The sequence below is a fragment of the Oncorhynchus mykiss genome, chromosome 16 (genome assembly GCF_057628025.1).
Source record: "Oncorhynchus mykiss isolate SJ-2025 chromosome 16, ASM5762802v1, whole genome shotgun sequence".
NCBI classification, from domain to species: Eukaryota; Metazoa; Chordata; class Actinopteri; order Salmoniformes; family Salmonidae; genus Oncorhynchus; species Oncorhynchus mykiss.
In genome coordinates, this window is record NC_143037.1 from 56,877,825 (window position 1) to 56,999,720 (window position 121,896).

Consider the following 121,896-nt stretch of genomic DNA (forward strand, 5'->3'; position numbering starts at 1 on the left):
AAGGATAAACATTCAACATTGGCCATGCTGTCAATCCAGCATGACTTCTGCCACGTTCAAAAGAACTGGAACCTCGGAACTGGGAAATCTCAGACTTCAGTGAGTTCAAGACAACTGGGAACTCTGAAAAAAACCTAGATCTGACTGGGAAAATACGCTTTGAATGGTCATCCAACTTGGGAACTCTGGCTTCTTTCTAGAACTCCGACCTGAAGATCACTCCCAGTTGTCATGAGTTGACACTGTTTTTTTCAGAGTCCCCAGTTGTCTTGAAAGCACCATAAATTCCTGTAGGTTGAAGGAATTTTCCGTAGACAGGATTGTGTCAAAGCACAGATCTGGGGAAGGGTACCAAAAAAATTCTGCAGCATTGACGATCCCCAAGAACAGAGTGGGCTTCATCATTCTTAAATGGAAGAGGTTTGGAACCACCAAGAGTCTTCCTAGAGCTGGCCGCCTGGCCAAACTGAGCAATCGGGGGAGAAGGGCCTTGGTCAGGGAGGTTACCAAGAACCAAATGTTCACTCTGACTGATCTCCAGAGTTCCTCTGTGGAGATGGGAGAACCTTCCAGAAGGACAACCATCTCTGCAGCACTCCGCCAATCAGGCCTTTATGGTAGAGTGGCCAGAAGCCCACCTCGAGTTTGTCAAAAGGCACCTAAAGGACTCTCAGACCATGAGAAACAAGATTCTCTGGTCTGATGAAACCAAGATTGAACTCTTTGGCCTGGATGCCAAGCGTCACGTCTGTAGGAAACCTGGCACCATCCCTATGGTGAAGCATGGTGGTGGCTGCATCATGCTGTGTGGATGTTTTTCATCGGCAGGGACTGGGAGACTAGTCAGGATTAAGGGAAAGGTGAACGGAGCAAAGTACAGAGAGATCCTTGATGAAAACCTGGCCCAGAGGGTTCAGGGCCAAACACTGGGCGAAGGTTCACCTTCCACCAAGACAACGACCCTAAGCACACAGCCAAGACAACGTAGGAGTGGCTTCAGGACAAGTCTCGGAATGTCCTTGTGTGGCCCAGCCAGAGCCCGAAATTTAACCCAATCGAACATCTTGGAGAGACCTGAAAATAGCTTTGCATCAACACTCCTCATCCAACCTGACAGAGGTTGAGAGGATCTGCAGAGAAGAATGGGAGAAACTCCCCAAATTACAGGTGTGCCATGCCATGATGATAAAGTGTCACCTCTACCCTAACAGGAAGTCTTTCATGCTGTGGTGAGGTAATTTCCTGTCGGTCCACCAGCCAGACGGCCAGCTGGCAGCACATTCAAGCCCATACTTGTTTTGTTTTAAAAGGAGAGAGATTTGTTTTATTTATTAAACTATACTCAAATCCCAGATGTTTTTAACGAGGTGAAGCCCACTGGATCATTTGCCATCCCTATAACCACTCCCCCTTCCCCCCCCAAACCCCCTAACTTCAGTTCCTCTCCGATGACATCAGTCAAGTGTAACAGATTGGACAGAGAGCAGCCTGTGAGACAGACACATCAGTGGCCTCAAGCAGACCCTCACGCCTCTGTTAGAACGCTAGAGGATACAAACAACAAGATGGTATGTGACGGACAAACAGCTGAGAACTATGTTTCAGATTCACTGTGGAAAACCGCTCTCTTCCTCTTAGCCATTTCTTGCTCCTCTCTCACTCCTCACTCTCCACTGTATTCCTCAGTCTTCCATCTCTGGCCTCTCACCCTCCCCTTTTTTCTCTCTCCGCTTGTATGTGTTGCTCAATGTTTCATCATTTCTCTATGCAGCTGCCTAGTCAGCCCAGAGATAGTGTACAGGGACAGCTGGGCTGCATATAAAGACTGTGAGAGAAAGAGAAAGGACACAAAAAAGACACTGATTTCAGTCTCTCTCACGAATACCAAACCCACAACCATGTACAAATGTGTTAATTCAAGAATAATATAAAAACCCAATGATGAGAGAATAGATTCTTTATTTTCAACAAACATTTATTTGTGGTCTATATGACAAACAGAAGGAAATGAGATTTCAGCTGAACAGGGTACATGGTTGGAAAAGAACAACCCCAAAACCCCCTAAAAATCTAAATCCCGTTCCATTTCTTATCTTTCTTTTACTTTCTTTTTTAAAATGAGTCTATGTACAAAGACAGTGTCTGTAGAAAGGGAGAGAGCTACATACTTCAACAGTCAGCTCATAGCTACAGTAGACATTCAGCTTTATTCTCTACGCAAGGATAGAAAGAGTACAAGTAATATGTTGATGTATCCTTTTCAAGTAACAATACAAGCAATGATTTTTTTGTTTCATTTTCAGTCATTGCATTCTCTTTTTGCCCAAGAGTCAGTGTATTAGAAAGAAAGGAAATATATAAAGCGAATATACAGGCAATCTTTCAGTAATAATTTAGCTAATATTATTAACAGCGTAAGCTAAGAATTCATGTACATATTGCTAGGCATTGTGATGTGACAGCGGACAGTGTGGATGGGGAGGTGACATCATGCAGCTTGCTTAAGGATAGATGAACAATGACATGGTACAGTGGCATTGCCCTCTCATGCCTAGCAGTATCTCTCTCTCTGATTGGACCGTTGCTTTAGACTGAACCAAGACTCTCTCCTGTCATTGGCTACCTGCTGTGGGACCAGCTACTGTTACCTGAGGGAGAGGAGCCTAACATATGTACTTGACAGACAGGTAGAAAGGCTATATTAGACCGAAACTATTTAAAAAAAACAATAGGAAAGACCTTTACTGTAAACATAAAACCCGAAGTGTATTAAGAAGAAGCATATCATCATATTTTCAGTTCCCTTTTAAAATGTACATAATTATGACTTCACTTCCATTCATGTGCTCAGTTACTTGTTTTAGGAACGTAGAACAGCCAAGTGGTTTTGGATACTGTATAACACTTTATTGTGTTTTGCTAACTGCTGCTAACTGCTACCAAGACATTTTTATTTTAGAAAGGCACTCTAGTGACCTTCTTACTGACAACACAACAAACATGGTGGGCCTCGGGCAGGTAGGTAGGTACAAGTGACAGCCTTGCATTTAGTTCTTCCAGGTCAAAGGGCAGAGGAGGCCAGGGAGGTAGCGGACCGGGTATGGCAGCAGCTTTTATCAAAGGCAGGAGGAACCAGACCAGTTAAGTCTGTCTGTGTGGACTGGAATCAAGCTCGTCAGTGGTTGGATGGCTGGGCCTGTGAGAAATTGTGGGTTTGAACCACAAGTACATTTAAAGACTTTGAGAGACCTACTACTGTAATTCCCTATTTAAAGAGACGAGTCATCATTTCCTTCTTACAACAAGAAGAAACACACAAAAGAGCCTGCTGACTGCCCTTGCTAACTCAGCTTATAGGGAGGGAAAGAGAGAGAGTGAGAGAGAGGTGTGTGTATGTGCCTGTTACATGGTCAGTGAGGCTCTCGGGTAGCGGCCAAATCCGTTTTTACGACAGTGACATGCTCATCATTAAGGCACCTGCCAGGGACTGACTCCTAACCAATAGCCATTTAAATAGAATACTATGTGCCAATATAGCAAAGCTGAGTAATTTATCTTACATAAAAGCATTGTAAAAAGCACTTTTTAAGATAACAGAATCTGCACTATTAGTCCAGCACCATTGCAATCCGAGAGAAAAACAAACATATATATATATATATAAACATTTATAAAAAAACAAATAAAAATAATTTACTTCTCTGAAAAAAGTTCCTTGGTATCAAAAGAAAGTAAACCATTCGCTCTCTCTCTCTCTGTGCTTTTCAGAGTTGGTGATGGCGTGTTACTTCAGAATGATGTACTATAGAGTACAGGTTATATCTCCCTAAAATTATTACATGAACAATGGTGTCCGTTGAAAAGGTCTGGGGTTGTTGTTCTGAAGTGCGGTTTGGTGCGCTGACCTAGTCTAACAGGCACTTCAAAGTCAACACCACAACAGTCACCATATTAACAGACTGATTGACATCTATCAGACCTTAGAGAGACACTGAAATAGATGGAATACACCAAATCTAACTAGACAACTTCTCAGACTCTGACTTAATTTAAAGGTACAATAAACTCTCTTCACAACTGAGGCCTTTGTTCCCTCCATTTTCACAATGTTGTTTTTTCATAAGAAACATCACACATACAGTACCAGTCAAAGGTTTGGATACACCTACTCATTCAAGGGTTTTTATTTTCTTTTTTACATTGAAGAATAACAGTGAAGACATCAAACTATGAAATAACACATATGGAATCATGTAATAACCTCAATAGTGTTAAACAAATCAAATTTTATTTTTAAATTTGAGATTCTTCAAAATAGCCACCATTTGCCTTGACAGCTTTGCTCACTTTTGTCATTCTCTCAACCAGCTTCATTGGGTAGTCACCTGGAATGCATTTCAATTAACAGGCGTGCCTTGCTAAAAGTTAATTTGTAGAATTTCTTTCCTTCTTAATGCGTTGAGCCAATCAGTTGTGTTGTGACAAGGTAGGGGTGGTATACCTATTTGGTAAAATACCAAGTCCATATCATGGCAAGAACAGCTCAAATAAACAAAGAGAAACAACAGTCCATCATTACTTTAAGACATGAAGGTCAGTCAATCTGGAAAATGTCAAGAACTTTGAACATTTCTTCAAGTGCAGTCGCAAAAACCATCAAGCGCTATGATGAAACTGGCTCTCATGAGGACCGGCACAGGAAAAGAAGACCCAGAGTTTCCTCTGCTGCAGAGGATAAGTTCATTAGAGTTAACTGCACCTCTGATTGCAGCCCAAATAAATGTTTCACAGAGTTCAAGTAACAGACACATCTCAACATCAACTGTTCAGAGGAACATGTGTGAATCAGGCCTTCATGGTAAAATTGCTGCAAACAAACCACTATTAAAGGACACCAATAAAAATAAGAGATTTGCTTGGGCAAAGAAACACGAGCAATGGACATTAGACTGGTGGAAACTTGTACTTTGGTCTGATGAGTCAAACTTTGAGATTTTTGGTTCCAACCTCCTTGTCTTTGTGAGACGCAGAGTAAGTGAACATATGATCTCCACATGTGTGGTTCCCAACGTGAAGCATGGAGGAGGAGGTGTGATGGTGCTTTGCTGGTGACACTGTCTGTGATTTATTTAGAATTCAAGGCACACTTAACCAGCATGGCTACCACAGCATTCTGCAGCAATACGCCATCCCATCTGGTTTACGCTTATTGGGACTATCATTTGTTTTTCAACAGGACAATGACCCAACACACCTCCAGGCTGTTTAAGGGCCAAGAAGGAGTGTGATGGAGTGCTGCATCAGATGACCTGACCTCCACAATCACCCGACCTCAACTCAATTGAGATGGTTCTGGATGAGTTGGACTGCAGAATGAAGGAAAAGCAGCCAACAAGCACTCAGAATATGTAGGAACTCTTTCCAGACTGTTGGAAAAGCATTTCTCATTAAGCTGGTTGAGAATGCAAAGAGTGTGCAAAGCTGTCAAGGCAAAGGGTGGCTACTTTGAAGAATCTAAAATATATTTGGATTTGTATAACACTTTTTTGGTTACTACATGATTCCATTTGTGTTATTGCATACTTTTGATTTTCTACAATGTAGAAAATAGTACAAATAAAGAAAAACCCTTGAAAGAGTAGCGTGTCCAAACCTTTGACTGGTACTGAACAATATCTCAAGACTTCAGTGGTGACATGAGAAAAGGAAGGAGCTAACCTTCTGTAGAGGACATTGTGTCCTGTTACATTTAAAGCAGGAGACAAGAGGTCAGGAACACAGACAGTCAATGGCTGGGGATGAAGCAGAAACACTGTGCAACAACAACTGCCTTCACTATATGGGAATGCTGCAAAGGCATTCTAGAATGAGCATTCTGTCACTCGCACTCACGCACTCACACGTTAACAGATATGCCAGAGTGTAATTGGAATTGTAACGTAACAAAGGAATGCATTGTCTCTCAAAATGGGACAAGTTTGTGTTTTTTCCTGGCAGGGAGTTATCTTTACAGCTGGGATCCTCTTATACATCTACATCCTACAGTATAGTACACACAAGAGACAAAACTCATAGGGTCTCAGAGTCTTAACCACCATTCTATCAATGTGTGCCAACAACAGGCAGATTACAAACATTCAAACAACCTTTAGAAACCATAGGATCATCATATCATACGTAACAGAAGGACGTAAATGTCCTACCCCTTCATTGGATGAAAGTCTTTCAGAAAAACAACAGGGAGGCAGTTGACATAAAAAAAAATGAACATAAGTTGATGAGATGTTTTTTTTATGGTTGTTGGGTTATTATGGCAAGAGGTGGTCCACACCAGTAGAATCCTCTGCTTGGTGTTAGGGAGGAGGCTTGGACAGAGCTCTCCAGATGCTGGGTTGGGAAGGGACTGGTGCTGGCTAGGGAATTGGACTGGGAATAGGATTGGTATTTGGAATGGGAGCAGCTAACAAACCACCTCATATCCCTGTCGGTTGGGAAGATCCACTTTGTAGAAATCTAGTAGCCCAGTGTCCTCCCTATGCAATTCCAAAAATAGGTAAAGTAGAGTGTTATGGGTTCTGACATCATATAAGACTGTCTGAATTCCTAGGTGGTCGTTTCCACAAACTGTTTGTGTGCAAAATAGCACCCTATTCCCTAAATACTGCCGTATATAGGAAGTAGTGTGTCATTACTGTTCCAGTATGTGTGTTGTGTGTGAGTTTGTTGTCCTGCTGGTAGTTGGTAGTGGTTCTGGTGCTCAAAGAGGAATCCTAGGAGGCATTAGAATGTGCTGCTTGGGTTGAGTTCCAATTCCAGGTGTGTGTGTGTGTGTGTGTGAGTGTGTGCATATGACAGTGGTTCTGTGTGGCAGTTTGTGAGGGATTGTGTGTATGTACAGTATGTATGTAGCAGTGTGTTTTTGTCTATGCTTTGTGACAGTACTGTAGCTTATGTGGCAGTGTGTTGGTGAGGCAGTATGTGTGTGTGTGTGTGTGTTCTCACTGATCCATCACTCATTGCCTGCATCCACTCTCTCCTCCGTTGCCGTGGGAGGCTCCTGAGAGCGGTGCATGCAGTGGCCCAGTGAATGGCGTGTGGCTGAGCGGGAGGGCCGGGCGAAGCAGGATGTAAGAGACTGGGAGTTGCAATCACACGCTGCATCCTGGGACAGGGAGGAGACATTAAATAGTTATGTTATAATGCAATCCAATGAAAGACAGAGCTGCTCACATAATCTGCTTGGATATGATGTCCTGTATGTGTGTTTGTGCGTGCATGTGTGTACCCCTGTCTCTGTGTGAGTGTCTGTCCCCGTCTCTCTGTGTGTGAGTGAGTATGTGTGGGACCTACCTCCATGCTGGAGCTCAAGGTCAGGTCCCTGGCAGTGAGATCATTAGCAGAGGCCCCCAACTCCTCCCTGGGCATCTGTCTCATGAACCTCTTGTTGACGATCTTGGTGACGCTGTCGTTCCCCACCAGCGAAACCCCGGAGAGGCACTCAGGCTTGGGCTCATCCATGGCCCCCACCTCCCTCTGCCCCCTCTCCCCTCCCCCGGGCATGGTCGTTCCGGTCCGGCCGCACACGTTCCTGAAAAACTCCTGGAAGGGGCCGTATTTCTGGGCTCCGGTGTCTGGTCCAGGGCCAGAGGGCTTCCCTGCTGCCTGGCGGGCTGGGCTGGCCCCTGGCTCACTCTTCCACAGAGACTCTACGCTGCCGGAGTGTTCCACCACGCTGAACAGGCTGGACAGGCCATCGTTGAGGCCGCTGAGCACGGGGCTGTCCCTGGTGGTGGTAGAACGGGCCCAGGCCGAGCCGCTGGATGTCGAGGACCGCTGGTGGAGGTTCCACAGGCTGCGGTCTCTGGATGAAGCCGAGGACAATCCTCCTCCGTCCAGCTTGGAGGAGGAGGCGGAAATGCGTCGCTGTAGCTTGGGGGAGCCGAACTTGGGTGAGCAGCAGGGCCTGTCGATTCGGCTGTGCACCTTATCCAGTGATGAGGAGATGTGGCGCGAGCGGGCCGAGGCCAGCGACGACGAGGGCCGGGGGGACCAGGAGGATTTGGTGTGGAAGCCCCCCACCCCCCGAGACCCGAGCCCGTCCGTCTGCAGCCCCACGCTCACAAACTGGACCGTCTGGGTGGAGCGGCTAGACACCCCCACCGTCTGGCTGCTCGCATCCTTGCTGCAATTCCTCTCCAGAGAGCTGGAGCGGATGGCCTGGCGCACACAGTTGGTCATCTCCTTCATGTCGTCCGAGAGGTTGGCAGAGATCTCCAGGCCATGGAAGGGCGCCACCCCCGCGCCACCGCTGCTGTTCTCCAGAAGGTCCCTGTGCTGCTTGGACAGAGAGCTCAACCACTGGTCATAGGACGAAGAGGAGGAGGCAGAGGAGGAGGAGGGAGGTTGGCCCTCCAGGGCCACAGCGTCTGAGGGAGTTGAAGCCCGAGACAGGTGGCCTTGCTGGGCTTGAGGTTTGTCCTGCTTCTCCTTGGCCAGCCGGCTCTCCATACGGCGCATGGTAGGGGGGCTGTAGTAGATGCGGATGCCGGTCTTGTCGGGGGCCGTGTAGCTCCTCTGGATGCTCTCCAGGTCCAGGAAACTGCTGGGGGAGCTGGGACAGTCCCACGTCTTGAAGGGGGCATCACCCTGCTCCATCAAAGCCATATCATTGGTCAGGTACTTCCAGTTCTTCCTGGTGAGGTCACCCGGGTCTGTGTGGGTTAGAAGGGGAGGGGCCTGGGTGCTGGGCTGGTCCTTCTCTCCCTCCTCATTGGCTGTACCATTGACCTCCTGACTCGGAAGGAAAGGACAGGCCTCCAGCAGACCCTCCAACATGGACGGGATGGACTTGGTCCTGATAGAAGAAAAATTATATCACTAAACATGATCGTTTTATTATTCAGCTATGACTATACATTTTTCATGATCTTTGAAAAATAGCTTTTTATACATTAAATACATATGTTACCTTGATAAATTGGTTCCATTTGTAACAACGTCCAGTGCAGTTTTTGTTTCAGGGATGGTTTTGTAGTGCAGAGACTGAGGGAGAAAACAAGGAGACATTTTTTGTTTCCTGTCCAGACAGTCCGGTAGTTTTATTGGCAATGTTTAATGGAGGACATGAGGATGTGGCCATCATCTAGGAGTTACAGTATTTATCCCTGACAAAGGCCTTGCTGTCCCTGTAATGATGCTGACTCAGGAGCTTTCAGCTCACAAGGGGATGAGCTCACACACACACACAAATAAAAACACATATTTCCTCCCGGGGGAGAGGAGGAGAGGGAAGGGAGAAGAGGAAGGATGGGGTGGTTCAAATTAATCCTGCAGTACATGACTGCTGTATTTTGATGCACAATGCAAGTGTGACTGACTGACAGGGAAGCAACAGTAGGGCCACGACAGATAGGAGAAAAGAGTAGCGAGAGAAAGAGGCGTCTGTCTGAAATAATGACGTCCTCTTGTGTGCTTGGCCTCAGTGCTATGTTCCTGTGCTGTTTTCTGACACAATAAGTACTGGAGTGCGAGAGACCTATTCTCCAAGACCAGCCAGTCAGTTTTGGGACAGACTGGATGACAGCCAGCCAGACACAGGTAATGAGGCTTTGCTGGTAGAAGAGCCAGTCTCTCACTCTCTCACTCTCACACACACACACACACACACACACACACCCACACACACACACACACCCACACACACACACACACCCAGTGTGGTCTGGCCATGCAGCAGACACACTCATGTTCAGCAGCATGTTGTCTCTCCCTGCATTCCACTACTGGCCAGTTATCCCTAACCCCTCTATGGAAAACACTAAACCACTAGTCACAGAGTGCAGTAATGCATACACGCCAACAATGTCCTACCAGTGACATTAACCTTCCATTCCACCCCAACAAAAGACCACACAGAGAATTTTTTTTGCCAAAGATGATGAGGGGAAAGGAGGACAATTAGGATAGTCACTAGACGCTACAAGGGTAGTTAGTGTCACTCTCAGTACTCACCACATGGCTAAGCTATAATAATAGACCATGCTATAATAGAATAGAGTGTAGAGCAGAATACAAGCTTATCAGGACTGAGTGCCAATAATCCAGTTACCATCTTGCACTGTAGCCTCTGCTCCCACTGGCCCCTCTCCTGACTGAAATGCTCTAGGAGGTCCAGCTTCTCGCGGTTCCAGTTCCTCTCGCCCATCTGCAGCTGCTTGGTCAGGTCCATGACGGCGGCATATGAGTCGGCCAGGAGGTGCTGGTGCTCCTCACGCTCCCTCTTCAGTGCCACCTTCAGGTCGGGAGGTCCTTGGAGGTCCTTCTCCCCCCCGGCCAGGGCAGCCAAGCCCGCCTTGCTCTCCAGCTGGGGGGAGGGTGACAGAGAGAGGGTTGGTGAGGATGGTGATTATGTGACACTATGGGGGATGTTGTGCTTGTTCCATACATGTTTGAGCAGCTAAATTACATTTATATGTGATGATGTAATACCAAAAGTAATGAATACCCAAATGCTCAACAAACACATCCTACACTCTCACTGATTAACACTCCAGATACATTTATTTGATTTTCCTTTCTTTTTGTCCATCTCTGAAAACACTAACATTTTTATCTGAAGATCTAAACAGACTATTAGCTTTTAAGTATTCCTCCCTCTATAAAACGAGATGTGGAGCGAGGCACTTAATGAGAAAGCTCTATAAATAAAGAAATAAAGAACAGCAGCAGATGTCTCTTGTGTATGTGTTACGTTTAAGTCATCCTTCCCTTGTTTCTAAGATTGATGAGTTTACAGGTTCTCTTCCGTCACATTAAAAGACAACAGCTAAAGACGCCCGCTACGTTTCTCCCATCCTCTCCTCTCCTCTCCTCTCCTCTCCTCTCCTCTCCTCTCCTCTCCTCTCCTCTCTTCTCTTCTCTTCTCTTCTCTTCTCTTCTCTTCTCTTCTCTTCTCTTCTCCTCTCCTCTCCTCTCCTCTCTTCTCTTCTCCTCTCCTCTCCTCTCTTCTCTTCTCCTCTCCTCTCCTCTCCAATCCCCCCATTAGAATGAATCAAGCAGTGCTTCAAAGCTGAGGCGATTGCTCTTTCTTTCTTTTACGAGTCGGTCTCGTTTTTTTTCTCGTATTTGAAGTCACAGCTTTCGGGGGAGGGAGCCTCATCAATCACCATGGTGCCTGAGGATGACTGCAGGTTTCTGCCTTATATGGTGCTAATGGAGGAGTCTGGGTGGCCTTTCGGACGACTATGCCATTCATCTCCGACGGCGACGGAAGTGTTGATCTCGTCTGATGATGAATATCCATAATGAGTTTTATTGGTGAGGCGTTGCGGGGCTGCGACTAAATGGTTGTCTGCAGGTTTACAGCACAGAGAAAGACATTTGCTCTGAATGCTCCCAATTCACCCCAGATTCCCCCCAAAACCACTGAAGACAGACATGAGTCCCAAATGGCACACATGTTTTAGTGCACTACTTTTGACCAGGGCCCACATAGGCCTCTGCACTATACAGGGAATAGGGTGCCATTTGTGACACAGCCTTCCTTAGAAAACTGTCTGTTGGCATCTGTAGGCATTAGGCCATAAGCCTGGTTCCACAGTGCAACAGCTGCTGGTGCCATGCCACATTGCCAGGATGCTATCCTACTTCTGTGATTGGCTGAGCAGAGCAGGAAGAGATTGGACCCAGCTTTGCCATCCAGTTCTTTCCTGGGCACCAGCCCAGTGGGTTTACACGATACAAGGGCACAGTAACGGCATAGTTTATAGGGGTGAAGGGGTAAAGAGAGAATAGTAACAATTTGTGTGCGTGTGTGTGTGTGTGTGTGTGTGCGTGTGCGTGTGCGTGCGCACCCTCTCAGGATGGGGTGGTTCAAATGAATCCTACAGTATATGACTGCTGTATTTTGATGCACAATGCAAATGTGACTGACTGACAGAGAAGCAACAGTAGGGCCACGACAGATAGGAGAAAAGAGTAGCGAGAGAAAGAGGCGTCTGTCTGAAATAATGACGTCCACTTGTGTGCTTGGCCTCAGTGCTATGTTCCTGTGCTGTTTTCTGACACAATAAGTACTGGAGTGCGAGAGGCAGCAGATGATGAGTTTCGTAAAAAATAAGAAAAGCAAAATGAATCAAGCTCTGATTATGCCATAAAGGTTAGTCAGTAAATCTGATCTAATAAAATAAATGCAATGCATTTGGGGAATGGGCAAGCTGTTATCTTTTTTGATGGAGGTGGCTGTTATGGTAACCATATTACTGCCACACCGGCGATCACGAGTCATGACCACAGTCAATTTCCACATGACCATTTAGTCATGATAACTAGGCTTCTCAAAGCTCATAGCCTACCAAACGTGCTAACTGCCTGGTACTCAGCACTCTATTGTCCCTCTAATCACTCTGACATCAATGCAAATATAATCGAATATCTAATCAAACACTTCATCAGAGCCCATGAGCTGTTGTGTGAGAAAACAGAGTGATGGCCTCTATTAAAAAGAGGAGGATTCCATCAGCTTTCTATAGGCTAGGCCTACTATATTTATTTCTCAACTTTCCTAATTTCAAGCACATTGCTTCTCTTTACAACAGGAGTATAGCCTACCTGGCTGGCATGAAAATGAACCATGGGAAAAGCGTCCTCCATTTGCTATTTTAGCGCATAGATGACACATTCTTTTCCCCTGCCCATGTTTCGAGACAGGTGCATGACAATGGCCTATTCTAAATCCAAACAAATTTCACAGATATTATTTAGTATATGTAAAGACAAGATTAAATCAAGAAAAACAATATTAGCCTATGACTGGTGAATGATATATTATCACTTGTGAATGATGCCCAGCTTTTATGCTGTAAGGCAAGAAACAGCGCATGCCTTTTTTTGTCGCACATCTAACGTAGCTTAGCCCATAGGCCTATATGTTTTGATAAGGTTTGTATCTCAGCTAACATGGCCAAATGACTTCTTAAAATTAAGCACATTAATCTGCTTTACAACCGGTGTAGAGCCTAACTGGCATACAGTGTATTCGGATAGCACTCAAACACCTTGACTTTTTCCACATTTTGTTACATTACAAACTTATTCTAAAATTGATTAAATTGTTTTCCCTTCATCAATATACACACAATATACCATAATGACAAAGCAAAAACAGGTTTTTAGACATTTTGGCACATTTATTCATCAATGATCTCTCTGTACTTTGCTCCATTTATCTTTCCCTCGATCCTGACAAGTCTCCCAGTCCCTGCCACTGAAAAACATCCCCACAGCATGATACTGCCACCAACATGCACGTAGGGATGATGTCAGGTTTCCTCCAGATGTGATATTTGGCATTCAGGCCCAAAGAGTTCAATCTTGATTTCATCAGACCGGAGAATGCTGTTTCTCATGGTTTGAGAGTCCTTTAGGTGCAGTTTGGAAAACTCCAAACAGGCTGTCATGTGCCTTTTACTGAGGAGTGGGTTCCGTCTGCCACTCTACCATAAAGGCCTGATTGGTGGAGTGCTGCAGAGATGGAAGAACCTTCCAGAAGGACAAACATCTCCACAGAGGAACTCTGGAGCTCTGTCAGAGTGATCATCGAGTTCTTAGTCACCTCCAAGACCAAGGCCCTTCTCCCCCGATTTCTCAGCCAGCACTAAGAAGAGTCTTGGTGGATCCAAACTTCTATAATTTAAGAATGATGGAGGTCACTGTGTTCTTGGGGACCTTCAATGCCGCAGACAAGTTTTGTACCCTTCCCCAGATCTGTGCCTTGACACAATCCAGTCTCGGAACTCTATGGACAATTCCGTGGACCTCATGGCTTGGTTTTTGCTCTGACATGCACTGTCATCTGTGAGACCTTACAGAAAACATCTCAAGGATGATCAATGGAAACAGCATGCACCGGAGCTCAATTTCGAGTCTCATAGCAAAGAATCTGAATACTTATGTAAATAAGGTTTTACACTTTTTAATACATTTGCAAACATTTCTAATGACCTGTTTTCGCTTTGTTATTTTGGGGCATTGTGTGTAGATTGATAATAAAATAAAAAATAAAAATGTATTTTTTCCCCTTTTTCTCCCCAATTTTGTGATATCCAATTGGTAGTTACAGTCTTGTCCCATCGCTGCCACTCCCGTACGGCCTTGGGAGAGGCGAAGGTCGAGAGCCGTGCGTCCTCTGAAACACAACCCAGCCAAGCCACACTGCTTCTTGACACAATGCCCGCTTAAATCAGAAGCCCACCTTACCAATGTGTCATAGGAAACACCGTACACCTGGCGACCGTGTCAGCGTGCATTGCACCCGGCCCGCCACAGGTGTCGCTAGTGCGCGATGGGACAAGAACATCCCTGCCGGCCAAACCCTCCCCTAACCCGGACGATGCTGGGCCAATTGTGCGCCACTCCATGGGTCTCCCGGTTGCGACAGAGCCTGGACTCGAACCAGGATCTCTTGTTGAAACAATTAGCACTTAGACCACTGTGCCATTCGGGAGGCATTGATGAGGATTGTTATTTAATTATACATTTTTAGAATAAGGCTGTAACGTAACAAAATGTGGAAAAAGTTTAGGGGTCTGAATCCTTTCTGAATGCACTGTATATAGGCAGCGTGTGAGTTTCACATTTGGGAAAGATAATTATCCTCAGCAAAATGCAAGGATTACATGCATAACCGCATTTGTGGTCACTTTTGAGAACGGTGTTTTCCCGCTAATTGTTTGCATTTTGGAACATTCACGCTTTTAGACAGCCAATTGCTGTGTGTGCATTGCTGCGCTTATAATGAGAAAAATTGCCTAATAGTTTATCAACATTTTAAGCTAAATGTTCTGATCTGTTGCATCAGCCTCATTGACTTTAAACGTTTTTTAATGCTAGTGGTTGTATTAATTTGGGATCGATTGCATCCCACAACGGTACCTGTCACGCCCAGATCTGTTTCACCTGTACTTGTGCTTGTCTCCACCCCCTCCAGGTGTCGCCAATCTTCCCTCCTATACAGTGGTTTTGAAAGTATTCACCCACTTGGCATTTTTCCTATTTTGTTGCCTTACAACCTGGAATTAAAATGGATTTTGGGGGGGTTTATATCATTTGATTTACACAACATACCTACCACTTTGAAGATCCAAAATATTTTTTATTGTGAAACAAACAAGAAATAAGACAAAAAAACTGAAAAAACTATTTACCCCCCAAAGTCAATACTTTGTAGAGTCACCTTTTGCAGCAAATACAGCTGCAAGTCTCTTGGGGTATGTCTCTATAAGCTTGGCACATCTAGCCACTGGGATTTTTTGCCGTTCTTCAAGGCTAAACCGCTCCAGCTCCTTCAAGTTGGATGGGTTCCGCTGGTGTACAGCAATATTTAAGTCATACCACAGATTCTCAACTGGATTGAGGTCTGGGCTTTGACTAGGCCATTCCAAGACATTTAAATGTTTCCCCTTAAACCACTCGAGTGGTGCATTAGCAGTATGCTTAGGGTCATTGTCATGCTGGAAGGTGAACCTCTGTCCCAGTCTCAAATCTCTGGAAGACTGAAAAAGGTTTCCATCAGGAATTTTCCTGTATTTAGCGCCATCCATCATTCCTTCAATTCTGACCAGTTTCCCAGTCCCTGCTGATGAAAAACCTCCCCACAGCATGATGCTGCCACCACCTTTCTTCACTGTGGGGATGGCATTCTCGGGGTGAGGAGAGGTGTTAGGTTTGTGCCAGACATAGCGTTTTCCTTGATGGCCAAAAAGCTCAATTTTTGTCTCATCTAACCAGAGTACCTTCTTCCATATGTTTGGGGAGTCTCCCACATGTCTTTTGGCGAACACCAAACATGATTGCTTATTTTTTCTTTAAGCAATGGCTTTTTTTCTGGCCACTCTTCCGTAAAACCCAGCTCTGTGGAGTGTACGGCTTAAAGTGGTCTTATGGACAGTTACTCCAATCTCCGCCGTGGAGCTTTGCAGCTCCTTCAGGGATATCTTTGGTCTCTTTGTTGCCTCTCTGATTAATGCCCACCTTGTCTGGTCTGTGAGTTTTGGTGGGCAGCCCTATCTTGGCAGGTTTGTTGTAGTGCCATATTCTTTCAATTTTTTAAATAATGGATTTAAAATGGTGCTGCATGGGATGTTCAAAGTTTCAGATCATTTTTTATAACCCAACCCTGATCTGTCCTTCTCCACAACTTTGTCCCTGACCTGTTTGGAGAGCTCCTTGGTCTTCATAGTGCCGCTTGCTTGGTTGTGCCCCTTGCTTAGTGGTGTTGCAGACTCTGGGTGCCTTTCAGTACAGGTGTAAATATACTGAGATCATGTGACAGATCATGTGACACTTAAATAAAGTCCACCTGTGTGCAATCTAACTAATTATGTGACTTCTGAAGGTAATTGGTTCCACCAGATCTTATTTAGGGGCTTCATAGCAAAGGGGGTGAATACATATGTACCCACCACTTTCCGTTATATATTTTTGGAGATTTTTTTCATTTCACTTCACCAATTTGGACTATTTTGTGAATGTCAATTACATGAAATCCAAATAAAAATCCATTTAAATTACAGATTGTAATGCAACAAAATAGGAAAAACGTCAAGGGGGTGAATACTTTTTCAAGGCACTATATACCTGTGTTTTCTGTCTGTCGTTGTCAGTTTGTCTTGTTTGTTCAAGCCTACCAGCGTTTTGTGTCTCAGCTCCTGCTTTTTACAGTATCTCTTTTCTTGTCCTCCTGGATTTGACCCCTGCCTGTCCTGACTCCGAGCCCGCCTGCCTGACCACTCTGCCTGCCCCTGAGCCTGGCTGCCTGCCCCTGAGCCTGGCTGCCTGCCCCTGAGCCTGGCTGCCTGCCCCTGAGCCTGGCTGCCTGCCCCTGAGCCTGGCTGCCTGCCCCTGAGCCTGGCTGCCTGTCCCTGAGCCTGGCCGCCTGCCCCGGAGCCTGGCTGCCGTCCTGTATCTTTGCCCCCACTCTGGATTACAGACCTTCGCCTCACCTGAACCTGGGCCTGCCTGCCGTCCTGTATCTTGACCCCACTACTCTGGATTATCGACCCTTGCCTGCATTGGCCTGTTGTTTGCCTGCCCCTGTTGTTACAATAAACATTGTTACTTCTACACAGTCTGCACTTGGGTCTTCCCTGAAACCTGATAGTCTGGTACTATGTTTGGGCTCCCGAGTGGCGCAGTGGTCTAAGGCACTGCATCTCAGTGTTTGAGGTGTCACTACAGACACCCTGGTTCGATTCCAGGCTGTATCACAACCGGCCATGATTGGGAGTCCCTAACCTTTATTTAACTAGGCAAGTCAGTTAAGAACAAATTCTTATTTACAATGACGGCCTACCCACCCAAACCCGGACAACGCTGGGCCAATTATGCGCCGCCCCATGGGACTCCCAATCACGACCGGTTGTGATACAGCCTAGAATCAAACCTGGGTCTGTAGTGACGCCTCTTGCACTGAGATGCAGTGCCTTAGACCGCTGCGCCACTCAAAAAGAGAGTCAACGCTTTGATGATGGCCATGATTCACACAGGTGACACCTTTTTATAGTGTTTCAACTGAGTCTGGGTCTTCTGGTGATACAAAACACAAATCAGGATTCTAACCCGGGGTAAAATCTAGACTTCACCCAAGGCTACAGACTGAGTCATGCTCCTACAGTCCATGTAGGCCATTATTTCAGCAGGAAATATCAATGAAAAAAATAAGTTAGTTGTGTCCAGTTTAATAAACCAATGCACAAGAAGCCCCTTTTCCTGTCTCCTCAACACTTCTTTCCCCTCTCTCCCTCCCACCCTGACACACAACACATTACTACTGCCAGGGAAGAGAGAGACAAAAGCCTCTACGGTGGATACAGGAGGAGGAAGGAGGGGGGATGGATGAATGAAAAACCCTGGCCCAGGTTGTAAATTGTGACCCAGTTATGGTGTTGAATAGCTGTGTTGGCGCCGCCAGGAAAGGGATCCCCATGGCACAGTGCTGCTCTCAGGGCAGGCAACCATTTAGCTGTGCCCTTACAGACCCATGGCACAGTGCTGCTCTCAGGGCAGGCAACCATTTAGCTGTGCCCTTACAGACCCACGGAGGATGGACTGCAGAGGGAGGGAACAGTCTGACAGGACCAAGGAAACATGCCTCAAACTCTCTCTGTGTCTACTGTACTGTACCTCTCTTTCTCTTTCGCTCTCTCTCCCTCTGTATATTTCTCATTGTCTCTCTCCCTCTGTTTATTCCCCCCCTCTCTCTCTCCCTCCCTCTGGGGCGGCAGGGTAGCCTAGTGGTTAGAGCGTTGGACTAGTAACCAGAAGGTTGCAAGTTCAAACCCCCGAGCTGATGTGTGACCCGATGCCACAAGAAAAGGGCTACCAGTGAAGAACAAACACCATTGTAAATACAACCCATATTTATGTTTGATTTATTTTCCCTTTTTACTTTAACTATTTGCACATCGTTACAACACTGTATATACATAATATGACATTTGTAATGTCTTTATTCTTTTGGAACTTCTGTGAGTGTAATGTGTATTCCCCCTCGCTCTAACCACTAGGCTACCCTGCCGCCCCAGAGGGAAGGAGAGAGAGAGGGGGGGAATAAACAGAGGGAGAGAGACATTGGGAAATATACAGAGGGAGAGAGAGCGAAAGAGAAAGTCGTTCTGCTCCTGAACAGGCAGGAGCCACTGTTCCTAGGCCGTCATTGAAAATAAGAATTTGTTGTTAACTGACTTGCCTAGTTAAATAAAGGTAAAATAAATAAAAAAATCTCTCTCTCTCTGTTTATTCCCCCTCTCTCTCCCTCTATGTATTATCTTTCTGTTTATTCCCCCTCTCTCTCCCTCTATTTATTCTCGTTCTCTGTTTATTCCCCCTCTCTCTCCCTTCTGTTTATTCCCCCTCTCTCTCTCTCTATTTATTCTCTTTCTCTGTTTATTCCCCCTCTCTCTCCCTCTATTTATTCTCTCTCTCCCTCTGTTTATTCCCCACTCAATTGAAGGGCTTTATTGGCATGGGAAACATGTGTTAACATTGCCAAAGCAAGTGAAGTAGATAATAAACAAAAGTGAAATAAACAATACAACTGAACAGTAAACATTACACTCACAGAAGTTCCAAAAGAATAAAGACATTTCAAATGTCATATTATACAGTGTTGTAACGATGTGCAAATAGTGAAAGTACAAAAGGGAAAATAAATCAAACATAAATATGGGTTGTATTTACAATGGTGTTTGTTCTTCACTGGTCGCCCTTTTCTTGTGGCATCAGGTCACACATCTTACTGCCGTGATGGCACACTGTGGGGTCTCTCTCTCTCTCTCTCTCTCTCTCTATCCCCCCTCTCATTATTCCTCTCCATCTCTTCCTCTCTTAATTCCTTTTCTCTTTTTTGCCTTCTATTTCCCCACTGGTCTGATAATATATACATTATCTCAGTGTAATGTGGTGACCTGTCTCAAACCCTGTTCATTTATGTCATTACGGAGGATGTTGTTATGAGAGTGTCTCAGGTTCCGAGGAGTCTGTATATTAACCTTATCTCTCACTGCCAGTTACCTCTGTCGCTCACTCGCTCGCCCGCATGCACGCACACAGATGAGCACACACACACACACACACACAGACACACAGACACACACACACAGACACACACACACACACAGAGAACAGAGGTCTGGGGGAAAAGTAGACGGCCAAACTAAACCCCAGACAGATAGATTGGCACAAATCCACCACCTCGAGATATCAGTAGTTTCAAGCCACTTGTCAACATGAGTATTGGTGGTTAAATGAATACCCAGTGACTGATTCATACTTCTGATCATCTGTAACATAGCTCCCCGCAGCTCGGCAGCTTCTCTCAGTAAAACTGTGACAAATGACAGGTCATGTCATCCTTTATGAATGGGTAACTTGATCTTCGTACAGCTTCAGAGGGTGCTATCCTGCATGCTGAATGAAGACCTTTCTTATTTATAACTAGAAAAGCCCACTTAATGGTCATACAATCAATGTCTTTGCCTCAGACATCCAGGCAGCCAACAGGAGAAACGATTGGAGCCCAGTAGGTATATAGCAGGTCTGACTGATCAGGCAAGAGTCTACTCTAAAGTCTTTATTCTACCTCCAATTAGGGAACGATCCTAACCCTGGTGGCCAGAGTCCTATTATCAGCCCTCTCTATCCAGTAGTCTGGTGTAACGGCTGATGTATTACCCTCCCAGGGATGCCTTATGCTAAGCCTCTAAGATAATGGTCAGGCAGGGACCGTGACAAATCTGAAATCCATTGGTCTGTAAGCTACATAATAGACTGGCCTCTGAACTAGCCAAATAAGGTTTTTAGTTGGTTTCAGGTAAACTATGGGTTTGAAACTATAACTATACAACAGAGGGTTTCTATAGACTAGCTAGCACAATACCATGTCAGCCATATTGAGTGTACCCATGATGGTGAAGTTACATTTCCATTCTAGTAATTATATTTCTATGCTAGTTGCACCCTTCTAGGTGGTGTGGTCTTACCTGGGTAATGAGGCTCTTGAGCTCTGTCCTCTCCACCTCCCAGGAGGCCTTAGCGCGGGCAAACTGCTGGGTCAGTTCCTGTGAGCCCTGGCGCTCCTCTCGCAGCTCTCCGCTCAGATCCTGGAGCGCTCCCTTCAGGTCCGCCAGTGTGCTGCTCACGCCGCTCGTCTAGGCCATGGACAGGATGGAGAATCAGTGAATGACCTCTCAACGTTATAGAGATGAACATGACATTTGAGAGGATCTCCATGTCATGCACTTGATCAATAACAGCTGTTTCCTGTGTGATGTCAGGGTTGTCTTCAGTAGACACTAAACAGAAAGAACCGACTGAAACCGAGAGGAACAACCTGAACTTGTCCAATAACAAAGGCTTGTTTTTGTTTTCTGTAGCAAAACATTTTTGCAACGGTGTGCACTAATGAATATGACCTAGGTGCGACCTGTTCCTGCACCTGTGTGTAGCTCTTCTCCAGCACACAAAGCTCATTGGAGATGGTGGGGCAGAGGTGCTGCTCCTCTGCGGAGGTAATCTTGTTGTCTCCCTGTTGGGGGTGGGCGGCCAGACTCTCCTCCTCCAACAGCAGGTACAGGTCCTTCAGGCTGTTCACCTGTAGGGAAACACACAGCAAATTAGTAGTCAGCCAAGTTTCTTAAACAGCTAATTTATTTGATTTAACCCAGTAAGTTGACTGAGAACACATTCTCATTTACAGCAACAACCTGGGGAATAGTTACAGGATGAACGAGCCAATTGTAAGCTGGGGATGATTAGGTAACCGTGATGGTGGACACCAGGGTTAACAGCCCTACTCTTACAATAAGTGCAATGGAATCTTTAGTGACCACAGAGAGTCAGGACACCTGTTTAACATCCCATCCGAATGACGGCAGCCTACACAGGGCAACGTCCCCAATCACTGCCCTGGGGCATTGGGATATTTACATTGTTTTAGACCAGAGGAAAGAGTGCCTCCTACTGACCCTCCAACACTACTTCCAGCAGCATCTGGTCTCCCATCCAGGGACCAACCAGGACAAACCAACGCTTAGTTTCAGAAGCAAGCCAGCAGTGGAATGCAGGGTAGTATGCTGCTGGCTAACGAGGATAAAATAATATCAACCAACCAAACTACTATGCCAAAGCTAAGTGACTGATTCAAAGGGAGAGGGTGGCTAGTCAGTCCCGTACCTCCAGGACATCCTTGGCCTCCGTGTCCAGCTTGCGTCCCAGCCGCCACTGTTTGAGGAAGCAACGCAGCTTGAGGCTGAGCAGCAGCAGGGTCTGCTTGAGTTGCTGGGACTCCTGCAACATCAGGTTCCTCTCTTGGCTCCAGAACTTCTGCTGCAGCCGCGTCTGCAGACTCAGACTCTGTAGCTGGAAGTCCCTTCTCGTCAGGGCCTTCTGGTGCTCCTCCTGCAGCTGGAGACAGAGGGAGAGACAAACACACGCAGGCAGGCGTACGCACACACACACACAGAGAGAGGAGACAGGCCAGTCAGTGGGCTACAGGGGCTCACAGTGCCAGTGTTGTTATGATAAGCGATTACGTGCAGCACCGTTTATGGAGTTTGCTTTAGCTGTTTGCTAAGTGGGTGAATGCATGTATATAATAAATTGGTGTTGTTGTACATATCATAGTAGTGATACCATACTGTTCTCAGGTGTGGTGCATACTCTATTAGCATTGACAAGACGTTACAGTAACAATGCTCTGTGTGGTTTAGAAGGGTTTGACTGTAGTCAGTGTTGTGTACATAGATATAGAACAGTTTGATGATTGTGTACCTGTGTGAATGTCTGTGAGCTGCTGTGGGTGGGGCCTCTGTGATCCCGTCTCTCCACAGTCAGTTCCTCCTGCCTCTCCACAGTCAGTTCCTCCTGCCTCTCCACAGTCAGTTCCTCCCGCCTCTCCACAGACAGTTCCTCCTGCCTCTCCACAGACAGTTCCTCCTGCGTCCTGCAAGCATTGTCCCTCGCCTCCAACAGAAGGTCCTGCAGCTCACTGATCTGCTGAGGGAGGGAGGGATACACCATTATAGCTAGATTACAATACACTCTGCAATGCTAGAACACACTGTAAAGTGTAAAGCATACCACACCACTTCCCACAACTGAAAAATATCCTCCATTGATAAATCAGTTACTGGAGTTACTGTTCCCCGTAGTAGTGTTCTTCTTCACTTTTCGCTAACCCGTGGTGGGGGAACAACAATCCAACCTGTCACACAGTTAAAGACATACAGCACACTCACACACCCACACTGGGCTCCATGGTCCAACAAATACACCTCATCTGTAGTACCGTCACATGCTTCATTTGGCTGTTGAGTGAGAGGAGTTCCCCTTAGTGTTCTTCTTCTTCACTTCTCGCTAACCCGTGGTGGGGGCCACCCCAGCCTACCATTAGCGCTAACCTACGAAATGCTACTCAAATGGCCTCCGTTCTAATGACAGGCACAAGACCACCCACTCAAGCTTTTCATTATCACTCAGCGCCCAACATTTTTTCTCTTCACCAATTAATGTGTAGAATTTGAAGGTGGGTCAATGGGGGTGTTCTGTGGAAGACTGAAATACCCCGAGAAGGTTTAAAATATTATTCCATTATCCACTGTGCCATAATGTTCCATGGATATCTGTGTTTAAATGGCACTTTAAATGGCACTACTGCTGTGTTTTGAGGTACAATAACAACCTTTATGTTTTGTCCCAAGATTCTCTGAGGGCTTTGACAGATAAGTGAAAATACAATATTATTTTAATGTTAGTTTATTTAGATGTTGCATTGCTGGAATCATTGTTTTTTCCCCAATTTTTTTAATTCTTTGGGAAAAAAGAAAGTTGCACACTCAATATCTACTCATAATCGACTACAATCTACTTGGTTATTTACTAGGGATAACCAACATCTTGGCAGTATGCCCTCCCAACAACTCTACCCTCCCTGTGCATTCTGAGAGAGTCCCTGCCAGTGCAAGTCCCAATTGCACTATGACACTGTAGCTCACTATTACTCAGCCAGTCACAAATGGATTTGCAGCCAATTGTTTCTATAATTTACACCGTAGCCCACTTCTGCATTTCTCCCCCTTTCTCCTTCTCCTCAGCAGCCTCTGTAAGTGACTTCTGACACCCTCTTTTTCTCACCAAAGGGATCCAAGGAGTAAGAGTGAAGGGAGCTCAATTTCAGCTGCTAAACCTTTCAATTTCCTCACATTCCAAAGCATATTCGCCTCATAGACCAGAACAGTTGTATAAAAGGCTTACACTCCCCAGCCAAGCCTTAGACACAGACTCCATGCATATAAATGGATAACCTGCTGTCAGTTTCCAATGCCTTTCACAGCATTATGTCAGTCTTACTGTCCCGCAGAATAATCTTCTATTTAAGGTCCTTTCTGAGCAGGATATAGTACCCTATTTTTAACATTACACAGTTACTCTGAAAGGGTTGGTTGGTGGTAATGGACACAAGAGGCACCACTCAGTGGGGAGAGACCAGGGCCGTATTCATTAGGCACTAAACAGGAGAAAACTGACTTAAACGGGGAGGGACTACCTGCACAACGTTTTGAAACTATGTTCCCTAATGAATAGGACCCAGAACACAGTCAGCCTGGTGGACCCCAGGTTCCCACCAACATCCATGTCCATACATCAGCCCTGTCACGCTTCTATCGACCGACCCTGTCTCTACAGACACACAGAGCACTTAGGCAGTCTGCGTGTGATAACGTCACCTGGCGTAGGGCCAAGGTGTTACTTCCTGCCTGTCCTATCCCCTGTCCTTTCCTCCTTCCCTCACCGGAGCTGGTCCTGATCTCCCCGGACCTGACAGCCTCATCATTGATCACTGAGAGGGGAGAGGAGCAGGGTGGATGATAATGTGTAGAAGCCAACAGTAGTTTGTGATGCAGAGGTTACTGAGAGAGACACAGGGTGAATTATTAGACCTACTTATTTCAAACACGTGGCCCGTGGGCCAAAAGTCACCCACAAGCTGATTTAATGTGGCCTGCTGAATGTTGTCATAGTTAATCGTCTACTATCATTTTATAATTCTATATTTACTCTGGAGAACCTTTAATAACCAGCCTACTGACAGCAACAATGAGTTTATCTAGTTCTCACAGTTAGGGAGTGTGTGTTCAGATGACTACCTGATTATGTGCTACAGTACAGCCCAGAGAGAAACCTTCCCTTTCATGACATATTATAAAAGCAACATTGTGTATCCTGTAACAGGAGAGCGGGCTGTGGCGATTGTGTTGCTCTCTGCTCTATTCATTGCTTCTGCAGTTGCCCCTCCCTCACAGCCCAGGTTTCCAAGGAGACCTGCTACGGAAAGGTCAAACGAACACTGAGCAGCAGACACTTCCTCTGCTCACTTCAAGAGCTGATGTCATTGTGTTTACTGCAGTGTGATTCCAACCTGATTCCCCCACTATCTATCACATGAAAGAACGAGGGAAGCGAGCCTAAAGACAGCCTAAACCGCATGTATGGGCAATCAAGGAGTGCACAGTGTGTGTGTGTGTGTGTGTGTGTGTGTGTGTGTGTGTGTGTGTGTGTGTGTATGCGTATGCATGTGTGTATTTTGACTGTTCTATAGCAGTGACCTACCAGGGCTGTGTCCGTCTCCTGTTTAACCTGGTTCTTGTTGCTGTCAATGTGGCTGTCACCCTCCTCCTCCTCCTGACCTTTCACTTCGCGCTCTGATTGGTCCCTAAAGTCGGGCTGCTGCATGCATGGGCAAGTTAATGAATAAAAATGAAACAAAATAATAAAAAGAGGGAAAGAGGAACAGAGGAAAGGGAAGGAAGAAGATGAGGGGAGACATATGGTAGGGAGAGAGGGAATCGAAAACAAAACAATACAACCAAAATGGAAGATCCGCAAGACACATTGAAAATAAAAAATGAAGCTCACAGGACAAATAAAAGTATGTAAAGGAAAAACAGCTTTGTCAGAGTGGCGTAGGACAGAGTGGAGAACAGAACCAAAACAATGATGAGAAGTACGAGCGACGGCTGGAGGGTTGGGGGATGAGGGTGGGAGTGAAGGACAGTAAGAGGAGAGTGTAGGAGAGGGGATTAACATAATCAAAGGAGTGAAAGAAGAGAGAGGAAGAAAGGGAAAGGGAAACAAGTGAAGAAAGCAGCGGTCATGGTGCCCATGCAGTGAGAGGGGGGAGAGGGGGGGACGGGGTGAGAGAGGGAGAGACGGGGTGAGAAAGGGAGAGACGGGGTGAGAGAGGGAGAGACAGGGTGAGAGAGGGAGAGACGGCGTGAGAGAGGGAGGGACGGGGTGAGAGAAGGAGGGACGGGTGAGAGAGGGAGAGACGGGGTGAGTGAGGGAGGGACGGGGTAAGAGAGTGAGGGACGGGGTGAGAGAGGGAGAGACGGGGTGAGAGAGGGAGAGACGGGGTGAGAGAGGGAGAGACAGCGTGAGAGAGGGAGGGACGGGGTGAGAGAAGGAGGGACGGGTGAGAGAGGGAGAGACGGGGTGAGAGAGGGAGAGACGGGGTGAGAGAGGGAGGGACGGGGTGAGAGAAGGAGAGACGGGGTGAGAGGGAGAGATGGGGTGAGAGAAGGAGGGACGGGTGAGAGAGGGAGAGACGGGGTGAGAGAGGGAGAGACGGGGTGAGAGAGGGAGAGACGGGTTGAGAGAGGGAGAGACGGGGTGAGAGAGGGAGAGACGGGTTGAGAGAGGGAGAGACGGGGTGAGGGAAGGAGAGATGGGGTGAGAGAAGGAGAGATGGGGTGAGAGAGGGAGAGGCGGGGTGGGAGAAGGAGAGACGGGGTGAGATAGGGAGAGACGGGGTGAGAGAGGGAGAGACGGGGTGAGAGAAGGAGAGACGGGGTGAGATAAGGAGAGACGGGGTGAGATAAGGAGAGACGGCGTGAGAGAGGGAGATACGGGGTGAGAGAGGGAGAGACGGCATGAGAGAAGGAGAGACGGGGTAAGATAGGGAGAGACGGGGTGAGAGAAGGAGAGACGGGGTGAGCGAAGGAGAGACGGGGTGAGATAGGGAGAGACGGGGTGAGAGAAGGAGAGACGGGGTGAGATAAGGAGAGACGGGGTGAGATAAGGAGAGACGGGGTAAGATAGGGAGGGACGGGGTGAGATAGGGAGGGACGGGTGAGAGAGGGAGAGACGGGGTGAGAGAAGGAGAGACGGGGTGAGATAAGGAGAGACGGGGTGAGATAAGGAGAGACGGCGTGAGAGAGGGAGATACGGGGTGAGAGAGGGAGAGACGGCATGAGAGAAGGAGAGACAGGGTAAGATAGGGAGAGGCGGGGTGAGAGAAGGAGAGACGGGGTGAGCGAAGGAGAGACGGGGTGAGATAGGGAGAGACGGGGTGAGAGAAGGAGAGACGGGGTGAGATAAGGAGAGACGGGGTGAGATAAGGAGAGACGGGGTAAGATAGGGAGGGACGGGGTGAGATAGGGAGGGACGGGTGAGAGAGGGAGAGACGGGGTGAGAGAGGGAGAGACGGGGTGAGAGAGGGAGAGACGGAGTGAGAGAAGGAGGGACGGGGTGAGAGAGGGAGAGACGGGGTGAGAGAAGGAGAGATGGGGTGAGAGAGGGAGAGGCGGGGTGAGAGAAGGAGAGACGGGGTGAGATAAGGAGAGATGGGGTGAGAGAGGGAGAGACGGCGTGAGAGAGGGAGAGACGGGGTGAGAGAGGGAGAGACGGCATGAGAGAAGGAGAGACGGGGTGAGAGAGGGAGGGACGGGGTGAGAGAGGGAGGGACGGGGTGAGAGAGGGAGAGACGGGGTGAGAGAGGGAGAGACGGGTTGAGAGAGGGAGAGACGGGGTGAGAGAGGGAGAGACGGGGTGAGAGAGGGAGAGACGGCGTGAGAGAAGGAGAGACGGGGTGAGTGAGGGAGGGACGGGGTGAGAGAGTGAGGGACGGGGTGAGAGAGGGAGAGACGGGTTGAGAGAGGGAGAGACGGGGTGCGAGAGGGAGAGACAGCGTGAGAGAGGGAGGGACGGGGTGAGAGAAGGAGGGACGGGTGAGAGAGGGAGAGACGGGGTGAGAGAGGGAGAGACGGGGTGAGAGAGGGAGGGACAGGGTGAGAGAAGGAGAGACGGGGTGAGAGAGGGAGAGATGGGTGAGAGAAGGAGGGACGGGGTGAGAGAGGGAGGGACGGGGTGAGAGAGGGAGAGACGGGGTGAGAGAGGGAGAGACGGGTTGAGAGAGGGAGAGACGGGGTGAGAGAGGGAGAGACGGGGTGAGAGAGGGAGAGACGGGGTGAGAGAGGGAGAGACGGCGTGAGAGAAGGAGAGACGGGGTAAGATAGGGAGAGACGGGGTGAGAGAGGGAGAGATGGGTTGAGAGAGGGAGAGACAAGGTGAGAGAAGGAGAGACGGGGTGAGAGAGGGAGAGACGGGGTGAGAGAAGGAGAGACGGGGTGAGATAGGGAGAGACGGGGTGAGAGAGGGAGGGACGGGTTGAGAGAGGGAGGGACGGGTTGAGAGAGGGAGAGACGGGGTGAGAGAGGGAGAGACGGGGTGAGAGAGGGAGAGACGGCGTGAGAGAAGGAGAGACGGGTAAGATAGGGAGAGACGGGGTGAGAGAGGGAGAGACGGGTTGAGAGAGGGAGAGACGGGGTGAGAGAAGGAGAGATGAGGGAGAGGCGGGGTGAGAGAAGGAGAGACGGGGTGAGATAGGGAGAGACGGGGTGAGAGAAGGGGTGAGAGACGGGGTGAGAGAAGGAGAGATGGCGTGAGAGAGGGAGAGACGGGGTGAGAGAGGGAGAGACGGCATGAGAGAAGGAGAGACGGGGTAAGATAGGGAGAGACGGGGTGAGAGAGGGAGAGACGGGTTGAGAGAGGGAGAGACGGGGTGAGAGAAGGAGAGATGGGGTGAGAGAGGGAGAGGCGGGGTGAGAGAAGGAGAGACGGGGTGAGATAGGGAGAGACGGGGTGAGAGAGGGAGAGACGGGGTGAGAGAAGGAGAGACGGGGTGAGATAGGGAGGGACGGGGTGAGATAAGGAGAGACGGGGTGAGATAGGGAGGGACGGGGTGAGATAGGGAGGGACGGGTTGAGAAAGGGAGAGGCGGGGTGAGAGAAGGAGAGACGGGGTGAGATAGGGAGAGACGGGGTGAGAGAAGGAGAGACGGGGTGAGATAGGGAGAGACGGGGTGAGAGAAGGAGAGACGGGGTGAGAGAAGGAGAGACGGGGTGAGAGAAGGAGAGACGGGGTGAGAGAAGGATAGATGGGGTGAGAGAGGGAGAGGCGGGGTGAGAGAAGGAGAGACGGGGTGAGATAGGGAGAGACGGGGTGAGAGAAGGAGAGACGGGGTGAGAGAAGGAGAGACGGGGTGAGAGAGGGAGAGACGGGGTGAGAGAAGGAGAGATGGGGTGAGAAAGGGAGAGACGGCGTGAGAGAGGGAGAGACGGGGTGAGAGAGGGAGAGACGGGGTGAGAAAGGGAGAGACGGCGTGAGAGAAGGAGAGATGGGGTGAGAAAGGGAGAGACGGCGTGAGAGAGGGAGAGACGGGGTGAGAGAGGGAGAGACGGGGTGAGAGAGGGAGAGACGGGGTGAGAGAGGGAGAGACGGAGTGAGAGAAGGAGGGACGGGGTGAGAGAGGGAGGGACGGGTTGAGAGAGGGAGGGACGGGTTGAGAGAGGGAGGGACGGGTTGAGAGAGGGAGAGACGGGGTGAGAGAAGGAGGGACGGGTTGAGAAAGGGAGAGGCGGGGTGAGAGAAGGAGAGACGGGGTGAGATAGGGAGAGACGGGGTGAGAGAAGGAGAGACGGGGTGAGAGAGGGAGAGACGGGGTGAGAGAGGGAGGGACGGGGTGGGAGAGGGAGAGACGGCGTGAGAGAGGGAGAGACGGGTTGAGAGAGGGAGAGACGGGGTGAGAGAAGGAGAGACGGGGTGAGATAGGGAGAGACGGGGTAAAGAGAAGGAGAGACGGGGTGAGAGAGGGAGAGACGGAGTGAGAGAAGGAGAGATGGGGTGAGAGAGGGAGAGGCGGGGTGAGAGAAGGAGAGACGGGGTGAGATAGGGAGGGACGGGGTGAGAGAGGGAGAGACGGCGTGAGAGAAGGAGAGATGGGGTGAGAGAGGGAGAGACGGCGTGAGAGAGGGAGAGACGGGGTAGGATAGGGAGCGACGGGGTGAGAGAGGGAGAGACGGGGTGAGAGAGGGAGAGACGGGGTGAGAGAGGGAGAGACGGGGTGAGAGAAGGAGAGATGGGGTGAGAGAGGGAGAGACGGGGTGAGAGAAGGAGAGACGGGGTGAGAGAAGGAGAGACGGGGTGAGAGAAGGTGAGACGGGTGCGAGAGGGAGGGATGAGATGGGGAGGGAGAGACGGGGGGATGGGGTGAGAGAGGGAGGGAGGGACGGGGGGAGAGAGCGGATGGGGTTGGGACTCAGTTGGCCTCTAATGGAGCTTAACTCTAAGCATAGAACAAACTTTACTAGAGTGCATTTACTTGGATATGCAAATTGTATTTTGATGTGTGTAAATAGATGGTGGCTTACGGTTTCTATGATTTCTTTATCATTCTAGTTGTCATGCAGTACAGTGGTGGCTCCATTTGAGCCCTGAGCTCTATGTAGCATCTATAACAGGTTATAAGGCATCAAAGCAGCATGCGTGTCATGTCATGTGTGCCGGCAGGGAGAAACCATAGTGTGAGCTGGGAAGGGGTGGGAGCAAACGGAACAGAAATAATAGCCTTGCTACAAAAAAGGAGCATATGAAAGAAAAGGAAAGAAACAAAATCAATAATAAATGAGTGGTGGGAAGAGGAGGAGGGTGTTCATTCTTACCTTCTGCCCTGCAGTGATCTCACCCGCCTGGTCGTCTGGAGGGCAGGGGTGTGAGGCAGAGGGCGTATCCACCACGGAGTCTCCAGCTTCGGACAGTAGAGGCAGGGGGGATGCCACCTCCACCTGCTCCCTCCCAGGAGGGGCGCTGCCAAGGCTCTCCACTCGCTTCACGAAGGCCTGGAGCTGGGTGTGCAGTGCTCGCAGCCTGCCCGTCAGAGCCTCCACCAGGGGCAGGTCCTGGAGCTCCGAGGGTTGGGACTGCTGGCTCTTCTCTGGGACACAGGGCTCAGCAGTCTCCCCGGAGTAGTTGGAGGAGATCTTGCGGTAAAGGGAGAGGGAGGGGCAGTTGGAATCAGAAGCGGTCAGCAGCTGGATGGCTGTAGAGATGAGGCGGGCCTGGTCCCTCATGGCCAACAGGGCCTCATGGTCATTCAGCCCCAGGGGGACGTTACCGTGCAGGTGAATGGGAACCCCCGTGGACGTCTTCTTCTCCTTTTCCTCCAGGGGCTTGTTCTCCCCTCCGATGGGGCCTTCCCGGCACGCTTGGCTGGGGAGGCACTCGGCCGAGTCCCCTGCCTCAGCGTCGGTCTCCAGGGCGGGCCTAGAAGAGCTGTGGTAGGAGGCCAGGTCGCAGCGCTGCAGGTTGGACAGCAACACACGGTTCTCGTACTGGAGCTTCTTCACTTTGCCGCTCAGCTCCCCGATCTGGAGCCTGGCGGCCTGCAGCAGCTCCTCATGGGGGGCCTCGGTGCTGATGAGAGCTCCCCCACCATGACCATCCTCCAGGAGAGAGATGGACGAGGAGTCATCCTGGTTTGGGTCCAACGTCAGCGGCAGCTCCGACTTGTAGCGGTTGATCTCATTCATCAGCAGCTTGTTCTGCTCCTCCATCTCCAGCAGCGAGCGCCGTAACAGCTCCGCTTCCTCCTCCACAAACTGCAGGTGCCTCTGGAGCTCCATCACGTTATCCAGACCTCCTCCTCCAGGGCCTCCCATGCCTCCCAGCCCCAGCCCTGGAGGCAGCTCCTGGCCCTTCATGTCGTCCATTTCGGCCCGTAGGCCACGGTTCTCCACCTCTAGTTCCACGATGCGCCGGCTCAGCAGGTTGGCTTCCTCCTCCACCAGCTTCAGGTGAACTCTAACCTCGGCCTCACGGGTGTGGGGTGAGTCGTTGACCTCCTCCACGGTGAGTGAGGCGTCCACATCGCCGTAGACCGAGCGGTACTTGGCCAGCTCCTCCCGCATGGCCTCGCTGTCCTTGGCCATCTTGGTCAGCTTCTTACACATGAGAACGGACTCCTCCTTGGCAAAATGGAGCTGGCACTTGAGGTCAGAGTTGTCCTCCTGCTGGCCCCAGAGAGGCACAGAGACCAGCTGTTAGGAACACTGACAACACACTGACTCACTCACATACACAATGACAATATATCCTTTCTCATACCACAGAGAGAGAGACCGAGAGAGAAAGATTGCGAGGCCAAAATTACAAATGATTTTTTTTTTTTCTGGCTTAAACTCATCTGACATCCTCATATTAACCCCTTCAAATATTTAGACCAATGCTATGGATTTTTGGGGGGCAAAGTGGGATAGCTTGATGCAACACTGGGGAGTCATGCATACTATTTTACAGTGTAATGTGTGCTAGCTGGGGGCATTGAGGTACATTGGTGTATTTATAAAAGACATAAGCTATTTTGAATATTAAACACCCGCTATTATTTAACCAACTGACTCAAAATGGTGAAGACCCATTAAAAAATGTGTTGTGTACTTTATTTGTTATGGGGCTATTTCCCAGAACATCAAACATAGTCTGGAGAGGGTTTATACCAATTACAGTATGTCACAGTGGCACCACTGCTTTAACCTCATCCCCACAGAAATGGAGGAAGAGAGAGCGAGAGCGAACATGGAACACGGAACATGGAACACACATTTTTTACTATCTTATCCCGGAATATAGGTCTGCCTTATCCCGGAATATAGGTCTGCCTAAAGAGCAGGAACCCAGACTTCATCAAATAAATTACCATCCTACAAGAAACATGGTATAGAGGAGATGGACCCGCTGGTTGCCCTCTAAGTTACAGTGTGCTGTTAGTCCCATCCACCAAACTACCAGGTGTGAAACAAGAAAAAAGACTCAGGGTGTAAGCTAATTTGGTATAGAGAACACCTAACCCACACTATCAAATTAATCAAAACAGGAACACTGCATCGCAGTGCCACCAGAGACTCTGGGTTCGAGCCCAGGTTCTGTCGCAGCCGGCCGCGACCTGGAAGGCAATGGGGCAACGCACAATTTGCCTAGCGTCGTCCGGGTTAGGGAGGGTTTGGCCGGTAGGGATATCTTTGTCTCATCGCGCTCTAGCGACTCCTGTGGCGGGCCAGGCGCAGTGCGCGCTAATCAGGTCGCCAGGCGCACGGTGTTTCCTCCAACACATTGGATGCCCTGTATTTTCCCTTTCATACTTATTTTAAAACGTTTGTGTGTAATGTTTCATGTTCCTTTTTGACTGTTTATTTCACTTGCACAGTCTGAGCTGCTCATGTCAAACTAGTAATACTGTATGAAGTGCTATCTGTGAATCATCTCTCCCATCAACTACCTACCCAACTCCCACTATGGACTAAATTGTGAAAGCGAGAACAATCAGTGTAACTGTAATACTTTAGTACTGACTTTGGGTATAAGCTCAGGTAAGAATCAGAGGTGAGTGTCTGGAGACAAACTGCTGCAGCTGCAGTCTGTTTCTTTGGTTGAGTCGTTTGCAAATCTATATGAGATTTTCCTTTTGGCTGTTCAATGTGGAAGAAACATCGAAGGTCTCTGTTGGTCTAAGTTACCTGGACAGATGGCTTCTTCTCTGGCTTGTTGTTTGGCCGAGCGCCTCTCTTCTTCAGAGAGTTCTGGAAATGGAGAGAAACACATACAATTCACAATAATTAGTATCAATCAATCAATTAAATTATATTTCCCATAGCACTTTCAATAACAACGTTTGTCACAAAGTGCTTTTACAGTAACCCGACCTAATGTTAGGCCCTAGACCCCCAAAGGGCTAGCACCAGCACATTGGCTAAGGTGTTATACAACATAATAATACCCACCTTGAGTCTATAGACTTCTCCCCTGCCCCCCACCCCCTCAGGCCTGCCCTTTCACCCAGTTTATCATCACCATGGAGATGTTTATCCCCACAGTGACACCAATAGGGGTGTTGAGCTACAGTTGACTGCATTTCTACTATGTAAACAGAGAGTATAAGATAAAGAGGGGGAGATGAGGGAGAGGGTGGGAGGATAGGTAGAGAAAGGGGCAGGAGAGAGAGAGGAGTGTGAGAGAAAAGGGAAAGGATAGAGCGAGAACAAGAGAGAGGAGAGAGAAAGATGAAAGAGTTGAAGAGAAAGAGAGGGAGAGTGATAGAGGAGAGAGATAATGGAAGAGAGGGAAGGATAGAGAGAAAGAAATGTGTGTAAACTGAGACGAGACAATAAAGAGAACATGAGCACCATTGCTAACGACAGCCAGCTCCTCCCCCTGGTCACCTGGGCCCCAGTACACTGAGTTAGATCCTAATAGATCCTCATTCCTACCAGATTCCTGAGAGATCACACACACACAACAGGCACACAGACAGAGGAGCTGCAGAACAAGCTTATCTCGCTAAGGCGTTTCCATGGAAACTGGCTACTTTCTCTGCACTGAGCTGACTGGTGGAAAAAGCAGGGATTTCCAGTCCACTCTGCTGTGTCCTATTCAATCAAGCTGAAAACAAACAAGACCCTGCTACCACGGGACATTATACAGCCTTTAATATAGCACCCCCCCCCCCCCCCCCCACACACACACACTCCATCCAGAACCAATTCCCCTAGTGGAAAAAGCCAGCTGGAGAGAAAGCAGGGTAACTAGACTGGATTTAAAGTGGTGCTGGTACAGCATAAAGAGCAGCATCCAATCCAATCTCAGACCCCATTTTGTGTTTGCTGACAATGTCACACAGTTTAGCTGAGAACCTTTTAATGGTGCTAAACTTCACTGTGGAATCAATGGTGCGGAGAGATAATGGAACTATTGATCTGGACACATATCGACCAACTTTGGGACACTTTTACGTTTTGTTTCGACCATTGGTTTGGTCAGGCCAGCTGCAACAGTCTCGCTATGACAAGTGACAGGGATGTAGAGGTGTCACTGTGACAGGCAAGTCAACACTATTCTAACACAGAGCTAAACCATAATACCTATTCATCATCTATAAATCCCATTTATGATACATCTCGTAGATTTTTTTTCTGTCCCCTAAACCTATTTTGTTATCTGTATCAAATATCAATAACTTTCACACTTCCCCCTCGTCCTTCCCTCCTCCCCTCCCACACCAAAGCTCTCCCGGTGCATCCCAAATAGCACCCAATTCCCCATGTTGTGCCCTATGGGCCCTGGTCAAAAGTAGTGCAATTTATAGGGGACATGGTGGCATTTGGGACACTACCCTGCTCTGCGATCTCACGTCCCGAAAAGAACCAGACAAAATTCCACCCACTCTGCCAAGTTGATGTAATCGGCCGGCTCTCTCTGCACAACAGCTACGTGTCGTCCGGAACACAAGGTCACTCACACAAACAGTGCAGTAAAACACAGACAACGTTAGGGAGATGAGCTTTCAAATGAGGTTTCTGTATGTAAAATGGTGCCACTCCAGGCCTGCCTGTCTCATGCCTTTACACACACATACACAGTGTACAGTTAAAGACACACACACACGCACAGAGATATACGCACACACGCACACACACGATGTACGCATGCACACACACCCTACCGTTAGCAAAATAAGTATTGAAAAGCATGTGCTTGTGCTATCTGATGCCATGGTCCTGTGGGTGTATGTCAACAGGTTGTAACTCTAGATGTGTGGGCTGGGTAACCTGAGGCCTGGAGTAGGGGGTAGGTAGGTAAAATAATCCCTGGCTGGATGTCTCTCTCCTGGGAGAGGGAGGTAGAGATGTGTGGACCTGGCCATCATGCCTGACACACTTGTGCCTACTACAGCTCTGCTAGGTTTGGCTTGGCTTGGTTTGGCCCTATAGTGTAATTCAGCCATAAGTCATCTTGCCTCGACTTAGGAAATAATGCCAGGTGCACAGGAAATAACTGAGACGTTGTCATGCCTTTGTCATGGATGAGGAACCATGTCGGCATCCTTTCTTACACAACCTCACAGTCCACAGCTGGGAAAGATACACTTGTGTAATGGGCTCAACAATGAATGTTAGGATAGGAATGGACATCATCTCAACATTCATGTGGAATTTCTGGATATCTCATGGGTTATGGATCTGTGTGTGGGGAGCGGTTAACCTTTTACTGCAGTGGGCTGAATCAGGGTCACACAGAGTGTTTGTTGGTAGTCTTAAACAAATCTACTTTGAAACAAAAGTATATACACCACACACATGGTTATGGGCTTAGTCATTTAGCAGGCGTTCTTATCTAGAGCGACTTACAGGAGCAATTAGGGTTAAGTTCCTTGCTCAAAGGCACATCAACTGATTTTTCACCTAGTTGGCTCAGGGATTGGAACCAGCGACCTTCACCGTCGACTCAATTAAGTGACAAGACACAGCAGCACAGTATTCCAATTTCTCCTTCCTTTGTTTCTGTGTCTGCCGTATCTAAACCGTTACAAGGTGTGAGACAAGGGAGTAAGAAAGGAGGGAGAAAAACCTAGTGAGAGAGGGGAGTGGGGAACTGGGAGGGAGGTAAGGAGGAGTGGGAGAGAGTGAGAGAGGGGAGTGGGGAACTGGGAGGGAGGTAAGGAGGAGTGGGAGAGAGTGAGAGAGGGGAGTGGGGAATTGGGAGGGAGGTAAGGAGGAGTGGGAGAGCGAGAGAGAGAGTGGGGGATAGCGTAATGCTGACTAGTTTAGAAAGGACGGAGACCACGGCATGCCTAGATAGATGAGGGGTCATGACCCTGACGTGACCAGAGGAAAAATAGTCCCACACGCCCACTGATGAATCCGTCAGGCACTAAAACAATGGATCGCTCCGCCAGCCCGAAGCACAATCACACAGGGGAACTACAACCAACATAGCCATCACAAAATATGGCTTTATCATATCATTTCATATCATGAAATTAGAAATATGAATATCCAATCAGTAGGGTTATTAAAAACCAGTCGATGACATTCTTGTTGTAAGAATGGTGCTATTGCAGTAGCAGACGAGGCAAGTTCTAAATTCAATCTGCGTTCTATATTCAATCTGCGTTCTAAATTCAATCTGTATTCTATCTGCATTGCAGAAGGAGAAGTGAGTAGAATAGTCTATTTGCATGACACTCCCCGGACTGCTGTATGCAGAGCTGCAGGTGTGATATGATGTGAGTAGAGTTGACAACAGCAGACAATACACTCCCCCACTCTGTTTGCTTTTGGTCTTATCCACAGAACAATCAATAGTGCTCGGTTCAACCCAAGTTTGAGATCCAGGGGGTGAGATATTTGTCTCTTTGTTACCAAACTCACTGCTGCTCACTTTCAGCCATCGTGTGAAGACTGTCAGAAAGAAGGCTGTTGATTGGTCTGACCCTCTGTGTCCACTGGTCTAACTATGTTTCATCAATATCAAGCAGAGCAGACATAGAGTAATGTTTGAAATGTGTGTGTGTGTTTCTGTCTGTTGGTGTGTCAGTCTGTGTGTGGTGAGTGAAGGGCAACAATGAGTTGGGGAGAGGGGGGGGGGGGCTCTAGACGTCCTCTAAAGCATGTCAGCACAGCACAATCCATGGGGGGGAACAGACATCATGAACACTAGCCACCAGTCCCCTATCTGTCTCAGTCCCTCCTCTCCTCTCTTCAGGCTCCTATTGTCCCTGTACTGCACTCACAATGGTCCCAATCCCCAACCCTGTATTCACCCAGTCCCAGGGATGAAATGTAAACCCTGACTCTAAGCAAGGAGCTCTGCAGGAGTAGAGAGAGAAATTGAGAGAGAGAAAGAGAGAGTGGGGGAGATTAAGCCAATCTGCATAGGAATGGAGAGTAAGAGTGAGAGCCTTCGTTACAGAGATTGGGGGATGGATGTATCATCCATTATCCCACTGCCACAGACCATCATAAGTTCCCATGACAAATGCTTGTGCACTCCCTCGTTGAGTTTCTGACAGTGGTGGCCAACGAAACAAATTGGTGAAAGGGGGGGTGGAAAAGAGGTAGCCTCGCAAAGGATGTGAATCAGCCTGGTATTTACAAGAGGAAAGGAAGGGGTTGAAAAAACATGGAGGTAGGAAATGAAGACCCTTGAAATCCATCTTGACACGAGACAGCTTCGCTCTTCAAAAACCAGTGGAAATAACGACAAACGGCCCTCTCTTTCAGTTCCTGACGCGTCTATACATACAATTGGAAATGTGATGATTTGCATACGGATTACTCAGATGTTAACATGAACACATGTTGTTGCACACACTATTTATTTTCCAATGTTGTATTAACCAAAACATACAGAACAGGAACACACACAGGCCTGAGAGATACACTATATACTATTACACAGATTGAGAAAAATTGGTTCTGAATATCCAGAAAAGCCAAAGGATTTGAAGCAGTCTTTCACCTGCCCTTCACTTCATCCCCACAACACCCGTGCGTCAATCCTTCATCTCCCAAGCTCCCCGTGCCTCAACCCTTCATCCCCCAAGCTCCCCGTGCCTCAACCCTTCATCCCCCAAGCTCACCGTGCCTCAACCCTTCATCCCCCAAGCTCCCCGTGCCTCAACCCTTCATCTCCCAAGCTCCCCGTGCCTCAACCCTTCATCCCCCAAGCTCCCCGTGCCTCAACCCTTCATCCCCCAAGCTCCCCGTGCCTCAACCCTTCATCCCCCAAGCTCCCCGTACCTCAACCCTTCATCCCCCAAGCTCCCCGTGCCTCAACCCTTCATCCCCCAAGCTCCCCGTGCCTCAGCCCTTCATCCCCCAAGCTCCCCGTGCCTCAACCCTTCATCCCCCAAGCTCCCCGTGCCTCAACCCTTCATCCCCCAAGCTCCCCGTGCCTCAACCCTTCATCCCCCAAGCTCCCCGTGCCTCAACCCTTCATCCCCCAAGCTCCCCGCGCCTCAACCCTTCATCTCCCAAGCTCCCCGTGCCTCAACCCTTCATCCCCCAAGCTCCCCGTGCCTCAACCCTTCATCCCCCAAGCTCCCCGTGCCTCAACCCTTCATCCCCCAAGCTCCCCGTGCCTCAACCCTTCATCTCCCAAGCTCCCCGTGCCTCAACCCTTCATCCCCCAAGCTCCCCGTGCCTCAACCCTTCATCTCCCAAGCTCCCCGTGCCTCAACCCTTCATCCCCCAAGCTCCCCGTGCCTCAACCCTTCATCCCCCAAGCTCCCCGTGCCTCAACCCTTCATCTCCCAAGCTCCCCGTACTTCAACCTTTCATCCCCCTAGCTCCCCGTACTTCAACCCTTCAACTCCCCAGCTCCCTATGCCTCAATCATTCATCCTCCCAGCTCCCTAAGCCTCAACCCTTCATTCCCCCAGCTCCCCGTGCCTCAACCCTTCATCCCCCCCAGCTTCCCATACTTCAACCCTTCATCTCCCCGTGCCTCAATCTTTCATCCCCCCAGCTTCCTGTGCCTCAACCCATCATCCCCCCAGCTCCCAGCTCCCTGTGCCTCACCCCTTCATCCCCCTGGTCCTCAAGCCTTCATCCCCCCAGCTTCCCATGCCTCAAGCCTCCATCCTTCCAGCTCCCCATGCCTCACCCCTTCATCCCCCCATACCTCCCCCCAGCTCCCCATGCCTCACCCCATTCATCCCTCCATCCCACAGTTCCCCCTTGCCTCAACCCTTCACCCACCCAGCTTCCCATGCCTCCCCCTTCATCCCCAAATCTCCCCATGCCTCAAAACCTCCATCCCACAGTTCCCCCTTGCCTCAACCCTTTACCCCCCCAACTTCCCATGCCTCCCCCTTCACCCCCCAGCTTCCCATGCCTCAAGCCTCCACCCTTCCAGCTCCCCATGCCTCAAACCTTCATCTGCCCCAGCACCCCATGCCTCACCACTTCATCCCCACATACCTCCCCCCAGCACCCCATGCCTCAACCCTCCATCCCCCATGCCTCAACCCTTCATCCCCCATGCCTCAACCCTTCATCCACCCAGCTCCCCATGCCTCAACCCTTCAACCCCCAGCTCCCCATGCCTCAACCCTTCATCCACCCAGATCCCCATGCCTCAACCCTTCATCCACCCAGCTCCCCATGCCTCAACCCTCCATCCCCCAGATCCCCATGCCTCAACCCTTCATCCACCCAGCTCCCCATGCCTCAACCCTTCATCCACCCAGCTCCCCATGCCTCAACCCTTCATCTACCCAGCTCCCCATGCCTCAACCCTTCATCCACCCAGCTCCCCATGCCTCAACCCTTCATCCCCCAGCTCCCCATGGCTCAACCCTTCATTCCCCAGCACCGCATGCCCCAACCCTCCACCCCCCATGGCTCAACCCTTCATCCACCCAGCTCCCCGTGCCTCAACCCTTCATCCCCCAAGCTCCCCGTGCCTCAACCCTTCATCCCCCAGCTCCCCATGCCTCAAACGTTCATCCACCCAGCTCCCCATGCCTCAACCCTCCATCCCCCAGATCCCCATGCTTCAACCCTTCATCCACCCAGCTCCCCATGCCTCAACCCTCCATCCCCCAGATCCCCATGCCTCAAACCTTCATCTATTCAACACCTCTTACTCTACATTTCCATTGTCTGAGTAATACAAAGATGATTGGCCAAAACCTGAAAGCCTGGCCATCCCTGCTGCAGGCAGCTCTCCCACCCCCTCCTTCTCTTCCCTTTCCTCTCTCTCCCTTCTCCCTCACTTGAGGACACCTGAGCTGATAGCAACTGTTACCATGGCATCACAGAGAGAGCCCATATGTTAATGAGAAAACACACACACACACACACAATCCCCAGCATTGAGACAACCCTATAGCTCTTCCCCAACCATCTGTCCAAGGGTATGTAACAGAGGGTGTCCCAAACACACACAGACTCTGTTAAAACCCTAAAAATAGTCCCCCATCTTTGACAACAGAGCCCCATCGCCCCGCCATATCCCTCCCCCACAGCACCCACGTAGAGCATCAGTGACACCTCCCAGAATATGCCTCTGTGATTGTGGTGACCGGGGTGACGGAGGGAGAGGAGCAGTGACTGGACTTATTTGTAATTAGCGCTGTGAAACAGTGTTATAATTGTGCCCTGAATGGGGGAGTTCTTTCTGAGCTTGAGGGAACACAACATATTGACTGGCCCTATCCATTTAGGTTACGAGTGGACTCCAGAGTTGACTTCGGAGAGTGGAGAGGACAACAATAGAGGTCATTTCCAGGTCGTGATAGAATGACGTTGGACAGTGGAGGTGATTTATTTTGTTCTCTTGTTTTGACCCAGTCAAAGTAACAATTACGCTATGAAAAATAGCCCATTATAATCCATGCACATGGAATAAAGTTCAAATAAAAGTAATGGATGAAATTAAGATGTTATCCCTCCATCCAACCACCCTTTAGATGAGTGTCATTGTTTAAACAGCCACACAAATACTAGGATAAAACCTGCTGAACTCCTGACGTTCACCCTTTCATCTCTCCCTTGAATGTACTGAAACCAGCATCACTTCTAGGCTAAGTCCCAAATGGCACCCTATTCCCCATGGGCCCTGACCAAAAGAAGTGCACTAAATAGGGAATATGGTGCCATTTGGGACACGCCCCTAGAATGGACTTGTCCTGCCTAGACTGCTCTCACTGCCATTTAACTACCAGCACTGGCCCAAATGTCAGGGATTTGACTGTTTGTCTATTGAAATTAAACATCACACAAATCTCTCTGAAATCTATTTTCATCAGACACCTTCCTGGAGACATGACTTGTGTAACCCAGGCGATCTCCCCTTTCTGACAGGACATCAATGTGGGAATGTAGGTACATACCCCAACCAGAAGCCATGGATTACAGGCAACATCCGCAATGAGCTAAAGGCTAGACCTGCCGCATTCAAGGAGCGGGACTCTAACCCGGAAGCTTATAAGAAGGGCTTGCAGACCATTACACTACAAAGGGAAGCACAGCCGAGAGCTGTCCAGTGACACGAGCCTACCAGACGAGCTACTTCTATGCTCGCTTCAAGGCAAATAACACTGAAACATGCATGAGAGCACTAGCTGTTCCAGAAGAGCTGTTCCAGAAGACTGTGTGATCATGCTCACCGCAGCCGATGTGAGTAAGACCTTTAAACAGGTCAACATTCACAAGGCCGCGGGGCCAGATGGATTACCAGGACGTGTGCTGCGAGCATGCGCTGACCAACTGGCAAGTGTCTTCACTGACATTTTCAACCTCTCCCTGTCCGAGTCTGTAATACCAACATGTTTTAAGCAGACCACCATAGTGCCTGTGCCCAAAAACACTAAGGTAACCTGCCTAAATGACTACCGACCCGTAGCACTCATGTCTGTAGCCATGAAGTGATTTGAAAGGTTGGTCAGGGCTCACATCAACACCATTAACCCAGAAACCCTAGATCCACTCCAATTTGCATACCGCCCAAACAGATCCACAGATGATGCAATCTCTATTGCACTCCCCACTGCCCTTTCCCACCTGGACAAAAGGAACACCTATGTGAGAATGCTATTCATTGACTACAGCTCAGCGTTCAACACCATAGTGCCCTCAAAGCTCATCAATAAGCTAAGGAACCTGGGACTAAACACCTCCCTCTGCAACTGGATCCTGGACTTCCTAACAGGCCACCCGCAGGTGGTAAGGGTAGGTAAAAACACATTCGCCATGCTGATCCTCAACACAGGGGCCCCTCAGGGGTGCGTGCTCATTCCCCTCCTCTACTCCCTGTTCACTTACGACTGTACGGCCAGGCACGACTCCAACACCATCATTAAGTTTGCCGATGACAACAGTTGTAGGCCTGATCACCGACAATGACGAGACAACCTATAGGGAGTATGGTGTGGTGCCAGGACAACAACCTCTCCCTCAACGTGATCAAGACAAAGGAGATGATTATGGACTACAGGAAAAAGAGGACCGAGCACGCCCCCCATTCTCAGTGACAGGGCTGCAGTGGAGCAAGTTGAAAGGTTCAGGTTCCTTGGTGTCCACGAACAAACTAGCATGGTCCAAGCACACCAGGACAGTCTTGTAGAGGGCACGACAAAGCCTATTCCCCCTCAGGAGACTGAAAAGATTTGGCATGGGTCCTAAGATCCTCAAAAGGTTCTACAGCTGCAACATCGAGAGCATCCTGACAGGTTACAAGCCTGGTATGGCAACTGCTCGGCCTCTAACCGCAAGGCACGGCAGAGGGAAGTGCGAATGGCCCAGTACATCACTGGGGCCAAGCTTCCTGCCATCCAGGACCTCTATAAGAGGCGGTGTCAGAGGAAGGCCCTAAAAATTGTCAAAGACTCCAACCACCCTGGTCTAGACTGTTCTCTCTTCTACCGCACGGCAAGCGGTACTGGAGCGCCAAGTCCAGGTCCAAGAGGCTTCTAAACAGCTTCTACCCCCAAGCCATAAGACTCATGACCATGTAATCAAGTGGCTACCCAGACTATTTGCATTGCCCCCTCCCCCTCTTTTACACCGCTGCTACTCTCTGTTGTCATCATCTACGCAGTCACTTTAATAACTCTACCTACATGTACATATTACCACAACTAACCGGTGCCACCACACATTGACTCTGTACCAGTACCCCCTTGGATATAGTCTCGATATTGTTATTTTACTGCTGCTCTTTAATTACTTGTTACTTTTATTCTTATTCTTATCCATATTTTTTTAAAGCGGCATTGTTGGTTATTAACTTGTAAGTAAGCATTTCACTGTAAGGTAACCTGTTGTGTTCGGCGCATGTGACTAATAAATTATTAGATTGATTTGAATAGGAAATTGATGAAACATTATTAACGCAATCATGTCCCTCAGGGCACAATTCTGGCAGAAGAGCGAGACAGAGACATTGACAGAGACACAGATATACACAGTAACAAAATAAAATAAAACAAAGCCATCTGCATGTGCTCCTACAAAGACACAACAGGCCCAGCTGCAGTAAACACATGGTTAATTACACATAGGTGTGGGCCAGTCACACTTAACCACCACAACATCATTATGCTAACCAAAATGGCCGCCACTGAGACAATACAGACTCTGTCCTGGTGATGGAACTACGGGGAAACAGAAATCTGATACCCTTGTGAATATGCATGGGGAGCAAGAAAACAAGAAATATGTTTGTGAGGCCTGACATTACACAGTTATGACACATAATTCTGGCAGCAGAGAAGTCAAAAAGGAAAATGTCATCCATTCCTAGGCCACTCAGCTCAGAGAAGATTAGACATTTTATTCAGAGAGACGGATACTGGGAGGTGTGGAGTCTCTCTCTCGCTCACGCTCTGAGAGATAATCAAATAAGGCCTAAGAGTCAAATCAGAACTGGGAGATCAGTTTGACCCAGTTAACAGCAGCATCTCCCTCCCTCTCTCTCGCTTCCTTCTTTCCTCCCCACCTAGCACATCACCTGCTTTGTGATGCGTGTTTAACAGGGCTCTCCATCCAATGCCTGTCTGCGTTTACTTTCTATTAAGACTGACTGAGGACTAGAGGCAGGAGGAGACAAGACCAACAAAGTATATATCCCAACTGTCGCATAACAAATACCGTCTTCCTCTCTTCTCTTCTCCTTTTCTCTCCTCTCTTCCTCTTTCCTTTCATTTCTTCTCCTCTTCTCCATTCTCTTCAATGGAATTCAATCAAGGCGAACACCTTCACCTCTTTCTCCCCCTCTCGTTAGGAGAATCTGGAGCACCTGACGCTCATTAAGCCGTAAGTCAGCTGGTCGCTAACGGAGACAGAGGCTCAGCCGATGGAGAAGGGCGCGACGGTCCCCTGCATTCCTCCCATAGCTCACCTCATATCTTTATTAAGGCCGGCACAACAACAACAGTGGCGACAGGGCCTTTTCCCATTTCTAACCAGACTGAAGAAAGATGCAAATAGCAAATTAAATGGATTCAGTTTCAAACTGTAAGAGATGTGTGATTGTATCTTGGGGCTTTTTGTGTTGAGTGGGCAGGTGCACACTTCACAAATAAAGACACCCATCCAGCACTCAACATCACACACACACACAGATCCGCACCCCTCCTTCCCTCACACGCACACACAGACACACACACAGACACACACACACCAATCATCCTCTTTTGACTAAACCTCTCACACCCTCAGCACAGAGGGGTTGCCAGCCAATTTATTTTCCTTTCTGCCACAAAATGAGTTTGGAGAGCTCTCCATGCCCCGGAGCTCAACTAACAAGCTCCCCGTAAGTCCCGAGAGAGACAAGCACTGAACGCTACGCTGCTCTTATCAAATCACAGATAGGAGTATATACACATGTATATACACCATGTCCGGTGTGACAGCTAGTCAGCCTTCTATGTGCTCTCAAAACCAAGCAGGACCAAGTGGGAGCACTGAGGCTGAAACCTCACAGTCCATCAGCCCATCCAGAGCTGTGATGGTGGTAGTGGAGGGGATTTGTGCCGGTCAATGGAGAGATAAAGAGAGGGATGAGATGAATATCCAGCTGGTATCGCAGACAGGGTGCTAAAAACATCCAACAGCCACACTACAGAAGACAGATCCAGGAGAAGATGGGATGTCCAATTAAAACATATTTTGACCAATGGGTAAAATAATATGTTAAAGGAAAACTTCACAGGTCACGCTGGCATAAATGGTTGGGGAACAGGCGCAGGACTGAGTAATAGGGGTTTTTATTTCCCAAATTACAGTGTGCCATGTAAAGGCATGGGGACGAAGACCAAACAAACACATATACAAAACACAGGGTAGAAACCCAAACAAAAGAGCGAGGAGTGCCTTGAATAAATACACAATCGCACAATGATTATCACACGGGACGAGACCCGTAATCATCTGCACAATATACGTGGCACGAAAGCCAAAACACAGCACAGGTACTCACACGACCAACGGACATTGGAACAATAATCGACAGGACAATGGTGAACAAAGGGCACACTTATACAATTACTAATCAATGGGAATAGGGACCAGGTGTGCGTAAGGACAGTTCCAGAGGGATCTGTGACATCACCATTTTCAACTTCATATTCATCTCCAGCACCACCCCAATGTCAACATATGTGAAAAAGGTGCGTTTCTCCACTACCGTTAAAAAGTTTAATCATAACAAGTTTAATAATAAATAACATCAAATTGATCAGAAATACAGTGTAGACATTGTTAATGTTGTAAATGACTATTGTAGCTGGAAACGGCTGATTCTTTTATGGAATATCTACATAGGTGTACAGAGGCCCATTATCAGCAACCATCCCTTCTGTGTTCAAATAAAAATTAAATCAAATGTATTGGTCACATACACATGGTTAGGAAATGTTAATGTGAGTGTAGCAACATGCTTGTGCTTCTAGTTCCGACTATGCAGTAATGAAAATGGCACGTTCCAAGTTTATCATTTGAAAAGGCTAATTAGCTTTTTCTTTGGAAGTCTGACTATAAGGCCAAAATCCCAGGGTGGTCTCTTCACTGTTGATGTTGAGACTGGTGTTTTGCGGGTATTATTAAATGAAGCTGCCAGTTGACGACTTGTGAGGCGTCTGTTTCTCAAACTAGACACTCTAATGTACTTGTCCTCTTTCTCAGTTGTGCACCGGGGCCTCCCACTCCTCTTTCTATTCTAGTAAGAGCCAGTTTGCACTGTCAATTGAAATACATTCATTATGCCCTAATTTATGGATTTCACATCACTGGGTAGTTGTGCAGCCATGGGTAGGCCTAGGAGGGCATAGGTCCATCTACTTGGGAGCCAGGCCCACCCACTGGGGAGCCAAGCCCAGCCAATCAAGCTTCAATGCCATACAACTCTCCTTCCGTGGCCTCCAATTGCTCTTAAAAACAAGTAAAACTAAATGCATGCTCTTCAACCCATCGCTACCTGCACCTACCCGCCTGTCCAACATCACTACTCTGGACGGCTCTGACTTAGAATACGTGGACAACTACAAATACTTAGGTGTCTGGTTAGACTGTAAACTCTCCTTCCAGACCCATATCAAACATCTCCAATCCAAAGTTAAATCTAGAATTGGCTTCCTATTTCGCAACAAAGCATCCTTCACTCATGCTGCCAAACATACCCTTGTAAAACTGACCATCCTACCAATCCTCGACTTTGGCGATGTCATTTACAAAATAGCCTCCAATACCCTACTCAACAAATTGGATGCAGTCTATCACAGTGCAATCCGTTTTGTCACCAAAGCCCCATATACTACCCACCATTGCGACCTGTACGCTCTCGTTGGCTGGCCCTCGCTTCATACTCGTCGCCAAACCCACTGGCTCCATGTCATCTACAAGACCCTGCTAGGTAAAGTCCCCCCTTATCTCAGCTCGCTGGTCACCATAGCATCTCCCACCTGTAGCACACGCTCCAGCAGGTATATCTCTCTAGTCACCCCCAAAACCAATTCTTTCTTTGGCCGCCTCTCTTTCCAGTTCTCTGCTGCCAATGACTGGAATGAACTACAAAAATCTCTGAAACTGGAAACACTTATCTCCCTCACTAGCTTTAAGCACCAACTGTCAGAGCAGCTCACAGATTACTGCACCTGTACATAGCCCACCTATAATTTAGCCCAAACAACTACCTCTTTCCCAACTGTATTTAATTAATTTATTTATTTTGCTCCTTTGCACCCCATTATTTTTATTTCTACTTTGCACATTCTTCCATTGCAAAACTACCATTCCAGTGTTTTACTTGCTATATTGTATTTACCTTGCCACCATGGCCTTTTTTGCCTTTACCTCCCTTCTCACCTCATTTGCTCACATTGTATATAGACTTGTTTATACTGTATTATTGACTGTATGTTTGTTTTACTCCATGTTTAACTCTGTGTCGTTGTATCTGTCGAACTGCTTTGCTTTATCTTGGCCAGGTCGCAATTGTAAATGAGAACTTGTTCTCAACTTGCCTACCTGGTTAAATAAAGGTAAAATAAATAAATAAAAAATCAGAATGAGTTTTTCCCCACAAAAGGGCTTTATTACAGAAAAATACTTTTCAGTCTCATGAGCTGTCCGGGTGGCTGGTCTCAGATGATTCCGCAGGTGAAGAAGCCGGATGTGGAGGTCCTGGGCTGGTGTGGTTCCACATGGTTGTAAGGCCGGTTGGAGGCAGCTTATGGTAGAGAAATTAACATTCAAATCTCTGGCAACAGCTCTGATGGACATTCCTGCAGGCAACATGCCAATAGGGCGCTCCCTCAGAATGTAGATATCTGTAGCATTGTGTTGTGTGCCAAAACTGCACATTTAAGAGTGGCATTTTTGTGTAATGATCATGCTGTTTAATTAGCTTCTTGATATGCCACACCTGTCAGGTGGATGGATTATCTTGGCAGCGGAGAAATGCTCAATAACAGAGATGTACACAAATTTGTGCACAATCATTTAGAGAAGTAAGCTTTTGTGTGATTGGAACATTTCTGGGATATTTTATTCCAGCACATGAAACATGGACACTTTACATGTTGCGTTTATAGTTTTGTTCAGTAAAATGTTGCTTTTTGTGACCAGCAGAAACAACTTTGAAGACGACCACCATTACATATAAAATCCTCAAAGGTTCCTGTGAGAAAGCGGCACCGCTCTGTCAAAAGAGCTCAGTGATTAAAATCGGATTTAGAAGTTTACAAAATCAGACTTTCTTGATATAATGTTAATGATAAGTTACAGAAAGACCCCACTGAACAATTCAGAACATGAATAATCATATTTGTCTTGGTAAAATATATTTTACAACATAAAGAAGTGACATTTCCTCACCAAACTTATGTAGTGATGCTTTGTCCAGTCCTATATAGCATTACTGACCATCTCACCAGCCATGTATATATTTTATATAGTTTTTATGAAGTTTATTTGGACAGGGACAATGTACAACAAAAACATACATCTCAGAAGTGAGAACTGATGCGTTTGCACCAGATTTGAGCTTACAGCTAATTTACATCTACGGTCCCAGAATGAACATCAAGAGGTGTGTAATGAATGTCAAGAGAGACTACATTACTACAATGTGTACTGTGCTTAATACGGATGAGTCCCCCTCTCAACGTAGCAGACACAGAATGTTATGGTGTTTTAATTGCAGTCTTACTATGCTGCTGTTAGCAGTGCCAGGCATAGTAATCGATATGTAGGTGATAATTGATGAGTGCTTCATTTTACTGTGCTCATCCAGGGTCTTCTCTCTGATACTACTGTCTGCAGCTGCCTGGAAGTTAACTGATAATTGAAGAGGAGAAAGATGAGAGAAAAGTGTGTCACAGCATGGGTGCTGAGCTCTAGGAGAGACGATAAGGGGATGGGTGTGTACAGCATATCACCCCATTGCAGCATGCTACTGCCTGCCTGCGTGCACACACACACATACACTCATGCACGCAGACACACAAACAAGCATGTGCATGGACACACATCAAACAAGTATGTGCACGCACGCACAGTGAGAGAAGCCTGCCCTGTTAAGCTGCTGCATATTCTAAGCAGAGAGAAGATGATCTCTCTCTCTCTCTCTCTCTCCCAGGTCAGTGTACAGAGCACTAGTAATGGTACCTCCCCAAAGAGGGACCAATGAAGATGCAATTTTCCTTTTCCAATTGAGCAATCAATCTCACTTCTCATTCGCTCCACTCAGCCTCATTACTAGGGCTGGGAATTGCCAGGGAACTCACGATATGATATTATCATGATGAAATCCCTGAGAGGTTTCCTGAGTTATGAAGGATGCCTGCATCTTTGTAATTTCTGGGTGTATTGATACACCATCCAAAGTGTAATTATTAACTTCTACATGCTCAAAGGGATATGAAATGTCAGCTTTTTCCTACCAATAGGTGCCCTACTTTGTGAGGCATTGGAAAACTTCCCTGGTCTTTGTGGTTTATTCTGTGTTTGAAATTCACTACTGAACTGAGGGACATTACAGATAATTGTATGTGTGGGGTACAGAGATGGGTTGGAAGAATTGACTTGGAAGAATTCTAGTGTTGGATAGTCATAGCCAACTAGCTAACATTGAATCCCTCTGTTTGTGCTGGCTGCATTTGCTAGCTAAGTGAAAGTGAAAAAAATACAGCAAAATATAGCTAGCTCTCTCACTCTTGCTTCTCCTTAATTTTTAAATACATGAATTTGTTCAAAACTTTTCAACTATTGTCTTTCTCTCTCTTTGAGTCAACTACTCATCACATTTGATGCACTGCAGTGCTAGGTTGCTGTAGTTTATGCTTTCAGAATGATTCATTCTCTGAGCCTATGATTTGGTGGACAACATGTCAGTTCATGCTGCAAGAGCTCTGATAAGTTGGAGGACATCCTCCGGAAGTTGTCATAATTACTGTGTAAGTCTATGGAAGGGAGTGAGAACCACGAGCCTCCTAGGTTCTGTATGGAAGTCAATGTACGCAGACGAGGAGGGAAACTAGTCTTCCTCCAGTTACACCATTATGCTACTCTACAGAGTGCTGTTGAAACTAATGCAGACCTTCATTGCAAAAAAAGTGTGTTTTAATAAATTATTTGGTGACGGGAATATATTTAGTATAGTTTTATCTAAAAAGGATAACTTTATTACGTTTCACTATTTTTATTTTTATGAAATTAACTGAGGAGGATGGTCCTCCCCTTCCTCATCTGAAGAGCATCCACTGTTTAAAACAGTTACAGTTTAATGGCTGTGAAAGGTGTAAACTGAGGATGGATCGACAACATTGGAAACTCAGCAGAAAAAGAAACGTCCCTTATTCAGGACATTGTCTTTCAAAGATAATTCGTAAAAATCCAAATACCTTCACAGATCTTCATTGTAAAGGGAAACACTGTTTCCCATGCTTGTTCCATGAACCATGAACAATTAATGAAAATGCACCTGTGGAACAGTTGTTAAGACACCTACAGCAATTAAGGTCACAGTTATGAAAACTTAGGACACTAAAGAGGCCTTTCTACTGACTCTGAAAAACACCAAAAGAAAGATGCGCAGGGTCCCTGCTCATCTGCGTGAACGTGCCTTAGGCATGCTGCAAGGAGGCATGAGGACTGCAGATGTGGTCAGGGCAATAAATTGCAATGTCCGTACTGTGAGACGCCTAAGACAGCACTACAGGAGACAGGACGGACAGCTGATTGTCCTTGCAGTGGCTGACCACGTATAACAACACCTGCACATGATCGGTACATCCGAACATCACACCTGCGGGACAGGTACAGGATGGCAACAACAACAACTGCCCGAGTTACACCAGGAACGCACAATCCCTCCATCAGTGCTCAGACTGTCCGCAATAGGCTGAGAGAGGCTGGACTGGGGGCTTGTAGGCCTGCTGTAAGGCAGGTCCTCACCAGACATCACCGGGCAACAACGTCGCCTATGGACACAAACCCACCGTCGCTGGACCAGACAGGACTGGCAAAAAGTGCTCTTCACTGACGAGTCACGGTTTTGTCTCACCAGGGGTGATGTTCGGATTTGCGTTTATCGTTGAAGGAATGAGCGTTACACCGAGGCCTGTACTCTGGAGCGGGATCGATTTGGAGGTGCAGGGTCCATCATGGTCTGGGGTGGCGTGTCACAGCATCATCGGACTAAGCTTGTTGTCATTGCAGGCAATCTCAACGCTGTGCGTTACAGGGAAGACATCCTCCTCCCTCATGTGGTACCCTTCTTGCAGGCTCATCCTGACATGACCCTCCAGCATGACAATGCCACCAGCCATACTGCTCGTTCTGTGTGTGATTTCCTGTACGACAGGACTGTCAGTGTTTTGCCATGGCCAGTGAAGAGCCCAGATCTCAATCCCATTGAGCACGCCTGGGACCTATTGGAACAGAGGTTGAGGGCTAGGGCCAATCCCCCCCAGAAATGTCCAGGAACTTGCAGGTGCCTTGGTGGAAGAGTGGGGTAACATCTCACAGCAAAAACTGGCAAATCTGGTGCAGTCCATGAGGAGGAGATGCACTGCCATACTTCATGCAGCTGGTGGCCACAGCAGATACTAACTGTTACTTTTGATTTTGACCACCCCTTTGTTCAGGGACACATTATTCAATTTCTGTGGAACTTGTCTCAGTTGTTGAATCTTGTTATGTTCATACAAATATTTACACGTTAAGTTTGCTGAAAATAAATGCAGTTGACAGTGAGAAGACGTTTATTTTTTTTGCTGAGTTTAGTTAATCCTCAATACTAACCTAAATGACAGAGTGAAAGAAGGAAGCCTGTACAGAATAAAATATTCCAAAACATGCATCCTGTTTGCAATAAGGCACTAAAGTAAAACTGCAAAAAATGTGGAATATAAATTAACATTATGTTCTGAATACAAAGCACAACACAACACATCACTGAGTACCACTCTTCCTATTTTCAAGCATGGTGGTGGCTGCATCATGTTATGGGTATGCTTGTCATCGGTAAGGACTATGGAGTTTGCTAGGATAAATAGAAATGGAATAGGCCTCCCGAGTGGCGCAGTGGTCTAAGGCAACACTACTGACCCGGATTCGATCTCAGGCTGTGTCACATCCGGCCGTGACCTTGAGTCCCATAGGGTGTTGCACAATTGGCCCTGCGTCATCTGGGTTAGGGGTGGGTTTGGCCAAGGGGGCGGCTTTACTTGGCTCATCGCGCTCTAGTGACTCCTTGTGGTGGGCTGGGCGCCTGCAGACTGACTTTGGTCATCAGTTGACTGGTGTCTCCTCCGACACATTGGTGCAGCTGGCTTCCGGGTCAAGCGGCGGGTGTTGCGAAGCACGGTTTGGCAGTTCATGTTTCGGAGGACGCATTACTTGACCTTCGCCTCTCCCGAGCCCGTTGGGGAGTTGCAGCGATGAGACAAGATCGTAATTGGATTGCAATTGGATATCACGAAATTGGGGGGAAAAAAGGGGGTAAAATAAAAAAAATCCTAGAGGCAAAAACATGCTTCAATCTGCTTTCCAACAGACAAATTCATCTTTCAGCAGGACAATAACCTTAAACACAAGGCCAAATATACACTGGAGTTGCTTACCAAGATGACATTGAATATTCCTCAGGGGCTTAGTTACAGGTTTGACTTAAATTGGCTTGAAAATCTATGGCAAGACTTGAAAATGACTGTCTAGCAAAGATCAACGACCAACTTGACAGAGCATGAAGAATTTTTACAATAATAATATGCAAATACTGTACAATTCAGGTTTAAAATCTCTCCGAGACTTACCCAGAAAGACTCACAGCTGTAATCACTTCCAAAGGTGACTCTAACATGTATTGACTCAGCGATGTGAACACATGTAAACGTGATATTTCTGTATTTCATTTTCAATAAATTAGCTAAATATTCAAAAAACATGTTTTCACTTGTCATTATGGGGTATTGTGTGTAGATGGGTGAGATTTTGTATTTATTTAATACATTTTGAATTGTCGCAGTAACACAACAAAATGTGGAAAATGTCAAGGGGTATGAATACTTTCTGAAGGTACTTAACTGTACTTAAGACATTTCAGCTTTTCATTTTTTATTAATTTGTAAAAGAAAAATCCACTTTTACATTTTGTGTTACTGTATGTAGGCCAGTGACAAAAAAAATAAAAATGTAATAAATTTTAAATTCAGGCTGTGACACAATTTATTTTTGAAAAAGTCAAGGGGCGTGAATACTTGCTGAAGGCAGTACAGTATATACATTTTTACTAATCAATAGTTGGAGTCAAAGTATCAATATACACTATATTACCAAAAGCATGTGGACACCTGCTAGTCAAACAAATCATTCCAAAATCATGGGCATTAATATGGAGTTGGACCCCCTTTGCTGTTATAACAGCCTCCACTCTTCTGGGAAGGATTTCCACTAGATGTTGGAACATTGCTGCAGGGACTTGCTTCCATTCAGACACAAGAGTATTAGTGAGGACGGGCACTGATGTTGGGCTCTTAGTTGGTGTTCCAATTCATCCCAAAGGTGTTCGATAGGGTTGAGGTCAGGGCTCTGTGCAGGCCAGTCAAGTTCGTCCACACCAATCTCGACAAACCATTTCTGCAACCGAGGACATACGATTTTTACGCGCTATGTGCTTCATCACTCACCGGTCCTGTTCTGTGAGCTTGTGTGGCCTACCACTTCGCGGCTAAGCCATTTTTGCTCCTAGACGTTTCCACTTCACAATAACAGCACAGTTACTGTCTTGTTGGAAAGGTGGCATCCTATGACGGTGCCACATTAAAAGTCACTGAGCTCTTCAGTAAGGCCATTCTACTGCCAAGGTTTGTCTATGGAGGTTGCATGGCTGTGTGCTAGTACTGGTTGTCAATTTTGAGACGCTGTAGCCTGTATACACTTCCTCAAAATAGTCTGAATTAATGTAAGATAACTCAAGAAATCTGTCATTCATTTTGACATTTTTGCAGAGATCTTAGTCGCGCAATTTTACATCTAACTAAGATGTTTGGTGCAGTATTTCTCAATGAAAACACTTGCATGAAAACGAGTAATCTTTTGTTGAATGACAACAAAAAACATAATTGAAGAATCCCTACTGTTGACCAATCACTGACGAAGGGGCGCAGACCTCGGCTACCGAAAAAAAACGTGTGTGCCTGAACAGCCGAAAAAACCCTCACTGAAGTCCAAAACTAACAGAAACATCCCAAAATGTTGTCATAATAAATGCATGAACTCTTCCAAACTGTTTTGGCTGGGAAGCATGCGGATGCCATAGGCTCTTATCCTGACCCTTTGCTATCCTACTGTCTGAACGGTCTCAACTCAACACTACGACACCACTCCCACACAGAGTGATGGAGAGAGAGAAAAACAGAGAGAGAGAGAGAGATAGAAACAGAGAGAGAGAGAGAGAGAGAAACAGAGAGATAGAGAGAAACAGAGAGAGAGAGAGAGAGAGAGAGAGAGAGAGAGAGAGAGAGAGAGAGAGAGAGAGAGAGAAGAGAAACAGAGAGAAGGAAAAATAGAGACAGATGAAGTGGAGCTCAGCTCCTTCTCAGTCTCCTGATGCAGACAGACATGTACATAACAGGGTGTTTTTAATACACACACAAAAAAATATAGCCCCATAGTATTTTCTAATTAGATAAGAATCTGATAAGGCCTGCCCTACAGGAACCCACGAGAGGAGTGGGAGACTTCTCGAGATTCGGGATGTACTGATTCTCTGTCAGTCAGAGAGACAGGAGCATTCTGACAGGAACTAACAAGGAGAACAGGGAACACAGAGAACCCTGGAGAATAGCTGTGGTTCAGACAAACAGCATCTCTGTGTATCTACAGTTGAAGTCATACGTTTACATACACCTTAGCCAAATACATTTAAACTCTGTTTTTCACAATTCCTGACATTTAATCCTCGTAAAAAAAATCCCTGTCTTAGGTCAGTTAGGATCACCACTTTATTTTAAGAATGTGAAATGTCAGAAAATTGGTATAGAGAATGATTTATTTCAGCCTTTATTTATTTCATCACATTCCCAGTGGGTCAGAAGTTTACATAAACTCAATTAGTATTTGGTAGCATTGCCTTGAAATTGTTTAACTTGGGTCAAATGTTTCGGGTAGACTTCCACAAGCTTTCCACAATAAGTTGGGTGAATTTTGGCCCATTCCTCCTGACAGAGCTGGTGTAACTGAGTCAGGTTTGTAGGCCTCCTTGCTCACACACACTTTTCAGTTCTGCCCACAAATGTTCTATAGGATTGAGGTCAGGGCTTTGTGATGGCCACTCCAATACCTTGACTTTGTAGTCCTTAAGCCATTGTGCCACAACTTTGGAGGTATACTTGGGGTCATTGTCCATTTGGAAGACTCATTTGCGACCAAGCTTTAACTTCCTGACTGATGTCTTGAGATGTTGCTTCAATATACAGTGCCTTGCAAAAGTATTCGGCCCCCTTGAACTTTGCGACCTTTTGCCACATTTCAGGCTTCAAACATGAAGATATAAAACTGTATTTTTTTGTGAAGAATCAACAACAAGTGGGACACAATCATGAAGTGGAACGACATTTATTGGATATTTCAAACTTTTTTAACAAATCAAAAACTGAAAAATTGGGCGTGCAAAATTATTCAGCCCCCTTAAGTTAATACTTTGTAGCGCCACCTTTTTCTGCGATTACAGCTGTAAGTCGCTTGGGGTATGTCTCTATCAGTTTTGCACATCGAGAGACTGACATTTTTTCCCATTCCTCCTTGCAAAACAGCTCAAGCTCAATGAGGTTGGATGGAGAGCATTTGTGAACAGCAGTTTTCAGTTCTTTCCACAGATTCTCGATTGGATTCAGGTCTGGACTTTGACTTGGCCATTCTAACACCTGGATATGTTTATTTTTGAACCATTCCATTGTAGATTTTGCTTTATGTTTTGGATCATTGTCTTGTTGGAAGACAAATCTCCGTCCCAGTCTCAGGTCTTTTGCAGACTCCATTCTTCCAGAATGGTCCTGTATTTGGCTCCATCCATCTTCCCATCAATTTTAACCATCTTCCCTGTCCCTGCTGAAGAAAAGCAGGCCCAAACCATGATGCTGCCACCACCATGTTTGACAGTGGGGATGGTGTGTTCAGGGTGATGAGCTGTGTTGCTTTTACGCCAAACATAATGTTTTGCATTGTTGCCAAAAAGTTCAATTTTGGTTTCATCTGCCCATCTGCACATGTTTGGTGTGTCTCCCAGGTGGCTTGTGGCAAACTTTAAACAACACTTTTTATGGATATCTTTAAGAAATGGCTTTCTTCTTGCCACTCTTCCATAAAGGCCAGATTTGTGCAATATACGACTGATTGTTGTCCTATGGACAGAGTCTCCCACCTCAGCTGTAGATCTCTGCAGTTCATCCAGAGTGATCATGGGCCTCTTGGCTGCATCTCTGATCAGTCTTCTCCTTGTATGAGCTGAAAGTTTAGAGGGACGGCCAGGTCTTGGTAGATTTGCAGTGGTCTGATACTCCTTCCATTTCAATATTATCGCTTGCACAGTGCTCCTTGGGATGTTTCAAGCTTGGGAAATCTTTTTGTATCCAAATCCGGCTTTAAACTTATTCACAACAGTATCTCGGACCTGCCTGGTGTGTTCCTTGTTCTTCATGATGCTCTCTGCGCTTTTAACGGACCTCTGAGACTATCACAGTGCAGGTGCATTTATACTGAGACTTGATTACACACAGGTGGATTGTATTTATCATCATTAGTCATTTAGGTCAACAATGGATCATTCAGAGATCCTCACTGAACTTCTGGAGAGAGTTTGCTGCACTGAAAGTAAAGGGGCTGAATAATTTTGCACGCCCAATTTTTCAGTTTATGATTTGTTAAAAAAGTTTGAAATATCCAATAAATGTCGTTCCACTTCATGATTGTGTCCCACTTGTTGTTGATTCTTCACAAAAAAATACAGTTTTATTTCTTTATGTTTGAAGCCTGAAATGTGGCAAAAGGTCGCAAAGTTCAAGGGGGCCGAATACTTTCGCAAGGCACTGTAAATGTGCCAAACATCATAAATGACACGACACATCCCTGGGTTTGGGTTTCTTCCCCTGTGAAAATGTCCGACAGGGTCCCTTTGTGTCCTCCGATGAGGAAATATGAAAAGGAGCTGCATGCGAGATCTCTCAATGATTCCCTTCGGTCGTATGCTTAGCTGGAAGCAGTATGTTAATTGTAGCGGAATCTTGCAGCTTTATGAAACACGGTCTAGTGAGCAGATTACTCTGACATAAGTATATATAATTCATGTGTAATTCTCCAATCAGGAGCTGTTTAGAATCACACACACACTAAAGCACACACTATCACACACACACACACATATGTACACCCACATACACACACACACTGGTACAGAACAGATGCACTCTGGAGAGCAATTCATTTTCACCACTAAGCCTTAGTGAGGAAAGGTAAGACTATCGATAAAACCGTCTATCCCCCCAGATCCCCCTTCACCTGCCCATCGTACATCTCATTCCAAAATCACAAGCGTTAATATGGTGTTGGTCCCCCTTGTTTTTGCTACTCATCCAGAATGCAATTGTGTGCTGTAGCGTTAAGATTTCCCTTCAATGGAACTAAGGGGCCCAGTCCGAACCATGAAAACCCCCCCAGACCATTATTCCTCCTCCACCAGACTTTACAGTTGGCACTATGCATTCAGGCAGGTAGCGTTCTCCTGGCATTCGCCAAACCCAGATTTGTCCGTCCAACTGCCAGATGATGAAGCGTGATTCATCACTCCAGAGAACGTGTTTCCACAGCTCCAGAATCCAATGGCAGTGAGCTTTACACTACTCCAGCCGACGCTTGGCATTGCGCATGGCGATCTTATGCTTGTGTGCGGCTGCTCAGCTATGGAAACCCATTTCGTGAAGCTCCCAACAAACAGTTATTGTGCAATTTTCAGCACTCAGTGGTCCCGTTCTGTGAGCGTGTGTGGCCTAACACCTCGTGGCTGAGCTGTTGTTGCTCCTAGATGTTTCCACTTAACAATAACAGCACTTACAGTTGACCGGGGCAGCTCTAGCAGGGCAGAAATTTGATGAACTGACTTGTTGGAAAGGTGGCATCCTATGATGGTGTCATGTTGAAAGTCACTAAACTCTTCAGTACAGGCCATTCTACTGTCAATGTTTGTCTATGGAGATTGCATGGCTGAGTGCTCAATTTTATACACCTGTCCACAACGGATGTGGCTGAAATAACTGAATCCACTCATTTGAAGGGTTGTCCACATACTTTTAGCTATGTAGTGTATAACCTTTACCTTTTAACATTAAAAACATTTGAATGTCTATAAAACAGGATGAAAGAGAGAGGGGGGGAGAAAGGAGAGTGATATAAAACAACAGCTAGAAGACCTATGGACCAGGGGGGTGATAAACAGAGCAATGGTTTTTGAGTCTGTGATTCTCTCTCTCTTCCCTCTCTCTCTCTTCCCTCTCTCACTCTACCCTCTCTCTCTCTACCCCCCCTCTCTCTCTCTCTCTCTTCCCTCTCTCTCCTCCCTCTCTCTCTCTCTCTCTTCCCTCTCTCTCTCTTCCCTCTCGCTCTCCTCCCTCTCTCTCTCCTCCCTTTCTCTCTCTCTCTTCCCTCTCTCTCTCTTCCCTCTCGCTCTCCTCCCTCTCTCTCCTCCCTTTCTCTCTTTCTCTCTCTCTCTCCTCCCTCTCTCTCCTCCCTCTCTCTCCCTCTCTCTCTCTCCCTCTCTCTCTACCCTCTCTCTCTCTCTCTCTCTCTCCCTCTCTCTCTCCTCCCTCTCTCTCTCTCCCCTGCAGACTGGTACAGGTGTGGATAGGCTGGCTGGGAATGGAGAGACAAGCAGGAGATGGATAATGGAAATAAAATGACTTCCATCTAACCTGTCAGGTGTCCAGCGGTCTGCATTCTTTCTGTCTGCTGGTTGTGTTTCTATGTCCACAGTGTTTTCACTCTGTAATGAGGAGGAGTAGGAGCCTAGAGCCTCGGGTCGCTGTGTAAGGATCCATTCCACACTTGACATGACTCTTCTCAATTTTCATGTGTATTTTTATTGGAGCATGAAATTACCTTGCGATCCCTTAGGGGGTAAATGTGCGTGTGTTTGAAAAATTCAACACAGAGTTTGGTTGGCTGTGCCTTACTCATACATGAGGAAATGGCCCGTGCAGCTCTAAGATGTGTTACATGGATACATGTATATATGTGTTTTGTGACACAGTCTGTTCTGTATATGTTTATTTTGTAGTGAGATGTGTGTGTGTGTGTCCACCTGGGTGCATGAGCATGCACGTGTCTGATGGTCTGATGTGACATCATCGGCCTTCACCCTTGCTTGCGGAACCAATAGAGGACAAAAGAAGAAAGGCCTACTGTAAACTGGTGAATCGCCAAGGATGACTTTACAGAGGCGTGGAGCGTGAGAGCGGTTCTATATAGAGTGGACAAAGAGGAGGGCTTGGTTTTAACATTAGCATGAAGTAAGCCAGCAGCATACCACTCTGCATCCCACTACTGGCTTACCTCTGAAGTTAAGCAGGGACGGTCCCTGGATGGGAAACCAGATGCTGCTGGAAGTGGTGTTAGAGGGCCTGTAGGAGGCACTCTTTCCTCTTGTCAAAAAAATATAATAATGCCCCAGGGCAGTGATTGGGGACATTGCCCTGTGTAGGGTGCTGTCTTTCAAATTGGACGTTAAACAGGTGTCCTGACTCTCTGTCGTCACTAAGGATCCCATTGTACTTGTAAGATTAGGGGTGTTAACCCCTCTGTCCTGGCTAAATTCCCAATCTGGCCCTCATACCCTCATGGTCACCTAATCATCCCCAGCTTCCAATTGGCTCATTCATCCCCCTCCTCTTCCCTGTAACTATTCCCCAGGTTGTTGCTGTAAATTAGAATGTGTTCTCAGTCAACTTACCTGGTCAAATAAAAGATTGTGCCTGAAATTATGTAACTATTGGGCCAGAAAAGATATGTTCTGTCTCTCTCCTTCAGGCATTAGACTAAGAAAAAGTTGAAGAAATGCATCTAGTACATCTGTCCTGAGACAGTGACGTCCTGATCAATCACAATGATCCAAAAAAACAACCATCCATCCAGTGCCTCCATAACACATCTACTTTGATTCCATGATGGTCCATAACAGGTTTGTTTGTATTTGGCAGAATCCTTGAACACACCCAGCGCAGGGCGCTCCTCATCAAATACAGCTGGCCAGCTACATCATTATTAGGCTAGGAGAAGTTTAGACCAGGGGTAAGCAGCTCTGATTTTATGAGCCAGACAGTCATTATCGGGGAAGGCTCTGTTACGACCTGGAGTTCTGCAGGTCTAGCAGTCTACAGGTCTGTCGGTCTGCAGGTCTAGCAGTCTACAGGTCTGTCGGTCTGCAGGTCCAGCAGTCTACAGGTCTGTCGGTCTGCAGGTCCAGCAGTCTACAGGTCTGTCGGTCTGCAGGTCCAGCAGTCTACAGGTCTGTCGGTCTGCAGGTCCAGCAGTCTACAGGTCTGTCAGTCTGCAGGTCTAGCAGTCTACAGGTCTGTCGGTCTGCAGGTCTAGCAGTCTACAGGTTTGTCGGTCTGCAGGTCTAGCAGTCTACAGGTTTGTCGGTCTGCAGGTCTAGCAGTCTACAGGTCTGTCGGTCTGCAGGTCTAGCAGTCTACAGTTCTGGAGGTCTGCAGCACGGTGGGATCCAGTTTAGCCCAATCCACTTTGGCCACTAGCAGGCAGGTGAGGAGTTCTAATCAGAGCACACAGCACGCACTCAGACAGAGACAGACAGACAGACAGACAGACAGACACAGTGACAGTGACAGTGATTGCCCACAGCGACCTGATTGGTTGGCAGGAGCTGAGTGCAGAATCCCAGATTAAACCTCTCAGCTTGACCCACGGAGGAGAAGCACTCAGAACCCACCTAATGCAGCGGAACAGGGTGTGTACTACTGTATGTGTGCCTGTGGTGTAATTTCTGGCCCATTTCACTGTAACCTAACTGAATATAACCACCACTGTGTGGGAACTAAAGTGGGCCACAGTGCCACACAGAAGATGGATTATTGTCCAAGGTACCAAAGAAAACACACTGTTGTTCACTGTCCTAGTCCTAACTGTCCACTACTCATCACATGAAAACACCCTTCAGCAGCTCATCTGCATGTTGTGAAATACTGAATAATCAATGGCTCAATCCCAGAACAAAACCATTCATTCATTGGGAGAAACAACCATGTGATTGATAAGGACGTAGCTCACAATCACATGTCCTTTAGCTCCACATACCTTCTCTTTGCCTCTCTTAGGCTGCTCCCCTTCTCTAGCTCAAGGACATGCTTCCCCCAGCCCCCTACAAACAAAGGACAACAGCCCTTCCTGAAATTCACATATACAATGGGGGCAGGATCGGTGTTGTGTTTCCTAGAAAAGTAGTGGCAAAATGAGCGGCGGTTGCAAAACAAACATCCCAACAAGCATTAGGCCCTGTTGGGATCGACTGCTAAAGAAGTCTGTGTCCCTAAGCCGTCCACGCCTTGTTCCCACAAAATCACACTGTTCTGGGGTGATGAGAGCCCACGAATAAACATTGTTCTGGGGTAATGAGAGCCCACAAATAAACACTGTTCTGGGGTAATGAGAGCCCACGAATAAATGCTGTTCTGGGGTAATGAGAGCCCACAAATAAACACTGTTCTGGGGTAATGAGAGCCCACAAATAAACACTGTTCTGGGGTAATGAGAGCCCACGAATAAACATTGTTCTGGGGTAATGAGAGCCCACGAATAAACATTGTTCTGGGGTAATGAGAGCCCACAAATAAACACTGTTCTGGGGTAATGAGAGCCCATGAATAAACATTGTTCTGGGGTAATGAGAGCCCACAAATAAACATTGTTCTGGGGTAATGAGAGCCCACAAATAAACACTGTTCTGGGGTAATGAGAGCCCATGAATAAACATTGTTCTGGGGTAATGAGAGCCCACGAATAAACATTGTTCTGGGGTAATGAGAGCCCACAAATAAACATTGTTCTGGGGTAATGAGAGCCCACAAATAAACACTGTTCTGGGGTAATGAGAGCCCACGAATAAACATTGTTCTGGGGTAATGAGAGCCCACAAATAAACATTGTTCTGGGGTAATGAGAGCCCACAAATAAACGCTGTTCTGGGGTAATGAGAGCCCACAAATAAACACTGTTCTGGGGTAATGAGAGCCCTCGAATAAACATTGTTCTGGGGTAATGAGAGCCCACGAATAAATGCTGTTCTGGGGTAATGAGAGCCCACAAATAAACACTGTTCTGGGGTAATGAGAGCCCACAAATAAACACTGTTCTGGGGTAATGAGAGCCGACGAATAAACATTGTTCTGGGGTAATGAGAGCCCACAAATAAACACTGTTCTGGGGTAATGAGAGCCCACAAATAAACACTGTTCTGGGGTAATAAGAGCCCACAAATAAACACTGTTCTGGGGTAATGAGAGCCCACAAATAAACACTGTTCTGGGGTAATGAGAGCCCACGAATAAACACTGTTCTGGGGTAATGAGAGCCCACAAATAAACACTGTTCTGGGGTAATGAGAGCCCACGAATAAACACTGTTCTGGGGTAAAGAGAGCCCACGAATAAACACTGTTCTGGGGTAATGAGAGCCCACAAATAAACGCTGTTCTGGGGTAATGAGAGCCTACGAATAAACACTGTTCTGAGGTAATGAGAGCCTACGAATAAACACTGTTCTGGGGTAATGAGAGCCCAGAAAATCACACTGTTCTGGGGTAATGAGAGCCCAGAAAATCACACTGTTCTGGGGTAATGAGAGCCCACGAATAAATGCTGTTCTGGGGTAATGAGAGCCCAGAAAAATCACACTGTTCTGGGGTGATGAGAGCCCAGAAAAATCACACTGTTCTGGGGTAATGAGAGCCCAGAAAATCACACTGTTCTGGGGTAATGAGAGCCCACAAATCACACTGTTCAGGGGGAATGAGAGCCCACAAATAAACACTGTTCTGGGGTAATGAGAGCCCACAAATAAACACTGTTCTGGGGTAATGAGAGCCCAAAAAATCACACTGTTCTGGGGTAATGAGAGCCCAGAAAATCACACTGTTCTGGGGTAATGAGAGCCCACAAATCACACTGTTCTGGGGTAATGAGAGCCCACAAATCACACTGTTCTGGGGTAATGAGAGCCCACGAATAAATGCTGTTCTGGGGTAATGAGAGCCCACAAATAAACACTGTTCTGGGGTAATGAGAGCCCACGAATAAACACTGTTCTGGGGTAATGAGAGCCCAGAAAATCACACTGTTCTGGGGTAATGAGAGCCCAGAAAATCACACTGTTCTGGGGTAATGAGAGCCCACAAATCACACTGTTCTGGGGTAATGAGAGCCCACAAATCACACTGTTCTGGGGTAATGAGAGCCCACAAATCACACTGTTCTGGGGTGATGAGAGCCCACAAATCACACTGTTCTGGGGTAATGAGAGCCCACGAATAAACACTGTTCTGGGGTAATGAGAGCCCACAAATAAACACACCAGTAAACAGAAAACACTGCCCAGTCTGCCCACAACCTCCAAGAAAGAGAGAGAGACTGGTGGAGAACAAGAGAGAGAGACTGGGAGTGAAAGTGAGAGAGAGGTAGTGAGAATGAGAAAAAGAAACAGAGGGAAAACAAGTTAAAGAGAGAGAAAGAAAGGAGGGAAATATGCCCTGTGGAATTTTTCTTCGCCCTCTCACCATTCAGGTTTCCAATTAAGGGCAGTATCTTCCCTGATTTCCTTCCCCCTGCAAGGACCCCATACATTTAGGCCCACCTCTGTCTCTATTCATCTCAGTTGGAGCTGCTGCAGGACCCAACCCCACAACCCCTCCCCTCCTTACCACAGACCCCCCTCCATCAAATCCAGCTTCATCACCTTCAGAGGGTCAAAAAAGCTGTAATGGGAATCAATGCTCTTGGAATAAGAGGGGGAATGAGCAGGGATAGGAGATAATAACTTAATCAGCAGTGTTCTGTGTCTCTTTTGGAAAGGGAAGGGGTTGCAATCATTCCGCTTTCCTTTGTCCATTTTTGTGCAATCTCTGCTTATCAAACATGTGTCTGGTCATAGTGGTGCAGTAGAACCAGGCAGCCAAAACCACTCAAATGTATCTAATCATCATCATCGAGAGAGAGAGCTGTCCTAACTTAGCCTCAGCGGTCCCCGACTCCCCTACTCTTGACCCAAAACTATTTCAATTGGTTTAGAAGTGTGGATGGTTGATGCATTATAGTCCATTTACATGATGAACGACTGAGAGCCTAAAATGGTTTTTAAACAGATTGTCTAATGTCACAGGAGGCAGACCAACTAGCAGCAGAACCCAATGGGCTAGCCAGGCAAAGCAGCTTGTCTAATGTCACAGGAGGCAGACCAACTAGCAGCAGAACCCAATGGGCTAGCCAGGCAAAGCAGCTGGTCTAATGTCACAGGAGGCAGACCAACTAGCAGCAGAACCCAATGGGCTAGCCAGGCAAAGCAGCTGGTCTAATATCACAGGAGGCAGACCAACTAGCAGCAGAACCCAATGGGCTAGCCAGGCAAAGCAGCTTGTCTAATATCACAGGAGGTAGATCAACTAGCAGCAGAACCCAATGGGCTAGCCAGGCAAAGCAGCTGGTCTAATATCACAGGAGGCAGATCAACTAGCAGCAGAACCCAATGGGCTATCCAGGCAAAGCAGCTGGTTGAGCTCAATACTACAGCAGCATCACTTACACACCCAGACAGGAGCCACAGAATACCAATCAATTATTTACAAACCTCCTTTTATTACCTTTATACACACGTCTGTGATTCTCTCTCTCTCTCTCTCTCTCTCTCTCTCTCTCTCTCTCTCTCTCTCTCTCTCTCTCTCTCTCTCAACAGAGACATTCCTAACTGACTGAGAACAGAGACAGAGTGGGTAGTGAAGCAGTGAAGCCAGGGACAGACAGGCACACATAACAGTCCTGGATCAGAAGTGTCAGCTATGCAAAGAATTCTCTTTTCCATGGGGCAAGCACAATACAGCAGCGGTACCCCGTTTAGCATAGCCTGCCAACCAACCAGCCAGCCAAACAGCCAGTCAGCCATCCAGTGAGAGTGAGTTTGTTTCGCAGTCAGCAAGACAGCCAGCTACCCACCCAGCCAGCCCCGGTTCTGAGATCTTGGCCAAGGCTACGGTCAGTGATCAGCCCCCCTCCCTGCTCTCCTCTCATCCATAAAGGGACGGCAGGAAAGAGGGGCCTCCTTTTGTCCACTTCAGATTAGTTAACACAGAGGGAGGGCAGAGATTGAGAGAAGAGGACATTTGATTTCTCCTGAGAGCATTAACTGAGCATAACGCAATATCTGTAGAGAGTAAAGAGTGTTTTTAACGGAAGCTTTTATGAGGATAGAAAGACTTGCACAAAGCAGCTTCCTCCCACGGTTTTCTATTCAACTCTGTCCAGTAAACATACCGCCAAATGGTTAGCAGTCCAAACAAAAACACAACTCTCTATCAAAAAAACTCAAATCGCCCACTTCTTCATTCTACACAACATACTGGACAACATATCATTGTGGTTCAGTCTGACCATGTATGAGGTCCCAAACTTCAACGTTTTTATTCCAAGCCCGGTGAATGTATATGGACCATTGAAGAAAGCCTACTTAACCTAGCCATCTCAACACAGTGTAACCTATAGCCAAACCCAGCTAAACCCAGTCCAGCTAGACAAAGCCGTGGTCAACCCAACCGAGCCCAGCCAAACCAAACTCAGCCCGGCAGTACATCATGTCTTACCTCTCAACACGGCCCGACCATAGTAAACCCAGCTCAATCCAATCCCAGCCCTCCCAGCCTGGCAGTCCACCATGTCTTACCTCTCGTTGCTTCTCCATCTCAGTCTGCAGGACCTGCTTGGCCACCTCTAGGTCCTGGAGCCTGACCCTCAGCTCCTCGTTCTCCTGCTCCAGACGACCCCTCTTCTTCTCCACAGAGTCCAACTCGTTGTGCAGCCGGATGGACACGTCTTTAGCCACCTGACGTCCAAAGGAGGAGAGAAGAGAGAGAAGACATGAGGGAGGGTGGTCAGCATCAGTATGATCCACATGCCATGATCCAGAGTCACACTAAAGGACTAAATGAGTCACTACTATAAATGCCCTATAAAGCCTTCACACTGTAAAAAGTCATTTATTTAAAGTATGACTACGTATATATGCCTAAGAAATGTATGGCTCTCTACTAATGGTGTCTTCACAGCACAGTAATAAATCACACCATACTGTAGCTTATCACGAATGTGTTACAGCAGTAAGTAACACATTATTTGGATAGTATGACCCAGCATTATCACTAATATGTGTAGGAGTGGAGCAGAGAGCAGCTCTGAGATAATCATGTGTTGACATGTCGTTACCGAACAAGACTGTTATAACCGGCTGATCTTCTTAAAAGGTTCAATGCACCCGTTTCTAACTCATTATCAAATCATTTCTGGGTGACAATTAAGTACCTCACTGGGATTGTTTTCAATGAAAAGGGTCCAAATGAAACAAAAAAATGCTTCTTAGCAAAGGGAATTTCTCAAGCAACAACTTTGCTAAGACTGTCTGGTAGTGGTCTGAGTGGGGAGGGACAAACTGAAAACTAGCTGTTATTGGAACTCTCTTTCTTATTGGTCTGTTAACTAATTTACCGCCTGGCGATGTCACCAGACAGGCCAAAAACTCAGGCGGTCTTTTCAAACAGCTCTTACACTGAAAGAGCATTATCATAATTTTCACAATTTCATATTATTACTCCAACTTCATAGTGTGGAAATATATATAAAACCCAGGAAAAGCACGTTTTTGACTGCACTGGCCCTTTAAAGTTGTGTTCCTCTGAGCGGTTGGAAGGCCATTAAACACAGTTAGGGATAAACGCAGACCCTATCCAGATGAGTGCATGATGTTCTGTTGGGCCAACAACAACATAAGGTGCAGATTTGATCATAACAAAGAACCGTGTGTGTGTGTGTGTGTGTGACTGTATATCACAGGGCACTATAACAGGTTGTTCAATCCAAAAGCAAATCCAACTGCCTGGTTCTAATTGTTTATATGGAAAGGAGGTGACATGTCAAGGGTGCATATTCATACGATAGATGGGAAACATATCCAAAACATTTGAGTGGATTGTCATCTTTATGTCAAATGTTCTGGAAACAGTTTATACTGAAAATGTAAACATAATGATACAAGGCACATTATTATTATTTCATTTTCACCCTTACTCTATATTTGTCTCCCTCTTTGCATCATCATAGCATGAGATGGGAGTCTATTGGTATAGGATGGTACAGTGCTGATCTCATTGAATGAGGAAGGGGGTGACAGGAAACAGGGCCTGTGTGTGTGTGAGTGTGTGTGTGTGTGTGTGTGTGTGTGTGTGTGTGTGTGTGTGTGTGTGTGCATTGGGGGATTCTCTCTGCCCCTGAATCAGAGCCAATGTGCAGCTGGGAACCACAATGCCCCTCTGTGCTGCCCACTCTGAGCTGGACCAACTGCCCAGTTCACCACCACGCTCTAATTAATTTCTCTCACTCTCTCCTACGTATCTCCCTTTGTGTGTTGCTTGGCTGTTTTTAATGCTGTCCTTAACTTTTAAGGAAGGAAAACAACAGAGACAGAGACAATATATTATTTACAAACCACATTTTTATTCACCTTTATACACACACAAATCTGTGATTCTCTTTCTCTCTCTTTCCTTATAGTTCTTTGCCTCTCCCTCTCTGCCCTCTCCTCTCCATACTGTAGAAGGGAGAAAGGGGACAGGCGGGGAGACGGACTGCATGGTCAAATCAATGCCTCTTTCATTAGCATTCTGGGAGGTTTCCAGGCTCTGTTTTTAGACTTTGATGCTTTATGGTGATTGGGCCCCATTGGCAGTAAACAACAGCCTTTATTAATGGCCTGTTAACTTAACACACATTCAATGAGAGGACTCTCCCTCTCGCAGTTAAGCTCCTTTCCATACACTGCTTTGTCTGCCTGCACCTCCCAATAAATATAATGCTTTGATATGTAAAGAGAAAAAACACCTCGAGTTCCCCCTAGGTACAGATCTAGGATCAGCTTGCTCTCTCCCAATCTTAACCTTAACCAATAGTTGGAAAAAATCACCGTCTAGGGTCACCCAACGAGCGGTTTTAGCATTGGTGAGAGTGGCCCCAGCTGGCACTAGAAGATGTGACAGGCATACAGTCAGTGTATATGTAGGGGGGAGTGACTGGTACATTATGGTCAAGTCCCAGCCTTCAAACATCTATCAGCCAGCCCTCCTACCTATACACTTGAGATGCCCTCTATTCTCTGTGGTCCACTGGACAGAGTCAGACAAAATCAAAAGGAGACATTTAACCATCAAAAGGGTGTCTTTCATGTATTCGTGTGTGTGTGTGTGTGTGTGTGCGTCTACATACGCGTATGTGTATTTGCATGCCTGCGTGCATTGGAGTGTGTGTGTGTGCGTGCTGAAACAGATCCCTGTTCGCTCTCTGATCCTGCCTGTCAGCATTGTCACAGCTCTAACTGTTCCTCACACTGCCGTCTTCCAAAGACTTCCCTGTACATTTTATCATCAGGGTTTTGCATGTTGGCAGTAAGCGCAGGATGGGGGAGTGTGTAAAGCATTGGCCATGGCTACGTCACAAATGGCAGCCTATTCCGTATGTAGTGAACTACTTTTGAACAGGGCTCATAGGGTTCTGCTCAAAAGTGGAGCACTATTTAGGGAATAGGCTGCCATTTGCAATGTTGCCAACTTGATTAGCCGATGCCTTACTGACTTTACTGTAAAGTATGTCTTAAAGAGATATTGTATTTTCTACTTTAATGAGCTAAGAAAGTGTTTACAAAGGAGAGCATACTCTATGAAAGCATTGAGTATATACTATATAGAGTATATACTATAGATCTTTGCTATTTAAATGGTGATGGGATCCAGTATTAAAGTATCAGCTAACAGGCTCACCCAACTGGTGCACTTTTATATACCTATCATCTAGTTGTTATCCTTCCTGTTGCAGCCTCCAGAAACAGAGAATAGTACATCTTCTTCCATTCTGTGTATAGATAAAAAGGCTCCCCAGCTGTTAAAGAGCCAACCTCTGCACGACAGTGGTTACAGTATAATCAACATTGTGGGCATCCACACACGCTCCTGCTAGTGCCGTGCTGAGCAGGCAGCAGGCACAGGGATCAACAACACTTCCTGGAACTCCATGAGCAAGCCAATCGGCTCTCTGAACGGGAGCCTGCCTGGCTGACACATGGAGACGGTTTCTATGTGTATAGTATCTCCAGGATGCAGCAGCCCAGCTGTTATCTGCAGTCCTTTGTAAGCTCAGTTGGTAGAGCACGGCGCTTGTAACATCAGGGTAGTATGTTTGATTCCCGGGACCACCCAAATGTAAAATCCATGCATGCATGACTCTAAGTTGCTCTGGATAAAAGTGTCTTCTAAATGGCATATATGATTTATTTGTCTGCTGCTGAGAGAGGGATGGAGAGAGGGAGAGTGGAGAGAGAGAGAGAGGGAATCCACCCTCATCTCCCTATCTCACTAACCTCTCCTTTCCCTCCCTATATGCTAAGCAATATTGTGCTGCTATTTTTATTGATTTGGCCAAAGCTTTTGATACGATAGACCATTCCATTCTTGTGGGCCGGCTAAGGAGTATTGATGTCTCTGAGGGGTCTTTGGGCTGGTTTGCTAACTACCTCTCTCAAAGAGTGCAGTGCATGAAGTCAGAAAATCTGCTGTCTCAGCCACATCCTGTCACCAAGGGAGTACAGCAAGGCTCGATCCTAGGCCCCACGCTCTTCTCAATTTACATCAACAGCATAGCTCAGGTAGTAGGAAGCTCTCTCATCCATTTATATGCAGATGATACAGTCTTATACTCAGCTGGCCCCTCCCCGGATTTTGTGTTAAACGCTCTACAACAAAGTTTTCTTAGTGTGCAACAAGCTTTCTCTACCCTTAACCTTGTTCTGAACACCTCCAAAACAAAGGTCATGAGGTTTGGTAAGAACAATGCCCCTCCCCCCACCGGTGTTATTCATACCTCTGAGGGTTTAGAGCTTGAGGTAGTCACCTCATACAAGTACTTGGGAGTATGGTTAGACGGTACACTGTCCTTCTCTCAGCACATATAAAAGCTGCAGGCTAAAGTTAAATCTAGACTTGGTTTCCTCTATCGTAATCACTCCTCTTTCCCCCCAGCTGCCAAACTAACCCTGATTCAGATGACCATCCTACCCATGCTAGATTACGACAACATCATTTACAGATCGACAGGTAAGGGTGCTCTCGAGCGGCTAGATGTTCTTTACTATTTGGCCATCAGATTTGCCACCAATGCTCCTTATAGGACACATCACTGCACTCTGTACTCCTCTGTAAACTGGTCTTCTCTGTATACACGTCGCAAGACACACTGGTTGATGCTTATTTATAAAACCCTCTTAGGCCTCACTCCCCCCTATCTGAGATATCTACTGCAGCCCTCATCCCCCACATACAACACCCGTTCTGCCAGTCACATTCTGTTAAAGGTCCTCAAAGCACACACATCCCTGGGTCGCTCCTCTTTTCAGTTCGCTGCAGCTAGCGACTGGAACGAGCTGCAACAAACACTCAAACTGGACAGTTTTATCTCAAACTCTTCATTCAAAGACTCAATCATGGACACTCTTACTGACAGTTGTGGCTGCTTTGTGTGATGTATTGTTGTCTCTACCTTCTTGCCCTTTGTGCTCTTGTCTGTGCCCAATTATGTTAGTACCATGTTTTGTGCTGCTACCTTGGTGTGTTGCTACTATACCATGTTGTTGTCATGTTGTGTTGCTACCATGCTGTGTTGTCATGTGTTGCTGCCTTGCTATGTTGTTGTCTTAGGTCTCTCTTTATGTAGTGTTGTCTCTCTTGTTGTGATGTATGTTTTGTCCTATATTTTTATTTTATTTATTTACATTTTTAATCCCAGCCCCCGTCCCCGCAGGAGGCCTTTTGCCTTTTGGTAGGCCGTCATTGTAAATAAGAATTTGTTCTTAACTGACTTGCCTAGTTAAATAAAGGTTAAATAAAAAATTGAATTAAAATAAAATATGCAACTCGTCTATTGCTATGAGTACATGGAATCTCAGCCCACACATCCTGTGTATGTGAAGCTCAGAAGGGAAGGATATGGTATCTTTCACACCTGAGCCAAGTAAACAGTGAAGACCACAGATCACAGGTAGCGTGAAGAGACCGTGGTTTATGACTATAAATAAAATACCTTGGTCGCTTTCCCCAGCAAGAAATGACAATAGCATCATAGCCTCCTGGGAGAGAATGATGTGTATCCATTAAGCTAGCTAGCTGCCTTGAAGAAAAAACACTGACCCAGACAGTGTAATGCCAGACTAATTCCATATCCTACTGGACATTCTTGGAACAAATACTGTATTTCCCTTAGTGTATATCCCATTGACATTGTGGTAGACCTCACTGTTTTCTATTTCCTGTATCAGACCCAGATGTTTCATAGCTCTGGAATTAGGACAGTGGGTCAGAGAGGCCAGAAAATGACCAGGGGTATCCCATGACCATCTCCAGATATCACACACATGTGAAAACTGTATGCATGCAAGGGTACACCCCCCCCCCCCCCACACACACACACACACACACACAGCCCTATCAACTTACAGTATGTTATTTTATTTGATGTTGGTTGAGTACTATGTGACTAATAAAGACTGAGTATTTTTTTTGTTCTAAAGAACCTTCCCCAATGTGTTGAAACAACTTGTATCCACTGAATGTAACATAGCGTACTAGTGTTCAGGTTAAAGAGAGTTTACAGTGGCTGGTACAGGACAGGTCTCAAATATCACTAGGAATACATATAGCATAAATCCTCTAAACATGTGACACACATTTCCTTCCCCAGTGCTTGGTTTGATGCTTGATTAACCCCTACTGTCAGAGAACAAAGCCAGCCTCACTGTTCAGATGAATTCAGTTTGGAGTGAGTCGGGAGGGCATGGGAGTGTTTAAACCCAATTTGAGGGAACAAGGGAACATTTGACCTGGTGTAGTTGGTAGCTAGAGGAAACAATCAGGTATATGTTGAGAGACTGGGCTGTTTAGGAATACGGAAAGAGAGATGGCGGAGAGCAGAGGCCGCCGGGGTCACATCCCTGTGGTTTGTTTTTGGTTTCCTGTGTTAACAGCCTTTTTTGACTGGCTTCCCTCGGCCTGGAGAGCCTTGCGTCCTCCCGCTGCGCCCCGATTGGCTGCTGAGGACCTAACTCGGGAGCCAGACCAATTCCTTATCCCCCAGAGTCAGCACAGAAACACCGCTCAGAGGCATAATATTTTGATTACCAGATAGAAGGGGAGCTTTTCTTCCCGTTTCTTTCTCTCTCTTTTTTTAAAGATATACAACTGGACTGTTTTTAATGAGGGACAGCGGCCGGCCATCGGGGGATGACATCATCACCCTCCACTCTCCTCTCCCCCTCTCTTCCCTCCTTCCCCTATTTCTGAGAAAGACCTCATTGTGCTACTGTCACATGGAAATGGTTCACAAACAGCTGTGAATTTGGGATGTGTAACCATAGCCTCAGGTCAGTAGGAAGACCCACAACCAGAAATGTCTCTCCTAACAAGAAATCCCATCAATGGTTTGTGAATGGATGCATTTAAAGCCAAATGTAACTTTTGTCCTATGATCTGTTATCCCCCTATCTTTGAAGTCTGTGAACACCTAAATGCTAGCAATTTACCCAATGTTCAGTATCTCTTCAAGTTTCTGATGGTGTTGCTAACATATGAATTATGCATTGGCCTGTACACACCCATACACACACATACCCACACACACCACCTTAGCTGTCCATCGAAGTCGATGATGACAGACACACCCCACCCTTACAAACACAGTTCCATCCAGATTTTCTCCCTCTCCCCTCACCTTGACGTCCTGCTCCAGGGTCCGGATGAGCTCCCCGTCTACCTGTCCCGTCTGGGCCACGCGGAGGCTGCGTCTCTCGGCCTTGCGGAGGCGGTACTGCAGGATGCGGCAGGTCTTGTTAGCCTGCTCAAACTGTTGCCTCAGCTCCTGCAGCTGGTACACATCCTCCTCCATGTACATATCCCTCATCTCCAACATCTCAGAGCGCAGCTCCTCCATCTCATCCTGGGGAAAGAGAATGGGGGAAGGATGGAGGAGAGGATGGGGGAAGGATGGAGGAGAGAGGATGGGGGAAGGATGGAGTAGAGAGGATGGGGAAGGATGGGGAAGGATGGAGGAGAGAGGATGGGGGAAGGATGGAGGAGAGAGGATGGGGGAAGGATGGAGTAGAGAGGATGGGGGAAGGATGGAGTAGAGAGGATGGGGGAAGGATGGAGTAGAGAGGATGGGGAAGGATGGAGTAGAGAGGATGGGGAAGGATGGAGTAGAGAGGATGGGGAAGGATGGAGTAGAGAGGATGGGGGAAGGATGGAGGAGAGAGGATGGGGGAAGGATGGAGGAGAGAGGATGGGGAAGGATGGAGGAGAGAGGATGGGGGAAGGATGGAGTAGAGAGGATGGGGAAGGATGGAGTAGAGAGGATGGGGAAGGATGGAGGAGAGAGGATGGGGGAAGGATGGAGTAGAGAGGATGGGGGAAGGATGGAGGAGAGAGGATGGGGGAAGGATGGAGGAGAGAGGATGGGGGAAGGATGGAGTAGAGAGGATGGGGAAGGATGGAGTAGAGAGGATGGGGAAGGATGGAGGAGAGAGGATGGGGGAAGGATGGAGGAGAGAGGATGGAGGAAGGATGGAGGAGAGAGGATGGAGGAAGGATGGAGGAGAGAGGATGGAGTAGAGAGGATGGGGAAGGATGGAGTAGAGAGGATGGGGGAAGGATGGAGTAGAGAGGATGGGGGAAGGATGGAGTAGAGAGGATGGGGAAGGATGGAGGAGAGAGGATGGGGGAAGGATGGAGGAGAGAGGATGGGGAAGGATGGAGGAGAGAGGATGGGGGAAGGATGGAGGAGAGAGGATGGGGGAAGGATGGAGGAGAGAGGATGGGGAAGGATGGAGGAGAGAGGATGGGGAAGGATGGAGGAGAGAGGATGGGGGAAGGATGGAGGAGAGAGGATGGGGGAAGGATGGAGGAGAGAGGATGGGGGAAGGATGGAGGAGAGAGGATGGGGGGTGGAGGAGAGAGGAGGGGGGAAGGATGGAAGAGAGAGGAAGGATGGAGGAGAGAGGATGGGGGAAGGATGGAGGAGAGAGGATGGGGAAGGATGGAGGAGAGAGGATGGGGGGTGGAGGAGAGAGGATGGGGGAAGGATGGAGGAGAGAGGATGGGGGGGTGGAGGAGAGAGAAGGGGGAAGGATGGAGGAGAGAGGATGGGGGGTGGAGGAGAGAGGAGGGGGGAAGGATGGAAGAGAGAGGAAGGATGGAGGAGAGAGGATGGGGGGGTGGAGGAGAGAGGAGGGGGGAAGGATGGAAGAGAGAGGAAGGATGGAGGAGAGAGGATGGGGGGGTGGAGGAGAGAGGAGGGGGGAAGGATGGAAGAGAGAGGATGGGGAAGGATGGAGAGAGGATGGGGGAAGGATGGAGGAGAGAGGATGGGGAAGGATGGAGGAGAGAGGAGGGGGGAAGGATGGAGGAGAGAGGATGGGGGAAGGATGGAGGAGAGAGGAGGGGGGAAGGATGGAGGAGAGAGGAGGGGGGAAGGATGGAGGAGAGAGGAGGGGGAAAGGATGGAGGAGAGAGTATGGGGGAAGGATGGAGGAGACAGTATGGGGGAAGGATGGAGGAGAGAGGAGGGGGGAAGGATGGAGTAGAGAGGAGGGGGAAAGGATGGAGGAGAGAGGAGGGGGAAAGGATGGAGGAGAGAGGAGGGGGGAAGGATGGAGGAGAGAGGAGGGGGAAAGGATGGAGTAGAGAAGAGGGGTAAGAATAGTTGGAAATGCTTACCTACCATATACAGGGTCTTGATGAGCCAATCATTATACTCATTCTAATCATTAATGTACAGTATATGTCAGCATCTGATCAGTCCTCAACACCATCATTGTCACTGTCTCCTTGGCAGGATGTGTATCTTCCTCTCAGAATTATTAACAATGTATATTAACAACCCCATCATAGCTGGTAGTCTACATAACCAGTCCAGGGGTAAACCCCTACAGAACACTGAGAGTAATACAGAACTGAACTTTTCCCAGCTGACAAATACCTGAATAATAACAATGTTATGATTTAAATGATTTATGATTTATTTCAAACACAAAAAGCCTTAGGGGCTTAACCTGGCATTACCTACTACTATTTACATAACACAGTGTGCAGTTTGAGAGGCATTACCCAAATCCCTCAACCCCCCTGACAACGGGATAGTAATAAGGCAGTTCAAATATTTATAAGGGTGGTGGTGGATGAAATGTGTAGTAGTAGTAGTAGTAAATAGAAGCATTTTATCACATGGCTAATGTGCGGAGGGCTGCCGTGCAGCACACGCTGATACAAGACAGGGGAATGTGGGTCAACCACTGCAGAGCTCGTCACTAGTGCAGCCCGGTACAAACAATGATGTGTGGAATGAGGACGGTAGGCACACTCGACTGCAGCATCTGCACGAGGCAGGCTAGCTCCAGAAAACAGCTGCTATAGTCCGACAGGTGTGTAGAGAACAGAAGCAGGGGATGAATGAATGCAGCGGTGGAGGTCTGGTACTACTATGGCTGCACACATGACCTGATTTTTACGCCGAATTAGACTGACTAATAAAAAAGGATGTGGCTCCCCATGGCTGTCTGTGGTAATCGGCAGGTAGCCTAGTGGTTAGAGCGTTGGACTAGTAACCGAAAGGTTAGAAGATCGAATCCCCAGACAGACAAGGTAAAAATCTGCCGTTCTGCCCCTGAACAAGGCAGTTAACCCACTGTTCCATCAGGGATGTCATTGAAAATAAGAACTTGTTCTTAACTGACTTGCCTAGTAAAATAAATATCAATCAGTCAGCTGGATTTGATGATTATGGTCAGCAATCAATCAAAAAATCTAGCATGATTGTGGAAGTGTGCATGACTGTCCTAGTGAACCTTTGGTGGACTTTTGATCTTAGATGGCCACCACATAGTAGCCTAGGGAGGCCTATGTATACCATAATAATCATCATTCTAATTCTAAAGAAAGAAAATGTGCTTAAGGTAACCTAGAAGATGATTGGATAACCCGTTGTCATGGCGCGCCTCTGCACACAGGCCTGTAGGATAATTCAATGAATTATTAAGCTCCTCCACTGAGGCAGTCTCCGTGAAGTGTGGCAATGATATTGGAAGATAAAATACAATTAGTCAAGCTGTCTTAACCATGTCACTGTAATCATCCCGTGCGTAACGGATGAGCCCCTGAAACCACCTCTGATGTGTTGGGAATTCACTAACCTGACCATCATCAGCTGAGAAAACATTGGGTTTATATTCTGAGATAAAACTGACCACCCTAAGCCGCTGTGCCTTCAAAGGGTGGTATTTTGTTGTTGTTTTTGGACAAGAGTGAGGATGAGTTAACAATCTTGCACTTTAGAAGTTGTTGGCTATGTGGCCCATTTGGGTTTGCCCTGATTTTTTAAACTTGAAGTTCAGAACAGTAATTATGCTTGAATATTTTATGCAAATGAATCTAGGTTTTTTTGGTGATCCAATGAAAACAGTAGTTCGGCTCCATCTCTTAAAGGGGCATTCAGCAGTTGAAACAACAACAAAGTGAACTCCCCGCCCCGTTTCAGTAAAAATTGAAGGCTGGGGCTGAACAAATTTAACCACTTTCAAATTCACAGACAAAGATATGGTTGCAAGTACTGACCATCCAAAATTATAGTTTTGACCATGCATAGTCCATGTTTTAAACATGTTTTGAGGCCATATAGTGTTTGTTTACAAACACTGGAGTAAAACAAGCTTATATTTTGGGTTGTCTGTGGGACTATAACAGTTGAACTAAGCTCATGGGGCATTTCTAAGTTATTTTCTTCAAGAATCAATGAGTACAATATCATTCATTTATACGTAGAAAATGCAGGTAGCAACTACAGATTGCCCCTTGAACAGAACAGTTCTTGGAGAGTAGGGTTTTGTTGTTGTTTTCTTTCACAAATGAGAGCAATCTGAGGGAGGCAATCTGGAAAACATATGCTTACTTTTAGGTAATCGTTCTCTGATCTCAGTTCCTCGATTTCTCTGACTAATTCTTCATGCATGCCATCCATGAACTCTTCCGTCAGGTCGGAGAAAGCTAGGGATGTGCTGGCAGGCACCCGGCTGTCGAACGAGGTGAGAGACCGTTCATCCCCAGGAGAAATGCTCCCCCCTACGGTCTCCACTCCCAGGGAGATTCGGTCCTTATCCACTGGGGTCTTGGCGTGATGGTCACCACGACTACCCCTATCCGGTGGCCCATGTCCGCAGTCACTGCTTGGTTTATCGCCATCAAGACCCCCGCCTCGGCTGTTGGATTCGGTGTCACTACTCAGAGCGTCCGTGGATAGTTTATTCTCCTCTGAGGCACAATCGGAGAGCTCGGAACTGCTATCCGTTGATGAACGTTTGCCCGCAGCGCAACCGGAGTCTTTGCTCTGGTCGTCGGAGGCGTTGCTCGCATCGGACACCTTCCTCCGACCACCTTTCATCGATTTACTGCTGCTCTTCTGGGCACTGGCTACCGATACCGTGGATTTTCCCGTCAGTTTTCCTTTCTCAGATTTCGTCTCTTTCCCGCTAACCGGACTACGCCTGGACACCCGGCTGCCTAAATGTATGGATCCTGGTTTAACGCTCAGTGTTGGTGTACCGATTCCTCCACGGATCTTGGTGAGGGACCATCCAGGCACATCCTTGGGTCTGGCGGGTGATGGAGCCCGATTATTTTTTTTCTTTGCGTTGACTTGAATGGGCTGCACTACGGGCTGTTGCTCGAACTGGTGCTGTTGTTGAGGCTTCGCCTGCCCGCTGTCGGCGCTCTCCGTCCCGCTTTCCATTTTGTGCCTGTGTCTCCTTTCCTTCGGCGAGACAAAGTGAGTTGGCGAATTAACATCCGCCTTTGTCTTTGTCATTCATTCCGCTTTGACAAATACAGAAAAACAGAAATGAAACCCCTATCAGAAAAGGCAGAAGAAGTCGAGCTTTTATCTCACAACTGCAAACAAATAAACTGCAGCAATCCCTATTAAACCGGATTTAACAGCGCATAGAGATGGAAACGGCAAATTAGGCTACAATAACATAACACGCTGTAGGCCTAATGATGTTTTATGGTTAATTCCGTTTAGGTTTTGGCACATCTTCTACTCATATTGCACTAACATATGCAACTATATCTCGCCGGAGTGGTTCGAAGTGGTAGAAACAGAGTGGAAGTGTGCTCGCGAGTTTTTTTCACCGCCCAGCTTTAGCGGTTCTGTCTGTGGCGAATCGCTGTCTGGAAATTCAGCATCACTTAGTGCTCTCTGCTGCCACCCAGACTTGTAGATCGTTTCAAGAAGCACAGGTAAAAAATACATAAATAGGCTGGCTATATGCTATTAAATTCAGACTTAAACAATATTTGGACAGTATAGGCCGGCTGGTGTAAAGCTTTGCAGGAAATGGATGACACAAATATAATTAATTCAGCCCAAATTTACTGGTAAACAATTAGGCAATGTTTCAAATGAAACCCCTGCCTTTCTTAGCTGGCCAAATCCATAAAATAACATATACAGTTCTGCTTATAGAACATGTTTACCAGGGGGTTTCTAGGATTTCAGGACATTGGGGTTTAGCCCAAAGCCAGAGGTGGAATTTCAACAGATAAATGCATCAGTCAGGTGCACTGTGTGATGAACATAGAGATATTAGATCTACTAAGAATTTTGTTAAACATGAATTCATGTCGGTGAACTATCCCTTTAAAATAGGGCTTGAAGAAAGTTTTGCAGGGGGTATGTTCCCCAAGTGCAGGGGGTTTGAAAATGTTCCTGCTATAACAATTAATTTCTCCAAGTTGCCCCACCTTCACAACAAATCTAAAGGTGGTTGAGGCTGATTAGTTGCAGATACTTATCATCTTACAATACATAGGCAAGATCTTTTGCGTTTATGAGCTATTGAGAGACCCCTTACCATCTCTGCCTAGCAGCTTTCACACAACTAAAATGACTAAATAATTGAGGTAACAGTCATTTCAATACAGCTTATTCTCGTTTTCATGACTTACAATCAATGGCATAGCCTACCTACATGAATGCCAACAAAGCCTCTTGTCATATATTTTCAAACACCCAAGTAGGCATATTAGATTTCAATAAGTAGTTACATCATCAAAATTGGGAAGAAGTGGAATAATAAAATACTGAAAGGAATAACAGTACTGTTCTTACTGACAAGCACACTAATTATCCTATAATATGGTAGCCCATCATAAGGAATAGGACTTGTTCCACTGACTTACATCAGCTAATGTGAAAGATGTGAAAGAAAGAAATGAAACAGAAAATCTCAAGAAGACAACATGCCATAGCCTAAATCTACCCAGGACTACACCCTAATCAAACTATGTATTTTTTTCCCACTCTCTCCACTAGGATAAAACGTATACTTTAGGGATTTAAGGTAGCATGACTGAACAAGCTTGTTATTGAACAAATAAGCTAATTAGCAGTCCGTGAGTAGACTAGTTTCAAAATGGGCCAGGACGTGGTTTATTTATCAAATGCTTCCCTCAAATTCATAATAGAAAAAAAAAAAAACATACACTACCGTTCAAAAGTTTGGGGTCACTTAGAAATGTCCTTGTTTTAGAAAGAAAAGCATATTTTTCATCCGTTAAAATAACATCAAATTGATCAGAAATGCAGTGTAGACATTGTTAATATTGTAAATGACTATTGTAGCTGGAAACGGCAGATTTGTTATGGAATATCTACATAGGCGTAGAGGCTCATTATCAGCAACCACCACTTCTGTGTTCCAATGGCACGTTGTGTTAGCTAATCCAAGTGTATCATTTTAAAAGGCTAATTGATCATTAGAAAACCGGTTTGCAATTATTTTAGCACAGTTGAAAACTGTTGTCTGATTAAATAAGCAATAAAACTGTCTTTCTTTAGACTCGTTGAGTATCTGGAGCATCAGCATTTGTGAGTTCAATTACAGGCTCAAAATGGCCAGAAATAAAGAACTTTCTTCTGAAACTCATCAGTCTATTCTTGTTCTGGGAAATTAAGGCTATACCATACGAGAAATTGACAAGAAACTGAAGATCTCGTACAATGCTGTGAACTACTCCCTTCACAGAACAGTGCAAACTGGCTCTAACCATAACAGAAAGAGGAGTGGGAAGCCCCGGTGCACACCTGAGCAAGAGGACAAGTACATTAGTGTCTAGTTTGAGAAACAGACGCCTCACAAGTCCTCAACTAGCAGCTTCATTAAATAGTACTCGTAAAACACTGGATGCTGGCCTTCAAGGCAGAGTTGTAAAGAAAAAGCCATATCTCAGACTGGCCAATAAAAAGAAAAGATTAAGATGGGAAAAAGAACACAGACACTGGACAGAGGAACTCTGCCTAGAAGGCCAGAATCCCAGAGACGCGTCTTCACTGTTGACGTTGAGACTAGTGTTTTGCGGGTACTATTTAATGAAGCTGCCAGTTGAGGACTTGTGAGGCGTCTCCTTCTCAAACTAGACACTCTAATGTACTTGTCTTCTTGCTCAGTTGTGCACACACACACACACACACACACACAGCACAGCACAGCACAAAGCTCCTGGTTGACCCCTTGCAGGGTTATTACCAGCCTCTCTAGGGTCTAATGCAGGCTGATAGTCACCCCAGCTCCTAAAAAACACATTAATAATAGATGAACATGCTGCAATGGCAATCTTCAAAGACCAATAATGGAATAATATCATAAAGTAAGTCATGAGTAGCTGTGAGCTTCCGCCAGGGATCATGTAACAATGTTACATAAAACCTATCAAAGCGGATTTGCACAGAGATAATACATGAAAGGCTGTCAGCCTTGCAAAACATCCTACTGGAAGAGCCACTATCTATCTGTCTATCTATCTATCTATCTATCTATCTATCTATCTATCTATCTATCTATCTATCTATCTATCTATCTATCTATCTATCTATCTATCTATCTATATATCTATCTATCTGTCTATCTGTCTGTCTATCTGTCTGTCTGTCTGTGTCTGTCTGTCCTTTGTTTACTGTTTGAAGATGGGCATTTCTGCAAGATATGCCATCTGCTAGGTTGGGCATAGTGCAAACAAGGCACTTTGTGGTGCCAGGGCTACCATGGCTGCATCCTTGGCAGAGCCAGGATATGGCATGGAATCACAGACGGCACCGGGGCCCAGCGTTTTATCGTTCTCAGAGCTGGAACAGGGAGGGAGAGAACCAACTAAACATGGAGATAGTCCTTAATGATCTTACACCTTTTTCTTTCCCTTCCAGTTTAGATATTTGAAGTCCATCCGCTCTGGATATACAGGAGACTATTACCCATATAGAAAAACTGCTGTCCAAGCATGTCTTTACCATAAAATAATTGGAATCCAGTCATCCTCAACATAAGTTTTGAGAACTTGGCTATTATCTATTAGCAGTGCTATTACATAAGTATGCCAGCATTCTCAGAGACAGATTTAAACCATCATTTAACTGCTGGTGGAATATAAAGTAACATTATTTTTTTACAGTATGAATAACAAGCATTTCCTCTGCTTTCATCCCAGAATAACTGTAATAATGATATCAATAGTAGGACCCCCTACTGCTCTGTTGTCCCTCCAGAGGCCTAGATGAACACTGTTTCTGTGGCCCTCTGGCGGTGCACTGCCACCAAGTCTCCATAGTGATGGTTTGGATGCCAACAATGATGATAACTGTATGCTCATCTTTCATCTGGCCTTGTTATTTTTTTCCTCTGCTTGTTGTGTGTTGACATGGTGAGTGACACAAAGGAATATAAATAGTAAAAAGATGTGACATAAATCACAGCAAATTATATTTACATTAATACAGTATGTGACCTTCGTATGCACGGGAAATCATACCTTCGATTTGAGCTGTCTTTTGGTCAAATGTGCAAATAATAATGTTCTCACAACATCTGGATTGCCTTCAATTAACTCTCAAAATTGTTACAGTTTTCACTCATTAACAATTTTAATCTAGGGAGACAGCATATCATGAAAACTGAATAGATTTCTGATCAAACTGATTGTGGAAAATCAAGAAAATGTATCACAGTTCTCTACCTCCATCTAGTGGGGATATGAGGAACAGCCAGTAAGGACATTGCAAGGGAAATCAGGGCGTCAGCAAGAAGGAGCAATACGTATGACTACCCCCTGAAACAATGAACACGACTACTCCTTGAAGTAAACAACATATCCTCACAGAAAAATAAGTCTGTGATAAGTAATTTGTGAGAAGCCTATTTGATTACAAAATATTTGACACAACAATTTCAATGTTTCCTACGCTCAAAGCTTTCTTGGTCAATCTAAATTCCAAAAGAATAAAATAGTTTAGGACCCATTGTTGTGATATGCCAAGAGATAAATATATATATTTTTTATTCTCTGAAGCACTTGAACTAAACTAGTCTGTGGCATTCTCCAGCCCTGGTTATCTGTGTAATTACCGTTCATAATGCTGAATGAATAACTCTTTCTCTGAAGCTGGCTCAACAACTTCTCTTGCGTTGCCGTGAACCATCAGAGCGATGCCGCTTCAACAATGGCCATAATTATCCACTCTCTCTGTACATTCTCCCTGTTTTCAGGGGGGTGTGAGTAGACAAACAGGTCTGTGTTTTATTGAAGAGCCCAGAACTGGGCAGTGCTTGAATGGAGAAAACAACTCCCTCACTCATCAAATCATCAGACTTATGCAACACAAGTTGGCCAAGATCCTGTCTAATCCACCCAACATCTCATCTGCTCTCAGCGAATGATCGAGGTTGATTGTTATGCTCTTTCTCCCTCCTCCTCTCGTGTCTCTCTCTTATCTGAAACACACACGCACACATACACACACACACACACACACACACACACACACACACACACACACACACACACACACACACACACACACACACACACACACACACACACACAGTGAGTGCATATTTGTGACAGGGTCACTGCAGGTCATGGCAGCGGCCAGTAGTCATTGCTTTATGATGATCTAAGCAGGTGGGTGTATACGATACGCAGAATAATACATGGCAACCAAACTTATCCCTCATTAATAATGCACTGCCTCCTGATTACTGCTATAGATCTACTCCCATCCCTCCCAGCTTTATCTTTGGTGCAGGACATGCTGGAAGTAGGTAGACTGGCAATGAAAAATACTCTCCCTGTCAGTTGCTGTATTTGATTGCCTAATGTGTCTACAATTGTCTGTACATGTGATATCATTCACTTTAGAATACAGTTTGACATATTTGTAGAGGAGGTGTCTCTACTACAGTCCCATGGTTTTCTCTCATCATCACCAGCATTATCAGTAAAGCATTATCAACTTCAATACAACCAACAATTACCATTCACCATTCACTGAGCCTTCATGCAGACATGGTTGTGCACCTGGCTTTGGCAGTGTCCATGAGAGCAGACAGAATGTGTTGGCTGTTGATGTTGTGTAGTAATGCCATGGGATTAGGAGATTTCAGATATAAATGATCAAAATGAAAAACAACAAGGTGGTGTGGTAAGAAAATCGACCGAGTATTTTCCATAATCATTAATGATTTCCTCTGTCCTCTGGAAATTGATTGTTGGGTCACATATCACTTTGATAGTAATTCGATATTTTGCCATACACCTTATCACTAATGTGGATAAAACACGTTTTTGTATCCGAATACTGAGTACAGTGTGTATGTAATGTTATTTACAGTAGTAGTACACTGTGTGTGTGTTCTTCTTCCAGCCTTTCAGCATGTGTTTGTGTGGATCAGGCGGTCCATTCACGGATGCCCGATTGGCTTGTCATGAGACCGCCCCTGTGGTCAAGCATTTCCGCTTCTGTGTCAATTCACACAGAGCGTTTGGTCACCCTGTCAAATTAAGTCAAGCGTCACCAGGTGTCCCAAATCTTCAGGTACAGTAATTATTTAACACTATATGTGACAGTTCTCTGAGTTTTGTGCATGGAATGGAATGTGAAGAAGTGCAAACTTGTGCTTAATCTTTGTTTTGATGCTAGCTAACAAGCTTTTCTCGACGAGCTCTCGGGACCAGCTAGCTAACTTTCTAGCTGAAGCAAGACATCACTTCCATAGTTTGTTTGGTTTATTTTATGTAGCAAGTAAATTCAGTGTTATAAAGGTTGGTGTCGCATTGATGTAATGTTAGCTCCCTAGCCAGCCAATAGATTTGATAACGTTAACACTTACTAGCTAGTTACTGTAACATAGCTAACTTAGCTAATGTCTCCCTCCTATTAATTCCCTACTATATCTAGTCCCATGTTTAGTTAGCTAGCAACCTAATCTAGCTTTGAGCAATAAAATGCATTTACTTTCACTGCCATCCCTGGCTACTACCGACATCGGAGACTTGTTCAGGGAATGCAATACATGGGCATAATTTAAGACACTATTATCCAGAGCGATTTACATTACAGGAGAAATTAGGGCCTTGCTCAAGGGTACATAGACAAAACCGTTGATTCGAAACAGCAACGTTTTTGTTACTGGCCGAACGTTCTTAACCGCTAGGCTACCTGTCGCACTAAAGGTGGGGATCAAATTGGATTTGTCACAGGCACCGAATACAACAGGTGTAGGACCTTACCGTGAAATACTTACAAGCACTTAACCAACAATGCAGGTCAAGAAAAAGTTAATACAATATTTACCAAATAAACTGAAGTTAAAAAGTAACACAACAACGAGCCAATAATATACAGGGGGTACCGAGATAAATGGTATGTCTGTCTGTGTCAATGCTGTCTGTATCTGTCAAGATGCGGAGAGCTATCTGCTCCATCAGCTAATGTTAGAAGATGTTCTGGCCGCTGTTAACCTCTGTCTGTGCTGGAAATGGGCCACTGTGACATTAGGCAGCTTCATGTTATTTGAAGTACCAGCATCTTGACAGAAATCAAGAAATGGTGAATTGTACAGATGTAGTGTGAATCCCATTTACATGATGCACAATTAGAGTAAAGATTCAACTTTGTTGACAGATAAATCCCCATGGGAATAGCCTGTGTAAGGTGACTTTCTGTAATTGCCCGCACCAATCAATTAGCAGCATCCATTTCAACCCACGCATCTCTCATACTTACACAATCCTCAGAGGCCCTAGGTGTGTCAGCACTCAACATGACAAATTAGGTTTATGCCTGGAGGTTAGTCATTACCATTGAGGACTATGGAAAAGTCTCTGACATGGTTGGTGCTTCAGGTATACAGTTTAAAGCACATCGCTCCTCTTGATGTTTTTGAGTTCCGGGGAGGATGCAGGAGAAGTTTTGGGGGCAGGATCCTCCTAGGTAGTAGTGTGTGTGACTGTTCTCCCAGGTTTCAGGTGACGCTGCATTGTGCTGACTCACTCTCTAGCTCGTACTAAGTGGGTGTGTATCTGCAGACACCTGCAGCAGTGTCTTGCCCTGCCATTGGTTGCCTCATTATCAGTGTCAAAAGGTTTTAAGGTTACATTCCTCAAGGCTTACCCTGAGGGACACCAGGCCGGAACGTAGCAACTTCCTCAATGTTTGTCTTTTATACATTGTCAATGTTGTCACAGGCGTGTGTTGGTGGTTTTCTTTTGTCAGTTAAAGTTCGATTCACAGAGTACCAGATAAAGCCCCACATTTCCTAGAATGTCCTACACCCGGAGCAATGTAAACCCATGGCCCTGTGCTTGACTATTAGTACCTACCTTTAATCAAATACATTTTTATTGGTCACATACACATGTTTATCAGATGTTATTGTGGGTGTAGTGAAATGCTTGTGTTTCTAGCTCCAACAGTGCAGTAATATCTAACAAGTAAGAGTACAACAATGGAAATAAGTCCCAGACTTTTGTGTGTTATCCTCAATGATTTTATTCATGTGCATGTATGACTTACGTTTTATGTGTGCTTGTTTTTTAAAATGGTCAAATTAATAAACTAAACTAAAAGTAATATCTAACAATTTCACAGCAATACACACAAATTGAAAGTAAAGGAAGGGAATTAAGAATATATAAATATTTGGACGAGTAATGTCGGAGCGGCGTAGACTAAAATACAGTAGAATGGAATACAGTAAATACATATGAGATGAGTAGTGCAAAATATGTAAACATTATTGAGGTGATTAGTGTGCCAATTATTAGTGGCCAGTGATTACAAGTCTATGTATATAGGTTAGCAGCCTCTTAAGGGGCTAGTGATGGCTGTTTAACAGTCTGATAGCCTTGTGATCGAAGCTGTTTTTCAGTCTCTCAGTCCCAGCTTTGATGCACCTTTACTGACCTCACCTTCTGGATGATAGCGGGGTGAACAGGCAGTGGCTCGGGTGGTTGTTGTCCTTGAGGATCTTTTTGGCCTTCCTGTGACATCGGGTGCTGCAGGTGTCCTGGAGGGCAGGTAGTGTGCCCCCGGTGATGTGTTGGACAGACCGCACCACCCTCTGAAGAGCCCTGTGGTTCGGGGGGTGCAGTTGCTGTACCAGGCAGTGATACAGCCTGACAGAATGCCCTCAATTGTGCATCTGTAAAAGTCTGAGGATTTTAGGTGCCAAGCCAAATTTCTTCAGCCTCCTGAGGTTGAAGAGGCACTGTTGCGCCTTCTTCACCACACTGTCTGTGTGGGTGGACCACTTCAGTTTGTCAGTGATGTGTGAGGAACTTGAAGCTTTTCACCTTCTCCACCGTGGCCCCGTTTGTGGATAGGTGGGTGTTCCCTCTGCTGTTTCCTGAAGTCCACGATCAGCTTTATTAACTCGGTGTGTTTTTTCTATCCTGTCTCAATATGATTTACTTTTCTACCAGTTGTCCTTTTCCAAGTTTGACTCATCGCTTACACTATAAGTCACTCCCATTCTCAATCATCACCATGTAGATTCATTTTTGTAGACACTCACGCTAACCTTTCCACCACTACAGCTGTCAATGGCATTTATTCAGAGATTTGCGGCGAAGGATTGAAAGCCAGGCCTTTCTCTTGATTTCAGTCATTATGCCTAGTCTAGCCTATTGATTGACTGCTTTCTTATTTTTGGTTTTCTGCTATGGGCCTTGTGATGGCTGTTTCAATTCCAATTTGAGGCTGTGATAGTAGAAGTCAACCATCATTCTAAAGAGAGTAGACCACTTTCTGCATTTTGAGTATATGTTTCAAAGGCATTGTTACTAACATGTTGGACAGGTGTAGGGTATGTAATGGGCGATTCATGCCAGCGGGTGCGGAAAGTATTTTTGGTATCTGATTCTTCTGGCAATTCTCACATAGAAACTTCATTGGAAGGAAGGATGTTTGACATGCTTTTTACAAAATGTTTTTAGAAAATCATGAAAAGTGGCCATTTTAGGCCCTTTTTAGCCTAAAATGACCTTATGATCCGTGAACCATACATGATACAGACATCTTGGTCATTATACTCCAAAATATGGAGCATGTCTATATGCTGAAATACACATTTGGACAAATGTATTCAAAATTAAAAATAGGAATATCTCAACTACTCTTTTAGATTTAGTACATTTTAATCCATTGTTTGGAACTAAATACTCTATAAGTGCATACAATTTCCAGAGTGGGCTCTACTAATTTTGAAGTTCTGATAAACGTTATGACACCACCAACACACTATAATGGTAAATGGATTCCAAGGCAGCTCCCTCTGCTGGTGATTTCCTGAAAGTGCAATCCTAAAGGAGGGCTGTGATTGGTCATTGAGCTACAACTTATAAGTACCAGAGTTCAATGTCTTAAAATAAGCTAAATTAAAAATGATCGTTTTGAGTTATTGATATTAAAGGCCCACCTCAGAGGAAGTTGCCACACCGATTTCGAGTAATTCCTGTCGTAGACCAGAAATTCTCATTTAGATTCCACCTCAAACGGACACAGGCTGCTAATACATACATATTCAGGGTGGAAACATTGTGGTGATTTCCAAGTGTAGCAGAGAAATAACAACAAATAGTGCATTGACTGACAAATGCCCGTGTAACTAGCTAGGATGCTAACCAAAGCCAGCTAATGAAAGTTATGTGAGCACCATTTCAGTTAAGACAGCCATACTGTACTAGCCTACCTGTTGAGATTTCAAGTTTTCATAACAATCGGAAATCTGTATTTTTGGGTGCCGATTTAAAAATAAATAAATATATATTATTATATTTTTTTTTACACCTTTTTATTTAATCTTTATTTAACTAGGCAAGTCAGTTAAGAACACATTCTTATTTTCAATGACGGCCTAGGAACGGTGGGTTAACTGCCTCGTTCAAGGGCAGAAAGACATATTTTCACATTGTCAGCTCGGGGGATCCAATCTTGCAACCTTACAGTTAACTAGTCCAACGCAATAACGACCTGCCTCTCTCTCGTTGCACTCCACAAGGAGTAGTAAGCCAAGGTAAGTTGCTAGCTAGCATTAAAACAATGCATTTTTTTTGTAATTTGTAATTTTTTTAATCGGTATCAGCTTTTTTGGTCCTCCAATAATCGGTATCGGCGTTGAAAAATCATAATCGGTCGACCTCTAATGCATACAGACATGATCAAATACCTATATTCATAGTTCTCTCTGTTATTTCAAATCAAAGTTTATTTGTCACGTGCGCCCAATACAAGTAGACCTTACAGTGAAATGCTTACTTACAGGCTGTAACCAATAGTGCGGAGAAAAAAGTGTGTGTGTGTGTGTGTGTGTAGGTAAGTAAAGAAATAAAACAACAGTAAAAATACATTTGAAAATAAGAGTAGCAAGGCTATATACAGACACTGGTTAGTCAGGCTTATTGAGGTAGTATGTACATGTAGGTATGGTTAAAGTGACTTTGCATATATGATGAACAGAGAGTAGCACTAGCGTAAAAAGAGGGGCTAGCGGATGGTGGGACACTATGCAGATGTTTGGGCCAATTGAGGTAGTATGTACATGAATGAATAGTTAAAGTGGCTGCATTTAAGATAAACGGAGAGAAACAGCAGCGTAAAATAGGGGTTGGGGGGTGGCACACAATGCAAATAGTCCGGGTAACCATTCAGTAGTCCTAGACTTGACACTCCGGTACCGCTTGCCATGCGGTAGTAGAGAGAACCGTCTGTGGCTGGGGTTTTTGACAATTTTTAGGGCCTTCCTCTGACACCGCCTGGTGTAGAGGTCCTGGATGGCAGGCAGCTTTGCCCCAGTGATGTACTGGGCCGTACGCACTACCCTCTGAAGTGCTTTGCGGCCGGAGGCCGAGTAATTGCCGTACCAGGCAGTGATGCAACCAGTCATGCTCTTGATGTTGCAGCTGTAGAACCCTTTGTGGATCTCAGGACCCATGCCAAATCTTTTTAGTTTCCTGAGGTGGAATAGGCTTTGTCGTGCCCTCTTCACGACTGTCTTGGTGTGTTTGGACCATTCTAATTTGAAGCTCTCAACCTGCTCCACTACAGCCCCGTCGATGAGAATGGGGACGTGCTCGGTGCTCTTTTTCCTGTAGTCCACAATCATCTCCTTGGTCTTGGTTACGTTGAGGGATAGGTTGTTATTCTGGCACCACCCGGCCAGGTCTCTGACCTCCCTATAGGCGGTCTCCTCATTGTCGGTTGTGTCGTCAGCAAACTTAATGATGGTGTTGGAGTCGTGCCTGGCCATGCAGTCGTGGGTGAACAGGGAGTACAGGAGGGGACTGAGCACGCACCCCTGGGGAGCTCCAGTGTTGAGGATCAGCGTGGCAGATGTGTTGCTACCTACCCTCACCACCTGGGGGCAGCCCGTCAGGAAGTCCAGGATCCAGTTGCAGAGGGAGGTGTTTAGTCCCAGGTTCCTTCGCTTAGTGATGAGCTTTGAGGGTACTATGGTGTTGAATGCTGAGCTGTAGTCAATGAACAGGATTCTCACATAGGTGTTCCTTTTGTCCAGGTGGGAAAGGGTAGTTCGGAGTACAATAGAGTGCATCATCTGTGGATCTGTTTGGGCGGTATGCAAATTGGAGTGGGTCTAGGGTTCCTGGGATAATGGTGTTGATGTGAGCCATTACCAGCTTTTCAAAGCACTTCATGGCTACAGACGAGAGTGCCACGGGTCTGTAGTCATTTAGGCAGGTTGCCTTTGTGTTCTTGGGCACAGGTACTATGGTGGTCTGCTTGAGGCATGTTGGTATTGCAGACTCAATCAGGGGAATGTCGAAAATGTCAGTGAAGACACCTGCCAGTTGGTCAGCACATGCCCGGAGCACACGTCCTGGTAATCCATCTGGCCCCGCAGCCTTGTGAATGTTGACCGGTTTAAAGGTCTTACTCACGTCGGCTACGGAGAGTGTGATCACACAGTCATCCGGAACAGCTGATACTCTCCTGCATGCCTCAGTGTTGCTTCCCTCGAAGCGAGCATAGAAGTGATTTAGCTCGTCTGATAGGCTTGTGTCACTGGGCAGCTCGCGGCTGTGCTTCCCTTTGTAGTCTGTAATAGCTTGCAAGCCCTGCCACATCTGACGAGCGTCGGAGCCGGTGTAGTATGATTCAATCTGTATTGACGCTTTGCCTGTTTGATGGTTCGTCGCAGGGCATAGCGGGATTTCTTGTAAGCTTCCGGGTTAGAGTCCCGCACCTTGAAAGCGGCAGCTCTACCCTTTAGCTCAGTGCGAATGTTGCCTGTAATCCATGGCTTCTGGTTGGGGTATGTACGCACAGTCACTGTGGGGACGACATCCTCAATGCACTTATTGATAAAGCCAGTGACTGATGTGGTGTATTCCTCAATGTCATCGGAAGAATCCCGGAACATGTTCCAGTCTGTGATAGCTAAACAGTCCTGTAGTTTAGCATCTGCTTCTGGTGCTTCCTGGTTAATTTTTTGCTTGTAAGCAGGAATCAGGAGGATAGAGTTGTGGTCGAGTTTACCAAATGGAGGGCGAGGGAGAGCTCTGTACCCATCTCTGTGTGTGGAGTACAGGTGATCTAAAAAATAATAATTCTCCCTCTGGTTGCACATTTAACATGTTGATAGAGATTTAGTTGAACTGATTTACGTTTCCCTGCATTAAAGTCTCCGGCCACTAGGAGCGTAGCCTCTGGGTGAGTGGTTTCCTGTTTGCTTATTTCCTTATACAGCTGGCTGAGTGAGGTCTTAGTGCCGGCATCTGTCTGTGGTGGTAAATAAACAGCCACGAAAGGTATAGCTGACAACTCTCTAGGCAAGTAGTGTGGCCTGCAATTTATCATAATATACTCTACTTCAGGCGAGCAAAATCTAGAGACTTCCTTAGATTTCATGCACCAGCTGTTGTTTACAAATATGCACAGACCCCCCCCCCCCTCCCTGCTCTTACCGGAGTGTTCTGTTCTGTCCTGCCGGTGCAGCGTGTATCCCACTAGCTGAATATCCATGTCGTCATTCAGCCACGATTCCCTGAAGCATAGGATATTACAGTTTTTGATGTCCCGTTGGTAGGATATTTGTGATCGTACCTCGTCTAGTTTATTGTCCAATGATTGCACGCTGGCGAGTAATATTGACGGTAACGGCAGCTTTCCTAGTTGTCTTCTGCGGGTCCGGATGAGGTATCCGGCTCTTCTTCCTCTGCGTCGCTTCCTTTTGCGAATAATTGGGCTGTCTGTCCTGTGGGGTGTTTGGAGAATATCGTGTGAGTCCTACTTGCTGCTGTTGTTGTTGAAAAAATCTTTGTCTAACCCGAGGTGAGTGATCGCTGTCCTGATATCTAGAAGCTCTTTGTCTAATCCGAGGTGAGTGATTGCTGTCCTGCTATCCAGAAGCTCTTTTCTGCTGTAAGATACAGTTGCAGAAACATTATGTACAAAATAATTTACAAATATTGCGGGGAAAAAACACAATAGCACAATTGGTTAGGAGACCGTAAAACGGAGGCCATCTCCTCTGGCGCCATTATGTCCATGGTAGCTTCATGTTGCTAATGTTTAGTATACTCAGTGTGTTTAGTATACTCAGTGCATTATCTAAATTGCAGCCAAGAATTCGTTGTAGAAATAGGTAGAATATAAGCTCCGGTAATATGGATGGCCTAACTATTGAACGGTTTGGAGTGTGCGCTGAAGTAATGGAAGGGTTCGATACTGCTACCAAAAGAGTCACCAAGCCTGAAAACTTTGCCGTGGTATAGTTTCGGTATCCATGGCCGAGCAGCCATACACAAAGGCCTTTCCTGTTTAAGCATGGCAATGCCCCCGTGCGCAAAGCGAGGTCCAAATAGGAATGGTTTTTGAGATTGGTGTGGAAGAACTTGACTGGCCTGCAAAGAGCCCTGACTTCAACTCCATCAAACACCTTTTGGATGAATTGGAAAGATTCTGTGAGCCAGGCCTAATCGCCCAACATCAGTGCCCAACCTTTGACTATTGGATGTTCTTATAGGCACTTTAGTATTGCCACTGTAACATTATAGCTTCCGTCCCCCTCCTCGCTCCTACCTGGGCTCGTCAATGTGTTCCTGGTTCAACAGCCAACCTCGAAGCAGCGTTACCCATGCAGAGCAAGGGGAACAACCACTCCAAGTCTCAGAGGGAGTGACGTTTGAAACGCTATTAGCGCGCACCCCGCTAACTAGCTAGCCATTTCACATCGGTTACACCAGCCTAATCTCGGGAGTTGATAGGCTTGAAGTCATAAACAGCTGCTGGCAAACGCACAAAAGTGTTGTTTGAATGAATGCTTACGAGCCTGTTGGTGCCTACCATCGCTCAGTCAGACTGCTCTGTCAAATCATAGACTTAGTTATAACATGATAACACACAGAAATATGAGCCTTAGGTCATTAATATGGCCGAATCAGGAAACTATCATCTCGAAAACAAGACGTTTATTCTTTCAGTGAAATACGGAACCGTTCCGTATTTTATCTAACGGGTGGCATCCATAAGTCTAAATATACCTGTTACATTGCACAACCTTCAATGTTATGTCATAAAATTCTGGCAAATTAGGTGGCCCAAACTGTTGCATATACACTGACTCTGCGTGCAATGAACGCAAGAGAAGTGACACAATTTCACCTGGTTAATATCGCCTGCTAACCTGGATTTCTTTTAACTAAATATGCAGGTTTAAAAATATATACTTCTGTGTATTGATTTTAAGAAAGGCATTGATGTTTATGGTTAGGCACACATTGGCGCAACGATACGCACCGCATCGATTATATGCAACGCAGGACACGCTAGATAAACTAGTAATATCATCAACCATGTGTAGTTAACTAATTGATTGTTTTTTATAAGAAGTCTGAGTATGCAGGCCATGGAAGAAGTGGGACATTTTCGTCTTCCTTTGCTTCCATGGGGCCGTGCATTATCATGCTGAAACATGAGGTGATGGCAGCGGATGCATGGCAATGGGCCTTAAGATCTCGTCATGGTATCTCTGTGCATTCAAATTGCCATCAATAAAATGCAATTGTGTTCATTGTCCGTAGCTTATGCCAGCTAATACAATAACCCACCGCCAAAAATGGAGCACTCTGTTCACAACATTTACATCAGCAAACTGCTCGCCCACACGACGCTATACACTCTGTCTGCCATCTGCCTGGTACAGTTAAACCGGGATTAATCCGTAAAGAGCACACTTCTCCACTGCATTTGCCCACTCAAGTCGGTTACGACCCCGAACTCCAGTCAGGTCAAGACCCTGGTGAGGACGACGAACATGCAGATGAGCCTCCCTGAGATGGTTTCTGACAGTTTGTGCAGAAATTTGCGCATGGTTACATGGTCTGCGCTTTTGAGGCCGGTTGGAAGTACTGCCAAATTCTCTAAAATTACATTGGAAGCGGCTTATGCTAGAGAAATTATGATTGAATTCACTGCAACAACTCTGGTCGGCATTCCTGCAGTCAGCATGCCAATTGTACAGTCCCTCAACTTGAGATATCGATATCTGGGGCATTGTGTTGTGACACTGCACATTTTTGAGTGGCCTTTTATTGTCCCCCAGCACAAGGTGCACCTGTGTAATGATCATGCTGTTTAATCAGCTTCTTGATATGCACTTCTGTCAGGTGGATGGATTATCAATGGAGAAATGCTCACGCTAGCTTTACACACTCACACACGCGCGCACACACTCTCCAGGCTTTGTGTTCTCTCTTAATGGGGCTCCTGGGTGTGTTGGTCCCATTTGTTATTTTGCTCTCAGCTAACCCCTAAGAAGCCACTCTGCTTGCCAAACGGGATTCTATTCAATTTTCTCAGGTCGTTGCTGTAGCTACCATTCCTCAAAGTCCATGTCCTCACAGGCACACGGAGGTATGTGTGTGTGTGTGCCAAATTTCACTGTGTGTTTGTGTGTGTCTGTGCCTCTCGCATGATGACAGCTCTCCATGGCTGAGGCTCTCTTCCCTTTCTCTCTCTCTCGTCTCTGACTTCCGCTGGTTTTGGATGTTGTTTACCAACCACACAGGACCGTACTAGGAGCAGCATAGAGAATTTGAATGGCATAATGGGTTGGCAACAGCTCTATCTCCATTATTACTGTCTACAGCTGTAGCCTCAGACAATCTGTCTGATGGGTTGCTAGTCTCTCATTAGCCTGTCAAGTGTTCTTCCAACATCCTTTAAGGAGTCAGTTATCTGAATCTGTCAGTTAGGTTGTGTTGCTCTTGTTGGTTTAAGTGACAATTTTGCTCATGGCAGTCAAGGCTTCGGATGTGTGTATTGTAGTTGCACCTGTCGTGTCCGAAGGAAAGCAATCGGTTGGACCTTAGACTGTGTTGATCAAATGACAGTTTGGACCTTATATTTGTGTCCCATTTAGGTAAATGATGGTTAGGCCTATTTGTTCTCATGACTGTTAATAAGAGATTTGGGCTGCCAACTGTATGAAATGTTCAATCAGTAAGATGGCCAAACAAATGTAGAGTAACAACAGTTGAGTTGTGTGTAAGTTACCTTAAGAAACTCCTACCTTAAGAAAGCTCCTCCCCTGTTGACCCAGTCTCTAGCCACCAGACCGACTGTAGCGTTATCCTCTGGGTCATACTGTGCTCTTTTTCATCGCACTAAATAGACTTATGAGTGAGCGAGTAGTTAGTGTGTGATAACGTATCGTTTACCTATGATGCATATGGCATGATATGGTGCCATGTCTCTAACACTTACGTAATCCTTAATGAGAGGTCGATGGAGTGAGTGTGACATGACCTGAGAGATGGTAACAGCCAATCAGATGGCTCACACGGGGAACGGGGGGAGAGCAAGGTCTCATATGTTCAGATATGAGTAGGTCTCTACTGTTGTCTGTTACTGATGCCTCTGTCTGCTGATGGACTTAGAGTTACGCCAACAGCCTAGGGAACTTTCAAAGGCCAAGGATGGGGTCAGCAGTGGGAGGTCATAGTTGCTCCTCAAGCATTTTATCTAATTATTGGTCAATGTCTGCTTTCTTAAGCCATAGGCCTACTTCAACTCTCCTCACCCCTTAGTTCTAGCATAGATAGGCAAAACCATAATCATCGATTCATTTGACACATGATGAATGCATTAAAGTGTCATAAAAGTTGCCTAAACACTTTCTTGTGTGAGGTGACTAGTGTTGAAGAAACGTCTACTTTTTCGATCCTAGAATATGAAAAACGGTTTGGTACTTTCAAATGTCAAATGTCTGCCGTCGTCTACTGATTGAGTGTACCGTTCCTGCTCCCCTTAGTCATTGCCAGCTCTAGCCTGTCCTGAGGAACCACTGCACTCACTGGGAGTATGGGCTGTATGCTACACAGAAGTTAACACACTTAAATAATGCACGTACAATATTTTATAACTGTCCATTACAGGCTACAAGTCTTCACATTGCAAGAAGATACCGGTAGCTTCCAGCTTTGTGGGCTAACTTTCCGTGCTAGCTTACAGCTGAAGCTAACATCAATTCACTACCCGAGTACTGTGTTTGTCACAATATGCAAACCATAATGCAAAATATTGCTAATTTAAAATCTGATTGTCCCAAAAAACATTAGTCATTCACTTTGTCTCCCCCGCCTCACGTCTCTCCCAGTCAAGATCATCTTTGCTCAAGCCTTGAATGGACTCTGTGTGTGAATGACATATTGGGTCTTAAAGAGACAGCGCACACTTTTATATAAGAAGAGATTGCTTCATCTATGCAAATGTTGTGGATCAGTGGTGACTCGGTTAATTAATGCTCCAGATAATTTACTGATTTAATTACTGGAATAATTAATTGATCTGATTTTGTTTGATTCATTTGGTTATCCTATCCAAATCTGAGGCACCATTTTTAAGGTTTCAATATAAAGAAACCCTTGACTGAACTCTATCACTAGTCCTCATTAACTGTTATAATGTTAGTAACATCAACAATATACAGGGCATTCAGAAAGTATTAAGACCCCTTGACTTGTTCCACATTGTTACCTTACAGCCTTATTTTAAAATGTATTAAATAAAATGTTTTCCTTATCAATCTACACACAATATCCCATAATGACAAAGCAAAAGCAGCTTTTTAGAAATGTTTGCAAATGTCTAAAAAAGATAAACATACCTTATTTACATAAGTATTCAGACCCAAGCCTTGAGGTTGAAAGAATTTTCCGTGGAGCTCCAAGACAGGATTGTGACGAGGCACAGATCTGGGGAAGGGTACCAAAACATTTCCGCAGCATTGAAGGTCCCCAAGAACACAGTGGCCTCCATTCTTAAATGGAAGACGTTTGGAACCACCAATGCTCTTGCTAGAGCTGGCCTCCCGGCCAAACTGAGCAATCAGGGGAGAAGGGCCTTGGTCAGGAACCATACCTACTGTGAAGCATGGTGGGGGCAGCATCATGCTGTGGGGCTGTTTTTCAACGGCATGCACTGGGAGACTAGTCAGGATTGAGGGAAAGATGAACGGAGCAAAGTACAGAGAGATCCTTGATGAAAACCTGCCCCAGACTAACTTTTCTCTTTTTGTCCTTAGTCTTTACTTACCCAGTACCAGTAACGCCTCAAACACATTCACTGGTGAACTTTGGACTGTACCACGATCGCTAAGCGTGGAGGAGACCTGTTGGTGAGTAAGCCCTATGTATTCAGTTCCACACAGAGGATTGGTCACATCTAAAAATAGCTTTATTATGGAGTATTGTGAGTAGATAAGTGGGGGAAAAAAACAATTTAATCAATTTTAGAATAAGGCTGTAACCTAACAAAATGTGGAAAAAGTCAATGGGTCTGAATACTTTCCAAGGTAGCCTATACTGGTAGGAATCCACATACCGGTATGGATTTTATAATACCGTCTGTGTCGATACGATGCTAAATAAAGGAAGTTCTACAAATTGTACTACTTCACTGTCAGTTTTGTCCTAGTTTGTTTATGTATAAAACAAATCAGAATGGAAAAAGCCCATTTAAAGCCACTTAGAATGTATGTGTTGCCATCCTAGGGTCATGCACTACTCATGAAACATAATTTAGAACTTTTATTATTCAAAAACATAAAATACTGTCAGATACCACTATACAGTCAACAGTGAAAAACATTTATATATTTGGGCTAGAGCGCCCAGTCCCGAGGGGGGGGGGGTGTATTTTATTAACTTTTAATATGGAACTTAGATGTGACCAATCCTCTGTGCAGAACTGAATACATAGGGCTTATGCACCAACCGGTCTCCTCGCTTATCGATCGTGGTACAGTCCAAAGTTCACTAGTGAGTTTGTTTGAGGCGTTCCTGGTACTGGGTATGTAAAGACTAAGGACACAAATAGAGAAGTCAGTCAGTCAGTCAGTCAGTCACCCTCCCTAGTCGTCCTACACCCAGAAAAACCTCCTAGACCACAGGCTAGGTCTGAATAGGGAGACTAACCAGACAGCAGAACAGCAGGTAAGGCTAACGCACAGAGAGAGAAAGTTCAGGATCAGATTAACACCAGACCGACCGACAGACTGACACAGCAAATGGCAGCCATTTTACTCCTGTGTTTGGTTATGTAATTTGAGCACTGTTTGTTTGGGCTCAGTGGACCATACAGGCCACCACTCACTGGGTCCACTCCAAACCAGAAACCACAGCTACTAGACTAGAGGGACAGCAAGGAGAAGAGTTCATATAGTCTACTGGTAAATGAGTGTGTTGTGAAATTAATAGGAGTTTCATGGACAGATTGCCTAGTTGTATTGTTGTTGATGTGTGATCGTTAATGGTGGTCTGTCTGGGTCATTCATTCGACACAAAATTGAAGAAAACGGACTGAAACAGGGAGGGACTACCTGGACTTGTCTAATAAGAACTGCTCGTTTTTGGTTTCCGTTGCAAAACATTACGCTACAGTGTGCATTAATGAATACAACCCTGACCTGATTGTCTTTGTCCAGCAGGTTTGCTGTGTGAGCTGCTGCCTGTCCTGACGTGGAGGAGGAGGCATTTGAAGTGCCAGTGACCAGTGAGGCTCACTAGAGGGACCATGCTTTAGAGACTCACCTCTCTCTCCGCTAGCACCTGGAGGTCTGACTTTGACCCTGTACAATGAACAACGATGACGAGTTCTACGATGCAGTCACAGGTGGGTGTCCCTGTCTGCACGGGCGGCGGGCCTAGATAATAGAATTACTTACAAGAACTTCAAATGTTACCACATAGTTGTAGGAGAATAGAAGACACACACAGAGACAGAGCATTGACAGTGACTTAAGTTATTTATCATCACTCTTGTCATGGTCACGTTCAGCAGGTTCAAAATGGGAGTTTTTAAAACAGGAAGGGCTACCAGGAAATGTTCATTTTTCTTTTTTCGCTAAATTCTCAAATACATTGTCTCCTGTTTATACTACTGAACATGACCTTGTTGTGGTCTTAACATTTAATGGCTCTTGCCATTTTGGACTGTTGCGCTTGACACACTTATGGGCAGGACTCAGGAGTTAGAGGTGTGTCTTTTGTACTTTAGCTCACACAGTGGCCCAGTGCCACACAGTAACCTTAGCAGTCGAACTGATAGCTTCAATCATGCAGCGAAGCACCACCGCGGCGCATGATATTTTACAGCCAAGGCTCCAGCAGACGCAAACTCCTTTGTCGGCTACTTTTGTCTGTGCACGTGTGCGATTGGCTGGGGAACAACGTGTATGTGCTGGTGGCTCCTTGGCTCTGTGGAGAAACAAACTTGCGGAGGTGTGCGTGCATGTGTGCATGTGCGTGCGAGGGGATGAAAGGATGGACAAAGGGAGAGCCTGCTGAACGTGAGGTGAACTGCAGATCACACAGTGTCATCAAGTTATTGTTTATGGCTATCAGATATTCTTATGAATCCCAGATCAGATTTCTTTGGGTGTTTCGGGTTGACCTATCTAATTATTTATTAGTTAATTATTTATAGCAAATAAATGCTTAGCTCAGAGTCTGTGTATGTTGTGTCAATTTGTATCACGTCATAGTGCATTAGTTCTGTGGCCCCCTCCCATGTAGTCATTTCTTTCACCTGTAGCCTAATTGTAAGACTGTCAAATGTCAGACTGTTTACTTACTTGTTATTATACAGCGCATTCGGAAAGTATTCAGACCCCTTCACTTTTTCCACATTTGATTACGTTACAGCCTTATTCTAAAATGGATTAAATACATTTTTTTCCTCAAATCTACACACAATAACCCATAATGAAAAATGTAAAAAAACAAAACATATACCTTAATTACATAAGTATTCAGACCCTTTGCCATGAGACTCGAAATTGAGCTAGGGACATCCTGTTTCCATTGATAATCCTTGATGTTTCTACAACTTAATTGGAGTCCACCTGTGGTAAATTCAATTGATTGGACATGATTTGAAAAGGCACACACCTGTCTATATAAGGTCCCACAGTTGACAGCGTGTCAGAGCAAAAACCAAGCCTTGAGGTTGAAAGAATTGTCCGTGGAGCTCTGAAACAGGATTGAGTCGAGGCACAGATCTGGGGAAGGGTACCAAAACATGCCTGCAGCATTGAAGGTCCTTAAGAACACAGTGGCCTCTTAGAGCTGGCCGCCCGGCCAAACCGAGCCATTGGGGGAGAATGGCCTTGGCCAGGGAGGTGACCAAGAACCCGACTCTTCCACGGAGATGAGACCGCCATCTCTGCAGCACTCCACCAATCAGGCCTTTATGGTAGCGTGGCCAGACAGAAGCCACTCCTCAGCAAAAGGCACATGACAGCACACTTGGAGTTCGCCAAAAGGCACCTAAAGGACTCTCCGACCATGAGAAACAGGATTCTCTGGTTTGATGAAACCAAGATTGAACTCTTTGGCCTGAATGCCAAGCATCACGTCTGGAGGAAACCTGGCACCATCTCTACGGTGAAGCGTGGTGGCAGCATCATGCTGTGTGAATGTTTTTCAGCTAGTCCGGATCGAAGGAAAGCTGAACGGCGCAAAGTACAGAGAGGTCATTGATCAAACCTGCTCCAAAGCGCTCAGGACCTCCGACTGGGGCGAAGGTTCACTTTCCAACGGGACATCAATCCTAAGCATACAGCCAAGACAACGCATATACATGAATGGAACAAGGACTTAAAAATAACTGTTGGCTCAAGATGGAGGGAAAATTGGAGCATAACTAATGAAATTACAGTTAACGAAAATTTACTTAATACAGTAACTAATGTATAATAAATTCTATACAACTGTCAAAATTCACATTCTACAACACAATGGCAGTCGTGTGTTAAGTGTAAAACTAACAATGATTCAATAATCCATGCTTTCCGGGAATGCTGTAAAGTGATGACTGCTTTGCACACTCTTGGCATTCTCTCAACCAGCTTCATGAGGTAGTCACCTGGAATGCATTTCAATTAACAGGTGTGCCTTGTTAAAAATGTATTTGTGGAATTTCTTTCCTTAATGCGTTTGAGCCAATCAGTTGTGTTGTGACAAGGTAGGGTTGGTATACAGAAGATCTATTTGGTAATAGACAAAGTCCATATTATGGCAAGAACAACTCAAATAAGCAAAGAGAAACGCCAGTCCATCATTAATTTAAGACATGAAGGTCAGTCATTCCGGAACATTTTCAAGAACTTTGAAAGTTTCTTCAAGTGCAGTCGCAAAAACCATCAAGCGCTATGATGAAACTGGCTCTCATGAGGACCGCCATGGAAAAGAAAGACCCAGAGTGACCCCTCTGCTGCAGAGGATAAGGTCATTAGAGTTACCAGTCTTAGAAATTGCAGCCCATTAATCGTTAATACAATGGAAAAATCAAATAATTATTTTTATTTTTAATAGCATGGCGACCGATAAAAAAAAAAAAAATTGGTACAACGTAAGGCCATGTGTCAAACAATAATGCAGGAACTAGGATGGGAGGTGTGAGCCATGCGTGTCTGGGCAGAGGAGATGTAGTTGGGTTTTGTGTGTGTCTGTAGTTGTTGTTGTGTGTGTGTGTGTGTGTGTTTTTGGTGTGAAGAAAATATATATATATATATATATATATATATATATATATATATATATATATATATTTTAAAGTAATTATAAAATATATTAGGTAACCTTGTCAGGCTAGGTGAGTTATGTAATGTAAAGATCCATTTCCCTAAAACTGTTGAAAAGAATTGTTTGACCAAATACAATACTATTTCTCTGTAAACAAATTTAACAAGACTTTCAGCATGCTTATAGAGAGGCACAACATGTACTGCACTGAAACAATTACTAATGATTGGTTGAAAGAAATTGATACGAAGATTGTGGGAGCTCGGCTGTTAGATTTAAGTGCAGCTTTTTGATATTATTGTCCGTAACCTGTTGAAAAAACATATGTTATGGCTTTGCAACCGCCAACATATCGTGAATTCGGAGCTATTGTATTTATCCAATAGAACACCAGAGGGGTTTCTTTTATATAATATTTTCTAATGTTTAACATGTGAAGTGTGGTGTACCGCAGAGCAGCTCTGTGTGTCCATGTATGCTCATTATTCAACCCTATGTGTCAGCAACCACAGCTAGTGAAATCACTGCAACCCTAAACAAAGAGTTGCAGTCCGTTTTAGAATGGGTGGCCAGTAATTGACCGGTCCTGAACATCTCTAAAACTAAGAGCATTCTAGACCTGAGCGTAATAATGGTAATGAATGGTGTGGCTGTTAAGCAAGTTGAGGAAACTAAGTAATTTAGTTTACCATCTAAGGCAACACCATCATGGTCAAAACATGTTGATTCAATGGTTGTAAAGATGGGGAGAGGTCTGTCTGGTGATAAAGAGAGGCTTTTCTTTTTTGACACCACACTCCATAAAGCAAGTCCTGCAGGCTCTAGTTTTATCTTGATTATTGTCCAGTCATATGGGAAACTGCTGCCAAGAAGGATCTAGTTAAGCTGCACCGGCACCAGAACAGAGCGGAATATTGTGCTATTCATCAGTGATATCAATACTAGTCTCTCTTGGCTAAGCATTGATGAGACTGAATGCATCACTTCTTGTTTTTATAAGAAACATTGTGTTTAAAAAAATCCTAATTGTTTGCAGAGTCAACTTACACACAGCACTGACACACACTTACCCCACCAGACATGCCACCAGGGGTCTTTTCACAGTCACCAGGTCCAGAACAAATGCAAGGAAACATACAGTATTATACAGAGCCATGATTGAATGGAACTCCCTTCCATCTTATATTGAGCAAGTGAACAGCAAACCTGCTTTCAATAAACAAATAAAACAACACTTATGTGCTCGAGCATTGCAAAATAAATGTACACAAGTTATTCAATAATTTAATCCAAACTGCTTGCACGTCTCAACAAGCTTCTGTGTAGCCAGGCGCTAAAATAGAACTTGGTTCTATTTTTGATGCTTGACGCACTGCAAGTCCCGCCTCTCCCATCCCTTATTGGTTTTTAGGAGCATATACCCATGTGGGTGAGAAAGACGAACTGGGGTCCACACTCCAGTCCAGTTGGTGGTGGTAATGCACCTTTTAAAGTTGGTTGCCAACTGCCATATAAAGTCAGAAGAAGAAATTACTAGAAACTGACAAGGTTTCCCCTTTTATCTGTGGAATAATTGTCGGAGTAGAGAACATACGATTTTGTGTAACTCAAAATGGGTCCAAATTCTACAAAGATCCAGAAAAAAAGGAGATTGTGCATTTCAGGTAAAATAACAACCCAATATTTAGCTAGCAACTAGCTGGGCATTAATGTTTCATGTGTTTCGACCTGTCCCTAAATTAATCTAGTTGGTTCAGTTTGATTTGATATTTCAACCTGTGTGTCCTGATCGCGTCTGGTGTGGATGTACAAAACCAACATGCACGCTCGTGCCCGGTCTAGTCAACATGTCACTAAGGTGCTTTTTTTGAGCTCTCCTAGCCTTGCCATTGAGGAACTGAAGCAAACACACTCATCGTTTTTTGTTTGGAACACAGCCCTCCGTCCCCACCTTCATACAATTACTGTTGTTTACACAATCCAAAAACTTTTATAAATGTGTAAATCGCAATCTGGGTCAGGTGGGCGTAATTTGAAAGCTTATTCTATTGCCAACATATGTTATATGTTATAAAATAGGATCTTAGTGTTCTGCTTTCAAACTGCACTTCAGACAAATTGTAATTTATGTGCGCATAGAATGGAGTTGTGTTCCATGGCATATTTTTGTCACAATACTACAGTCTTATTCTATTCAGGACTACCCAGGTTAGGCATGCCATCCTTGAAACTGGTTAAAACATAGCGATCAGAAATGTTGATACTGTAAATGACATGAGTCTTCAAATATAGAAATGTGAAGTGCACATTTGGGACTAATGAGTGATTTGATTGTGTAACATCGAAGCTGTATTTATTATAATCCCCAATGTGTCATCTTTCAGAACACATAGTCTCCTTTCAATTTACAGCATTTCACTCCGATTACAAATTTGCAAAAGTTGCCCAATTAGCGGGAGGGATGGGGTCATCTCGTGTGCTCAAGTTTAGAACGGCTGTCAGTCAAAACCCATACAGCGCTGTGAAGTGGATAACCTGAGCTCTGACAGGTATAGCATGTTACTGTATATCCACTACGTTCAAATTTAGGCATTTATCAATGACGAAATCGGCCATTTTCAACCTGTATACGGGATGACGGGCTGTGAGTGGAGAGGCTACCAAACATGTAATCAGATGGTTATCGTCTACAACATCACTATGTCATCAGAGGGTGATTACCTAAGGGCTAGTAAGGCAAGGTCAAAGATCACAAATAGAGCTAGATAAAGCTATAAGAATAATATACTTGTTGGACATAGCCATCAGTCTTGCGTGTTTTCACGTTAATCAATCACTGTTAAGTTTGTCAATGTCCCGACATCTGTGTTAGCTATCCTGCTACAGATGCACGTGCATCACTCAACATGACTGATGGTAAACTTAAAATGGCTCTATAGCCTTTCCCTAATTTGTGTGTGTTTGTCTGTGTTAGGCCTGGACTCTGATGAGTCGTATGAAGGCACGTCGGAGGCCAGTTTTAAAGATGCTGTGGTGTATGATGGCACCCAGAGGAATAATGGTTCCTTGCCACAGGAGAACGGAATCAGGAAACACAGGTACGCTAAGATTCCTGTTGTGTCCTCCTCTCCAGGTCTTCTCTTTCTCTCCATCCATCTCTTTTTCTTTTCGTTCTCTCTTGCACTCTTTCTCACACTATTGTAATCTGTCTCTTTCTGACTCTGTGTTGCTCTCCCTCTACTGCCCCCCTCCCTCCCTCTCTTTCTCTCACATTCTTAATAGCTTTAACCCTGCTAGAAGACTGGCCAGTCCACATGCTCCATTTATCTCTAACCCAGTCAGCCAGCCAGTCAGTATATAATAACATCCAACAGGTCAGCCTACAGTCACATACTTTAGTAGTGATAGTCATCATGGTGATACTCACCTTCTCTGATTCTCTACAAGACACTAATATGTTGTCTTTGTGTGTTTTGTCTGTCTTATCCTTAAATCTTTCAGGACAACACTACCCGCCCCAATGTTTTCCAGAAACAACTTCAGTGTGTGGGGCATTCTAAAGAAATGCATTGGACTGGTAAGGGCTACAGACCATATCTAAAGAATCACTTCATGATCACACATCTATTTATAGACTATGACATTCTCTAGGTTTCTACACTAAAGAGTTTGAATTCATCCCACTTCTGTGAAGGTATTTGACATTCTAATCTTGCTGCTTTTCTCTGTGTGTGTGCGAGTGTGTAGGAGCTGTCCAAGATCACCATGCCCATTGTGTTCAACGAGCCCCTGAGCTTCCTCCAGCGGATCACTGAGTATATGGAGCACACATACCTCATCAACAAAGCCTGCTCGCTGTCTGACTCCATAGAGCGCATGCAGGTGAGAGCATACACACACCGTAACAACAAAGCCTGCTCGCTGTCTGACTCCATAGAGCGCATGCAGGGGAGAGCATACACACACCATAACAACAAAGCCTGCTCGCTGTCTGACTCCATAGAGCGCATGCAGGTGAGAGCATACACACACCGTAACAACAAAGCCTGCTCGCTGTCTCACTCCCTAGAGCGCATGCAGGTGAGAGCATACACACACCGTAACAACAAAGCCTGCTCGCTGTCTGACTCCATAGAGCGCATGCAGGTGAGAGCATACACACACCGTAACAACAAAGCCTGCTCGCTGTCTCACTCCCTAGAGCGCATGCAGGTGAGAGCATACACACACCGTAACAACAAAGCCTGCTCGCTGTCTGACTCCATAGAGCGCATGCAGGTGAGAGCATACACACACCGTAACAACAAAGCCTGCTCGCTGTCTCACTCCCTAGAGCGCATGCAGGTGAGAGCATACACACACCGTAACAACAAAGCCTGCTCGCTGTCTCACTCCATAGAGCGCATGCAGGTGAGAGCATACACACACCGTAACAACAAAGGAAGCTTCCGGTAACCCAGTTGGATGACTAAACAGTAAGAGACAGTGAATCCTCCCCTCGTGTCTTCCCAGGCGGTAGCTGCTTTTGCCGTGTCGGCCGTAGCGTCACAGTGGGACAGAACTGGAAAGCCCTTCAACCCTCTGCTAGGAGAGACCTACGAGCTGACACGGTGAGGGGACAGGACTGCAACACTTCCATACCTAGTTGCATAGAGAGGTGTTGTAAAAAGCTGTGTAGCTCTGGACTGTTCCTCCCTGTCTCTGACTAGACTGCACACTGTATTGGTCTTCAAGCCTTTAATAGGACATCTTTACCTGCTTTCACCCATGAATTTAACAATAATACTTACACTACCATTCAGAAGTTTGCGGTCACTTAGAAATGTCCTTGTTTTTGAAAGAAAAGCACTTTTTTGTGTCGTCCATTAAAATAACACCAAATTGATCCAAAATAGAGTGTAGACATTGTTAATGTTGTAAATAACTATTAAAGCTGGAAAATGCAGCTTTTTAATGGAATATCTACATTTATCACCAACCATCACTTCTGTGTTCCAATGTCATGTTGTGTTAGCTAATCCAAGTTACTCAACTAGTCTAAAGAAGGCCAGTTTTATTGCTTCTTTAATCAACAACAGTTTTCAGCTGTGCTAACATAATTGCAAAAGGGTTTTCTAATGATCAATTAGCCTTTTGAAATGATAAACTTGAATTAGCTAACACAACGTGCCATTGGAACACAGGAGTGATGGTTGCTGATAATGGGCCTCTGTATGGCTTTATAGATATTCCATCAAAAATCAGCCGTTTCCAGCTACAATCGTCACTAACAACATTAGCAATGTCTACACTGTATTTCTGATCAATTTGATGTTATTTTAATGGCCATTTTTTTTGCTTTTCTTTCAAAAACAAGGACATTTCTAAGTATATGTTCCTCTGTTGACCTTATTTTCAATGTGCTATGATAAGTCTGTATTTTTTCCTCCTCCTGTCCTGCCTATATTATTTTTCTTCCCCTCTCTTTCTCATCCTCCCTTTCTTTTCTCTCTTTTCTCTCTCCTCTGTCTCGCTCTGTCTCGCTCTCTCTCTCTCCCCTAGAGAGGACCATGGCTACAGGCTGATCTCGGAGCAGGTCAGCCACCACCCCCCCATCAGTGCCTTCCATGCTGAAAGCCTAGTCGGGGACTTCGTCTTCCACGGCTCCATCTACCCCAAACTAAAGTTCTGGGGCAAGAGTGTGGAGGCCGAGCCAAAGGGAACCATCACACTAGAACTCCTGAAGTGAGTCAAATCAATCCAATCAAATGTTATTTATCACATGTGCCGAATACAACAGGTGTAGACTTTACCGTGAAATGCTTACTTACCTTCTCTGGTACAAGTGTCCCACCTCGACAACAGCCAGTGAAATTGCAGGGCGCCAAATTCAAAACAACAGAAACCCCATAATTAAAATTCCTCAAACATACAAGTATTATCCACCATTTTAAAGATAAACTTCTTGTAAATCCAACCACAGTGTCCAATTTCAAAAAGGCTTTACTGCGAAAGCACACCATGCGATTATGTTAGGTCAGCACCTAGTCACAGAAAACCATACAGCCATTTTCCAGCCAAGGAGAGAGCTCACAAGTCAGAAATAGTGATTAAATTAATCACTAACCTTTGATCTTCATCAGATAACACTCATAGGAATTCATGTTACACAATACATGTATGTTTTGTTCGATAATGTTCATATTTATATCCAAAAATCTCAGTTTACATTGGCGCGTTAAGTTCAGAAATGCATTGTCTCAAACAAACATCTGGTGAAAGTGCAGAGAGACACATCAAATTACAGAAATACTCATCATAAACATTGATAAACGATACAAGTGTTAAACATACGAATAAAGATAAACTTCTCCTTAATGCAACCGCTGTGTCAGATTTCAAAAAGGCTTTACGGAAAAAGCACACTTTGCGATTATGTTAGGTCAGCACCTAGCCACAGAAACCCATACAGCCATTTTCCAGCCAAGGAGAGTGTCACAAAAGTCAGAAATAGCATTAAAATTAATCACTTACCTTTGAGGATCTTCATCTGGTGACACTCCCAGGTCTCCATGTTAGACAAATGTTTGTTTTGTTCGATAATATCCCTCTTTATGACCAAAAACCTGCTTTTTGTTTTTTGCGTTTTGTCCAGTAATCCAAATGCTTAAGGCGCGTGCACTAAGTCCAGACGAAAAGTTTTAAAAAGTACAATAAAAGTCAGTAGAAACATGCCAAACGATGTTTAAAATCAGTCCTCAGGTTGTTTTTGTCATAAATAATCAATAATATTTAAACCGGACAAAAGCTTTGTCGATAGGAAAGGAGAAACATGGCTGATGAATGGAAATTTCCACTGGCCACTGATTGAAAGTGCTGTATCTCCCTCATTTTTCAGAGTAAAAGCCTGAAACAATGCCTAAAGACTGGCCACATGTAGAGGAAGCCACAGAGCTCGTGAACTGGGTCCTAAGTCTTTGTATGGTGGATAGGCTTTCAATGGAAAAACAGGCTTTCAATGGAAAAACAGCCTTTCAAAATAATAGTACTTCCGGGTTGGATTTTCCTCGGGTTTTCGCTCGCCTGATCTGTTATACTCACAGACATTATTTGAACCGGTTTGGAAACTTTAGTGTTTTCTATCCAATTCTCCTAATTATATGCATATCCTATCTTCTGGGCCTGAGTAGCAGGCAGTTTAATTTGGGCATGCTTTTCATCCAAAATTCCAAATGCTGCCCCCTACCCTAGTGAAGTTAAGTGCCCTTTTCCAACAATGCAGAGTTAAAAAGAACAACATCTTTTCCTTATTAAAAATAAGAAAAAAATGTATTAAAAAAATAAGGCTATATACAAGGACTACCAGTACAGAGTGAATGTGCAGGGGTACGAGGTAGAGGTAATATGTACATGTAAGTATGGTTAAAAGTGTCTAGGCATTCAGGATAGATGATAAACAGTAGCAGCAGCGTATATGAGTGTGTGTGTGTGTAGCGTCTATGCATGTGCGTGTGTGCGTATGTAGTGTTTGTGTGAGTGTATGTAGTGAGTGTCAGTGCAGTATGTGTAGGTAGAGTCCAGTGAGTGTGCACAGCCAATGCAAATAGTCCGGATAGCCATTTGATTAACTGTTCAGCAAACGTGTGTGTGAGAATCCATTGTACTGAGGCTTTGTTTGCTCCCCTTCTCCCCAGGCATGGTGAGGTCTATACATGGACCAACCCTTTCTGCTGTGTACACAATGTCATCCTGGGTAAACTGTGGATCGAGCAGTATGGCACTGTGGAGATCCTCAACCACAGGTGAATATAGGAATGGCTATTTTGTTTACCTTAGTTTACCTTCAATTCTTGGTTTGGAAGCATATAAATGTGTTAATATCCACTACTTTCAGTAGAACAGACATAGGGGCAAATCCTAACTTCCACTTCAATACAATGTTCACTTAATCATGCATTAATGTCAATGGGTTAAGTCTTGTTCACACTGGCAGTTTGAAGTGACTCAGATCCAATTTTTTTGCGTTTCCTTTTCGAATCTGATCTTTTTCCTGCAGACTGAACAACCAATAAACACACGGAATCAGATATTCTCAAGTCAAATTCAAACCACATTAATAGGTGATGTTAAATCCGATACAAATTTGATTCCTGGTCATGTTTATTTAAATTTTATTTTACCTTTATTTAACTAGGCAATCAGTTAAGAACAAATTCTTATTTTCAAAGACGGCCTAGGAACAGTGGGTTAACTGCCTGTTCAGGGGCAGAACTACAGATTTGTACCTTGTCAGCTTGGGGATGTGACTTGTCTGAATGGTTAAATCTGATTTATTGACTCTTAAGTGTTTTTTAGACTTATTTGGCATATCTTGTTACTTGCTAGCTACTCTGTTGACAGTTAATGATAAAAACATGATGTGGTAGCTAACTAGCTTATTAATTGTTTACAAACAAATGAGTGAATATGCTAGCAAGCTGAACAGCTAGCTAGCTAGTTGACTCTTGTGGTTAGAAAAAAATGACTAATTTTGAAGTTGAAAGTTGGAGCCTCTTATCCTTTTGAGGCTTAAAGTGTTCATACACTGATTTCGAACAGTCAAAGCAACTGGGAAACTTCTATGGTAGGCGTTGTTGTCACCTTCGCTTGCAACACAAGAACTGCTGAGCAAGAGGAAACCCGAGAACCACCACCAGTCAGCCTTCACCACTGTACACACACCCCCGTCATTACCATGACAACTAGCGTAACCATGTCAGCAAATGACTACAGTCTGAGCATACCGAAATCCACTTTGGTCACTTGTAACTTGCTGTTTGGACAGTCAGTATCCCAAAACAGATTTGAAAAACAAAAGTGATTTGAGCGTTAAGGTCTGCGTTGTGAACAAAGCTTAAGTGAAAATGTGACTTTATTGGTAGTTAAGATTTGCCCCTGAAGACAGTACTTGAGCCATAATGGTCTGGATATGAATGATTGTTTATTTTCTCCTCATTCTTCTGGTCTCTGTCTGTCCTGAGCAGTACTGGTGATAAGTGTGTGCTGAACTTCAAGCCATGTGGCATGTTTGGGAAGGAGCTACACAGAGTAGAGGGCTACATTCAGGATAAGAGGTACAGAATGTGGAAGTATTGGCACTCTGATACACCACCTATGGCTTACTTCTCTGGTCCTGAATTCACTGGTCCAGTTGAAGTGTTTTGTGACACACTGCAACAAAAGTATTTACAACGGAAAACATAATATGTGTTCTTATTGGGCAGAGTTGATCAGGGTCACACAGTTTTTCTGGGTAGTCTTAAACAAACCTACTTTGAAACAAAGGTATACACCTTACACATGATTATGGGCTTACAAAACAGAAGACTATGTCATATATACAGTGGTTCTTCCTTTAAAAGTTTTGAGCTTATGCGCGACCGTTTGTGGTAGATGGTGGCAGATAAATTGTGATAAATTGCATCATTCTGGCAACAATGGCTGACACTTAAATAACGTGCCATAGAATTCTGCGGCACCCCCAAGCTGTGCTGCAGTACGCCACAACTTTTAAAGGAAGAACCACTGTAGAGCTGAAATGTATAACATTTTGAGTTTGAGTCACAATATTAATCTCTATATACATCACAAAAGACTGAAATATAACATAACTGTTTATTCAAATCAAATGTGCCGAATACAACAGGACCTTACCGTGAAATGCTTACTTACAAGCCCTTAACCAACAATGCAGTTCAAGAAATAGAGTTAAGAGAAGATTGACTAAATTATTTTTATTTTATTTGTATTTAACCTTTATTTAACCAGGTAGGCTAGTTGAGAACAAGTTCTCATTTGCAACTGCGATCTGACCAAGATAAAGCGTAGCAATTCGACACATACAACAACACAGAGTTACACATGGAATAAACAAAACATACAGTCAATAATACAGCAGAACAAAAGAAAACAAAAAGTATATTTACAGTGAGTGCAAATGAGGTAAGTTAAGGAAATAAATAGGCCATGGTGGCAAAGTAATTACAATTTAGCAATTAAACACTGGAATGGTAGATCGGCAGAAGATGAATGTGCAGGTAGAGATACTGGGGTTCAAAGGAGCAAGATAAATAAATACAGTATGGGGATGAGGTAGGTAGATAGCCCATCTGTAAACAGCCCATCTATGTACAGGTGCAGTGATCTGTGAGCTGCTCTGACAGCTGGTGCTTAAAGCTAGTGAGGGAGATGTGAGTCTCCAGCTTCAGAGATTTTTGCAGTTCATTCCAGTCATGGGCAGCAGAGAACTGGAAGGAAAGACGACCAAAGGAGGAATTGGCTTTGGGGGTGACCAGTGAGATATACCTGCTGGAGCACGTGCTACGAGTGGGTGCTGCTATGGTGACCAGTGAGCTGAGATAAGGCGGGGCGTTACCTAGCAGAGACTTGTACATAACCTGTAGCCAGTGGGTTTGGCGACGAGTATGAAGCGAGGGCCAACCAACGAGAGCGTACAGGTCACAATGGTGGGTAGTGTATGGGGCGTTGGTGACAAAACGGATGGCACTGTGATAGACTGCATCCAGTTTGTAGAGTGTTGGAGGCTATTTCATAGATGACATCACCGAAGTCGAGGATCGGTAGGATGGTCAGTTTTACGAGGGTATGTTTGGCAAAATGAGTGAAAGATGCTTTGTTGCAATATAGGTAGCCGATTCTAGATTTAATTTTGGATTGGAGATGCTTAATGTGAGTCTGGAAGGAGAGTTTACAGTCTAACCAGACACCCAGGTATTTGTAGGTGTCCACGTATTCTAAGTCAGAGCCGTCCAGAGTAGTGATGCTGGACGGACGAGCAAGTGCGGGCAGTGATCGATTAAATAGCATGCATTTAGTTTTACTTGCGTTTAAGAGCAGTTGGAGGCCACGGAAGGAGAGTCGTATGGCATTGAAGCTCATCTGGAGGTTAGTTAACACAGTGTCCAAAGAGGGGCCAGAAGTATACAGAATGGTGTCGTCTGCGTAGAGGTGGATCAGAGAATCACCAGCAGCGAGAGCAACATCAGTGATGTATACAGAAAAGAGAGTCGGCCCGAGAATTGAACCCTGTGGCACACCCAAAGATACTGTCAGAGGTCCGGACAACAGGCCTTCCGATTTGACACACTGAACTCTTATCAGAGAAGTAGTTGGTAAACCAGGCGAGGCAATCATTTGAGAAACCAAGGCTGTCGAGTCTGTCAATAAGAATGTTGTGATTGACAGAGTCGAAAGCCTTGGCCAGGTCGATGAATACGGCTGCACAGTAATGTCTCTTATCGATGGCGGTTATGATGTCGTTTAGGACCTTGAGCGTGGCTGAGGTGCACCCATGACCAGCTCTGAAACCATTGAGTAACGGAGAAGGTACGGTGGGATTCGAAATGGTCGGTAATCTGTTTAACTTGGCTTTCGAAGACCTTAGAAAGACAGGGTAGGATAGATATAGATCTGTAGCAGTTTGGGTCTAGAGTGACTAAACTATTTTAATAAAAAGTAACACAATAACAATAACGAGGCTATATATAGCGGTACTGGTACCAAGTCAATATGCAGGGGTATAGTTTAGTTGAGGTAATTTGTACATGTAGGTAGGAGGAAAGTGACTATGCGTAGATAATATACAGCGGGTATCAGCAGTGTAAAAACAAAGGGGGGAGGGGTGTCAATGTAAATAGTCCGGGTTGCCATTTGATTAATTAAGAGCTGTTTTTTTTCCTATTTTTTCTGGTTGCATGTGACATGCTCGTAGAAATGAGGTAAAACGGGCCTCCCGGGTGGCGCAGTGGTTAAGGACAACCGTGCCATCAGAGTCCCTGGGTTCGCGCCCAGGCTCTGTCGTAACCGGCCGCGGCGACGCACAGGTAAAACGGATTTAAGTTTGCCGGCAAGTCCCCAGCCGCTAGGAGTGGATGAGCATTTTCTTGTTTCCTTTTGGCCTTATACAGCTCAGCTCGTTGAGTGCGTTCTTAGTGCCGGCATCGGTTTGTGGTGGTAAATAGATGGCTATGAATAATATAGATGAAAACTCTCTGGATAGAGGTCTACAGCTTATCATGAGGTACTCTTACTTGAGAAATACCTCGAGACTTTAATATTAGACATTGCACCCAGCTGTTACTGACAAATAAACCAGACATAGCTGCTCTGTCCTGCCAATGCACAGAAAACCCAGCCATCTCTATATTATCTGCCACAACTCGGTGAAACATAAGATATTAGTTTTTAACGTCCCGTTGGTAGGATAATCTCGATCGTATATCATCCAGTTTATTTTCCAGTGATTGCACATTAACCAATAGAACGTATGGTAAAGGCGGTTTACCCAGTCGCCGACGACGACCCACTGAATTTCCGTCATTTCTTCACGCTAATAGCTAAATTAGGGACAAAATAACTTAAACGATGCTTAAGTTTTTGTTAGTTTGATTTATTTATTTATTTATTTATTTAACCTTTATTTAACCAGGAAGGGCTCATTGAGATTTAAAATCTCTTTTTCAAGAGCGTCCTGGCGAAGATAGGCAGCACCAAGTCATTACAAAAATTACAGACAAACAACATGAAAAACTACAAGTAATCTAGTAAAAACCATAGAATTCACAAGAGTATAACAAAATCAAAAACAGCAAATTAAAAACATTGACAGGTCAAGGAATCAGTCTCAAGATCATTCATCAGTGATTTAAAAATACCAATCGGGACAAGTTCTTCCAGTTTAAAAGTATTTTGTAAGGCGTTCCAAGACGATGGTGCAGAGTACATAAAAGCCCTTTTACCAAATTCAGTTGGGACATTTGGAACAGTTAGCAGGATAAAGTCCAGCGAACAAAGAGAACAGCCACCACATTTCTGAACAATAAAAAATAGCACAGTTGGTTAGGAGCCCGTAAAACGGCAGCTTCCCCTCTGGCACCATTATCATCAAAATAGAAACACTGTGTTTGAACAACATTCCACCCATGCGTCAACTAGGTCATTTGACTGCAGGAAAGAGTAGTACCTTCCCGTGTCAAATGGTTTTGAAGCGTTTCTCCCTACTGAACTCGCCCCTGGTGGGTGACACACAATGATAACACGGCGTCATTCTGTCAGTGCTGCAGTATTTGGCTGCTGATGTCTCCTCCCCTCTCTGTCCCTGGCAGTAAAAAGAAGCATTGTGTGATCTATGGGAAGTGGACTGAGTGCATGTGGAGCGTTGACCCCCAGACATACGAGGCCAACAAGAAGGCTGAGAAGAAAGGAGACTCGAAGAAACCGAAGAGTCAGGTGAGTCAGTGTCTCACAATATGGGTGTCCTTTTCTAGAGTAAAGATATTTTCGAAGCAGATTGGGCCTTGTAGTGTACATATTGTGTGTGTTTGTAATGTTTGTTGACTCATTGTAATACAACATTGACTTCTCTTGATAACTGTCCTCTGATTTTGATTTCCTGATGATTCTGTCAGAATGCCATGACGTAATGTCAAGGTAAAAATGAGACAAGTAGTCTAGGTCTCTGTAGTAGTAGTAGTGTGTGTGTGTGTGTGTGTGTAACCAGTGAGAACAGTAAAGTATAGTTCATTTCACAGTGGATATGGTATATTCATGGTACATGAAGTAGACATACAGGGCATTGGGAAAGTATTCAGACCCCTTGACCTTTTCCTAATTTTGTTACGTTACAGCCTTATTCTAAAATTGATTCAATTGTTTTTCCCCTCAATCTACACACATTAAACCATTATAACTAAGCATAAAAACGTTTTAAGAAATGTTTGCAAATGTATTATAAATAAACTGATATCACATTTACATAAGTATTCAGACCCTTTACTCAGTACTTTGAAGCACCTTTGGCTGCAATTACAGCCTTGAGTCTTCTTGGGTATGATGCCGTAAGCTTGGCACACCTGTATATAGGGAGTTTCCCCCATTATTCTCTGCAGATCCTCTCATGCTCTGTCAGGTTAAATGGAGACCATCACTGCACAGCTATTTTCAGGTCTCTCCAGAGATGTTCGATCGGGTTCAAGTCCGGGCTCTGGCTGGGCCACTCAAGGACATTCAGAGACTTGTCCCGAAGCCACTCCTGCGTTGTCTTGGTTGTGTGCTTAGGGTCGTTGTCCTTTTGAAGGTGAATCTTTTCCCCAGTCTGAGTGCTCTGGAGCAGGTTTTCATCAAGGATCTCTCTTTGTTCCGTTCATCTTTCCCTCGATTCCCGACTAGTCTCCCAGTCCCTGCCTCTGAAAAACATCCCCACTGCATGATGCTGCCACCACCACCATGCTTCACCGTAGGGATGGTGCCAGGTTTCCTCCAGACGTGATGCTTGGCACTCAGGCCAAAGAGTTCAATTTTGGTTTCATCAGTCCAGAGAATCCTGTTTCTCATGGTCCGACAGTCCTTTAGGTGCCATAAAGGCCTGATTGGTGGAGTTCTGCAGAAATGGTTGTCCTGGTTGTTCTCCCAACTCCAGTGGAACTCTGGGGCTCTGTCAGTGACTATCGGGTTCTTGGTCACCTCCCTGACCAAGGCCCTTCTCCCCCGATTGCTCAGTTTAGCTGGGCGGCTCTAGGAAGTATTCTATTTAAGAATGATGGAGGCCACTGTGTTCTTGGGGACCTTCGATGCTTTCTGGTACCCTTCCCCAGATCTGTGCCTCGACATAATCCTGTCTCGGACCTCAAGGCTTGGTTTTTGCTTTGACATGCACTGTCAACTGTGGGACCTTATATAGACAGGTGTTGTCTTTCCAAATCATGTCCAATCAATTGAATTTACCACAGGTGGACTCCAATCAAGTTGTAGAAACATCTGAGGGATGATCAATGGAAGTCTCATAGCAATACTTATGTAATTAAGGTATTTCTGTTTTCTTTAATTGTAAAACATTTTCAGAAATATCTAAACCTGTTGTTGCTTTGTCATTATGGGGTATTGTGTATAGATTGATGAGGGGGGGGGGGAATTATTGAATCCATTTTAGAAAAAAAGGCTGTAACGTAACAAAATGTGGGAAAGGTCAAGGGGTCTGAATACTTTCATAATGCCCTGTATCCCTTGCTGAAGTCATTTCTGATTTTATTGCTTTATTCAGAAGGAAAATACACTTCTCATTAGATTTTTGTAAGCATTGCTAGTTTTATATAGACTTGCATATGTGTGTGTGCAGGAGGAGCCTGATGGGGCAGACAACGATGATGCAGATGACATGCCTGAGGTCCAGGAGACCGTAGCTATGATCCCTGGCAGCACCCTGCTCTGGAGGATATCATCACGACCCCAACACTCTGCTAAGGTAACACACACACAGCTTAGCGTATAACCCAACAGCTTACACACACACATACATTTTGGTATTAATTATGTATAATGTTATTTTTACAGATGTATAACTTCACTAACTTTGCCATGTCTCTGAATGAGCTGGAGCCTGGCATGCAGGACCGCCTGGCCCCCACAGACTGCCGCCTGCGGCCCGACATCAGAGCCATGGAGAACGGAGACATGGGTATAGAAGTTATTCTATTACATCCTCACACCCTACATGATGCTGCCCTCTACCGTTCCTTTGGGGTGGTACATTCACATGTCTTTTTTTGTGTTCAGATTCCATTGTTGTTTTTTGAGAGGTGTTAAGTTTGTCAGTGCCACATATCCACAAAGCCAAAGTATTAGAAACTAGTGTTAAGGTTGTGTATCCAAGTACAGAATAGGTCATTTAAGATCCACTGTTCTTGTATGTGCAGATGAAGCCAGTCGAGAAAAGGCGAGGCTGGAGGAGAAACAGAGGTTGGCTCGGAAAGACCGTTCCAAGGATGAGGAGGAATGGTCCACTAGGTGACAACTGAGTGTCCTCACATTTCAAGATTTGTATTTATTCATATGACATACTTGTAGAACATAATGGTCTATGGTATTATATAATTTAAAGTAAACCATAATAACCATTATCGTGTCTTCCAGATGGTTCCAGTCAGGCACAAATCCCTACACGTCATCCCAGGACTGGCTCTACACGGGGGGCTACTTCGATAGAAATTACTCTGAGCTCCCTGTTATCTACTGATCCAGGTGGTCTCCGTGGGAACACCCACCAACGTCCCATCAGCCTCCCTTTCACTCCTGCCAGTCCCCTGACACTCTCCTGTTCTAAGCACCACACAGTCTCCCATTGGAACTCTGAACTGGCGATAGACAAGTGTTATACAAGGAGAGACTATGTGTTGTTAACACAACCCTCCCTCGTCTTCTAACAGTTATGGAACAAACAGTCAACGGTGAAATCAGGAATGTGAATGTGCCTTTGATCATTGGAGGCATCAAAGGTGAAAGCAGAAAGGAACTGAGACTGTAGGAGACTGTGTTTTGTTCCTGAACAGGAGTGCTTTGTGGGTACCCCTCCCCTTCCTCCCTATCTGACCTGGGTCGAATACCTATTTAAAATATTTCCAATATTTTAGTTTGATTTAACTTGCTTTACATGGCGAGTTTGCACATTTGGGACTATTCCTTTGGTCCCATTGCGCCTGACAAAATAAACCAAGCACACCTGGACTATTCCAACCAGGTTAGCCTCCCCTTATACAGTGTTGGAAAAAGTACCCAATTGTCATACTTGAGTAAAAGTTAAGATACCTTAATGGAAAAGGACTCAAGTTGAAGTGAAAGTCACCCAGTAAAATACTACTTGAGTAAAAGTCAAAGTAATTGTTTTAAATATACTGAACTATCAAAGGTAATTGTAATTGCTAAAATATACTTAAGTATCAAAAGAATTTGAAATTATTTATACTTTATGTTAAACAAATCAGATGGCACCATTTTATTTTTTTAATATGGGTAGCCAGGGGCACACTCCAACACTCACACATCATTTACAAGCAATGCGTTTGTGTTTAGTGAGTCAGCCAGATCAAAGGCAGTAGGGATGACCAGGGATGTTCTCTTGATAAATGTGTGAATTGGACCATTTTCCTGTCATTCACAATGTAGTACTTTCAGGTGTCAGGGAAAATGTATGGAGTAAAAAGTACATTATTTTCTTTAGGAATGTAGTGAAGTAGAAGTTGTAAAAAATATAAATAGTAAAGTACAGATACCCCAAAAAATGACTTAAGGAGTACTTTAAAGTATTTTTACTGAAGTACTTTATACCACTGCCCCTATATACGTCCAGAGGTTGAGCTTCTCTTCACTACCTGTCACGTAATGTAAGTTATATGTATAGATAAGAGTAATGACCATTTGCTGTATAGGCCAATCACACACGTATCTATCCACATTGGCCAGTGCTCAGTCTATGAATACAGACCGTCAGTTAGTCATTCCCCCAGCACAAAATATTCCTCTCTTACGCTTCTGCATGGCTATTGGCTCGCTAGCTAACAGCGTTAGTGACCCCTAGCTTTGTGGCAGTAGCCTACAGTACATTCAGCTCCCACTGTTTATCTAGTTAGTCAACTTAGTGTTAAAGTAATCATGAGTCATGAAAATAATTGCTGTTAGTAAGATTATAAGAAGAGTAATTTGTCTGTTTGCGAGTGTGTATACATTTCTAGTGGTTTGTACAGAATCTGAAGCCATATGGTTCCTTTTAACTACAGGTATGACTGGTGCGGGGTGGTTTGCTCTTCAGTCATTGGCTATGATTAAGTGAATTGACTATTGTAACATGATAAAGCATGTAAGATATACATGTATGTAAATACCTACTTTATCAAATATAGCTAGCTAATCACCATAACTGTCCTACCAGCTCAAAGTGAATCTGGAATTGATGGGATTATAACTGATATACGGGAGAAGTCATTGTATAATAGTATCAGCTTCCCTTGTTGTTGCCTTCCTTGTGTTAGGAACTCTGTAGCTTTCTAACCACACTCCTACATCACCAATCTCTTTTTATAATGGTCAGCCATTATGTGTAGGTTCTTATTTATAAAAGACTGGCATCAAATAATTTTTTAACAAATCTAATATATTTTGGGGGATTAATGTGCAGTTGATTGTACTGTGGTAAACATTACATTGAAGCCTTGTAGATTAAGCCTAGATGCATGAGTCAAAGTGTAAACCAATGTGCTTCTGCTCTGGAGGTCTTTTAAAAGCAGCAAACCACTTTAGTGTCTGTTTAGTAAAACATGCCATGTTGACCATTGGGAATGCTGTTCACTCTTCATGAGAATCCAAACGTATGGGGATTCAGTTTGGTTTCCCAGGATCCACTTCATTCCCTGCACTACAAACTGGCCTACTCTCCTGAACCACACTGTGCATTTGAAATGACCGCCAAAATCTATGCATCCAACCAATAGCTCTGAGTGTCTCGTGGGTACTTTTACATGGATGGCAATACACATACTTTAGTTTTGTCACCGGCAGCCAAACCCACATATGACCGTGTTGTCAGCTTGTTTGACTGTAGATGAACCCAAAGTGATTGTGTGAATTTGGTCTGTGGATCACCATGGTAGTCTGTAAGAAAGTATTATAAAGATGAATCCCCAGCTTAGATCAATTTGATCTTGACTGAATATTGCTTTCACAAATGTCTTCGTTTTTGTGGTATTGCTGGTGGTTGGAGAAATGGGCAACACAATGTGGCAAAAAGACATGACAAACCAAGAAGCCTTTGATCATGTCTTATCTTGACTGATAGTTTTTTCCCCAATGGTTATGCTTAGTGCCTGAATTTGTAAGGCCTAGATTCAGTCAGACCAAGCATTAACTGGCGATGGCCGACACCCACATAGCGGATGTTTTGGTGGTGTCTGAGGTGTAACTGCGTTGGCGCTGTCAAATCGTTCAGCAGCTGCTCTTGTGATCATTGTCACGAAGCCACACCCTTCCCCCTCATGTTAGAAATTCAGAATGAGAACGTGTAGGCTATATAGAAATAATGACACTCAAATTGAAATTTATTTAACAAAAAGTACAATTTCGATTTATATAAGCCTAATTCGAGGTGTAGGCTATATCTCACATTCCAGTGTTTTGAACTTGTAAACAAGGCTGCATGGGATTTCTTTTAATATGACTCCATGCAGCCAATGGCAAGGTCCGCTTTAGGTATAAAGTCAGGAGCCGCTTGGGGATTTGACAGTTCTCACGCAGTTCCACCTCCAACACGGATCTAATTGAATAGAGCCCTAAGTAAACAGATTTACCTGTATTTCATTTCATATTTAAGATGTTTTTAGTTTTATCAGTCATGTTTTTAACATGTGTTTTTCAAACCCATCTCTATGCTTTGCTTTATTGTCAGTAACACTTTGAAATGTTTAGGTCTCAGCAGATGTGTATGTACAGGAAATGTATGTAAAACAGATCACACTGCTTCTGGTTGTATCTACACACTTCATCACTGTTTCATCAAATGCTAATTTAACTAGCATCTGAAGATGAATGTACCAACATTAAACAAGTAGATTTTTATCTTGCTTTGTGTGTGTGTTTTCATAATAGCTTATATAAGTTGCGTTTTTAACATTTTGAAAATCCTCTTGACTGTGTGGTTGTCAATGTAAATGTATGTTCTTCTACCCTGTGTCTCAGATGTTTAGTACAGTAGAATCACAAGCCAATAGCATATTTTGTGCAATTGATTTATTAGTATTTAAACAAACTTTGGGGGATAACATTATTGCAGATGTTTTATTTTGAGGTGGAAGTTTTAATGGGTCATTTAGTGGGTCAAAAATCTAATGAAATCATATAGTTTAACTACAGTACATGCTTTTTTTCTTAGAAAATATTGTTGAACATAGAAACCACAAATTAGAAGTTCACTTAGGGCTGGATTCAGTCTGTGTTGCAGAAGAAACCTGCGTTCTAGCTTGATTTAAATTGAAAGGCAATGTTCGCGGATACTGCATTCAGGGTTAACGCTGTATGTCGGCTCAATCGGAAATGACCTTTACATTTTTACGCGGATCTTCCGCGATGCGGTTTGAATCCAGACCTTTTATTCTTATTTTTTTCATTTCATATGAAAAATGATGATCATGGTGGTAAAGTATGGAGGAAAGGAAAGCTTTTCTCAAAACAATGACCGGTATGATTTTTATGACAAGCTCACTCCATACAGTAGCATTCTGTACACCACCAGCTCAGTCTGACAGTGTGTGTGTTTGT

The 121,896-nt window shown here is 45.3% G+C and overlaps 2 protein-coding genes across 30 annotated transcripts; one reads left to right on the top strand and one right to left on the bottom strand.

The window, feature by feature from the left end:
• Positions 1-1,957: 1,957 nt before the first annotated feature.
• On the bottom strand, positions 1,958-80,327 carry LOC110491105 (microtubule cross-linking factor 2). Of its 9 annotated transcripts, none has more exons than XM_090203465.1 (14): positions 77,300-80,327; positions 73,073-73,297; positions 65,940-66,098; positions 33,183-33,245; positions 30,333-31,676; positions 25,165-25,278; positions 22,327-22,548; positions 21,730-21,960; positions 20,993-21,148; positions 20,538-20,705; positions 10,109-10,363; positions 8,969-9,042; positions 7,351-8,854; positions 1,958-7,162 (listed from the first exon to the last, which is right to left on the bottom strand). In XM_090203465.1, the coding sequence occupies exons 1-14, from the start codon at positions 78,209-78,211 to the stop codon at positions 7,010-7,012; spliced, it is 5,580 nt and encodes a 1,859-aa protein (XP_090059591.1). In that variant the 5' UTR covers positions 78,212-80,327; the 3' UTR covers positions 1,958-7,009. The 9 variants fall into 9 exon arrangements, with proteins under 9 accessions (XP_090059591.1, XP_090059589.1, XP_090059590.1 ...); XM_090203463.1 differs by having other exon boundaries at positions 22,327-22,551; XM_090203464.1 differs by having other exon boundaries at positions 25,165-25,281.
• Positions 80,328-84,153: 3,826 nt separating this feature from the next.
• On the top strand, positions 84,154-121,197 carry LOC110492309 (oxysterol-binding protein-related protein 2). Of its 21 annotated transcripts, XR_016487395.1 has the most exons (16): positions 84,209-84,271; positions 97,281-97,373; positions 98,685-98,869; positions 104,756-104,879; positions 105,283-105,358; positions 105,529-105,663; positions 106,294-106,391; positions 107,323-107,505; positions 109,455-109,562; positions 110,784-110,873; positions 114,924-115,047; positions 116,547-116,622; positions 116,933-117,058; positions 117,148-117,271; positions 117,510-117,600; positions 117,727-121,197. XR_016487395.1 is itself a non-coding variant. In XM_090203472.1 (15 exons), exons 3-15 carry the CDS (start codon positions 98,833-98,835, stop codon positions 117,827-117,829), a joined length of 1,947 nt encoding a protein of 648 aa, XP_090059598.1. In that variant the 5' UTR covers positions 84,209-84,271; positions 97,281-97,373; positions 98,685-98,832; the 3' UTR covers positions 117,830-121,197. The 21 variants fall into 21 exon arrangements, 16 of the variants coding, with proteins under 16 accessions (XP_090059599.1, XP_090059604.1, XP_090059595.1 ...); XR_016487394.1 differs by lacking the exon at positions 97,281-97,373 and having other exon boundaries at positions 84,154-84,271; positions 98,682-98,869; XR_016487391.1 differs by lacking the exon at positions 97,281-97,373 and having other exon boundaries at positions 84,154-84,271; positions 105,529-106,191.
• The last annotated feature ends 699 nt before the right edge of the window (positions 121,198-121,896 follow it).

What these genes read in the sequence shown, in the direction of transcription:
- LOC110491105 (XM_036947294.2), bottom strand. Translation starts at nt 78,211, where the DNA reads ATGACAAAGACAAAGGCGGATGTTAATTCGCCAACTCACTTTGTCTCG. An exon ending in CAGAGAACGATTACCTAAAA is followed by an intron (nt 73,298 to 77,299) that starts GTAAGCATATGT and finishes CTCTTTCCCCAG; the next exon opens with GATGAGATGGAGGAGCTGCG. An exon ending in AATGGAACCAATTTATCAAG is followed by an intron (nt 8,855 to 8,968) that starts GTAACATATGTA and finishes TTCTTCTATCAG; the next exon opens with GACCAAGTCCATCCCGTCCA.
- LOC110492309 (XM_090203473.1), top strand. Translation starts at nt 98,833, where the DNA reads ATGAACAACGATGACGAGTTCTACGATGCAGTCACAG. An exon ending in CGAAGAAACCGAAGAGTCAG is followed by an intron (nt 115,048 to 116,932) that starts GTGAGTCAGTGT and finishes GTGTGTGTGCAG; the next exon opens with GAGGAGCCTGATGGGGCAGA. An exon ending in GAGGAGGAATGGTCCACTAG is followed by an intron (nt 117,601 to 117,726) that starts GTGACAACTGAG and finishes CGTGTCTTCCAG; the next exon opens with ATGGTTCCAGTCAGGCACAA.